Here is a 144179-nt window from a genome sequence, read left to right as displayed (position 1 = left end):
AACAATCACTCTCGAGAACAATATGTGATACCAAAGTGGACACTAAGCTGTAATCCCCATAATAAAGCCAAAAGTTCAATAGATGCCGGATCCTCTACCTCATTTTCCACTTTACTTACTGCCATCACCAAACTGCTATGGTCATCACGAAGTTGGACAGCCATACCAGCCTTATGCAGATTAGCAAACATATCTCCATCTACATTCAGCTTTAAGAAGCCCACTGGTGGTGGTGTCCAACAGCATATTCTCTTTGCCTTTACTAAGGGCACTTTCTGTAGCTCTAAGTATGTTTTGTGTAAACGGGGCTTTTTGTGCCCATTATGGGGTGGGAACGAATAATGGCGCTGAAATGAAAGCTATTCTGGATGGTATTAGATTGTGTAAACGGCTCCATTTGATTAATGTGATTATTGAAAGTGATTCTCATATTGTTGTTGATTAGCTTTGTAAGGGTAACTGCTCTGTGTGGTATCTTTGGGATTTTTGGGAGGCTTTGCACAAGGAACTCGAGGGGCTTAATTTTGTTGTGGTTCATCAATTGCGGGAAGGTAACAGTGCAGCGGATTTTCTTGCTAGAGAAGGTGAAATGGGTTTGAATGTCACGTATAACGGCAATCAAGATTTTCCCAGGTATTTAAAAGGTATTGTGCGGCTGGATTTTCTTGGCATTCCGTATTTGCGCTGTTAGTCTGCGGTCCAGGTTTGGTTTTGTTGTTTCTGGTTATTTAGTTTTTATTTGTTAGGCTTGTTTAGATGCTTTTTTGTTTTGTTATAGGCCTGTTTAGTTTTATTTTCGTATTTTTTGTTAGGCCTGTTAGTTTCTGTTTTTTTGTTTTTCTGTCTTGCCGTTTTGGTTCTTAGGTTGGTTTGTATTTGGGAGGTTTTTGTTTTCTCTTTTCTGTAAACTCCCTCATACTTGGCTTGTAACCACGGTATTCCTCCGCCATAAGTGAGGGCTTTTTAATAAACTTGGGACGGGGCCACTTCCATATGGCTACCGGCTCTTCTTTAAAAAAAAAAAAAAAAAAAAGAGTATGTTTTGTGTAGGGACGGAGCATTATTAATAACCTGCTTTAGTTCAACAAGAAGTCTTCTGATTTGCATTTTATTACGCATGAACCAAACTCCCCAAGTGATGAGGAAAAATCTGGATAGATCTGATTGGTTCCCCTTCTCCAACACATATGTAGCAGCATCCAAAAAGTCCCTCAATGAATCCATATGCAGCATAAAAGGAAAATATTTCTTCCACATGTACAACTTTTTCTAGGCAGAAAATTAATGCATGTAAAACAGATTCTTGCCCTGAATTGCAAAAACAACATTTGTCCTCTGTTTAGTTGTTAAACTCATCGGTGTTCAACTCAATTCAATCTAATTTTAAATTAAGTCTAATATCTAAACACTCAATTCTCAAATTATTAGATTCATCTTAACTTAAAACCTCTTTACACGTGAAACCCACAATTTTTTTCAATCTAACACTTCTTTACATATGGGATCCACAACCTTTTTTCAATTTCTCATAAATACGTTTAAACTCGTCTTAACATCCAAACACATTTAGACTGCACTTGGTTGCAAGACTCAGCTGAGCTCAATCTAATTTTAAGCTGAGTCTAACATTCCAACACTCAAATTACTAAACTCATCTAAACTCAAAACCTCCTTACACGTGAGACTCACAATCTTTTTCAACTTAACACATCTTTATACATGAGATCCATAACTTTTTTTAACTTCTCATAATAAATATTAAATTCATCGTAATATCCAAATACACTTTAAATTCAATTTAGATAGTCTCACATAACTCTCTCTACTACTCAACTCACTATTATTCATAAAAAACTAAGCTCAGCTCAACATCTAAATATTGTCTTAAATTTATCTTAGGTAAATCTCAAAAAACTCATTCTATCATCTCAATTCACTATTATTTATAAAAAATTCAACTCAACTCAAAGTTAAAACCTATCCTACATGTTAATATACAATACTTTTTGTACCAACCCTCTCCGAACTCCGAAGACCTTTGATGCCCAATATATGACACAAAAGGTGATTTATGACCCAGACAATCCATACGTGGGAATATTTATTTGTAAAAGGCGGGATATTAACATTGGAGAGTAGGTGACCTCGCGCCAGTCATTGACCTCGAAGTGACAGAAGAATTACATCATTTCTTTGTGGGTACCAAAGGCCAGAATGTGAGAAGGTGCCCTGGGTTCCAGTAGGATCAAGAAGTAAAGCAAGGAGATTTCACAAAAAAATAGAAAAAAGAAGTAAGCAAGGAGAAGAGGGTTAATAGTCTGCATACCAAAGGATAAGTACTCACGGGGCAGTGACTCTTTCTTGCCTTGCTATCACCACACAGTTCACCCATTTGGCTGAAGAACTAACCAACAGAGGCAAGAAAAGGTAAATCCTTTTGTAACCCTACAATCATATTCTTGCCTTCACGAAGCAAATACTTGATTGGTTGATGGTTTTTCTATGTGATATATCTTCTTCATAAAGATCAGGGATCTTTTAAGAGGCATATACTTGGAATTAAATCTGAATGTTGACTCTAAAGACTAATTTTTCATCTATGGTAGGAACTTTGATAGATATTGAGGTAAAAAAATTCATACTGGGGTTTGCATATAAGGATTAATTAGAAGAACATAGTGGAAAACATTTTCTTAAGGTTGTCGTTGTTGGCCTAGAGTGCCTTCTATAGTTTTTCAGGCATGTTGCTAAGTGTAGTAAAAACATTACAATAGCAGCATACCCGCTGCAGTGGTGTTTAGAAATCACCTCAGATATCAGTTTATGTTTTTTTGTCAAAGTAGAGGGCTTCAGTCCAGATATGTATGTTTTCACATACTTTAAATGTGATAAGTCCTCTAATTTTAAAAAGAGACTAGAATGTGATAACTCATGTTGAAACAGTTTTCACTTCCTGGTTGTGAAGAGGCCAGAATGTGATAACACCTGTGATTTTGAAATGTCATCCCTGGTTTGATCTTCCTTTGAGCTTTATGTGTTCAATTGCATTAATGTGATAAGGACTTAATTAATTTGGCACTAGTGATCATAAACATTTCTGCCACGCAAGGCTTATATTATGTCATTAAAAATTATTCAGAATAGATAACATGATTTGTGTTAGGGCCATGGAAAATATTGAACTATATGTTGCTGTTTTTGTGAAAAGGTGACTTGATGTGCAATAGCAAAGTGTTAAATCATGATTTGTATTTTGTAACCTGAGGAAGTGATGTATATTTTATGGCACATTCAAACAGTGATGTTTACTTACACACAATTATTGGTGGGGAATTAGGAGAGATAAAGTTAGAAAAAAGTAACACAAGTTGGTATAGTGGTGATAACAATTGTTATGTGGTTATGTTCAAAGAAAACATGTGGATTGTTGTATTGTAATTATAGGAAAATACATCATTAATGGTGATATCTGTAAAAAGAGGACGGAGGGGACGACCTCGACGTCCACACATGGTATCAAGCGCTATTGACGAAGTTCTAGATTTGGTGCCTCCGACAAAGAGCCCAAGAGATTAGGAGGATCCCATAGTTGATGCCTCACCTGAAGCAGTACTAGCAGTGGGCGTAGAAGCATCCATCCATGATGTACAACATGACGGAAATGAGGGGGATAACATCACAGTTTTGTCAGTTAAAGGTTATGATGTTCATAACATGTGTCTTTACTCATTGCTGTTAATTTGGTTAGCCATGCTTCTGTGTTAATAACAAGTTTATTAACTTCGTTATTATAGTTCCACCAATAAAAAAAAAAAAAGCCGAGGGCCTGCTAAGGGTACTGCATTTGAAAGGTTATGAAAGTTGGGTAAGATCCCTTTAAATAAAAAGGATGGGCATAGGGGTCCATCATGCGAAAATACCACAATATTCAGTAGTCAAGTGAGCTGGATTGTAAGAGTACATGCAGAAATGAGGCATGCAAGTTGGAGTGTGGTAGACGACAAGGAGAAGCACGAGCTCATCAATCGTGTTAGAGTAGGGTTTTAATAGATATGCCTATTGCTTGTTATTTATGATTCAAAGTGGTGATTTTTCGAGTGACAAGAAGTATGTGATATGATACAATGTCCATGCAGGGTGACTTTGTGTTGGATTGGACAAGAGACAACCATCGCGAAGCTGTAGTAAACGCGCTCCCTGATAAGTACAATGCATACCACTATGAACTACACAAGTACTACCTAAATATGCATCGCATGAGGAGGCACTAGCTGGTCGGTGATCATCAGTGGAGCCACATGTTTGGAAGTGGCTATGTGAAAGGTGGGCCAGCGGGACATTCAAGGTGAGTATGACTAGTGTTATAATCATGATGGGAAAACTGACTATTTGTTGTTGTTTTTTCCTCTTATAGTTGTCATCTATAAGGTATTGAGTAATAAGTGTAAGTGCATGACAATATTTATTTCGAATTCTTTCAGGAGCAGTCTCGTAGAAACAGTAATAATAAGAAAAAACAGAAGGTGAAATAAACAGGTGGGAGGAAATCTTTTGTTAGGCTTATGGAAGAGAGGGCAAGTTATGTCGTGTTTAAAGTGAGTGTTATGTGTGTTTATAAAATGGATTGAGCCTTAATTAACATACATTTTAATTGAAGGGTGAGGAGGCACCGAATATGATTATATTTTACAAAGAAACACACTGGTCAAGTAAGAAGGGGAAATTCATCAATGCAGCAAGTGAACACAATTATCTAAGTTAGCTGATCTGTATTCTGATTTCTAATTATATAATGAACTATGCATGGCTGACCTGAAAATCATGGTTTCCTTCTTTACGAAATTTCAGAATCTGATGGTAGAGAGGTTTAATGAGAAAGGCATTGAGGATGTTGATGAAGCTGCTGATGATGTTTTCAAAGAGGTCTTAGGTTCAAATATGGCTATGCACAAAGGCTGGGCCACTCAGTCATACCTGAGCCCTCCCCATTCTTGCAAAAGAACAAGGCATTTAAACGTATGGCCAAGGAGAATGAAAGGAACAAGACTTGTGCAGAAATTTACAAGAGTAAATTAGAGGCACTTTTGGGTGATATGGCTGATCTGCGCAACCTTTTTTTGAGCATGACAAACTACTGAATATGATATCCTCGCAGTTAGAGTCAAGTAGGGAGCCTCACCAAGAGACCCAAGGAGATGCATAACATCTCTCATATGGGCAAGTTTTTTTAAGGTGTTAGGGACTTTTGTGTTTTTTGTTCCCCCTACGGAAATGGCAGTGTTATAAATGCCAATGTTTCGATGTGTAGTGTGGGCAAGTTGGGGGTGTTTTGATAAAAAGGGTGGGAGGTGGTTATATAAGTGGGCTTTTGTGTTGGGAATATATAATCAGGTATAATATGGAAGTAGGTATTGATGTTTGGTGATGATCAGGTAATGGTTTTCACCAGCATGAGTGAGTATCTACTCCTATACAATGGACTAGTGTTTGTAGGGCTCTGGATATTCATTAACTGAGTGGGTACAGTTGACTTAAGTTTTTTTTTCAAGCAGGGATACACTAGCTTGCATGTAGGTAGTTGTATATCCAAGGGTTCCAGCAGGGTACAGTTCTGTGATGGAAGGCCACTGTTTCGTCACAGTTGATATTGAAATGGCAACCACCAAGAGAAGTGAAAAATATAACGTATTGCACAAGTTCCAGATCCAGTGATGGTACATGTTAATTTCTGACTTTCTTGGTTTATTACAGAATTAACCTCATAGGTCATGATGTTGTTATATGGAACTTGGGATAGACCACATGTTTGTTTAAAATATATTGATTTTGGTATTGACTGGTGTATTGAAAGAGTAATTACCTGGAATTAATAGGTGTCACTGATGTTGGTGGAAGCTATCAGTCAATGTGCTATAACCTGACCTTTTCTAGGGAAATCTTGTATTGGCATATAAATTATTTTTTTCCTGAGTTGTTGGATAATTTATATATTGCAGCAAGTATACATTTATCAGCAATCAATGAACAGTGGAACATATGTGAATGTTGTAAATATTAATATAGAAATTATGTTATATGGTTGTGAGTGTATTTTGGAGCAATTTTGCCATATATCTCACCTGGGTATCAACCAATTATTCACTCCTTAATGCAAACAATTTGAGGCGAAATGTAGACAATCCCGAAACATTGTCTACGGTCCCAGCTTAGTGGGGAAAACTTGCTCTGGATGGACTTGCTCCTATACTAGGAACTTGCACTCAAAACTGTTGATTTTCCCTCATTTTCATAGACATCATAACAATACCACGTCTGTCACTTCAAAACTTCCTTTCAAAGATACTTTTTTACCTTTATCAGAGGTAGAAACAAGTTAAAACTTTACAACCACCTGTTCAAGCAAAATAACACGTAATTAGCTTAGAATCAATTCCAATTATTCTCATTTGGAGAGAAAAGAAAAGAAAACCACTAGTTATTCTGAAGATAACCACGCAACTATTTTCATTGGCTTTATATAGGTATTCTGAAGATAGACTCACACTAAATTGCTCTGATACATCACAGGCTATGAATGATTTAGATTATATAAAGGATGTGAATGATACCGCTACTCAAGAGAATATCATCAAGCCCTTTGACTTGAACTCCTCTGCCCTTTTGTGTTTGCCACACACAAAAGCAATCAACTTGATAAAACACACGTACGGTCCCTGATTTAAAAAATAGTTAAATTAGACCCTAAACCCATGTCAATACAACTTAATTCAAGCATATCTAACAAAATCAAAACTCAAACTTACGTTTCATGATAACTTTTCATGTCCTTTTTCTTTCTCATATAGCCGACAAATCGTCGATGGAAATCTGAATTAGAAGATCCCGAATGGCCAAAAGGAGCAATGCTATTAAAAAACTTTGAATTAGCATCATCTGGACAGAAGAAATGCACCCCGCATTCTTTCACTTCTATTGGTTTTACACGACCTTGGAAATAATACCAGCCTGTTTCAAATGAAATCTTAATGACCCTCCTTATGTCCAAAAACGGCAACCGCAAAACCGCCGGTATATACACCCAAAATCCGATTCGCTTACTGAAAGAGACATCCATTAATCTGTAATCCAAACTATCATATTCCACACAATATTCTTTATCCCTCTCAAACCTTATTGTCAGCCCCATCTCTGAACTTTCAATATTCCATCCCTTGAATAACGAAGAAATTGAAGAATGTCCATAATCCATGGAAAAGAATTGATCAGAATCACAGACAATAAAGAAAACACACCCCATCTCCGGATTCGTATTAGCATCCAAATCTATCTTTACAGAGGAGCCGTTACTTTTATACTGAACCCACTCCGGGATATAGAATCCCAACGACCATATACTTATTGTCGTCTGTAAAAATAACCCAAAAAGAGATGTTAATTGCAGCAAAAATAAAGCAATTGCAAGGCGATATTAATTTTTCTATTTGTCAAAGCATTTTTCTAACATAATTTATTTGTTTCTGACTCACCAAATCGTCATACATAGCCGAAACAACTACCCCAGCCATGTCTAAAATATTTTCTCCTTTGCTGTCAACATCAATCCACGTTGCTTCTACGTAATCATATATTCCTTCCTTCCGATATTCTACAAGTGATCCGATATCATAGATGGGATCTTTTGATTTAAGTCGCATCAACTTGCCTCCTTGAAGACTAAACTCACGGATGCTCTTGGGCATTAGATTGGCACATGGTATTTGTGTTATAGCAGTTTCATATGCCTCAAGATAGGTCAGGCATTCCAAACTACTCAGGTCTGGTAACTTCTCAAGGCTTGAACATTTGTTAAGTACCAATTCATTTAAATGTTTTAAACTTCCGATGGATGGGTGGAGCTCACACAAGCTTCTACAATCTTCCAGGTTTATTTCCTCAAGATTTGGTACTCCAGAAAAATCTGGTATTTCAATCAAATTCTCAGAATAACTCAGATCAAATACCTTCAAATTGTCTAAAACCTGTTGTAAACAAGTAGTTAATTGGATCAAAATATAAATATATTAACTTAATTGGTTGGGAAATTAATGGGGAATTATTAAGATGAATACGTATTTATACAAGTGAGAAACATACCATCGACCCCTTCCATAGTTGTTTGATACGGCTGCGACGCATCCTGAGTACAGTAAGATTTTTTGGTTGGAAACTGCTCGGAAAGAATTTCGAATGATATCCAGGCCACTCTAGGTATCGCAACTCATTGGTTGGCATGTATTTTAAGGGTTTTCCACGCCATTTTAAAGTTTGAGAATGATGAAATTTAAAAAATCTCAATTTTCTCATCTTTGACAATGCTCTGGCGTTGAGTCTCTGATCTTTCGTTTCAGGACAAAACTCCACGACTATGGCTTTAGTTGCATCAGTTCCCTGGTAACCAAGAACAACAGGTTAGCAAGAATTAGGATGAAAATATACCTTTTTATATTAATATCTACTCTAATCAACTTACAGTATCATTCTTCAGTACGTGATAGAGATCCTCCACACGAAACAGTCTACTACGTCGTCCAGGTTCTTCAGGGCATTCGCGGCGAACTATTTCATGACCCATTGTTTTAAGCAAATCATGCATGAACAACATTCCATCTGAGATGGTGAGGAGGGACTTGTCTACGAGTACGTCAATGTTGATGCCGGGATAGTAACCAAAACTTTCTAATGTCTGCAAAAATATGTTATCTAGCCTGTACTGTGGTTGGAACAAACATGCCATGTCCAAAAACAACTCTTTCTGGAAATCCTCCAGCCCCTCAAAACTTATTTGAAGTATATTCATAATTTCTTTATTAGGAATTGCTTCTAGTTGATCCCTAGCACTTCTCCAGGCAACTATCGTTCTGCCAAATAAGAAGGAACCCAAAACTTTAAGGGCTAAAGGAAGACCTTGAGCATACTCCACAAAATCCATAGATAGATCCTTGTAATTCTCTGTAGGATGCGTTTTCTTGAAGGCCGACAAACTAAAGAGTTGCAATGCTTCATCAGTTTGAAGCTCCTCAACCTTATAGATATTATTCACTTCATGTGTTTTCAACAGATGACTATCTCTGCATGTTATAATCACCCTACTCCCTGGACCAAACCATTTCCGATCCCCTGCTAATGCCGTTAGTTGCTCGTCACTATCCACATCATCAAGGACAATAAAAACCCTTTTATTACTCAGCATCTTCTTTCTCATCCGATCTCCCTGGTTTCGATCCCATATTTGTATTTCTTCTTGTATGATCATAGAAAGAAGTTGTTTTTGTAAAGAAGCTAGACCACGAGCTTTAGATTCTTCTCTAATACAAGAAATAAAGCTGCTTCCTTCAAATCGACAATAAGAATTAGAAACTCGATCATAAATTATTTGGGCCAGCGTTGTCTTACCAACGCCACCCATCCCATGAATTCCTACAAAGCGAACATCGTTCGATTCCATATCCAATAACTTCATCATTTTGTCTACTTGGGAGTCTATTGCAACAAGTTTATCGTAATCAAGACGTGAGAATCTAGAATTCAACTCACGAGATATACGTCTACTGATATCTTGTATAATTGTTGATTCGTACCTATAAATTGATAGAACAATTAATATTGACAAGACCTGAATCGACACGAGCAAAAAAAAAAAAACGCTAGCTTTAGTTGATAATTAGCATTGTTTATTAGAGGAAGCGAAACACTTTAATTCGTACTTCAATATTTTTCGTCTTGCAACACTCGAGCTGTCAAACCAGATCACAATTTAAACATTTTAAAAATTATAAATGTCATAATTGCTTGCTATATATCTGTCATTGGAAGAAAAAAAGAGGAAATTTTACCTGTCATGTATGTGCTCTCCTTTAATATTGCCCACCTTACTGAAAGCTTTTTTTCACATTTTAATCTCTTTGATGTCTAGCTTGGGATCTTTTTCATGTGTGGCGAGAGCTTTTGCAAAAGTCCCTCTTTGATTTCTTACGTCTGAAGGATCCACATAGTAGAAAATAGGAATAATTTTGATCAGCTTCGTCTTTTTCTTCCATTTAACGATCTCGGCAAGTTCCCTGAGGCACCATTTGGAAGAAGCATAATTTTCCGAAAGAATGACGATGACGTATTGTGATTTTTGAATTGCTTTCCGAAGCGCTTTAGAAATGTATTCTCCTCGCTGGAGTGCTTCATCATCCCTAAATAGGAGAATACCTTTCCGTTTTAAATCAGCATATAGATGATCCGTAAAACTCGTGCGAGTGTCTTTGCCATAGATGTTGACCGATTCTTTCTCATGAAGACGTTTGTGAGTGAGAGTCTATCATCTTAAGAGTCCTTTAAGTGGTCAAACACTCATCCATTCAATTTAAATTGATCCCATGAAAATAGGATCACGTGGGACACGTAAACCCGAAATTTGATGGGAATTTCGGCTATAAATACATGTGTTTGGTCCCCAAACTCACTCACTCAATTCCCTTCGGTAATACACCATCTAAATAGAGTAGAGAAGAGTTTGGAAGAGCCAAACACAGTGAAAACCGAAACTTTTACAGTGAATTGCATCAATGGCTGGAGGTAATATTTCTTGGCATTAAACCCTTTAATTCTCATTTCTAAAGTGTTATTCCGCATTAGAGAATTTTATTTAAGTCTAACAGTTGGTATCAGAGCATTAAAATCCTCTGTCTTGATGTTTAAAATCAAAAACCCGAGTTCCTCTGTTTTTGGCCGTGAATTGAAAATTTTTTTTGGGTTTTGATTTTTGGACTTTTTTTATTTGAAAGAAGTTTAGAAATCATAAAGAAATATTTTTTCTAAGCTTTCTGTGATTAAAAACATGTTTTTTGACGTGAAAAAACACTGTAAAACGCGAAAATCGCGTTGCGTCTGGAGGTAGAAGACGACGCGAACGACATGTCGTTTTCAGGCTTGTTGAAAACGACATGTCGTTTTCAGCAGCTTATGTTTCATTCGGTTCTGCTAAACGACAGGTCGTTTTCAACTTTGATGAAAACGACATGTCGTTTAGCATTAGGTTTTCTATTCCCGTATACTACTAAACGACACGTCGTTTTCAATTTAATGAAAACGACATGTCGTTTTACTTCGGAGCCCGTTCAAGTGTAATGACAAAAACGACACGTCGTTTTTCAATTGATGAAAACGACATGTCGTTTTATTCGGTAGTCGTTTATCAAGCCTGATGATGAACGACATGTCGTTTTGAGTTTCTGTAAAGAGACATGTCGTGTAGAGGCTGTCTGTGTTTTAAGAAATTGGGCAAAACAGAAAAAACGACATGTCGTTTACTTGATGCAGGAAAAAAAAAAATTCCCTTTTTTAAATGGCTTGAATAGTGGGTTTTTGGGTCTAAGGACCATTGTGCTTATAATTTTTTATTTTTAATTATATGCAATGAGAATATTTGTTTATTATGCTCATATTTAGTTTGCATGAATTGATTAATTTTTTTTGCTTTTTACATGCAATTTTTGATGAGTATATAGTTTAGAGCATGAGATTAAATGTTATGCATAATATTATAATCTAGATTGTGCAATATTTATGCTTATATATTATGAATCTTTTGTGCATAGTTATAACATGTGAGTATTAGTTAAAATTATGTAATTCATAATATTAAGCTAGTCTTATGCAATTTAAATGTCTAGTGATCCATATAGTTTTATGTTAATTAGAGAATAGCCACAGCATCTTTAATTAAGTAAAATTATAATGATTGATTAGGATCACATAAGGAATATTAGACATTAATTGTAATTAATTATACATAAATATAATAAATTTTATCCCACAGGAATTTTTATTATATTTATATTATTAATTAGGATAAAATATCAAGTTATTCATAAATTACCTATAGGAATTATGAATGAAGTAAATAATTTGATAGTTTTATCATAAAAGTCTAAAATAGAATACACATGAAATTCATAATATACCCTTTAGAATTATGAATTAAGTAATAATATTGATAAAATTCTATCATAAAGATTAATTGGATCTACTGGTATTAAAAATTTAGCCCACAGGCAATTTTATGTCATTAGATTCAATTTTTAGGCATGATTTACATTGGTAAAACATGAATATTTATTTAGGCCTCAATTTTAACATAAACATGTAATCTATATGCAGTTTCACAACCTACAAATTTCTCTGATATTCGTTATGATATCCCTGAACTTAAGGGAGATAACTATAAGGTCTGGAATGAGAGAATTCTTCTTCATTTAGGGTGGATGGACATAGATTATGCTATTAGGAAAGACGAACCACCAGTTGTAACTGATACCAGTAATGCAGCAGACATCGCACTTTATGAGCGATGGGAGCGATCTAATCGCCTAAGCATGATGTTCATTAAGACTAGAATATCAGCTGGTATTCGTGGTTTTGTCGATCAGCATGAAAAGGTCTGAGACAAGGCATTAGCATCCTAATTTGTCACTTCAGACAAGGCTCTAGCAAGCATCCTAATTATGAAGTTCTCATCCCTAAGACTCACCAGTGTGAAAGGTGTGCGTGAGCACATCATGCAAATGAGGGACAATGTGGCTCAATTGAAGAAACTCGAGGTTGAAATGTCGGAGTCCTTCCTAGTGCACTACATCCTGAACACACTCCCGCATCAATATGGACCCTTCAAAATCTCTTACAACACATAAGGATAAATGGTCAATTAATGAACTCATGACCATGTGTGTTCAAGAGGAAGGGAGACTGATGATGGAACAGGGTGAAAGTGCAATGCTGGCAACGCATGGAAATGGCAAATATCAAGCCAAACTGAAGGGAAAAGACAAAATACCTCCCCAAGGTGGTATTAAGAAAGATTCCAAGTGTTTCTTCTGTAAAAAGAAGGGGCACATGAAGAAAGAATGCGCCAAATTCCAGAAATGGCTTGCAGACAAAGGTAATTCAACCTCACTTGTTTGTTATGAATCTAATATGGTTAATGTCAATATTAACACATGGTGGATTGATTCTGGATCAACAATCCACATTTCGAATTCCTTGCAGGGTTTGCAAAACCTAAGGAAGCCAGTGGGAAGTGAGCGAAGCATCTTATCAGGAAACAAGATGGGCTCGCATGTGGAAGCTGTTGGAACTTGCTATTTAATTTTATCTAGTGGTTTTGTTTTAAAGTTGGAGAAGAGCTTTTATGTTCCAAGTTTTTCTAGAAACTTGATTTCAGTTTCAAGACTAGTACCTTTTGAATATTCCTTTAATTTTTCAAATTCATCATTCAGTTTATTTTATAAATCTGATTGTGTTGGGAATGGTACTTTGTCTGATGGTCTTTACTGCATTAATTTACAAAACAATACCACTTATGATTCAATGTATGTTCACACTGGAACTAAAAGATGTGTTATTAATGAGGATTCCTCTAAATTATGGCACCGGAGATTAGGCCATATCTCCATAGATAGGATTAAAAGATTAGTAAATGAAGGGGTACTTAATACTCTGGATTTTACTGATTTTGAGACTTGTGTGGACTGCATAAAGGGAAAGCAGACCATTAAGTCAAAGAAAGGTGCCAATAGGAGTTCAGACATATTAGATATCATACATACTGATATATGTAGTCCAGACATGGACTCATATGGTCAGAAATACTTCATCTCTTTTATAGATGATTACTCACGATATATGTATCTCTACATACTTCATAACAAGAACGAAACATTAGATGCCTTTAAAATCTTTAAGGCAGAAGTAGAGAAACAATGCGGTAAACAAATTAAGATCGTGAGATCAGATAGAGGTGGAGAATATTATGGTAGATACACTGAGAATGGACAAGCACCTGGGCCATTTGCAAAGTTTCTTCAAGAGCATGAGATTGTTGCCCAATACACCATGCCTGGTTCACCGGACCAGAATGGTGTAGCAGAAAGAAGAAACCGAACATTATTGGACATGGTGCGGAGTATGCTTAGCAGCTCCAATCTTCCTAAATCATTGTGGGCTGAAACACTTAAGACGGCTGTATATATATTAAACCGAGTTTCAACCAAGGCTGTTTCTAAAACGCCATTTGAATTATGGAAAGGTTGGAAACCGAGTTTGCGACATATGCGCGTTTGGGATGCCCGTCTGAGGTGAGAATTTATAATCCACAAGAGAAGAAACTAGACCCAAGGAACATTAGTGGGTATTTCATTGGATATGCTGAAAGGTCTAAAGGTTATAGATTTTATTGTCCATCTCACAGTACTAGGATTGTGGAATCAAGAAATGCAAAGTTTCTTGAGAATGACTTGATCAGTGGGAGCGATCAAACCAGGAACATAGTTCCTGAGAATGATCATTCAGAATCTCAACCTTCCACTTCAAGTGATAGATTGGTTATTGTTTACAACACCCCTCAAGTATCAACTGGTGTTGAACTACCAATCATTGATATTCCACAAGTTGCTGACGACACTCTAGTAGATTAGGTAGTTCAAGAGTTGCCAACAACTTTTGAACAACCAGTTGAACCACATACTACTTCTCAGGAAGATGATGGTGCAACATTAAAAAGATCTGTTAGAGCAAGAAAATCAGCAATTCCTAGTGATTATGTTGTGTATCTGCAAGAATCTGACTATAACATTGGAGCCGAAAATGATCCCGAGTTATTTTCACAAGCCATGAGTTGCAAAGAATCAGAATTATGGTACAATACCATGAAGGAAGAGTTGAATTCCATGAAGAGTAACGAAGTCTGGGATCTTGTTGAGTTGCCTAATGGTGTAAAAGCCATTGGATGTAAATGGGTCTTTAAAACCAAAAGAGACTCATTAGGCAACATTGAGAGATACAAGGCAAGACTCGTTGCTAAGGGATTCACTCAGAAAGAAGGAATCGATTACACGGAGACTTTCTCTCCCGTATCTAAGAAAGATTCATTGCGTGTTATTTTGGCATTAGTAGCCCATTTTGACTTTGAATTGCAACAAATGGATGTAAAAACAGAATTTCTCAATGGAGATCTAGAGGATGAGGTTTACATGAAACAGCCTGAAGGATTCCCCTCTAGTGATGGTGAGCAATTGGTTTGCAAGCTCAAGAAATCCATATACGGTTTAAAACAAGCATCTCGCCAATGGTATTTGAAATTTCATAATGTAATTTCTTCATTCGGTTTTGTAGAAAACGTTATGGATCAATGTATATACCAGAAGGTCAGTTAGAGTAAAATATATTTTCTTGTTTTATATGTGGATGACATTTTGCTAGCAACCAATGATAAGGGTTTGCTGCATGAAGTGAAACAATTCCTCTCTAAAAATTTTGATATGAAGGATATGGGTGAGGCATCTTATGTCATTGGCATTAAGATCCATAGAGACAGATTTCGAGGCATCTTGGGTCTGTCTCAAGAAACCTATATTAATAAATTTTTGGAGAGATATCGGATGAAGGATTGTTCACCAAGTGTAGCTCCCATTGTGAAGGGTGATAGGTTCAATTTGAATCAATGCCCAAAGAATGACCTTGAAAGAGAACAAATGAAGAACATTCCATATGCTTCTGCTGTCGGAAGCCTAATGTATGCTCAGGTCTGTACAAGACCTGACATTGCATTTGCTGTGGGAATGTTAGGACGATATCAGAGTAATCCAGGTTTAGACCACTGGAGAGCTGCAAAGAAAGTAATGAGGTACCTTCAAGGGACCAAAGAATACATGCTTATGTATAGACGAACGGACAATCTGGAAGTAATTGGCTACTCAGATTCTGACTTTGCTGGCTGTGTTGATTCACGCAAATCAACATCAGGATACATATTTTTGATGGCCGGTGGAGCTATATCATGGAGGAGTGCCAAGCAGACTTTGACTGCCACTTCTACTATGGAAGCCGAGTTCGTCTCTTGTTTTGAGGCTACTTCACATGGTGTATGGCTTAAGAGTTTCATTTCTGGGCTTAGAATTATGGATTCAATCTCTAAGCCATTGAGAATGTATTGCAACAATTCAGCTGCTGTTTTTATGGCTAAGAACAACAAAAGTGGGAGTCGGAGTAAACATATCGACATTAAATATTTAGCCATAAGGGAACGTGTTAAAGAAAATAAAGTGGTCATTGAGCACGTAAGCACTGAACTAATGATCGCTGATCCTTTGACTAAGGGCATGCCACCGTTGAAATTCAAGGATCATATAGTGAATATGGGACTTGGTTCCATTATGTAGTTTTTCATTGTATGAACAATGTTATTTTTAATGAAATTCTTAATCATTTTGATGTTCTTTTCTCATATTAATGTGCACCTTAATTTATTTTTGAGAAAATTTATCTGTATTGGACCAAGAATAAACATAGGGTTTATTCATTAAGAAATTGTTCCCACATAAATTGTAAAGAATGAATACATAGTAATACATGGAAGGGAATACTCGTCATTAGAGGACCTATCGCCATGATTCATGTATTTATTACTTAAATGAAGATTATTGATGGGTTTAAGATCAGGAGTGTTGACCAAGTGGGAGAATGTTGACCGATTCTTACTCATGAAGACGTTTGTGAGTGGGAGTCCATCATCTTAAGAGTCCTTTAAGTGGTCAAACACTCCTCCATTCAATTTAAATTGATCCCATGATAGGATCACGTGGGACACGTAAACCCGAAATTTGATGGGAATTTCGGCTATAAATACATGTGTTTGGTCCCCAAACTCACTCACTCAATTCCCTTCGGTAATACACCATCTAAATAGAGTAGAGAAGAGTTTGGAAGAGCCAAACACAGTGAAAACCGAAACTTTTACAGTGAATTGCATCAATGGCTGGAGGTAATATTTCTTGGCATTAAACCATTTAATTCTCATTTCTAAAGTGTTATTCCGCATTAGAGAATTTTATTTAAGTCTAACAATAGAAACTAAGGAAAACTTTATATTTCCATCGAGACGAAGATGAATTGTCTCTTTTTCTCTTCTTACTAACTTCAGGAGTAGATGAAGAGGGTGTTTGAGTGGCCATGAATGCAATGCAAAGACATTTAGAAGCTTAATTCATATGGAAGGGAATATTGGTAATTTGCGGGCATAGACAATGAGAAGAACACTGAAGATATCATGAGATAATCTGTATGTATATATATAGAAGCTAGGCATGGAGTACAGCTAGTAGTACAGGTCGACCTGAGATGGAAAGTTCCAGGTAGACAGCATCAACTTTCGGTTTATTTAAGCCCTGTTTATGGTAACCCATCACACGCCCGAAGGTTCTGCGCAACTTCCCTCATCTTGTACTCTTTTTTTTTTAGCTGTTGACTGAATGACTTGATTTTTTTTTTTTCGTTTCTAATTTTTCTGACAACCAAATTAGTGTTGCAGAGCTGTTGACTGACTTTGGCTACATTTTCTTGAGGAACATCGAAGAAATTCATTTGATATAATGAATATTGCAGATATAAATAAAAAGGCTTGAGTTTGACAACCCTTCCATCTGCCAATACAAAATCAATAAACAAAAGCTGCAAGATTTCAGGTAAAGTTGGACCCAAACCTGCCACAATCAATGTTTTCACTGCTCAAGCTTGAGATGTCATGTAAGAAATTCAACACTGGCTGAACATTTTCGTGTAAAATGAGACTACAAGTTAATCTGCATTGCAAACAAATTTATTGACCCTTCCAGCAAGTCTCCACAGCCCACGACCAGAACAAATCCACCACCGGAAGCTCTATTAGGCGGCACCGCGAGAAACCAAAACCGAGCAATGCCCTCCACACTGTGACCCTCCCCACCATAGACGAGCAACCGACGGCAAACCGCAGCGACCATAATGCCGTAAGACAGGTTCCACCGTGTTCTCTGTTTCGGGAAGTAAAAACAGAGCAAATTCTCTTGGTCCTCAGCCCAGCTTCACCGCGCACAGAAACTTCCGTTAATGGATCCAGTCCAGATTACACTGCTGGGAAATACCGGACACATGAACATCTGTTACTTCACTGGTGTTCAAGATTTATGGAATATTTCAATGGAGATCATGTATATTTTTTAAGATACCATGTTAATTTACGTATATGAGTGCTCTGAATATGATTATGAAAAAAAATGTTACGCAGCGATATTAACTTTAGTTTGATGAATGGTACTCTGAGATTTATATAAAAAATTAAAAATATATATATATTCCATCAAAGTTAGATTCTGAAAGGAATCAAAATACATAAAAACTGTGTGCACTGCCCGCTTGTTTTTTCTTTCCAATGAAGAAGACCAAGGGAATCATCTTTGAAGTAGTATATATTGAGTACGAGAACTGAGGTGAAATAAAGTTAAAACTCTGCATAAGATACTAAACTGACAACTAACTCTGGACAGATCGGTTATATATAATTATTCAAAGATGAATATCATACATTTATTGTCTTCTCTGTGCATTCTAGCCAAAGACACTGCTAGTGTCACCAAGAGTCGATCTTTTAAGTTATCCATAAATTGAAAATATGTGATCCTCCACTTACGCTGAAAAGCCGAAGGACCACAAACTCCCCAAAACCCTGTAATGAAGCCAAGTATCATTGAAATATGAAACCATGAGATTGCATGCCCATCTTTCTTACCATTCTCAATGCCATCGCCACTACTAGTATGCCCACACTTGTATCCTTTGACACCAAAGGGATAGCCCAGAAAAATACACTTTCTAGCTCTAGAATCAAATTTTGATCTTTGAGAGACAAGAGTGCTAGCATAGCATAGGCAACCAAACACTTTTAAAGTGGAATAATTGGGCTTGTGAGAAAAAAGAAGTTCATAAGGACTTTTGTTAGAAAGAACAGGAGTTGGCAGTCTATTTATGATATATGCTGCTGTTAAAACACAATCCCCCCAGAAACAAAGAGGTAAATGAGCTTGAAATCGTAAGGCACGTACAACTTCTAGTAAATGTCTATGTTTTCTTTCTACTATCCCATTTTGTTGAGGAGTGGCTACACAACTCTTTTGATGAATGATGCCTTTAGTAGAAAAATAAGAAGACATATTAAACTCTAAACCATTATCGCTCCTAATAATTTTCACCTTAGAACTGAATTGTGTTTCTATAAGAGCAATGTAAGTTTGGCTCTAGTTTCAGATTTAGTTTTCATTAAATATACCCAAGTGGCTCTTGTGAAATCATCAACAATAGTAACAAAGTAATGAAAACCATCTAGAGTAGGAGTAGGGAAAGGGCCCCATATATCACAATGAATTATTTCAAAGGAACAAGAAGTATGAGATTCACTATGTGGAAAAACCAATCTGGATTGTTTGGAATAATGACATACATCACAATTTGTATGCCTAGAAGAGGTTACATCAGGAAAAAGCCTATGTATTAGACTTTGTTTTAGAAAAGAAGGATGACCTAGGCGATAATGCCATAGGTCCAAATGAACAGAATTAGAAGTACAAACTGAAGGTAAAACAAAAGATTTACTAGAATCGTGTACATCAGATAATGATGTTTTATTGTGCAGCAAAAAATAAAGACCACTTCTTTCTTCACCCAGACCAATCGTCTTCCATGCACACAGGTCCTGAATGAAGCAAAATTTGTTCAAGAAAATTAGACAACAATTAGAAGAATGAGTAAGTTTACTAGCTGATAGGAGATTGAAATAAAATGAGGGAACACACAGGACATTGTTAAGGACCAAAGAATCTGAAATTTTAACAACTCCTGTATGTGTAATTGGTGCTTTGTGACCATTCGGCAATGTAACAAAAGCTGATTGGACAGTTGTGTAAGAGGACAAAAATGAGACGGAACTAACCATATGGTCAGTAGCTCCAGTATCAATAATCCATGGAATATCAAGGTCTGAATGATATTTCTTAACAGAAAATAAGCAAGGATCAAAAGTCAGATTAGAAAGTGATTTACCTGACTGATTGAAAAAGTTCTGAGGATTTTGCCGAGAGTTGGTACCAACTAAATGAGCGGAAGCAAATTTGTCAGAAGAATTATGTATCTCAAGCAAAGAAATTAACTGTTGACACTGTTCTTGAGTAAATGGTAAAGAAGGTGTCTCACTAACTTGCTTATCCTGTGAAATATTACCAGTGAAATTACCATCGACAGAATTGATTCTAGGTTTATTATTCTTGTAGCCAGGAGGATACCCATGTAGTTTGTAACATTTTTCTTTTGTGTGTCCTGTCAATCCACAATGACTACAAATAGGCTTCGATTTCTGGAAAGAAGATTTGAATCTTGGACCAGACTTCTGAGAATCAAGTGTAGTAGAAGCAAGTACAACAGACTCCGAATTGGAAGGTTTCAAAACATGAAGGCTACGATGGCGTTCCTCTTGTAAAATTAAAGAAAAGACTCTGTTTATGGGAGGCATTGGATCAAGCAACAAAATTTGGGCCCTAACATTCGAAAATGTATCACTAAGCCCCATTAAAAACCTCATCACATATTCTTGTTGTTGATATTCTAATGCTTTTGTCAATACTCCACAGTTGCCATTCGGACCAGAACCACAATTCAATAATGGTCTAAAATTTGACAATTCATCCCATAGTGTTTTCAACTGAGTGTAGTAATCACTTACAGACATGTCTCCTTGAAGCAAAAACGAAATCTCCTTCTGAAGTTGAAAAATCCGTGGCCCGTTCGACTGTGAGAACCGTTCTTTGAGATCAGCCCATAGTGCAGCAGCCGTATCAATGTAAATACAACTTGCTGCAATATTCTTGGAGACGGAATTCAAGATCCAAGAAAACACCATGTCGTTGCAACGGAGCCAAGCATCACACGTAGGGTTATCACGCGTAGTTGAATTCGGAGCCAAAGGTAAACTACCATCGATAAACCCTAATTTATTCTTTGCCCTAAGAGCAATCTTCATGGATCGGCTCCAAGAATTGTAATTGTCGCCAGTAAGAAGCTGAGAAACAAGAATAACGCTTGGATTGTCACCATGATGGAGGAAATACGGAGATGAAGAATTATCCGTGAGATTGAGACGCGGAACAGGGGATTCATCCATCGGTAATCAAAAAAAAATTTCTTCTGATACCATGTAGAAGAATTAATCTGGAATGTTTCTATCACCCGAAATGCTCAACAAACTCAAGAATGAACAAGAAACTCAAGAGAGATCAAGAAGATCTTGGAACACGAATGAAGAAGGAACTTTAAGTTCTGTATTATGCAGAAAACTGTTCTGTATAGAATACAAAGTAATCTATCAACTATATATACAAATGAAAAGAATACATGTGCAATACACGTGACAGCAGTAAGACTATATTTACAATTAAGGGTCTGTAAAACTAACTATTTTACAATAGCTATTTACATATTTCAATAACTTGGGTGACGGAGTGCCACATAGTCCAGGATTGCCCTCATATGCTGAGGCATCAAAACTTTGGAGCTGAGTGCCTGATAGTATTAGTCCATGGAAATGATTTGAAGATAGATTCAGGTCCTCCAATCACGTGAGCTCCGATAGTTGATCTGGAATGTTGCCCGAGAAGTTGTTCTGACTAAGAAAGAATGATTAATGGAGCATCTTCAAACGGCCGATCTCGAAGGGGATTGAGCCCTTAAGACTATTACTTTCAAGGCCTATGGTTGGGTACCATGCAGAAAGAGAATTGTACTCGAAAATCTTCTGATTTTCTTTGTAAAAAATGGGTAAAAGAAAATAACTATTGTCTTCTGGAGCTTGTTCTGATGTTAATGCTGGCAATAAACAAAGTTACTTCGAGAATTCACCTGAAATGAGGTTATTCGACGAGTCTAAAGAGATAAGCCTTGGAAGGGTACTCGACAACCAACCAGGAATTGAACCTGTAATACGATATTTGAAATTTAGGTTTAGGACTTGCAACTTCTTAAGCTTAGAAATCCATGTAGGAAACTGGATTACATGATGGTTACACAATTCACGGTTGTATATAAAATTACTCAATTAAAAATTAGTAGCTACTTTATTATTTTTTTCTAATTTTTAACTAAAACACAAATAATCATCTACATTGTTAGACCGTCGAGCGTGTTGGACAATCAAATGACTTAAAAGTTTGTTTAGACAGTGAGATGAGATGAAGTGATTTTAGATGAACTGAATAAAATGTTATTTTTTAATATTATTATTGTTTTAAAATTTGAAAAAATTAAATTGTTTATGATAATTTATATGAGAGTTTAGATAAATTATAATGATGAGATAAAATATATGAGAGTGTTTCTATATACAAATCAAGCCTTAAAGTTAACATGAAGTCATTTGAATGTTTTTTTTTTCTAAGTATTTTTTTAATTTTCTTAAATAATTATTATCATAAACGTTTATCAATCTTATAGAATATTAATATATGAGTAGTGCTATTATGCCTCCTAAATTTGCCCACTTGGTGTGCCCCTAGTGCAAATTATATATATATATATATTTTTTTTTTGCTTTTTATTTCCAATATTTTTAAACATGTTTAAATATTTTTTAAAAAAAATACTAAAAAAAAATTCAATATATGAACAGACAAAATGAAGAGACAAATTGAGGAAGTAAAATAACATTATTCTTAATATATGTACAAAGTGTGTCTGTCTTCCAAGGAGATCCTAAGAATAATCACGCCATTTTATCTACACATTCTAATTGATAAAATGGAGCTAGCTATTACCAAAATTCCTGTTAATTTTGTCTGTTCCAGATTTGTCGTACTAAGTATGTGATCCTCCATATATATGTATATATTTAAGCTCTATTTATGGTAACCCATCACAGGTCCTTATATGTTCATTAACTTGTCACGTGCTCAACGAGTTCCTGCCATTTCGAAAATACCATCCTTTAAAAAATAAAATCATATTGCATTGGTCTTGATTTATTTATTAAAAATTATGTTTTGATTGAGAAAGTTTTTAAACTTGTTTTTATCAATATTTGGAAAAGAATGGGACTTATTAAAACTTATTTTTAGGAAGAATTTTTTGGTGGGATCAATATCTACTCATGTCTTGATAATTGAAATTGAAATTGGGTTTTTCACTCATTAGGGCTAGGGTCGACAAGGAAAGCCTGAGCCCAAAAGAAGGGATCGGCCCAACCTTCACCAACTCCATAGGATAAAAACCATAAAGCCTAAATCCATACGTTTTGCCATAGACACAATACATATAGTCGTACGTATTGTTTGGAGTAGCCAACAATCATGTATAGATTGAACATGTCCGATATCCTGAACAGAATATTGATTATGTAAAATTCATATTTTTGTAAAATTTGAAAGAAATAGCTCAATATAACCTATCCAATGAATTATGTGTTTTATAACTAATATCCAGTTTGTTATAATGCTATCTCTACATCTATAGAACATTATTCACATTTGTATAAATATTTAATTCATTTCTTTCTATTTTTTACTCTTTATTCATTTCTTTATCTACTGTCTACTTTTTATTTTATTTGAAATGAATAAAATATATTAAAAAGTATAATATTGAAATGATATAAATAAAAAATAGATAAACTGATATATAATATATTATGAAAGTCAATATGTAAAATAGAAAAAGTGAATTTTGATGCTGTATTTTAAAGGATAGGATGAAAAATTCATTGGAAATACTTTGTATCAATTTGCAAATCTAACTCATATAAGATCTTAATGGGTTTCACAAAAAGTCTTTCCCAACGCCAAAAATAGTTGCAAATAAACCATAATATCTCTGGATTTTATCTTTGTCAACGATTTTTATTGTACCAAATGTTCGTCGCAATTGTTTACTCAATTATAATTTAAACCAGTGAACTGCAAAAATTGTTGCAGATATTTACTTTTTCTGACAATTTACTTTTGCCACAAATTCTAAATAAAATGTCGCAGATATCCATTCGGTTTGCCTATTAAATCGTTGGAAAAATTTTTTGCCGCGAATTATAGTCGTCACAAATATTTAATAAATTGTTGCTAATGAGGAAATCTATTCCAACGGTCTAATTAAATCGCTGGGAAATATTTTGCAACGAATTATAGTCGTTGTAAATAGTATAAAAATCGTTGGAAAAGTATTTCCAATGATGTTTGATCGCCGCAAATAAGTTTAATATAGGAAAAAAATATTTTCGGTAAATTTTACTCGCCGGAAAAAATATTTCACAAAATAATAAAAAAAAATTCCACAAAAATCCTGCTGAACTTATTTAACTGTAAGATATAATTAATATATGTTTAAAATTATGCGCCATAGTATCTGTACATAAATTTCTTTTACATCTAAGGTTATATTATTATTATATGAATGAATGCATGCATACAGCCATATCCATGTAATTCATCAAAATCTAATATATTCCCCTATAGATATCACATATAGGGTGGTGATTCTCCTTGTAGCAAGATTTATGGTATGGTTTATTCCCAGATGTAGAGAACTGTAAGTGGGCAAAAAGAATAGATACGGAAAATTCACTGTCACAAGTAGAAATTTAAATTCAAAAGAAAACAAAACTAGAGATCCCTACAGCTATAACAAATAGAAATTTAAAGGCCAAGGTTCAGGCACAAGTAGTAACTTCTGGCCAAGGTTCAGCAATACTATTGAAGAAGCCAACTAGTCCAGTACTAGGCCTATAAGAAGTGCAAATGCCCACTTGAGTAAAACATACTGAAATGAAAAAAGATATTTGCAAAATTGTGCAACCGTCGCGAAATCGTTTTGTAAAAAGTGAATAAAACATGAGATTCACATAAAAAAAATTAATTTTTTAATAGTGAATCTCACTCTTTTTCAAAACGATTATGCGGTATTTACGCACTTTACGGTTGTATATAAAATTACTCGAAACAATAACCTCCTTAAGTTGCAGCTCTTATGAATAATAACATACCCCTAGCTGCATATCCCAGGAGAAGGCATCTTTTCAAAAACTGATTAAAAACAAAAAAGAGGACACCTCACAATAGACTGCAAAAGTTTTAAATTTTCCAACTGAATCACAAATTTGTGAAGGCAGGGGTAAATGGTAAACATCACTAGCTGAGCAGTCATTAGATTCTCACATTTCCATGGTTACCTTTACTTGTTGCAACTAAAGGGAGTTCTGCAACTTCTCGACCAAAAACTCGAAGAATTCCAGCCGATACGATGAATGAGCTGCAGTGTCAGCAAAAAAGACCGTTATCATATGTTCAAGAGAGACAACATATAAGGTTAATTAGACCTTAGAGAAGACTAGCTCTTACTTGACCATCCAGTACATTCCCCCAAATTCTTGGCCCCTTATGTTCCTTCTGTGAGAGAGAGAGAGAGAGAGAGAGGGGCGTTTAAGTGGATATGGAAAAGAATGAAAAAAGGCGACTAAACATGGGCTCTAACATCAGAGTATCAATAATGAAAAGATCTTAATTGCTCCCCCATAAACCATAGCTGGAATAAGGTCCTGTCCACTAACTGAATCTATTATAGGGGCAAAAAGCAATCCTGAAATACAAAGACAATCATCTCAAACTAAATATAGCACAGCTTTCCACTCATTTTCAAGCATATGAAGATCTTCACTTGTCACCCCCATGTGCAAGCATTACAGATGTGATTTCTAAAAGCTTAAAGCAATTATGAAGGCTAAAGGTAAAGAAAAGAATCAGTATATATCTCGAGAGTAGAGTCCAAGCGTGAGATGGGATTACTTCACCATAACAATAGCAAATCACTCAATTTTAGTATTTTTTTAACATCTTTGATCACTAAGAAAAAATTAAAAAAATATACGTCACTAATAGTCACTTCCTTAATCATTGGGCAGGTTTGGGGGCAAAAAAAAAACATAAAATTATCATCTCATCTCATCTCATTATTACAATTTTTTCAAATTCCCACACAAAATATAATAAACAATTCAACTTTTTCAAATCTTAATTCAACTTTTTCAAATCTCAAAACAATAATAATATTAAAAAATAATATTTTAAACTTTTATCTAAAACTAAAAATTCTCATCACACTCCCCATTAAAAAAAAATCTTCATTTTTTCAAACCCAACTTAAGTATGGTTTGTTTGTTTTTGCTGATGAGATAAGTTAATATGAAAGTTGTCTCCCATGGCACAACACATGTTTTGTTAATTATTTGGGTTGGAGAATCTTTTTGCTAATTCTTTTTCTGAACCTTTTTGTTAATTATTTGTGTGACGTCCCGACTCCCACGTACAAGAACGCGAAAATCGTGACGTCGGGATGATGACAACACGGTCACGTATCCCAACGATAGTGCCAAGTGTGTGTACATGCAATAGTGTACAATAACAACGCAGCGGATAATTTAAGTCAACTAAGTACCAGAATTTAAACACAATTTAAACATCAGTAAAAATGATTTAAAAGTTATTATACAGTCATCCAAAATAAAATATAACACAGGCCAAACCAAAGCGAGTGATCCCAGATCACTCCTCAGGCGGAGCCAAATCCTCAGTCTCACCCTCAGCCTTATCTGCATCAAAATCTACGTTATCATAAAACGGTACCGCAGGTAAGTAAGATCCAAACAACTCACAAGATTAACAAAAGTATTAATGCTACTAACAATAATGCATGCATACGATGAAATATGCATTTTGCCAAAACATCATTTTTCCAACACACGCCAAAAGCTTATTTTGGCCCAAAAATATATCCATAAAACATTTCTCGCCATTTTCCCAGAAAATGGCCCAAAATAATAATCCATCATTTTCCCAGAAAATGATTCACATAAAATTCAACACACGCTATTTTTTCAGAAAATAGTCCATTTAATCCATTATTACCATATGCACCATGATCTCCCCTAGGGACCATCCGCACGTCCTGGCTTCGTAGCGATTCCCAGTTCTGCGCCCAGCGCGTACATGGCCAAGCACCCACTGCGCAACGAGCGATGCTCAGTTCTGCGTCCAGCGCGTACATGGCCAAGCATCCTCTAGTCCCCGCCAGCAGAGGGACCACGGAGTCGGCACGAGACCATCTCGTCCGATCCCATTGTCGCCCAGCGACAATCCAGGGGACGTCACTCAGTATATTCCGCTCCCGAGTGACCAGAAGAGCTCCACCGAGATAATGCCCCATCTCGGCTTGAGGTCGTGATACATACGCACCTAAAATCCATTATCACATGAAAACCCAGTTTTCATAAAATACACATGAACATGAATGTAATTACACGAAAACCCAGTTTCCTTTACAAACATGATCATGCGTGCAAATATGTCATGTCCATGAAACAACACAATATCCAACACCCAACAATTTACAACACAACCGAAACACACAAGCAACTTCATCCACCAATCCATCCAACCCCTGTACTCCTCGGACTCAGTCCGGCAAAACCAACCAATAATTCAATACAGTAAAATGAGTTAGTGCAAAAATACATTTAAATCACGAAAGTTCTTTGGAAATACTTACAGCGCTATTTTATAATTTCCGGAGGATCACGGAGGTGCAAGAAACGGCATCGCAACAATAAAACAGTGCCAAATGCACTGTAGCCGTGGGTCTCAAAGACCCACTTTTGAACGGGTGTAAACGAAGACCCGAGATTGATAGGGTAGGGCCTAGGGATGTCGGTGAAGCTAATGGTGGTGGTGGTTGGCCGTGGGTGGCGGCGCAAAGTGTGGTTTAAGGCCAAAAATACCCAAATCGGAAATGGGGTTGGTTATGCTTCACCGGTGACAGATCGGAGCTGGGGTTGGGTCCATTGGGTTGCTATGATGTAGAGGATGATGTGGTGAAGAGATGGTGGCCGGAGGTGGCGCGAGGGCGGCGCTAGAGCAACTGGTGGCCGTGGCTTGGTGTGGTGCGTGGGGGCTATCGGCGGCACGAATGGAGCTGAGGTTGGTGGGGTGAGGTCGCCGACGGCTAGGGAGGCTAACGGGCTGGGCAGTGACGGTCACCGCCGGCTCACGGCGACGCTGGATGGTGATGGAATAAACGAACGGAGAGTGGGCGGGGGAGCTGGGTCACGCGGGAAGAAGCCGAATGGAGAAATAAGGAAAAAGAAAAGAAAAAGAAAAGAAAAGAAGAAGGAAGAAAATTGGAAGGAAAGAAATGAGGTCCAATCCTCATATCTTGGGTCACAAAAATGATCCAACGGAAACGATTTCAAAACCACAAGTTAAATAAAATAATTTAAACGTAATGGTAAAGTGAAATTAAAATAATTAAATCCCACAGTAATTAATTTAGAATAAAGAGAAATCTAAACGCATAACAATAATTAATAATAAGAAAGCATTTCAAAATATAATTTTCACAAAATTAAAAATCATAAAATAAACCCACTAAAAATCCAACAATTTTAAAATAAGAGAATAAATTTTTGAATCAATAAAAATAATTCATTCATTAAAAATACACTAAAATACGGGGTGTTACATCCTCTCCCCTTAAATAAAATTTCGTCCTCGAAATTAGCAAGGTCAAACATTAAAGCTATGACAGGATCAAGATTAAACTAAGAGCAGACTTTAGAACATACCGCTATAGTCAACCGAACAAATACGGATATTGCTCCCTCATGTCGGCTTCTCTCTCCCAAGAAAAGTCTTGAGCCAGAGGATCACCCCATGACACTTTCACCAGAGGTATAGTCTTGGACCTTAATCTTTGCTCTTTCCAATCTACAATTTGCGTCGGAGCAACTTCATAAGTAAGGTCAGGCTGAAGTTGAATGCGTTCTAGGTCGACAAGACGCGGTTCTTGTTGACCAAAACTCTTCTTCAACGATGACACATGGAACACATCATGAACTTCCCCAAAATAGTCCGGCAATGCAACTCTATAAGCAGTAAGCCCAACCTTCTCCACAATCTGAAAAGGGCTAACATACTTCGGACTAAGCTTTCTCTTTTTGCCAAAGCGCTTAACGCCTTTCATAGGAGAGACCTTGAGATAAACCCAATCCCCTACTTCAAAGGATAAGTCTCTTCTCCTTGTATCTGCAAAACTCTTCTGGCGACTTTGCGCAGTTGCCATCTTGTCTCTAATAATTTGAACCTGATTTTTCATTTCCTGAATAATTTCTGGTCCAACTAGATTGTCTTCGCCAACTTCATCCCAAAATAAAGGAGATCTGCACTTCCTCCCATAAAGAGCTTCATAAGGGGCCATTTGAATAGTAGCTTGAAAACTGTTATTATAAGCAAACTCTATAAGCAACAAATGATTTTCCCAACTTCCCTTAAAATCTAAAACACAGGCTCGCAACATATCCTCAAGAGTCTGAATAGTGCGTTCTGATTGGCTGTCAATTTGAGGATGATAAGCGCTACTGAATTTCAACTTGGTGCCCAAAGCTGTTTGCAAACTTTTCCAGAAGTGAGACGTGAATCGTGGGTCCCTATTTGACACTATACTCTTGGGTATTCCATGAAGACGCACAATTTCCTTGACATACAACCGAGTCAAAGTTCCCAAGGTATCAGTGTTAGCAATAGGTAAGAAATAAGCACTCTTGGTCAACCGATCAATAATTACCCAGCTTGAATTTTTCCCACTTGGTGTTCTTGGTAGTCCCACAACAAAATCCATTGTAATGTCATCCCATTTCCACTCGGGAATACGGAGGGGTTGAAGATAGCCAGCAGGTCTTTGATGTTCAGCTTTAACCTGTCGACAAGTTGTACATTTTTCAATAAACAAAGCAATATCTTTCTTCATTCCTTCCCACCAAAAACTTTTCTTCAAGTCTCGGTACATCTTTGTACTTTCAGGATAAACTGAATAGGGAGCCGCATGAGCTTCTGCCAAAATTCGCTCTTTAAATTCTGAATTTCGAGGAATCACTCTACGATCCCGAAACCGAAGAATACCATCTTTATCCAAGCTATAATGCAAGGGTCCTCTAGACTTCCTGACTCTCTTTCTGATAGCTAACAACTTAGGATCCCTTCTTTGGAGAGTCTTCAATTCTTCAAAATCAACTACTCAGACATCCAAAACCGAAGATAACAATTCTTCTTGCTGCGAACTCTCGATAAGAAGTCTCCTCATCCCACAAAGGAGAGAGTCCAAACCTGATGACTCTATCCACCATTTGAGACTTCCTACTCAATGCATCAGCGACTAAATTCGCCTTTCTTGGATGATACTTAATCTCACATTGGTAGTCGCTAATCAATTCTAACCACCGCCTCTACCTCATATTGAGATTCTTCTGAGTAAACAAGTGCTTCAAACTCTTATGGTCAGTGTAAACTTCACAGACTTCTCCATACAAATAATGTCGCCAAATCTTAAGAGCAAAAACTATAGCCGCCAATTCTAAATCATGTGTTGGATAATTCCTCTCATGAATTTTCAACTGACGAGATGCATAAGCAACAACTCGTCCCTCTTGCATAAGAACGCATCCTAATCCAAACTTGGATGCATCGCTAAAAATCACAAACGACTTATGTGGCTCCGGAAGTGCCAAAATAGGTGCTATAGTCAATCTCCTCTTCAATTCTAGGAAACTTCTCTCGCATCTGTCTGACCATACAAACTAAGTATTCTTCCTAGTCAAAGCAGTGAGAGGTCCGGATTATCGAGCAAATCCTTCCACAAATCTCCGATAATAACCGGCAAGTCCCAAGAAACTCCGTATCTCACACACTGTTGAAGGGCGAGGCCACAACAAAACAGCTTCCACCTTACTAGGATCTACAGCCACTCCCTCTTGGGAAATCACATGCCCAAGAAACTTAACTTCTTCCAACCAAAATTCACACTTACTCAGTTTGGCATACAACTGATGCTCTTTTAACTTCCCAAGTGCGAGACGAAGGTGACAAGCATGCTCTTCCAAATCTCGAGAATAATCAGAATGTCATCAAGAAACACCACTACAAAAGAATCTAAAAAAGGACGAAACACCCGATTCATCAAATCCATAAAAGCGGCAGGAGCATTGGTTAATCCAAAAGAAATCACTCTAAATTCATAATGCCCATACCTCGTCCTGAAAGCAGTCTTGGGTACATCCTTGTCTCTTATCCTCAACTGATGGTAGCCTGATCTCAAGTCAATCTTTGAGAAGACAGCTGCTCCTTGAAGCTGATCAAATAAATCATCAATTCTAGGAAGTGGGTACTTGTTCTTGATGGTCACCTTATTAAGTTCCCGATAATCTATACACATTCTGAGAGTACCGTCCTTCTTCTTGACAAATAAAACAGGCGCTCCCCAAGGCGAAGTACTGGGCTGAATAAATCCCTTATCAACCAATTCCTGCAATTGAGTTTTCAATTCTTTTAACTCAGTCGGTGCCATACGGTAGGGAGCCTTATGTACAGGAGCCGCTCCAGGTTCCAAATCAATAACAAACTCCATCTCGCGAACTGGAGGCAACCCGGGTAACTCATCCACGAACACATCAGGGAATTCCTTCACGACTGGAATATCCACTAAAGACTTCTTCTTGGACAGTGTAGACACCACTTGAACCAAATAGGCATCTGCCCCACAAGCTATGTCTCTTTTTGCCTGAATGGCCGATATAACCGCCGGTCTTGCTTTCAACTTGCTTCCCACAAATTCCAAATAATCTCCTTCCGGAAGTTGAAAGCTGATTACCCGACTTCTACAATTTATGTTAGCAGAATAACGATGCAGCCAATCCATACCCAGAATTATATCAAACCCCAACAACTTGAATACAATTAAATCTGCCTCAAGTGTCCTTTCACCAAAAACTAAAGGACAACCTAAAGCAACCTTGGAGCAACACACAATCTCGCCATTGGGAAGAGCCACCACCAAGGATTGTGATAAGGGCTCTATGACTAGATTGCACATCCATGCAAAAGTGGCAGACACAGAAGATTGAGATGCCCCAGAGTCAAACAAGGTACATGCATAAAAATCATATAGACGAACTCTACCTGAGGCACACACATACAATAATAAAATTCAAAAATCAACCCACGCCAAACACCAAATCCAAATATTAAACTAAAAGCATACCAGTAATCACCCCGGCGTCGTGAGTCTCTAGAGCCTCGTAATCCACATCTCCAGGAGTCATAACATAGACTCGAGCTTGAACCAACTGTCTCTGGTTGTTCCTTCCACCACGCCAACCTCCTCTGCCTCCTTGAGCTTGGTTGGGACACTCACGGGCAAAGTGTCCCGACTGGCCACATATAAAACACTGGATACCCCTCTGACCGCAGTCGCCCTCATGAGCTCTATTACATCTATTACACACTGGAGCTCGACCTCCTGCACGAACACCGGAGGTTGTCTGAGAACGGGTCCCGATCCTCTGTACAAACTTATGTGGCGTCCCAGAGCTACTACCCTCACCAACAAAACTACATCTCTTCTGACCAGGTGGGGAGCCTACAGCAAAACTATTTTCCCGCTCCGCAATAGTGGCCAAATCCACCAACTTCTGAAAATCTACAATCTGGAGACAGGCTACTTGTCTGCATACGTCATGTCGCAGGCCCTCCTAAAAGTGCTCAACTCGCAACTCCTCAGTGGTAATGAGGTGGGGAGCGAACCGCCCAAGCTCCATAAATTTTCTGGCATACTGCTCAACAGTCATACCTCCTTGAACCAAACTATTGAATTCTCGTGCCATCTGCCGTCTTAAAGAAACAGGGAAGAAACGGTCGTCAAACTCTTTCTTCCAACGCCGCCATGACACAGCTGCAAAAGATCCCAACTCCATCTCTAGGAGTTGCCGCTTAGTCTGCCACCAGTTGGCCGCTTCACCTTGCAGCAAGTAACTTCCATACAACACCATCTGAGCCTCCGTGCAACCACAGACTTCAAATGTCCTTTCAAGATCTTCAATCCACCTTCTGGCCCTTAATGGATCCTCTTCCCCAGTAAAGGCAGGGGTCCTATGCGCCAAGAAGTGCTCATAGGTGCACCCAGCTTGGACCACTCTATTTAGATCTCCTTACGGCAGTCGAAAATTCTGTTGGAGGAACTCTGTCATCCGATTTAATGCCCTTGCCATGGCATAATTCCCATCGCCCCTCGGTAACTCATCCTCGGGCTCATTATCTGGCCTTCTTGGTCTCACCATCTTCCTGTCATATAGTAATCTTTAACCCCGCTTAAATCCCCAGACAAAATCCGACACAACTCAAAGCAACACCAAAAATAAAATAAAATAAAATAAAATAATACAACGTAAAATAAAATAGAATAAAACCCATAAATATAACATACTTTAAAATAAATAATTTCAATTTACAACTTTAAACTTTTCTGGTACTCTACCTATGGGACATATGGCTTTACCTAAAGCCAAACTGTTCTGATACCACCTGTGACGCCCCGACTCCCACGTATAAGAACGCGAGAATCGTGACGTCGAGATTATGACAACATGGTCACGCATCCCAACGATAGTGCCAAGTATGTGTACATGCAATAGTGTACAATAACAACGCAGCGGATAATTTAAGTCAACTAAGTACCAGAATTTAAACACAATTTAAACATCAGTAAAAGTGGTTTAAAAGTTATTATACAGTCATCAAAATAAAATATAACACAAGCCAAACCAAAGCGAGTGATCCTAGATCACTCCTCAGGAGGAGCCGAATCCTCAGGCTCACCCTCAGCCTCATCTGCATCAAATCTACATTACCATAAAACGGTACCGCAGGTAAGTAAGATCCAAACAACTCACGAGATTAACAAAAGCATTAATGCAACTAACAATAATGCATGCATATGATGAAATATGCATTTTTCCAAAACATCATTTTTTCCGAAAATCAATATTTTCCAACACACGCCAAAATCCCATTTTGGTCCAAAAATATATCCATAAAACATTTCTCACCATTTTCCCAGAAAATGGCCCAAAATAATAATCCATCATTTTTCCAGAAAATGATTCACATAAAATCCAACACACGCTATTTTTTCAGAAAATAGTCCATTTAATCCATTATTACCATATGCACCATGATCTCTCCTAGGGACCATCCGCACGTATTGGCTTCGTAGCGATGCCCAGTTCCGCGCCCAGCGCGTACATGGCCAAGCACCCACTACGCAACGAGCGATGCCCAGTTCTGCGTCCAGCGCGTACATGGCCAAGCATCCTCTAGTCCCCGCCAGCAGAGGGACCACAGAGTCGGCACGAGACCATCTCGTCCGATCCCATTATTGCCCAGGGACAATCCAAGGGACGTCACTCAGTATATTCCGCTCCCGAGTGACCAGAGGAGCTCCACCGAGATAATGCCCCATCTCGGCTTGGGGTCGTGATACACACGCACCCAAAATCCATTATCACATGAAAACTCAGTTTTCATAAAATACACATGAACATGAATGCAATTACACGAAAACCCAGTTTCCTTTACAAACATGATCATGCGTGCAAATATGTCATGTCCATGAAACAACACAATATCCAACACCCAACAATTCATAACACAACCCAAACACACAAGCAACTTCATCCACCAATCCATCCGACCCCCATACTCCTCGGACTTAGTCCGGTAAAACCAACCAATAATTCAATATAGTGAAATGAGTTAGTGTAAAAATACATTTAAATCACGAAAGTTCTTTAGAAATATTTACAGCGCTATTTTATAATTTTCGGAGGATCAAGGAGGTGCAAGAAACGGCAACGTAGCAATAAAACAGTGCCAAATGCACTGTGGCCGTGGGTCTCAAAGACCCAATTTTGAACGGGTGCAAACGAAGACCCGAGATTGATAGGGTAGGGCCTAGGGATGTCGGTGAAGCTAGTGGTGGTGGTGGTTGGCCGTGGGTGGCGGCGCAAAGGGTGGTTTAAGGCCAAAAATACCCAAATCGGAAATGGGGTTGGTTGTGCTTCACTGGTGACAGATCGGAGCTGGGGTTGGGTCCATTGGGTTGCTATGAGGTAGAGGATGATGTGGTGAAGAGATGGTGGCCGGAGGTGGCGCGACGGCGGCGCTAGAGCAATTGGTGGCCGTGGCTTGGTGTGGTGCGTGGGGGCTATCGGCGGCGCAAATGGAGCTGAGGTTGGTGGGGTGAGGTCGCCGACGGCTAGGGAGGCTAACGGGCTGGGCGGTGACGGTCACCGCCGGCTCACGGCGGCGTTGGGTGGTGATGGAATAAATGAACGGAGAGAGGGAGGGGGAGCTGGGTCGCGCGGGAAGAAGCCGAATGGAGAAATAAGGAAAAAGAAAAGAAAGAGAAAAGAAAAAGAGAAGGAAGAAAAATAGAGAGAAAGAAATGAGGTCCAATCCTCATATCTTGAGTCACAAAAATAATCCAACAGAAACGATTTCAAAACCACAAGTTAAATAAAATAATTTAAACGTAATGGTAAAGTGAAATTAAAATAATTAAATCCCACAGTAATTAATTTAGAATAAAGAGAAATCTAAACGCATAACAATAATTAATAATAAGAAAGCACTTCAAAATATAATTTTCACAAAATTAAAAATCATAAAATAAACCCACTAAAAATCCAACAATTTTAAAATAAGAGAATAAATTTTTGAATCAACAAAAATAATTCCTTCATTAAAAATACACTAAAATACGGTGTGTTACAATTTGGATTGGAGAGTCTTATTCTTATACGAGATTTAATATAATCTGTAAGTATTGTCAAAAACTTACTCTACTTTTATGGCATGTGTGGAGTGGTGACTGAGTTATTGCTTAAGAAGTACTTCAGCAAGGTATGCCTGTGCTTAATTTCCTACATTGATCTTCATGTTTTGAGACTTTGGTCGATAGATAATTGGATTTTAAATAATGGTGGCAGGAAGTTTGGCAGTGCTCGAATATGAGAGTCAGATATAGTTCAAATATGTAGAAGAGTTAGTCCTCCAACTTCTCCCATCTTTCCTTCCTTTTTTCTTTTAATAATCTATTTGTTAATTGAAAGATGAGTGATAATTGTGGTCAAAGTCTGAGCGCTGCGCTGAGCACTTTGTCTAACTTCCATGACATTATGTTTCCTTCAACAGTCTTTGGTGGAGAGGCAGAGTTCAAATGTTTGGCGGTTTCTGGAAGGGTAAATCCTGTTTTTAAGATGGTTTTGCTTTCCTTTCCATAGTAAGGGTAAAATCCCTGGAATTTAATACATAGGGCATGAATGTCTAATTTGAGATCCTTCTATGGTTGGGTGCAACCCTAGAGTGCATCCTCACATATTGTTTTATGGAAGAGGACGGGACCGTGCATCCTCAAATATTAATATGCAGACTTTATGTATATTCTCACCCATATAATATATCTTAAATTCTTTATATATCATAACTGATTAGTGTGAGAATTTGTCGTCCTCTAGAAAATGTGCTATCGATTATGTGTGCATTGATTGTTTACTGCTTTATAGATGACTGTCTTACATGGTGTGGGTGACCTTGCCTTTGTGTTTCTATAATTCTTGAAGTCCCACATTGAAAAAACGTGATTCACACACATGCTGATGCCTAGAGATTTACAGAGGGATTGAGAAAACTACAATGTCGTTCTCTAATTTTTGCTGGCAATAACTCTGTTCTCTAATTTTTGTTGGGGATAACTCTCCATTTCACTCAGAGGCTCTCCACATGACTTCTAATCTAGATAGGCGATACAGTGCATTAGTTGAGGTATGCAACAGTTCTATCCCATCCTGTTTTATTTTCATATACGGCTAGCATGAGAATGAGCTTTATTTACTAGGGGGTGTGGGGAACAAACGTACAGGTTCAGGCATGCGTCAATGGTAACAGAGGAGCAGCCTCATGCCATGTTGATACCATTGGAGTACTTCCTCATGGGATACGGCTTGTATAGACCTATGAAAACAAGAATTTCTCTGCAACTATGAAATTAGAAAGATCGAAAGGAGTGGAGAAAATAAATTTTTGTAATCTATTATATCATAGGGATTTACATCCTCTTTTATTCGTTAGGGTTGATAAGTGAGAGGGCAACCATGTTGTTGTATAGATAGAGGGATGTTGTTGTATATTAAAATGTGTTTGTTGGATGATTAGTTTGAGGAAGAAAATAGTTGGAAAACAATAATTTTAAGTAAAAATTAAATTATTAATTAATATATAGAGTGTATTTGCAAAATATTAAAAAACATTAATTAATATATGTTGATCAGTGCAGTATCCCCACTGAGAAAGTCAACTAGCAACTATTTTCATTGGCTTTATATATATAGGTATTCTGAAGATAGACTCACATTAAATTGCTCTAATAATACATCACAGGCCAGAATCTTTGAAAAGATACAAGATTTAGATTAAAGGATATGAAAATATATGAATATCATCAATGCCCTTTGACTTGAACCACTGCCCTTTTTATGTGTTTGCCACACACAAAAGCAATCAACTTGATAAAACACACAGACCCTGATTTAAAAATTAGTTATTGGACCCTAAACTACATGTCAATACAACTTAATTCAAGCATGCATATCTAACAAAATCAAAACTCAAACTTACTACATTTCCACTGCCTCTGAGCCAACCAAAAAAAAAAGTCTTAATTTGTAATGACATCCAATAACATGCATTAATAAAGACCTCAAAGATTTAACAACCTTAATTTAAAGTGCCGCAAACAATTGGGTGCAATGAGCGGGCCCCTCGAAGTGCCTAAGGTTTGGAACTTTGACTGAGTTGAAATAATTCATAAGTTTAAGTTGAGTCTAATATCTAAACACATAATTCTTAAATCACTAAATTAATTTTAATTCAAAACCTCTTTACATGTGAGACATATAACATTTTTCAACTCAATACCTTTTTATACGCGAGACCCATAACCTTTCTCAACTTTTCATAAATACATATAAACTAATTTTAATATCTAAAGATATTTAAACTTATCTTATGTGGGTCTCACAAAACTCATTCTACTATCTCAATTCATTATTATTTATAAAGAAATCAATTCATCTCAATTTAATTCATTATCCAAATGAGGCCTTAGTTACAATTCAATTTGCATAATTACAAAATACAAGCATGACCATAAGAGAGTTTTTCTATTTGTGAGATGAAATCCGTTTTGATTGTAGATTTGGATTGAGAAACACTTTTAAACCATCTTATCTCATCATTATAATTTTCACAAATTTTTAAATAAAATATAATAAATAATTTAATTTTTTTAAATCTCAAAATAATAATAATATTAAAAAATAATATTTTAATAATATTTTATTTAACTTTTAACTTTCATATCAACTCATCTCATTTTAAGGGGCTGTTTGGATTCGAAGGTGACTTCGAATATATGAGGATGATTTCAAATATCTGAAGATGATTTCGTACGGTCCCCAGTTGTCTGTCCAACCCGTCTCATTCAACAGAAAGTTTCGCATACGACAAACAAAGGCTTCGTGCCCAGCCTTTCGTGAAGTTGCTTTATGCCTTTTGACTGGGCAAGACAAAGGGCGAGTAATGGCTCTTCAAGGCCCTCCCACCCACCCTTCACCCATTCGGTTCACGCAGACTCCTGGCAAAGTCACGAATCGCCCTCACCGAAGCTCCTCAGGCTCAGCTATGGCTCCGCGCAGAGCTCGTCTCAACGCTCCGTAGTCATACTCCCTGCCATCATCAACGCCAGACCGAATGCGACTCACTGAGGCAATTTTGGTTTTTCTTAGAACAGAGGCAACCCAGGGAGGTCAGCCCGTACACATCTCAGTCCAAGCAACCGAGAATCAGTTCCTCTTCCATTCCTGCACACCGTACCCAATCACGTCCCCCTTCCATTACAGAGATTCCCCTACCCCTGACCCAAACGCTGCGACCCTTTGTCTAGGGTTTTCATGATAGATTCGCAGCAAACAGTGTAGATTTAGGGGTCTGTTTCCGTGGGATTTTACATTACAAATTGATTCTGTCCCCCTCACTAATGAAGGCCACAATTCCGAAAACCACCAAACACCCAACCTCAAGAACTCGAATCCACCGTAACCACCTTCGGGGTACCCGTATCACCACCACGGCTCCGAGGACACGATCCTTCCAAGTATGTGTATCTCATCTCAATGCATCTACTGCCGTCTCCCTTATGCGAAATGTGTAAATTTTTCTGGGCATTACTCTTGTTTTTTGAACATGAATTTGAGCCTAATTTGGTTCGGCTTGTGGTTATTGACCTTGATTATTATGAATAATAGAATGCATGTTATCCTTAGATTAGATGAATGAAAAAGTTTGGTTACTCACAAATCTCTGTGGATGCGCCCGAGGCTTTTATTTTTCCCCCATGAAGTTCGGACTTGAAGCAGAAACTGTATATTAGCCCCCTTATTTACCCATATATATGGGACACCTAAGTGCACTTTCATTTTAGTACCATTCCGCTTACTTGTTTATAGTGCATGAGGTTAGACAAATCTGCTAGACCGTATGTAGATGCTGGGTAATTTATATCTGTTGTATGGATAGTTGAACATTGGCTTTAAAAGGTAGATGCTTGGGGCCTCATTTCATAGGTTAGTTGTGAGTGTGATTATAATTGATTATTTGGGAGTTTTGGTTTTGGTATGCATGTGGTTGAATGTGGGAATGGGGTATTAGTTTTTCTTTCAAAAATCTGCTACAGACGTGCACCATATTTGGGGACATTTTTGCAGTTGCATGTATTTTAGTTTTTAAACATTAGTTTGTTTTGGTTTTGGTATGCATGTGGTTGACAGTGGTTGAATGGGGATGCAGAATTTTCTTTGTCAAATCTGCTACTCGATGCATAAATATTGGACACACTTTTTGCATTTGCATGGATTTTGTAGGAGATTATTGTTGGCTGTAATGTGGGGAGATTTTTGCATTTGCATGTATTTTCTGGTTGGGTTATTAGTTTGCTTGGGGCATGTATTAAGTGTCTATGAAATCAGTCCATTCATTTGCAATTTTGACTCATGGAGTTGATGGCATAAAAACTTCCCTATATTTTTACCCCACCAAACAGCACCATTTCCAAAAAGAAAGAAGTCCCCAAAGTTTTGTGGACGCACTACGTATCCACCTCACCTCCCCCTACCCTTCGTAATTGCCACACTAGCATGCCCCATCTTATGCCAAACCACATGTCTCTTGTGTACATGTCTTTTCTCCATCCTTTTAATTTCATTGATTGGTTTTGCAACATGAGCCAAGCCAATAAACTCTTGTTCGAGCTATGGTGCTGGCTCCTTTGGAAAGTATTAGGGATGGTTTTAAAACTCAGTACGTTAGTTAATATCGAAAACAAAATATGTTTATATAGTAAGCCAATATAACGAGTTCATCTGTTTTCTTCCTCTAGTTCTTGGAGTCTTAAAACTGTGAAATCACGTTTTTAGTTGGGCTGCGGAAGTAAATACTACAAAATCAATATGCCAAACCCTTTCTTCTTTATTTTATTTCTATGAACGATATAGGCGTAAGCAGATATCATTTTTACCGGAATAGTTTGTCAGTGATTGGAATGGTCCATGCATGGGTTTGTTGTAATTTTTTTTAAATATTTTTATTTTATTTTACTTGCCTTTTGGTTGGATCTTTTACTTACGGAAAATGTTTGGTGTCCCCGATGACATGTCCTGACAGTGGGTTCCGATACTTTTTTTTTTTCTTTTTTTTTTACTTAATACTTGAAAAAGTGTTTTTTAATGATGTGATTTTTTTGTTAAATATTTAAAGATATAAAAGGCCAAGTGGCCTTGTCGGGACAAGTTCTCGGTAGTGTAGTGTTTTGATTTTGGTTTTTCTCCTACAACTGTTGTGTATTTATATACAACAAAGCTTCATGGGGATTAATAAACTTACGTCATCCATATTTTCTTTCAAAAATATGCTGTTGCCGTGCACCATATTTTTGAAAGATTTTTGCATTTGCATGTATTTTATAGTTGAAACAATTATTTTGCTTGGGGCCTCATTTTATAACAGAGTTATAAATGGGATTATTGTTCTGTTTTTGGGGGTTTTGGTTTTGCTATGCATGTGGTTGAATGTGGTAGTGTAGTGTTTTGATTTTGGTTTTTCTCCTACAACTGTTGTGTATTTATATATAACAAAATTTCCTGGGGATTAATAAACTTACGTCATCCATGTTCCCATAGCGATACTCCTTACGCTCATCTGCTAGACATCAGCCGTATCAACAGGCAAGTCCTTTTGTAATTCCGGCTCGTTACTCATATTAACGCATATAACGTAGCGTAATTGACATGCAAAACCTTTTTTTCTTTTTTCCTTATATTACCATTTTAGCTATTTCAAATGGAGGACCCCGAAGATACGAGCCGGGATAATGTGCTTTGGGGCGATGCCATGGAGGAGATATTCATCGACATGCTCTACCAGGACGCGCTTCAAGGTAGATTAAAGGGCGGAAAGATAACGTTTAGAGAGCATGGAGTTTATGCACAGCGACTCACTGCTGTTGGGAAGAAAGTGTTTGACGGGAACCAGGTTCGTGGAAAATTGACGAGGTTGAAGGGGATGCAGCGCTTGTTTACCGATTTGTTGAGCCAAACTGGTATGGGTTGGGATCCCGACACAAAGACAGTTGTCGCGAGTGACGAGTGCTGGGAGAATGCCATTAGGGTAAAATTTTAATTAAACTTCCCTATATTATTATTGCACCCTTCAAATTTGTTTTTTGAGCACTCGATGTTTGATTATTAACTGCGTCTGTTTCTTCTATAATTGTTAGGTTAAATCGAAATGGGGGAGGTTTCGTACTTTTGGCTGCCCAAAGTACGAGGAGCTATGCACCATATTTGGCGCGTCCGTTGCATACGGGACTATGCAACACGCATCAACACAGCTCCCCGCAGATAGCGACGACGAGCGGCGCCTGGATGAGGAGATGCGAGCTCGAGTGCCTCCCGCACTAGGCCATCGACAGGGATTGCCCATTGGCAATGATGACTTTATTGACTTGATGGGGATCGGGTCACCTGCAGTGGATGCCGTGACTGGGTCATCACGTAGGCCGAAGCCAAGAAAGAAGAGCGATTTTGAGGTGCAGCTTTCTGAGGCCGTCGAGGAGGTTAAACTGACGCAGAGAGCGAGGCGTAAACGATATGAGGATGCAGAAGCTGTGGCATCATCGAAGCGCAGCAAAGAGTCAGAGCCTAGTGAGGGGACCAATGCGGGGTATGATCCGATTAGTCATTGTGCGACGTTGCTAAGCGAGCTTTCCCCTCCGTTGGATCCATCCCAACTTGTTCGCGCAATTAAGGAATTACTGAACCCAGAGATGCGACAGTTTTTCTTGTCCTTGGATGCTGCAAGGAGGGACTCTTGGGCCCGTCATTGTTAAAGTAAGCGGGGTTTTAATTCTTAGGCTATATTTTCTATGGCATTGTCACCCTTTATGTAGAAGTGAGACTATTTGTATTTCGTTGATGAGTTTATAGACAGCCTCATTTTCCAATGCGGGGTTGTCTGTTTGATTTGTTGTAATTTGATTGAAATGAGGACGGATTATGGAGGACCTGTTTTAGGCTCTGTTCGGGTTCTGTATGATTATATTGGACATGTTTAATATATTCTATGATTATCGTAGTACCGCCTTATTATTTTGTTAACTTGTGACAGATTATTTACAATTGTTGTAAAGATAAAATAGTACGAATTAACCCACTGTGCACAATGGGAATTGGTCAGCAGGAAGGTACTCGATGAACGTGAATTGAGATTCAGATGATACGTTCCCTAATGTGTGTTTGACTGATAGTAGTGAAGATGACCTTGCAACTGAGGATCTTGAGACACTCGCATTTCTTGTGAGGGCTGGTAGAGAAGCACAACAACAGCTTAGACAGCCACAACACAATATCGGATTACGGGGACATCAATATATTTTGGAAGTTTTGAATGGGAATCCAAGAAATTGTAGCGAGTTATTTCGACTTGAGGTTGATGCCTTCCGCGCATTATGCAGCTTGTTACGTTCAAATAGTTTTTTGAAGGATACTAGAAAAGGGTTGACCGTCGAGGAACAAATAGGCATGTTCACATCTGTAGTGGCAGCTGGAGACGAACAACGGATTGTGGGGCAGCGCTTTCAACATTCAACAGAAACTGTTAATGCCCATGTGAGGAACGTTATGAAGGCCCTGTGTAGGCTGGGGACACATCTTATTTACCCAACTCACACATCCGGGGTGCACCCAACAATCGCAGCCAATCCGAGAAATTATCCTTGGTTTGAGGTAAGTTTATTATAGTAGATAATAAAATATAATTCTGTACATATTGGATAATTGTTTTGTAAATTACTTAAACCGTATGTATTCGTATGTATCATGTCCGCTTACTCGTTCGCAGGGATGCATTGGTGCAATTGATGGGACCATGATCGACGCTGTTGTACCTACAGAGGTGCGTGAGGCATATCGCAACCGGCATGGCAAAGTTGCCCAAAACGTATTGTGTGTATGTGACTTGGACATGAAATTCACATTCCTGTACACTGGTTGGGAGGGGAGCTCGCATGATGCACGTGTATTCATCGATGCATTGTCTCAGGGCCGCAACGCATTTCCAATGCCTCTCGATGGTAAATCAGTTCGAAGGCCACAATTATTTTTGTCTGATTATATTGGGTCTTTATATCTGTTGTTTTTAAAAAGCTCGGGATTCGTTGCTTGGGGCCTGATTATCTCATAATGTTAATGGTTGACAGGTCATTATTATCTAGTCGATTCGGCGTATCCATGTACTCGAGGATTTATGCCCCCTTACCCTAGAGAGAGATATCATAGAAGTGACCGTCAGGGTCAGCGGGGATTTAGGGGGTATAAAGATTATTTTAATCATCGTCATTCATGTATTCGTAACGTAATAGAACGTACATTTGGGGTCTTGAAATCACGATTTAGAATTCTAAGACTCATGCCTGGTTATAAAGTTGGGAGGCAAGGGGATCTGATCATTGCATGTTGTACGTTACACAATTTTATTAGAATGACGAGCCCGAATGACTGGTTGTTCGAGGAGTGGAGAGATATGGAGCTCAGTCCAAGCGGTCGTGCATATAGCGACGCCGCTGTTTCAGGAAATCATCCTGACATGACCGTCGAATCAGCCCGAGCTATGGCTGCAATTAGGGATGACATTGCCAAACGTATGTGGGAAGCTAGGAGTGGTCATTGACTTATATTGATAAATATTGACATTATTGAGACTATATAAGGGTGTAGTTAGAGATTCAAATGTATTGCAAATTTTAATGTGGTCTGGCAATATATTACTAATTTATATAGATAGGGAAGTTTGTAGCTACTTTATTTAGAAATATAGTTGCTAATATTATAAGCTATATACGTAAATTTAGTTTCATAAATAATTTGTCGATATGTAAATTTTATCGTACACAAATTTACAAGGATTGATTTTATAATTTAATGATCTTATTTTCCTAATTGATTATCATTGACTATAATTGAAAATTAGAGGTTGGGAAAATTTCCCATTACTACGGTGAATATGGGAAATGAATTTAAGCACAGCTATTTGAGTTGAAATTATTTTATAATATATTAATATTATTTAACGTGTTTTTTGCGGCTAATTACAATTGGGATTTTTGAATAAATGATTAAATTTATTATCGAAATTTTGTTGTATTTTCATTAGAAAAGACTATTGTAATCCTTGTAGATTTATTATTCACTTCATTAAAAAAAAAAAAGTACCTGGATAATTAATAATTTATTTAATACTTCTTTATCAATAATTTATATATTACATTTAATATAAAGTTAAAACCATATCAATTCATAAATAAATTACAACAACTTATAAATTATCTCAACTCATCTCACTACTATTCATAAATCATCTCAACTCATCTCAACTCATCTCACTACTATTTAAAACTCATCTCAACTCATCTCAACCCATCTTTGAATCCAAACGAGGCCTAAATCACTATCTAAAACTAAAGAAGAGAATGAGAGAAACACTCAAACACACACTGCCCCACCGTTTCGCCAGCTATATCCGAATAATATGTACCGGATATGCCACGAGTTCTATCTCCTCCGTCAAGACCAATGCTAAGTGATTTTACCAGATCATATATTCCTTCCATCTCATATTCTACAAATGATCCAATATCATAGCTGGGATCTGGCATGAACTCTCTTACTTCGAGATGAAATTCCCGGATGCTCTTGGGGATTAGATCCAGAGATGGGATTTGTGTTAAGGCAGTTTCGAGTGCCCAAAGATCCGTCAGGCATTCCAACCTACTCAGGTCTGGCAACTTCTTAAGTCCTGAACATTTGTTAAGCCACAACTCTTTTAATCGCTTGAGACTTCCTATAGATGGGTGAACCTCACACAAGCTTCTACAACCTGAAAGGTTTAAGTTCTCGAGAAGTGGGGCTCCAGTCAAATCTGGTGTTTTAATCAGGTTCTTAGAATCACTCACATCTAAGACCTTCAAATTTTCAAAAACCTGTTATAAAGTACAAGTATAGTTAATTGGATCAAAATACGAATATATTAACTTATTTGGAAAAGACAGTAAGGGGGATTATTAAGAAGAATAGATACGTATTTATACGAGTGAAAAACTAACCACCAAACCCTTCCATAGTTCTTTGATTCGGCTGCCAGACATTCTTAATTCTTCTAGTCCTTTGATCGCTTCGATGGATGGGTGGAGCTCACACAAGCTTCTACAACCTGAAAAGTCTAGTTTCTCAAGATTTGGTGCACCTGTCAAATCTGGTGTTTTAATCAAATCCTCAGAACCACTCACATCTAAGACCTTCAAATTGTAAAAAACCTGTTATAAACAAGTAGTTAGTTGGATCAAAATATGAATATATTAATTTATTTGGAAAAGACAGGAAGGGGAATTATTAAGAAGAAGACGTATTTATACGAGTGAAAAACTTACCATCGACCCCTTCCATAGTTGTTTCATGCGACTGTTATACATCCTTAGTATAGTAAGATTGTTCGGTTGGAAACTGCTCGGCCAGGATCTCGAAGCATATCCGGACCACTCTAGGAATCGCAACTCATTGGTTGGCATGTATTTTAAAGGTTTTCCACGCCATTTTATAGTTTGAGATTCATGGAATTTAAAAAATCTCAATTTTCTCATCTTTGACAATGCTTTGGCGTTGATTCTGATCTCTTTGGTTTCAGGACAAAAATCCATGACGATGCCTTTAATTGCATCGCTTCCCTGCAGGCAACCAAGAAAAACAGGCCAATCAGCAAGAACTAGGATGAAAATATACCTAATTTTTATATTAATGTCTACACTAATCAACTTACAGTATCATTTTTCAGCACGTGAAAGACATCCTCGAGACCACACAATCTACTACGTCGTCCAGGTTCTTCATGGCATTCCCGGCGAACTATTTCCTGTCCCATTTCTTTTAGTAAATCATGCATGTACAACCATCCATATTGTGATTTGCTTATGAGGGCCTTCTCAACGAGAACGTCAATGTCGATGCAATGATAACCGAGACTTTTTAACATCTCATAAAATATGTTATCCACCCAAAGCTGTCCCGATCGGAACAAACATGCCATATCCAAAAATAACTCTTTTTGCCAATACTCCAGCTTATCAAAACTTATTTGAAGTACATTCATAATTTTTGTGTGAGGAATTCTTTCTAGCTGACCCCTCTCACTTTTCCACGCATCTATTGTTCTATCACGCAAGAAAGAACCCAAAACTTTTAGAGCTAAAGGAAGGCCGTGAGCATAATTCACAAAATCAATAGATAGATCCTCATAAATCTCCGGAGGTTGGGTTTTATCGAAGGCTGACAAACGAAAGAGTTGCAAAGCTTCAGTAGTTTGAAGAAGCTCAACCTTAAAGATATCATACACTCCATGTGTTCTCAACAAATGACTATCTCTACATGTTATAATCACCCTACTGCCTGGACCAAACCATTTCCGATCCTTTGCTAATGCTGTCAGTTGCTCGTCACTGTCAACATCGTCCAGGACGATAAAAACCTTTTTATCACGTAACCTCCTGCTTATCACCTCACTTCCATGGTGATGATCCCATACATGTATTTTTTCTTTTATGATCATAGAAAGAAGTTGTTTCTGTAAAGAAGCTAGACCACGAGCTCTAGATTCTTCTCTAATACAATAAATAAAGCTGCTTCCTTCAAACTGACAAGAAACTCGATCATAAATTATTTCGGCTAGCAGTGTCTTCCCTACACCACCCATGCCATAAATTCCTACAAAGTGAACATTGTTCGATTCAATATCCAATATCTTCATCATTTCATCTACATGGGAGTCTATTGCAACAAGTTTCTCATAATCATGGCGTGAGAATCTAGAATTCAACTCATTAGATATACGTCCACAGACTTTTTGTATAATTGTTGATTCGTACCTGTAAATTGATGGAACAACTAATATGAATGACACAGGCAAAAAAAAGAAAAAAAAGAAAAGAAAAAAGAAAAACGCTTTAGCAATAACAAGCATTGTTTATTATAGAAAGCAAAACATTTAGGCCTGATTAGAATATGTTTCTTCTATTCTCATTATTTTTTCAAATTCTGACGTAAGATGTAATAAATAATTTAATTTTTTTAAATTTTAAAATAATAATAATATTAAAAAATAATATTTTATTCCAATATTTCTTCTCATCAATTGTCTGACAAGATCATAATCTAAACATTTTAAAAATTATAAATGTCATAATTTAAGCAAATAGATAGATGTTAATTGCTTGCTAGTTGGCAATGGAAGAAGAAAAGAGGAAATGTTACTTGTTATGATTTACGTGCTCTCCGACAATTTCGCCCACTTTTCTGAAAGCATTTCTCCACATATCAATCTCTTTGATGTCTACATTGGGATCTTTTTCATGTGCGGCGAAAGCTTCTGCAAAAGTCCCTCTTTGATTTCTTATGTCTGAAGGATCGACATGATAGAAGATAGGAATAATTGTGATCAGCTTCTTCTTTTCCTCCCGTTTAACGATCTCGGCAAGTTCCATAAGACACCATTTGGAATAAGCATAATTTGCTGAAAGTATGATGATGGCGTATTCCGATTCTTGAATTGCTTTTAGAAGCGCTTGAGAAATGTATTCTCCTTGCTTGAGTGTTTTGTCATCCTTAAAGACGACAATGCCTTTCCGTTTTAAATCAGCATGTAGATGATCTGTGAAACCCCTTCTGGTGTCTCTGCCATAGAAACTAAGGAAAACTTCATATTTCCATCCAGGCGGAGATGAATGATCTCTTTTTATTTCAGAAGTAGATGAAGAGGGTCTTTGAGTGTCCATGAAAGCAATGCGAGAGATTTAGAAGCTTAATTGTGGAAGGGAATATTGGTAATTTGCGGGCTTAGACAATGAGAAGAACACTGAAGATATCATGAGATAATCTGTTTGTATATATATTAATAGAAGCTAGCCCTGGAGTACTAGTAGTACTAGTCGACCTGAGATGGAAGTTGCAGGTAGGTAGATGCAGCTGTTAAATTATTACTGGTCTCAAAACTTAACGTAATGGAAATATATATATTTTATTATTTATTTATATTTTAATATATTTTTTTTTAATGTATAAGTTAGATTTTTATAAATAGTTATATTCGTGAAATATTTAATTAAATAAAATAAAATATAAAATAAATATTTAAATTCAAAACCTCTATTCTCGTATCACCTGAAATTATCATTTATTTCATAAACATAAACTTTCGAGATAATAAATAATAAATAATAGGTATAGAGGTACCTTGACAGTACTCAGTAGGATCAATTCTCGGTTTGTGTTTTAGTCAAAAGGTTATTAAAGTGGGAGACCGAGGTGGAGCTGCGCATGCAGAACCTTTTTTATGTTTTTTAATCTAGCGTGATTCGCGGTTTGGAGTAATTGCGCATGTGCTAATACAATCATTAAAAGATTAATTAATATATTAATATATCTGCAGAATCTAATCATAAAAGGGAGCCACTGCCAAATTTGCTGCTAAGTTTGTCTGTTAATTAAGGGAGCCATCACACGAGGCCCTTACAATTTCAAATCGAATTTGGACAATACTAAAAGTAGTAACAGTGGGGTATAATAAAATGGGAAAAAAAATCTAATTGGTTTGATAAAAAAATAAAAAGAAAAGAAAATCCTCATTCTTATCAAACCAACTCAAATATGGATTATGTTAGTAGTACAAAGATAACTATTAAAGTAGATTTTCAACGAAAAAATTGTGTGCATGTTATGATCATGAGAGTTAAATGTTTAGTCAAATTAGTATCTAACAGTCATAGAGCTTTTAAATCAATAGTTAGATTGGACGCCAATCGTAGCGGCGTGTCACACCCACGAGCGGGTCAAAAGGAGCATGTGGCACCCACGCGCTACGACGAATCTTCTTCCATTGATGCCACGCGCGGTAGCTCAAGGCCCAATAATTCTGGCACCTTCAAGATTGTCTGACCGGCTTCCTCCCATCACGCGCCACCACAATTTCCTTTTTCCAGTGTTTTTCGATTTTCTGTTGTGTTTTTAGTGTATGTATTTTGGTTTTGTTTGTGTGAGAAAATAATTGAAATAGGCTTTTAGACTTTATGTCCATAGCAGGAGAAGCCCCTCCTCTTTTAAAGGAGGGCAGTGATGGTTCTTCCTCCTCCGTTTAGGGGGATGGCAGTGGTGTTCACTTCTTCTCTTTTAGAGGATGGAGTTTGGATACCCTATCCTCCTTTGGAGGTGGGAGATGGTTTTATCTTTGTTTTATACAGAGAATGATATTCTCTTTTGAGAATTTCTAGAAATTAAGACAATGTCTGTCGCGAAGAAATTTGTCTACGGAAAAGCTTACAACAGATGTTAGATTGGCTTGTAACGTGAGTCACAGATGTAACTTACTTCCTTCATGGAATGAAATGGATGTCTATTTTCTATAAATAAATAAAAAATGTTGTATAAACATGAAAATTACCTAGCTGACAAAACGCATGTTTAAAAATCCAAACCTAATAACTTGGAAAATGATCTCTGATAGAATACTTCTTTAATTTAAACAATCCAAATCCAAAGTTTTAGAAATTTCAAGACTCAAAATATCTAAATCTCCCAAATCCATCTACCCAAACGCACCAATAATTAATGGTTTTAAGATTGTAATGGGTAATCGAAACACTTTCGACATAGTCATATTCTTGGATTGAACGTGATGACTTACAAGGCGCAGCCATGGCGCATGTTCATGAACATATATTAAGATAAAAGGCTGAACCACACGAATACATTAACCCAACATGAAGCAAAATAAACCCTTAATTTGATTATTATTGAATAATAGATCGATTTATAATCTAATTGAATGCAGAATATATATATATATATATATATTAAGATTAGATTAGTTGAGTGGTGCAACGAGTTAAGGAACAAACTGAAAGCAAATTAATGTCTTCCAGACAAAAAGAAACCCTATGAGAAGAAAATTAGTGAAGGCAAAAAAGAAAAAAGAGTCAATTAACACATTGATAACTTGACAATTACTGGTGATCCTCAAACGGTGTCGTTCTATTAACTCTGTCGGTCTTCCAAACCACGTTGCCTCATGTCCCTTATTGAAAGTAGGGCTGAGCACGGGCAATATCGGAGTCGGAGTGCCTTACATTCGACTCCGATTCCAATTCGCATAGCCTTCGATCAGACTTCAACTCTGACTTGAATTTTTTTATTGGATTTTTTTTTAAAACCATTTAAAATTTTAATTTGACAATTTTGGACTCTCATTAATCCGATTCCAATTCGCATAGCCTGTCGTTTTAAAATTACAACTGCCGACTTCGACAGAACTATTTTGGTTAAAAAAACTTGACTCCAATTTCGACAATAAAACGACAGGCTTCACATATTCTCAGATCCCTCCACCTGTATTACTCTGAACTCAAGCAAAATTGCTGATTCCATCGAATTTTCCACAGGAAGTCAAACCGTAGTATGGGCTCTAGAGTTCACCAAACTTGAACCCGCGATGAATCGAGCTCCACACGAGCCTTGAGGCCTCTGCAGTGTGCACACCAGGAGAGGAAATAGTGGTGGCTCTCGTCCACCCATACTCAATCTTGGGTGGTTGTTAGGGCCTCTTGAAAAAAGTATCAGCTGGGCTGGGAGAGAAAGGTTACAAGGCCTTGACCTTTGACATGAGAGCTGCTGGGAGGTTAAAGTGGGAGGCCTTCTCTCACTGGGTTATAAAAAATCGAGATTGTTGTTCATGTCTTCAAGTGGGTCTGTGAGAATCCGTTTGTTGACAGGATTTTACGAGTGGGCTCTTCTGAAGGTATGATTTTTCTTTTGCAACAAATTTCAGAGATTGACTTTTTTCTTTTTCTCTTCTATTTTGGGTTGGAAAAGCGTAATGGTTTTTTGATCTTTTGCAGTAAATAGATTGTTCTATTTTTTTTTATTTTTTTTTAATGGATTACTTTACAGATCTATGGAATGAACATTCGGTTTTAAAAGCTTTCTTGCTTTATATTGTAATTTAATAAAACCACGGTTTACTTATGAATAAAAATGCACCCTTCGTGAAAAAATGATTGTTTTTAATGGGTCTTATATACTTCGTTCGGTCAATTATAAGAATTATAGTTTTCTTATTGTTTAGTATATACTGAACATGTAGATTTAGTAGTAGATGTTATCTCGTTGAAGGGAAATTCACTTGATAAGTGTTTGGAAGTTTTTAATCCAAAATGTAGATGGCAAACTACTAATCTAATTGAAATGTTTTGATTATTAATAGTTATAACAGTGTGTAACTAGTACCCAACAAAGAGACCGTGTATGTGAGTAAGATTGTAAGTCCATCTTATGAGTGATAATCTTGGGTGCTAGTTTTTTCTAAACATCAGTTGTCTATATGGTTACTTTTGTTGGATCTTTTTATGGCCAAAGCATTTCTCAAATGATTAATGAGCGACCATTACATTTTGTTTAGGGACTAGTTTATGATCTGGTAAGACACTTTTCAGATTACAAGTTGGTATGTGCCTTTATATATATTTGATTATAAATTTGTGTGATTAAGTATGGGAGTCCTGAGTTCTTTTTGGACTTTTACCGTTTCACTTTTGATATGAAAGCTCCAACCTTTTGCCAGCATTTATCTTCCAGCAATTCTTGGAGTCTGTCTAAATGTATATGTGAATCACATAGGCTATTTCACATGGGATGTCTAAAAAGGTTTTAGGGATAAATTGAAGTAGGTGGATGAATACACGTCTGTCTTAGCAAAAATGCTCAATTGGCCACACAGATGAGATGAGACAAAAGTTGAAAGTTAACTACAATATTGTTAAAATATAATTTTTTAATATAATTTTTTTCTTGAGATTTGAAAATGTTGAATTGTTTATTATATTTTATGTGAAAGTTTGAAAAAGTTGTAATAATTAGATAAAATGAGGTGAGATAAGTTGAGATACTTTATGAAAACAAACCAAGTAGTGTTATATTATTGAGTGGAAGACAATTTTATTGATTGAACATATTTCACAACTTTTGGTACTTGTATTAAAGTTCAGAAAACATTAAATTACCATAAGATTTTAACATGAATGATTTCATCTGTCAAACAGGAGTCTTGCTCTTACTTGTAATTAGGTATTTGTTGTTGTATACTTCTTGTGTACTTGGACTATGAAGAAAATTTTATATTATCAAAAAAATAGAAGTCTTGCCCTTGCTGCTGGCCTTGGTAGTTCTTACAAGCACAATTAATCAAAATTATAAATAGCAAAATTTAAGTTTTCAATGTCCATAAAAGGTTTTTGTATAATCCTTTGAAGAGGCAAGGACCTATTTTTTTTCAAATGTGTAAGTTGCTTATAGAACTTTATTGACAATAATGATTATAATTGTGTCTAAGAGTCTAAAGTGCTTATAAAACTAGATTTGATAAAATTCTCTCTAAATCAAAAATTTCCTAATAAAGATTACATCAAGGACCCGAGTATTGGAGGAAGTTAGCACACGGTACACAAGATAACAAATAGGAATCCTTACAATATTCGCCACAAGACCTCAGACTTGCATCATGATGATGATGAATCCTACACTGTTGAAACAGAAGACAAGAGTGACAATGATGTTCGGGACTATGGTCCGGTTAATGAAACTAACCTAGAGACGTTCAATCCACTGACCCGAGTACATGAAAACCACTTGCGTGTTAATCTGTCAACCATCTCATGAGAAAAATTGTCTAGAGAAAGTGACGATAAGGCCTTCATTGATGATGAAAACATTAATGACGGTTTTTGGATGGAGAACATAGATGAGGGGGATTGCGATGGTACTGAATGAAAACCTCAATTTTATTATTATACATATTGCGATGATGGTTTATCTTATCCTATTTTCTTCATAATGGTTTCTCTAATTATATATAATGTTAATCACTTCTACATAGCTATTTAGGTCATTAAATGCTTTCAATTTTGATTCCACCGTACATGCAAATAGATTCATGAAGATTTTTGGCACATGTTTTTTATTATTCTATTATAGTACTATCTATGTACCATCATGAGGGTATATATTTAGTGAGGATTTATATTGCTGCCTGACTTGGATTCAATTTCCTATGTTTGCAAACAGTGCGAGACTTTACCCATTTCCACATCATCTCCACACTTCAAGGAAGCCTGTGTGAAGGCATTAGACAGATGAAACAGTGGTCCAGTCTGCATGCTTTCTTTACTTTGACTTGCAATGCTGAAAATTGATTCTCCATTGTTTAGTTCCTTTCAATATTCAGAATGTTTACAATTATTCGAAAGCCTGACATTTGGAATATAACATGCCTATGAAGTTCATTGCTATGCTTGAAATTTAGTGATGCATTTGTCTTTGTTATAAATGCCTAGTCGAAATCAGGTTAGATAAAGCCATAGGGAAACCTCTGTGCTTCCCTATGGTAGTCAGTTTTAGTATTAGTTGGCTGAAAATGTATATGAAGTTCCTTGCTATGCTTGAAAGTTGTGGTTAAGTCATTTGTTGTATTGTGTGCAGGAGGTTACTTGATTATCATGAATGATATAGAATTACTCTTAATACACCAATTTTGGCACAGTATCTTTTGGATAATATATGATGAAAATTTCTCCTAATTTTTTATCCATCCAATATTTTCGTGTAAGTTGAGATGATTTCTGTTCTATTGCACCTAGGTGGTAGAGAGGTAAGCATGTTGTGGCTAATCAATGCTTGTCACCCTATAATATTGGCTTTCAGAAACCCAACAAACTTTCAGAAGTAAAATATTAAAGACTCCTGCCATTACCTTTTTTACACAATTAATATCTTTTACACAAGAGTAAAAGTAAAATACTGGCTTTCAGAAGCCCAATACACATGAACTTAACCACTACATATCAGTCACTACATTTGGCATCATCCCGTTCACATGAAAAATTCCAATTTCAAGTCATGAATTTAGTAAAGGAAGCAATGATAGTGCCTGTTAGTTGGCTACTGAATCTGATATAGCTAAAAAAATGGACTAATGATGCAACTTTATAGGCTGACAAGGGAAGACAGATGTGATTTAAGGGCCTAGCTATGCACATGCAGTGTGCTTGCTTAGCTATGTGTTAGTTTGCTTGAACTAAATTCTAAAGTTTTTTTCCTTTTGATAACAAAACTTTAGATTTCATTAATATAAAAACACAATCAGTACAAACCATACTTATCAAGCCACAAAGCTTGAGCAACAAATATGTAGCATCTGGACACTACATATCTATATTATCAACGTTTCAAACATACCGTGCTAATCTATGAGCTACCTCATTCCCCATACGATGCACATGTTGAAGTTCGACTTCACTAAAGTGATGAAACAACTTTTTTGCCTCATGAATGAGGTTGCCATTAGCTAAAAAAGACTCTTGATCTTCTTTAAATGCTTTAACCATCACCAAACAATCACTTTCCAGAACAATATGTGATACCAAAGTGGACATCCCCTTAATAAAGCGAAAAGTTCAAAAGATGTCGGATCCTCTACCTCATTTTCAACTTTACTTGCCGTCGTCACCAAGCTGCTATGGTCATCACGAAGTTGGACACCCACACCAGCCTTATGCAGATTAGCAAACATATCTCCATCTACATTCAGCTTTAAGAAGCCCACTGGTGGTGGTGTCCAGCAGCATATTCCCTTTGCCTTTACTAATGACACTTATTGTAGCTCCAAGTATGTTTTGTTTAGGGACATAGCATTATTAATAACCTGCTTTGGTTCAACAAGAAGTCTTCCAATTTGTATTTTATTACGCATGAACCAAAATCCCCAAGTGATGAGGAAAAATCTGGATAGATCTTATTGGTTCCCCTTCTCCAACACATATGTAGCAGCATCCAAAAACTCCCTTAGTGTATCCATATGCAGCATAAAAGAAAAATACATCTTCCACATGTACAACTTTTTCTGGGCAGAAAATTAATGCATGTAAAACAGATTCTTGCCCTGAATTGCGAAAACAACATTTGTCCTCCACTTCAAGTAGTTTCTCTGCTTAAGTTTGGCAGACTTCATTAATGTTCTTTTCTACAGATATTGGTGTGGTACACGCATCAAATGGGAGTTGAACTCATGAGTAGTCATGATTTCTAAACTGTCCATCATTTCTATCATATTCTTACATGAATCCAATGTTGATAATTCTCAGGTTTGATCTCTACTCTAAAGAATTTGTTGTCACATCTTGCTACATAGAGTCGTTGTTTGGGCTAGAGCAGAGTTGGTTAAAGTTAATTACAAATCCACACCATACAAAATGCACGATACTTTCAATTTAAAACTCACCTTACCACCATTTTTAGACCCAATGTCTGTACAGTTACCAAACCAGATTTGTGATAATGGATATAACATGTATGGGAAACATGAGAAGATGTACAGGAAGCATTTTGTATTAATAAATCCAATAGCCTATTTCTTTTATTAATAAATAAACATACCAACATTACAAAATTATAAAAAATCCTCATCCTCCAAAATGAGGAGAAGGAGACAAAACACACCAACTCTAAATAAACAACACATAGGCTGAAGAAATACATAAGCCAGCCTAAACAAAAGGATCCAGCCTATATGCAAGTGGAAGGGCAGCCCTTAGGTTTCATCTCTATCATAACTGTCGCCACCCTTCTTCAACTTTCTTTTTACTTTTTACTTTTTTTCTTTTCCTTCATCCTTAATCATAACTGCCGCCACCCTTCTTCAACTTTCTTATTCCTTTTCCCTTTTTTTCTTTTCTTTCGTCCTTCATCATATCGGCTTCAAATTTTCGATGGAAATTTGAATTTGAAAATCCCAAACGGCCAAAAGAAGCAATGCTATTATAGAACTTTGAATTAGCATCATCTGGAAAAACTAAATGCACCCCGCATTCTTTCACTTCTACTTCTTTTTCACAAGGCTTGCCTGATAACCAATTCCAGCCTGTTTTAAATGAAATCTTAATGACCCTCCGTATATCCAATAACCGCAAAACTGCCGGTATATACACCCAGAATCCAATTCGCTTACCAAAAGAGACGTAACTTGAACAATCATATTCTACATAATATTCTTCATCCGTCTCAAACACTATTGTAAGCCTCACCACCTTCAAGTTTATCATAGGGCTCTTGAATAACGAAGAAATTGAAATACTAGGTCCATAATCATGAGAAGAAGAGAATCCAAGAAAATGATCAGAATCACAGACAATAAAGAAAGCTAACCCCATCTCCGGATTCGTATTAGCATCCAAATCTATCTTCACAAAGGAGCCATTACTTTTATACTGGACCCACTCTGGAATCATATGGAATCCCAACGACCATCCACTTATCATGTTCTGTAAAAACAACCCCAAAAAAGAGATGTTAATTGCAGCAAAAATAAAGCAATTGCAAGGCGATAATTAATTTTTTTATTTGTAAAATGAAATAATTTTTTATTAAAGCATTTTTCTGACATATTTGATTTGTTTCTAAAGAAAAGAATGAGAGAACTCACCAAATCGTCATCTAAAGCTGAAATAACAACACCTGCCATGTCTAAAATATTTTCTGCTTTGCTGTCAAAATCAATGCACTTTGCTTCTATGTAATCATATGTTCCTTCCTTCTGATATTCTACAAGTGATCCGATATCATATATGGGATCCCTTGATTTAAGTCGCATCAACTTGCTTCCACTAAAACGAAACCAAAGGCCACAGGCATCAATATTGCTCTTAACAGATGGTATTTGTGTTATAGCAGTTCCCCTTGCCAAAAGATGGGTCAGGCATTCCATACGTCTACTCAGGTCTGGTAACTTCTCAAGGCTTGAACATTTGTCAAGTAACAAAAAGTATAATTTTTTGAGACTTCCGATGGATGGGTGGAGCTCACACAATCTTCTACAGCCTAAAAGGTATATTGTCTCAAGATTTGGGACTCCAGTCAAATCTGGCGTTTCAATCAAGTTCTTAGAATAACTCAGATCAAAGAACTTCAAATTGGGTAAAACCTGTGATAAACAAACAAGAAGTTAATTGGATCAAAATATAAATATATTAACTTGTTTGGAAAATTAACGGGGAATTATTAAGATGAATACGTATTTATACGAGTGAGAAACTTACCATCGACCCCTTCCATAGTTGTTTGATACGGCTGCGACTCATCCTTAGTACAGTAAGATTTTTTTGTGGGAAACTGCTCGGCAAGGTTTTCAAATGATATCCAGGCCACTCTAGAAATCGCAACTCATTGGTTGGCATGTATTTTAAAGGATCTCCACTCCATTGTATAGTTCGAGAATCAGGGAATTTTAGATACCTCAATTTTCTCATCTTTGAAAACGCTTTGGCTTTGACTATCTGATCTTTCGTTTCAGCACAAGAATGCACGAGTATGGCTTTAGTTGCATCAGTTCCCTGGTAATCAAGAAACAACAGATTAGCCAGAATAGGATGAAAATACACCTTTTTATATTAATATCTACACTAATCAACTTACAGTATCAGTCTCCAGTACGTGATAGAGATCCTCCACACAAAACAGTCTACTCCGTCCTCCAGGGTGATCTCTACGACATTCGCGGCGAACTATTTCCCTGCCCAGTTCTTCTAGCAAATCATGCATGGACAACCATCCATAGTTTGATTTTCTTATGAGGGACTTCTCGACGAGAACATCAAGGTCGATGCGATAATGACCAAAACTTTCAAATAACATCTCATCATTAAGTGTGTTATCCACCCAATGCTGTCCTCGAGACAAACACGCCATATCCAAAAATAACTCTTTCTGCGAATCCTCCAGCCCATCAAAACTTATTTGAAGTACATCCATAATTTTTGGATTAGGAATTGCTTTTAGTTTATCTCTCTCACTTTTCCATGCATCTATTGTTCTATCACGCAAGAAACAACCCAAAACATTAAGAGCTAAAGGAAGGCCTTGAGCATACTTCACAAAATCCATAGATAGATCCTTGTAATTCTCTGGTGGATGGGTTTTGTCGAAGGCTGACAAACTAAAGAGCTGCAATGCTTCATCTTTTTGAAGCCGCTCAACCTCATAGATATCATTCACTCCATGTCTTTTCAACAGATGACCATCTCTGCTTGTTATAATCACCCTACTCCCTGGACCAAACCATTTCCGATCCCCTGCTAATGCCGTCAGTTGCTCGTCACTATCCACATCATCAAGGACAATAAAAACCCTTTTATTACTCAGCATCTTCTTTCTCATCCGATCTCCCTCGTTTTGATCCCATACATGTATTTCTTCTTGCATGATCATAGAAAGAAGTTGTTTTTGTAAAGAAGCTAGACCACGAGCTTTAGATTCTTCTCTAATACAAGAAATAAAGCTGCTTCCTTCAAATCGACAACAAGAATTAGAAACTCTATAATAAATTATTTGGGCCAACGTTGTCTTACCAACGCCACCCATCCCATGAATTCCTACAAAGCGAACATCGTTCGATTCCATATCCAATAACTCCATCATTTTGTCTACTTGGGAGTCTATTGCAACAAGTTTATCGTAATCATGACTTGAGAATCTAGAATTCAACTCCTGAGTTATACGTCTACTGATGTCTTGTATAATTGTTGATTCGTACCTATAAATTGATAGAACAATTAATATTGACGAGACCTGAATCGACACGAACAAAAAAAAAATGCTAGCTTTTGTTGATAATTAGCATTGTTTAATAGAGGAAGCGAAACACTTTAATGCGTACTTCAATATTTTCCCTCTTGCAACACTCGAGCTGTCAGACCAGATCACAATTTAAACATTTTAAAAATTATAAATGTCATAATTGCTTGCTATATATCTGCCATTGGAAGAAGAAAAGAAGAAATGTTACCTGTGTTGATGTATGTGCTCTCCTTTAGTATCGCCCACCTTACTGAAAGCTTTTTTCCACATTTTAATCTCTTTGATGTCTACCTTGGGATCTTTTTCATGTGCGGCGAAAGCTTTTGCAAAAGTCCCTCTTTGATTTCTTACGTCTGAAGGATCTACATAGTAGAAAATAGGAATAATTTTGATCAGCTTTGTGTTTTTCTCCCATTCAACGATCTCGGCAAGTTCCCTAAGGCACCATTTGGAAGAAGTATAATTTTTCGAAAGAATGACGATGCCGTATTGTGATTTTTGAATTGCTTTCCGAAGCGCTTTAGAAATGTCTTCTCCTCGCTGGAGTGCTTCATCATCCCTAAATACAAGAATACCTTTCCGTTTTAAATCAGCATATAGATGATCCGTAAAACTCGTGCGAGTATCTTTGCCATAAAAGCTAAGGAAAACTTCATGTTTCCATCGAGACGAAGATGAATTGTCTCTTTTTCTCTTCTTACTAACTTCAGGAGTAGATGAAGAGGGTGTTTGAGTGGCCATGAATGCAATGCAAAGAGATTTAGAAGCTTAATTCATGTGGAAGGGAATATTGGTAATTTGCGGGCATAGACAATGAGAAGAACACTGAAGATATCATGAGATAATCTGTATGTATATATATAGAAGCTAGCCATGGAGTACAGCTAGTAGTACAGGTCGACCTGAGATGGAAAGTTCCAGGTAGACAGCATCAACTTTCAGTTTATTTAAGCCCTGTTTATGGTAACCCATCACACGCCCGATGGTTCTGCGCAACTTCCCTCATCTTGTACTCTTTTTTTTTTAGCTGTTGACTGAATGACTTGATTTTTTTTTTTTCGTTTCTAATTTTTCTGACAACCAAATTAGTGTTGCAGAGCTGTTGACTGACTTTAGCTACATTTTCTAGAGGAAGATCGAAGAAATTCATTAGATATAGTGAATATTGCAGATATAAATAAAAAGGCAAAAGTTTGTCACAAATTTAATTAAGAATACAAAAAAGTTTGCCTCGTAAAGCAAGAGTTCTATCATTGCTTGCTTAAAATTTGCGATAGGAATTGCTCAAAAGTCGACCTCGTTGGTCAACTTTTTCCTTTCATAGTCATCAACATATATTAATTATGCATGTAAAAACAAAAAAATTTCAAACGCGTAGGGCCAAATGAATTGAATTTGCATACCAAGGTTCTATGTAGCTTCGCTTTTCCTTGATTCAAAATAGTCTTATTACTGTTTATCATCTTTTTACTATTTTATACGATATTTAAAATTTTTATTTTTTTATTATTTTTTAAAAATATTTTTTTAACATCCTTAATCATTAAAAAAAATTAAAAAAATATACAACTTCATTAATAATTATTTTCTTAACTATTAAATAAATAAAAAAATAATATCAGTACTAGTCAACCTGAGATGAAAAGTTCAAAGTAGATGAAGCATCAACTATTAATTATGGAATGCATTACTTTCAAGTACGTACGTCCGTAATTTCCAGGAAGGCTTCCACCCACTATAAAATTTTTTAACTAAAACACAAATAATCATGTACACTGTTAGATCCGTCGAGCATACTGTTGGACAATCAAATGACTTAGATGACTTAGAGCATTTACAATGGTTGATACATCTTTATATTTATATAATATCTCTTTAAATTGGTCTACATCAAGTTATAGATCTTCCAAATTTTACATAGCTATGATTCACTCTCTAAACATTATTTTATCTTTTTTTCTCTATCCTACCTATTAAAATTAACTTTGTGAAATTTGTATTAAGATGATTTTGATATATAAAATTTTTATTAAGTTGATGATCAAAAATGTTTTTTAGTAAATATTAATATTTATTGGTAAAATTGGTCATTTTAATATATAAAATTGGTAATATTTAGATATATGAAATTGGTTTTTTTAGCACATGGTGCTAATTGTACGAAAAATATATAAAAATAATAATTTTAATAAAAAAATTAAAAATAAAAAAATTTTATTATTATTTGGCTCAAATATACATAATTCAATGTAGAGATTTTTCTTAATATATAAAATTAATCTTTAAAAGAAGTGATTTTAAATATGCATATAGAGAAACTAATACTTGTGTTCTAATTAGATGTGCACTGTTAGACCCGTCTAGGGTGGCTTGTTTGGATAGTGAGATGAGATGAAGTAGTTTTAGATTAGTTGAATAAAATATTATTTTTTAATATTATTATTGTTTTAAGAATTGAAAAAGTTGAATTATTTATTATATATTATATGAGAGTTTAAAAAAATTATAAGGATGAGATAAAATGAGATGAGATAGATTGAGAATGTTTTTATATCCAAACCGAACCTTAAAGTTAACACAAAGTCATTTGAGTGTTTTTTCTTTCTATGTAATTTTTAATTTGCTTAAATAATTATTATCATACACGTTATCAATCTTACAAAATATTAATATATGAGTAGTGCTACTATACCTCCTCAATTTGTCCGTATGCCCCTAAGAAAAATTGCACTTTTCTTTTCCTTAACCACTAAATAAAAAAAAATAAAAAAAATAAAATAAAAATAAAAGTAGTACTAGTATTGATCAACCTGAGATGGAAAGTTCAAAGTAGATGCAGCATCAACTATCAGTTATGGAATGCATTACGTACAAGCGTGTATGCACGTAATTTCCAGGGTGGCTTGCACCCACTTTAGAACTTTCTAACTAAAACATAAATAATCATGTACACTGTTAGACCCGTTGAGCATGTTGGACAATCAAAAAAATTTAATAGAACAAAAAAAATTGAAAAAAAAAATTATTAAATTTATAATATTTTATTATTATTTTGACTAATATGTGGATAATTCAACGTGAGAATAAATTTTAAGGGAAATAGTCAAATATAAAATCATGTCATATTATGCAAATTTTACATTTGTATAATCCAATACTAATACTCTTAGACAATGGAAAGAACACTGAAGATATCATGAGTTAATAAGGAAAATGATATAATTACTACTCTTCTATTACTCATTTACTATTCTTTTTATATTTGATTTATTTTTAATTTTTAATTTTATTTAATAGTTAGAGAAATGATTATTAGTAAAATTATATATATTTTTTAATTTTTTTTAATGATTAAGAGTGTTAAAAAAAATATATAAAAAATAAAAATTTTAATTATAATATACGTAGTAAATGGATAGAGATAGGGTAAGCCTATCTCTGTCCATCTCTATCCATTTCAAATGATAAAAAATAAAAATTATTAAACGCGTAAGGCTAATGAATTTGCACACGAGGATTCTAAGTAGTTTCGCTTCTCCTTGACTCAATTGAGGATAATGCCAGTCTTATTATTCTTTTACTATCTTTTTATTATTCTACAATATATTTGAAATTTTTATTTTTTATTATTATTTTAAAATATTTTTTTAACATTCTTAATCATTAAAAAATATACAACTTTATTAATAATAATTTCCTTAATTATTAAATAAAAAAAACAAAAAAGAATAAAAGTAGTACTAGTACTATTCAACCCGAGATAGAAATTTCAAGGTAGATGCAGCGTCAACTATCGGTTACAGAATGCATTGCTTTCAAGCGCGTTTGTACGTAATTTCCAGGGTGGCTTCCACCCACTTTAGAATTTTTTAACTAAAAAAAAAATAATCATGTACACTGTTAGACTCATTGTTGGACAATCAAATGACTTAGATGAATATTAGAGCATTTACAATGGCTGATTCATCTTTATATTCATATTTATATTTGTATAATATCTCTTTAAATTGGTCTATATTAAATTATGCATCTTTAAAATTTTACATATCTATTATTCACTCTCCAAACATTATTTTACTATTTTTTCTCTCTCTTACCCAGCCCATTAAAATAAACTTTGTAGAATTTGAATTTGTATTAAGATGATTTTAATATATGAAATCTGTATTAAGTTGATGATACAAAATATTTTTTAGTACATATTAATATTTTTTGATAAAATTGGTAATTTTGATATATGAAATTGATAATATTTAGATATATGGAATTGGTATTTTTGAGCACATGGTACTAATTGTAAAATATATAAAAATAATAATATTTTTTTATTATTTGGTTCAAGGATGTATAATTCAATGTAAGAGTTTTTCTTGAAATGCAAAATCAATCTTCAAAATATGTGATTTTAAATATGCATATAAAGAAACTAATGCTAGTGCTCTAATTAGATGTACACTGTTAGACTTGTCCAGGGTGGCTTGTTTGGATAGTAAGATAAGATGAAATGAGATGAGATGAGATAATTTATATGAGTTGAGTAAAATATTATTTATTATTATTATTATTTAAAGATTTGAAAAAATTGAATTATTTATTATATATTATATGAGAGTTTAGAAAAATTATAAAAATAAGATGAAATAAGATGAGATAGATTGAGAGTGTTTTTGTATCCAAATCGAGCCTTAAAGTTAACACAAAGTCATTTGAGTGTTTTTTCTTTCTAAGTATTTTTTTTAATTTTCTTAAATAATTATTATCATACAAGTTTATCAATCTTATAGAATATTAATATATGAATGGTGTTATCATACCTCCTCAATTTGCCCACTTGGTGTGTACCTAGTGCAAATTGCTCTTCTTTTTTTTTTTTTTTAACTTTTTATTTCAAACCTCTTTTAAACATGTTTAAACATTTTTTAAAAAAAAAATACCAATATACTAATAGTCACTTTTAAAAAAAAAAAAATAAATACATGACTAGTAATCAAAATAAATGGAAATTGAAGAGGCATAATAGCATTATTCTTAATATATATACAGAGTATGTCCGTCTTCTAAAGAAATCATACGGATAATCATGCCATTTCATTTGCACATTCTAATTGATAAAATGGAGTAAGCCATTACCAAATTTGCTGCTAATTTTGTAGGCTATTTCTGCCAGATTTATCGTACTAAGTACATGACCCACCATAATATATATATAATATATATATATATATATATATATATATATATGTGTGTGTGTGTGTGTGTTTATTAAAGCCCTGTTTATGGTAATCCATCACAGGCCCTTATAATTTGAAATCGAATTTGGACGATACTAAAAGTAGTAACAGTCTAATCACAAGTCGCACGTTGATCATTCTCCAAGTCTAATCTCGTGCCATTCATTGTCCATACAGTCAATGTGTGGCGTCATGATCCAGAGGAAGATCATTAAAATGAAACGTGTAAAAGAAGTAATTTCTTTGAATGGCACGATAAGGTTTTGTCAACTCTCCATACAATTCATTAAAACCCATATTATGGAGCTATGAATGCATACCAAGGTTCTGTGCAATTTCTCTTCATGTCTTATGTTCAATAGGATGATGCCAAATAGAGCTGAATTACGAAGGTTCTGTGCAATTTCTCTTCATGTCTTGTGTTTAAGAGGATGATGCCAAATAGGGCGGAGCATTTGCCGCACGGTTTATCTTCCCCTTTTTGTACTCAATGATAAAGTCATATCCCATAAGTTTTGTTATCTACTTTTGCTGTGCCATAGTTCCAACCTTCTACTCTAATAAAAACTTGAGAGCTTGCTGGTCAGTCTTAACCACAAAAGATTAACCCAGCAAATAAGGCCTCCACTTTTACACTGCAGTGACTAGGGCAAACGACTCCTTTTTGTAAGTTGAAAGTAGTAAGGCCTTCCCTTTTAAGCTCTTACTCAAGTAAGCTATTGGTTGTCTAGTTTGCATGAGTATTGCCCCTATTTCCCCACCACTAGCATCACATTTTATAGTGAATGGTAATGTAAAGTCAGGTAACCTCAAAACTGGAGGCTGAGTTACTGCTTGCTTCAATTCATAAAATGTCCTGGTTTCCTCTTCATCCCATACAAAAGCATTATTCCTAAATAGATTAGTGAGAGGTGCTGCAATAAATCCATAGTTTTTAATAAAATTTCGGTAATATCCTGTCAGCTCAAGAAAGCCCCTTAAAGACTTTGAATTTTAAGATAAGGGCCACTCTAGCATAGAGGCCACTTTGGCAGGATCTGCTTTAACCCGATCAGTTGTGATGATGTTACCCAAATACCCCACTTCATTCACCCGAAATTAACATTTAGATCTTTTGGCATAAAGACTATGATGCTAGAGGGTCTGCAACACTTGCCTCACATGACCTAAATGTTCCTCCCAGCTCTTACTATAGATTAATATGTCATAAAAAAAATACCAACACAAACTTCCTTAAAAATGCTTTAAAAACCAAGTTCATTAACCCTTAGAAGGTAGAATGGGCATTGGTGAGCCCAAATCACCAAAAACTCATAGTGGCTCTCATGAGTTTTAAAAATAGTCTTTTCAATATCCTTGGGTACCACTCTGATTTAGTGGTAACTTGACCTCAAATCTAGTTTGGAAAATACCCTAGACCCGTGGAGCTCATCCAACAGTTCATCAATAATTGAGATAAGAAACTTGTCTTTTATAGTCTCATGATTTAGGGCACGATAATCAATACATAGTCGCCAATTTCCATCTGCCTTGCACACCAACAAAACAAGAGATGAAAAGGGGCTAGTATTGGGCCTTATCACCCTAGATTTAAGTAAGTCAGCCAATATCTTGTGGTCATGGACTCTCTCAGGTGGCTGCCTTTCAGGTTTAGCAAATACACTAGGATATTTCTCAAGTAGCTTAGCAATTTCAACATGCTAATTTCCCTATTTCAGATTCACTTCCATAGACATAAGCTTAACTAACAACCTTTTTCCTTTATTGGATGAAGACAATATTAGTTTGTTTTCCCCTTCAAAAGTTGACTTCTTCAGATTGAGGCCTTTTAAGTTTACCCTTTTTACCCTCCCACTGGAATTCCATAGTTAGCTGAGCAAAGTCCCACGTTATGAGGCCAAGAAATTCTAACCATTGCACTCCTAACAATGCATCACACCCTCCCAAGGGCTATACATAAAAAATTGGTGAGAATTTATTACCTTGGATTTTTAATTCGAGCCTAGACCTTCACTCCAGATAATTTCTCCATTGGCAACTCTAACAGAGATCCTTGTAGCATTGTCAATTGGCACGCTGGTTCTTTGAATGATTAATGGGTCTAGGAAGTTGTGAGTACTTTCTAAATCCACCAATATCACCATCCTCTCAGTGTTGACTTTTCCCAAGATTATCATGGTGTTGGGGCTAGAAGTTCCCGTGATTGCATTAAACCAACTGCCTTCGGGACGTTTCTTGTGCTATTCAAGTACTCTTCTTGTATCTTGGCTAAACCAAATGCTGCACTCAAATTAATAGGGTTTAGCATCCTTATAGGTAAGCGGATCTCATCCCTCAACCAGCTAAGGAAACAACTCAACTTATGATTATCTGATAACTCCCTAAGCCTATTAGAAAGTGCCTCAAATTGAGCCTTATATAGGGCTACAATTGATGTTTGTTTCAGCCTAGTTAATGCTTCCATGGGGTCGTCGTAGGCTATGGGTCCAAACCTTAATTGAATGGCTTGGGTGAAGATTTCCCAATAAATGAACGGCCCACTCTCAGATGCATCCTGATACCAAATCATGGCTTCACCTTCCATGTGATAGGAATCCATAAGCAACCTTTGTGCAGGTATTGTTTGATAGAACTCGAAATATTGATTAGCTTTAAACACCCACCCCACAGGATTCTCTCCATCAAAGTGGGGAAAGTCTAACCCTACCCCTCTGGTTGTAATGCACTAATTATCATGGCCCTCAACATTATCCACAAACAATTCTCTATTAACTACTATTGTTTGGTTAGCCACCATGGTTCTCATCACGTCAGTTAATTAATCTAACCTCTCTTTGATCTCTTGCAGACTTTCCTTGTGGTTCTCTACTTGGCGTTGCAAAGCCTGTTGCTACTACTTGAATCTGGTAGCCTCAACCATCAGAATCAACTTCTCTAATACCAGCTATTATGGAGTTGGGTTGTAATTGAAATGAACAGGAAAATTAAATCAAATTGCGAGATAGGAATAGATTGAGATAATGAAAAATATGATTGTATTGATAAGTTGGATTTTGTTCGAGGCAAATCCTTTCTCCACTGTAACATGGTCCTTACAAGATTTTTCCAGAATAATTATCCCTCTTCCCTAATTTCCCATATATCGCGAATGTTCACACAAACTATGAAATATTCCTCTATACATGGCAACAATTAAACAACAATAAAAGAAAATATCTTCTAAAGACTAGATCCTCAAACGGTGCCGTTCTATTAACTCTGCCTCTCTTCTAAACGACATTGCCTCATGTCCCTTATTGAAAGTAAGGCTGAGCATGGAGAATAACGAAGTCGGAGTGTCCTACCTTCGACTCTGACTCCTACTTGTCGAAGTGGAGTTGGATTTGAGCTTTTTTATTAGATTTTTTTTCTTAACCCATTTGAAATTTCAATTTGACAATCTTGGGCTCTCACTAATCGAATTTGGGTTTCTAGATTTCAGTTTTTTTTTAAAAATATTTTTTCAATTTCAATTTTATTAAAACATAACCAAAATTAAAAAAATAAATCGTTGTACAAATTATTGTTATTATACGTCAGTATTATATGCTATTATATGTTAATATTTATACATTAGTATTACATGTTATTATACATTGATTATTATATATTACTAGTACATGTTATTATACTTTAGTTATTATATATTAATATTACATGTTATTATACATTAGTGTTATATGGTAGTAATAGTTAATAGTATAGTGTTTACATATACTAAACTATTATTAGTGAATTTAGTCTATTTATATTATAGTATAAGCATATTATTTTATAATAAATTTGCTCATACTAGTATATTATTAAATTTAATTAACCATATAAGTTATAGTTATATATAATATATATGATTAATGAATAAAAAAATATATTTTATAAAATATGTACAATATCAGAGTCGGAGTCAGACTGTCAGAGTTAGTACATTGTCATCACCAAATCTGACTTTTTTGATTAAAAAAACTCCAATTCCGACTTTGACTAGAGCAGAGTCAGTGCGAAGTCGGAGGCAGAGTCAGAATTTTGATTAGCCCTAATTGAAAGTAAATAAAACGACGGTACTTCAGATATCCCCCTCCACGTGTATTACTCTGAACTCGTAAGCAAAATCGCTGATTCCATCGAATTTCCCACGGGAAGTCAAACCGTAGAACAGGCTCTAGAGTCCACCAAAGTTAAACCCGCGATGAATCAAGCTCCACACGAGCCTTGAGGCCTCTGCAGTGTGCACGCCAGGAGAGTAAATAGTGCTGGTTCTCGTCCACCCATACTCAATCTTGGGTGGTTGTCAGGGCCTCTTGAAAAAAGTATCAGCTGGGCTGGGAGAGAAAGGTTACAAGGCCGTGACCTTTGACATGAGAGCCGCTGGGAGGTTAAAGTGAGAGGCCTTCTCTCACTGGGTTATCGAAAATCGAGATTGTTGTTCATGTCTTCAAGTGGGTCTGTGAGAATCTGTCTGTTGACAGTAGGGATATAAATTTAAACCGAAAAACCGGATCGGACCGGACGGGACCGAACCGGACCGGTTGGTCCGGTTTTGAACCGGTCCGGTCCGGAACCGGTTCCTATTTTATGAAAACCAGCAGGTTCCGGTCCGGTTCCGGTTCCGTAGTTTTTGGGACCGGACCGGACTGAACCGGACCGGTTGGAAAAAAAATATATAAAAATTAATTTATATATTATACAAAATATTTATATATATAATATATATAATTATATGTTAAATTTTTATATATAATATATATAATTATATATCATATATGAAAAAATTTTATATTATAATTTATAAATAATAACATAAAATGTTAATCTTAAATATGAACATTTGTAATTTATTTGATCATATGTTATTAATATAATTATATATAAGATAATGTTGTTATAATTTATAAAATAAAAGTTTAATCTTAAAGATAAAAATTTAATTGATCAAATGCTTTAAGCATAATATATATATTAAATTTTTAATAATATTTTATAATAAGAATTAACACTTTATTATATGTTTTTTACATTTAAAAAAAACTGGAAAACCGGACCGGACCGGACCGGAAACCGGTAAAACCGGAAGTACCGGTTTAGGAGGGTAATCGGGACGTAATCGGTTTTGAAAAATACAAAACCGGTACATACCGGTTCGGTCCTAAATTTTGTCCAAAACCGGACCGGACCGGACCGGTTACACCCCTAGTTGACAGGATTTTACGAGTGGGCTCTTCTGCGGGTATGGTTTTTCTTTTGCTTGTCTTGCAACAAATCTCAGAGATCGACTTTTTTCTTTTTCTCTTCTTTTTTGGGTTGGAAAAGCGTAATGGTTTTTTTGATCTTTTGCAGTAAATAGATTGTTCCTTTTGTTTGTTTGATGGATTACTTTACAGATCTATGGAATGAACATTCGATTTTAAAAGCTTTCTTGCTTTATATTGTAATTTAATAAAACCACGGTTTACTTATGAATAAAAATGCACCCTTCGTGAAAAAATGATTGTTTTTAATGGGTCTTATATACTTCGTTCGGTCAATTATAAGAATTATAGTTTTCTTATTGTTTAGTATATACTGAACATGTAGATTTAGTAGTAGATGTTATCTCGTTGAAGGGAAATTCACTTGATAAGTGTTTGGAAGTTTTTAATCCAAAATGTAGATGGCAAACTACTAATCTAATTGAAATGTTTTGATTATTAATAGTTATAACAGTGTGTAACTAGTACCCAACAAAGAGACCGTGTATGTGAGTAAGATTGTAAGTCCATCTTATGAGTGATAATCTTGGGTGCTAGTTTTTTCTAAACATCAGTTGTCTATATGGTTACTTTTGTTGGATCTTTTTATGGCCAAATCATTTCTCAAATGATTAATGAGCGACCATTACATTTTGTTTAGGGACTAGTTTATGATCTGGTAAGACACTTTTCAGATTACAAGTTGGTATGTGCCTTTATATATATTTGATTATAAATTTGTGTGATTAAGTATGGGAGTCCTGAGTTCTTTTTGGACTTGTACCATTTCACTTTTGATACGAAAGCTCCAACCTTTTGCCAGCATTTTTCTTCCAGCAATTCCTGGAGTCTGTCTAAATGTATATGTGAATCACATAGGTTATTACTTATGAATTAAGGCTACTCTCATTTCATCATATTATTATAACTTTTTTAAATTTTTATATAAAAATATAGTAAATAATTTAATTTTTTTCAAATCTCAAAATAAAATAATACTAAAACATATATTTTAATAATATTTTATTCAACTACCATTTAAAATATTTCATCTCATCTCATATAAAATACTGTCTATCTCAACCCGACCTAAAAGGTATACAAATTATAAATTGCACGTGTCAAAAACCATCATAATTGATTAGATACTTGCCTAGGGGAAAAAAAAGAAAAAAGAAAAAAAGAGCATTCTTCAATCCAAACAAGGCCTAAGTACTCATCCTATAAAATGTTTATTTATCTTCTGCTTGGCCAAAGAAAAATTAAGAGAAAAACTTATAACGGTGACAAAAGAAAGGAAAACCCTTTGAACCAGGAAGAGAAAAAAAATATTGATAAAAAGAAAAAGAGGAAAGAATCAGCATGAAAAGTTTCCTTTGGTGTGAAGAGAATAATTAGGTCAGCATATATGGCAAGTACTTCAAAAGCTCAAAGCACCAAATAATGGAATATCCACAGCACAACAAATGCTGATTTATTTTATTTTATTTTTTGACTTTCCCTCGTTTTCATAAACATCACAACAATACCATGTCTGCCACTTCAGAACTTCCTTTCAAAGATACTCTTTTACCTTTACGAGAGGTAGAAACAAGTTATAACTTTACAACCACATGTTCAAGCAAAATAACACGTAATTGGCATAGAATCAATTCCAATAATTCTCATTTGAAGTGAGTTGAGTTGAGTTGAGATGATAAAATATTGTTAGAATATTATTTTTTAATATTATTATTATTTTGAGATTTGAAAAAATTAAATTGTTTATTATATTTTACGTTGAGATTTAAAAAAGTTGTAATGATGAGTTGAGATGAATTGAGAAGAGTTAAAGAACGAAACGAAGCCTTAAGAATGCAAAGCTAATTCCTAATAGTAGAAGTATTTTGCAAATTAAGATGCACATCTTGTGATATTTTGAAGCACAAAAAACTATAGAACACGGAAATTCTAATGCACAATAAATTAAACACCAGCAGAGAGAAGAAGAAGAAAAGAATAGCTATTGTTTTCCATATTAAGAATTTCATGAACAACTGTTCAGAATTACAAGCTATCCAGAAGTCGCTCCACACAAGTTGGAGCACAAAGTGGACAAACAAAAAGCCTTTCGGGTAATGGGTAAGGAGGGACCTGAAAAAATAAATCCACTGCAAATTGATAGCAGGGAACATTATTTGAGGATTTTAAAGGTTGGGTTGCTGACCAAAGTGCAGATATATTAAGATATAGGATAATACTGGAGCTACCGCTGGAGTTATTGTTGGGAGCTCCCACTAGGCTATTTTATGTGTTTCTTTTTGTTTTTTTTTTTATATAGATTTTCTAAAACTTCAAAATATTTTTAAGAAATAAAAAAGATTCACAATATTATTAAAAAACACTTCTTTAATCATATTTAACTTCGTGATTAAGAAAATATTTTTTAACGATGTTGTGAATTTTTTTATTTTTTAAAAATAACTAAAAGTGTTAAAAAATCTATGTAAAAAAAGAAAAAAAAGACATAAAATAACCTAACGGGAGCTGGCTCTAGTATTATCCTAAGATATAAGTGTTGATCAGTGCAGTATCCCCATAGAGAGAGACAACTGCGCAACTATTTCCATTGGCTTTATATAGGTATTCTGAAGATAGACTCACATTAAATTGCTCTAATAGTAATAGTACATCACAGGCCAGAATCTTTGAAAAGATACAATAGATTAAAAGATACGAATGATACCGCTAAGCAGGAGAATATCATCAATGCCCTTTGACTTGAACTCCTCTGTCCTTCTGTGTTCGCCACACACAAAAGCAATCAACTTGATAAAACACACTTACAGTCCCTGATTTAAAAAATAGTTTAGACCTTAAACTACATGTCAATACAGCTTCATTGAAGCATATCTGACAATATCAAAACTCAAACTTACTACATTTCCACTGCCTCTGAGCCAACAAACAACTGGGTGCAATGAGCGAGGACTCTCCAGGCATGCATTCAATGGATAAAATCCCGAACATATCTGATCTCAATCCCAATCTCACTCCCTCCCAATCCCAATAAAGAACTTGATGTTGTCAACTGAAAGAAAAATGTGATCTGAGCACAATTTCATTATGTACCCTCCAGATTAAACAATCCACCCACTGCAACATCATACAGATATAGCATGTCATTAGTATAAAAAGGATGTAGTAACGAAATGTTTAACGGGCGCAAACAATTACTTCCCCACCTCCACCCCAGCCGACAAAATGGTGTTCGGCGAAGGAGATGATCTGAATCCCCTACACCTGCAAGTGCACCAATGGGACGGCGACAGTGAGCGGCGAGTTGGATTTGGAAGACTAGGCTTCGAGAGAACTGAAAAGGTAAGAACAAATTTATAGTTCGGTCGGTTTGACACCCGAAGAACGAACTTGTTACTAGCCGGGTTGAGGAACCGACTTTATAATAATCCCATACATGCCGGTTTAGGTCGATTACGCCGGCTCACTCGGATCGCTGAACATATCCATCCACGTAATGTTCCTCGTTATTTCTTTTTCCCGAAGAACATATAATGTTCTACGTCCTCTTTCTTTTTCATTAAAACAGAAAATTGTCGATGGAAATCTGAATTAGAAGATCTGGAACGGCCAAAAGGAGCAATGCTATTATAGATTAACTTTGAATTAGAATCATCTGGACATACTAAATGCACCCCACATTCTTTCACTTCTACTACCTTTTCAAAACTCTTGGATAAATACGGATACCAGCCTGATTTAAATGAAATCTTATTGACCCTCCGTATATCCAAAAACCGCAAAACCGCCGGTATATACGCCCAGAATCCAATTCGCTTACCCAAAGAGACGTCTAAGGGAGGTATTAATACGTATTCCAAACACTTATTTTCCACAAAATCTTCTTCGTCAGTCTCAAACCCTAATTTAAGCATCACCCCTGACCTTTTAATATTCGATCCCTTGAATAATAAAGAAATTGAAGTAGCTCCATCATCAATGGAAAAGAATTGACCAGAATCACAGACAAAAAAGAAAGCAAACCCCATTTCCGGATTCGTATTAGCATCCAAATCTATCTTCACAGAGGAGCCATTACTTTTATACTGGACCCACTCTGGGATATGGAATCCCAACGACCATCCTCTTATCATCCTCTGTAAAAAAAACCCCAAAAATAGATGTTAATTGCAGCAAAAATAAAGCAATTGCAAGGCTATGATTAATTTTTCTATTTGTGAAATGAAATCCTTTTTTATTAATGCATTTTTCTGACATATTTTATTTGTTTCTAAAGAAAAGAATGAGAGAACTCACCGAATCGTCATCTAAAGCCGAAACAACTACACCTGCCATGTCTAAAATATTTTCTCCTTTGCTGTCAAAATCAATGCACTTTGCTTCTATGTAATCACATATTCCTTCCTTCCGATATTCTACAAGTGATCCGATATCATAGATGGGATCTCTTGATTTAAGTCGCATCAACTTGCGTACTTGAATATGAAACTTACGGATGCGCATTAGATTTATTTGTGTTATAGCAGTTTCCTGTGCCCAAAGATAGGCCAGGCAATATTCCAAACTACTCAGCTCTGGTAACTTCTCAACGCTTGAACATTTGTCAAGTTCCAATTCATGTAATCGTTTAAGAGTTCGGATGGATGGGTGGACCTCACACAACCTTCTACAACCTGAAAGGTTTATTATCTCAAGATTTGGGGCTCCAGTCAAATCTGGTAATTCAATCAAGTTCTCAGAATAACTCAGATCAAATTCCTTCAAATTGTCTAAAACCTGTTATAAACAAGTAGTTAATTGGATCAAAATATAAATATATTTACTTGTTTGGAAAATTATTAACGGGGGAATTATTAAGAAGAAGACGCATTTATACGAGTGAGAAACTTACCATCGACCCCTTCCATAGTTGTTTGATACGACTGTCACACAACCTTAGTACAGTAAGATTTTTTTGTTGGAAACTGCTCGGCAAGGTTTTCAAATGATATCCAGACCACTCTAGGTATCGTAACTCATTTGTTGGCATGTATTTTAAAGGATCTCCACGCCATTTTAAGGTTCGAGAATCAAGGAATTTAAGATATGTCAATTTTCTCATCTCTGAAAATGCTTTGGCGTTGAGTCTCTGATCTTTCGTTTCAGCACAAGAATGCACGACTATGCCTTTAGTTGCATCAGTTCCCTGGTAACCAAGAAACAACAGAATAGCAAGAATTAGGATGAAAATATACCTTTCTATATTAATATCTACACTAATCAACTTACAGTATCGTTCTTCAGTACGTGATAGAGATCCTCCACACGAAACAGTCTACTACGTCGTCCAGGTTCTTCAGGGCATTCGCGGCGAACTATTTCCCTAGCCAGTTCTTTTAGCAAATCATGCATGGACAACCATCCATATTTTGATTTGCTTATGAGGGACTTCTCGAGGAGAACATCAATGTCGATGCGATAATGACCAAAACTTTCAAATAACATCTCAGAAATTATGTTATCCACCCAAAGCTGTCCTCGAAACAAACACGCCATATCCAAAAATAACTCTTTTTGCAATTCATGCAGCCCATCAAAACTTATTTGAAGTACATCCATAATTTTTGGATTAGGAATTGCTTTTAGTTTATCTATCTCACTTTTCCATGCATCTATTTCTCTCTCATATAAGAAGGAGCCCAAAACTTTAAGAGCTAAAGGAAGGCCTTGAGCATAATTTACAAAATCCATAGATAGATCCTTGTAATCCTCTATTGGATGGGTTTTCTTGAAAGCTGACAAACTAAAGAGTTGCAAAGCTTTCGCTATTTCAAGCTGCTTAACCTTATAGATATCATTCACTTCATGTGTTCTCAACAGATGACTATCTCTGCATGTTATAATCACCCTACTCCCTGGACCAAACCATTTCTGATTCCCTGCTAATGTCGTCAGTTGCTTTTCACTATCCACATCATCAAGGACAATAAAAACCCTTTTATTCTGCAGCATCTTCATTATCATCCCAATTCCCTGGTGATGATCCCATACATGTATTTCTTCTTGCATGATTGTAGAAAGGAGTTCTTTTTGTAAAGAAGCTAGATCACGAGCAGTGGTAGATTTTTCTCTAATACAAGAAATAAAGCTGCTTCCTTCAAATCGACAATAAGAATTAGAAACTCTATCATAAATTATTTCGGCCAGCGTTGTCTTCCCTACTCCGCCCATCCCATGAATTCCTACAAAGCGAACATCGTTCGATTCCATATCCAATAACTTCATCATTTCGTCTACATGGGAGTCTATTGCAACAAGTTTATCATAATCATGACGTGAGAATCTAGAATTCAACTCATTAGATATACGTCCACAGACTTTTTGTAAAATTGTTGATTCGTACCTGTAAATTGATAGAACAATTAATATTGACTAGACCTGAATGAGGTAGGCAAAAAAAAAAAAAGAAAAAGAAAAACGCTTTAGCTGATAATTAGCATTGTTTATTAGAGAAAGCAAAACATTTAGGTCCGGATATGAAAATTGTTTCGTACAAAATTTTCAAATTCTAACGATAAGATATAATAAATAATTTAATTTTTTTAAATTTTAAAATAATAATATTAAAAAATTATATTTTATTATAATATCTCATCTCATGTCCAAATAGTTTCATACTTTAATATTTTCCCTCTCGTAACACTCGAGCTGTGTCAGAGCAGATCACAAAGTAAACATTTAAAAAATTATAAATGCCATAATTTAAGTAAACAGATCGATGTTAATTGCTTGCCAATGGAAGAAGAAAAGAATGTTACTTGTCATGTATGTGCTCTCCTACAATATTGCCGACTTTTCTGAAAGCATTTCTCCACATATCAATCTCTTTGATGTCTACCTGGGGATCTTTTTCATGTGCGGCGAAAGCTTCTGCAAAAGTCCCTCTTTGATTTCTTACGTCTGAAGGATCCACATGGTAGAAAATAGGTATAATTGTGATCAACTTCGTCTTTGTCTCCCATTCAACGATCTCGGCCAGTTCCATGAGGCACCATTTGGAAGAAGCATAATTTGCTGAAAGAATGACGATGGCGTATTCCGATTCTTGAATTGCTTTTAGAAGCGCTTGAGAAATGTATTCTCCTTGCTTGAGTGTTTCGTCATCCCTAAAGACGAGAATGCCTTTCCGTTTTAAATCAGCACGTAGATGATCTGTAAAACCCCTTCGAGTGTCTCTGCCATAGAAGCTAAGGAAAACTTCATATTTCCATCCAGGCGGAGATGAATGATCTCTTTTTATTTCAGAAGTAGATGAAGAGGGTCTTTGAGTGGCCATGAATGCAATGCGAGAGATTTAGAAGATTAATTGTGGAAGGGAATATTGGTAATTTGCGGGCTTAGACAATGAGAAGAACACTGAAGATATCATGAGGCAATCTGTTTGTATATGTAATAGAAGCTAGCCATGGAGTAGCAGTACTGGTCGACCTGAGATGGAAAGTTGCAGGCAGCTAGATGCAGCTGTTAAATTATTACTGGTCTCAAAACTTAACGTAATGGAAATATATATATTTTATTATTTATTTATATTTTAATATATATTTTTTTTAATGTATAAGTTAGATTTTTATAAATAGTTATATTCGTGAAATATTTAATTAAATAAAATAAAATATAAAATAAATATTTAAATTCAAAACCTCTATTCTCGTATCACCTGAAATTATCATTTATTTCATAAACATAAACTTTCGAGATAATAAATAATAAATAATAGGTATAGAGGTACCTTGACAGTACTCAGTAGGATCAATTCTCGGTTTGTGTTTTAGTCAAAAGGTTATTAAAGTGGGAGACCGAGGTGGAGCTGCGCATGCAGAACCTTTTTTATGTTTTTTAATCTAGCGTGATTCGCGGTTTGGAGTAATTGCGCATGTGCTAATACAATCATTAAAAGATTAATTAATATATTAATATATCTGCAGAATCTAATCATAAAAGGGAGCCACTGCCAAATTTGCTGCTAAGTTTGTCTGTAAATTAAGGGAGCCATCACACGAGGCCCTTACAATTTCAAATCGAATTTGGACAATACTAAAAGTAGTAACAGTGGGGTATAATAAAATGGGAAAAAAAATCTAATTGGTTTGATAAAAAAATAAAAAGAAAAGAAAATCCTCATTCTTATCAAACCAACTCAAATATGGATTATGTTAGTAGTACAAAGATAACTATTAAAGTAGATTTTCAACGAAAAAATTGTGTGCATGTTATGATCATGAGAGTTAAATGTTTAGTCAAATTAGTATCTAACAGTCATAGAGCTTTTAGATCAATAGTTAGATTGGACGCCAATCGTAGCGGCGTGTCACACCCACGAGCGGGTCAAAAGGAGCATGTGGCGCCCACGCGCTACGACGAATCTTCTTCCATTGATGCCACGCGCGGTAGCTCAAGGCCCAATAATTCTGGCACCTTCAAGATTGTCTGACCGGCTTCCTCCCATCACGCGCCACCACAATTTCCTTTTTCCAGTGTTTTTCGATTTTCTGTTGTGTGTTTTTAGTGTATGTATTTTGGTTTTGTTTGTGTGAGAAAATAATTGAAATAGGCTTTTAGACTTTATGTCCATAGCAGGAGAAGCCCCTCCTCTTTTAAAGGAGGGCAGTGATGGTTCTTCCTCCTCCGTTTAGGGGGATGGCAGTGGTGTTCACTTCTTCTCTTTTAGAGGATGGAGTTTGGATACCCTATCCTCCTTTGGAGGTGGGAGATGGTTTTATCTTTGTTTTATACAGAGAATGATATTCTCTTTTGAGAATTTCTAGAAATTAAGACAATGTCTGTCGTGAAGAAATTTGTCTACGGAAAATCTTACAACAGATGTTAGATTGGCTTGTAACGTGAGTCACAGATGTAACTTACTTCCTTCATGGAATGAAATGGATGTCTATTTTCTATAAATAAATAAAAAAATGTTGTATAAACATGAAAATTACCTAGCTGACAAAACGCATGTTTAAAAATCCAAACCTAATAACTTGGAAAATGATCTCTGTTAGAATACTTCTTTAATTTAAACAATCCAAATCCAAAGTTTTAGAAATTTCAAGACTCAAAATATCTAAATCTCCCAAATCCATCTACCCAAACGCACCAATAATTAATGGTTTTAAGATTGTAATGGGTAATCGAAACACTTTCGACATAGTCATATTCTTGGATTGAACGTGATGACTTACAAGGCGCAGCCATGGCGCATGTTCATGAACATATATTAAGATAAAAGGCTGAACCACACGAATACATTAACCCAACATGAAGCAAAATAAACCCTTAATTTGATTATTATTGAATAATAGATCGATTTATAATCTAATTGAATGCAGAATATATATATATATATATATATTAAGATTAGATTAGTTGAGTGGTGCAACGAGTTAAGGAACAAACTGAAAGCAAATTAATGTCTTCCAGACAAAAAGAAACCCTATGAGAAGAAAATTAGTGAAGGCAAAAAAGAAAAAAGAGTCAATTAACACATTGATAACTTGACAATTACTGGTGATCCTCAAACGGTGTCGTTCTATTAACTCTGTCGGTCTTCCAAACCACGTTGCCTCATGTCCCTTATTGAAAGTAGGGCTGAGCACGGGCAATATCGGAGTCGGAGTGCCTTACATTCGACTCCGATTCCAATTCGCATAGCCTTCGATCAGAATTCAACTCTGACTTGAATTTTTTTATTGGATTTTTTTTTAAAATCATTTAAAATTTCAATTTGACAATTTTGGACTCTCATTAATCGGATTTGGACTTATAGATTTCAGTTTTTTTTAAAAAAAAATATTTTTTCAATTACAATTTTATTAAAACATAACCAAAATTGAAAAAATGAATTATTGTACAAATTATTGTTATTATACATCAGTATTATATGTTAATATATCTTAATGTTTATATGTTAGTATTATATGTTATTATATATTAATATTTATACATTAGTATTAGATGTTATTATACATTGATTATTATACATTATTAGTACATGTTATTATACTTTAATTATTATATATTAGTATTACATGTTATTATAAATTTATATATTTGTGTTTATACACAATACATTAGTATTATATAATTAGTATTACATGTTATTATATATTAGTATTTATACATTAATTGTTATTATATATTAATGTTACATGGTAGTAATAGTTAATAATATGGTGTTTATATATACTAAACTGTTATTAGTGAATTTAATTTATTTATATTATAGTATAAGCATATTATTTTATAATAATTTGTTCATACAAGTATATTATTAAATTTAATTAACTATATAAATTATAATTATATAAAATATATATAAAAAATATATATATTTTTATAAAATATGTACATATCAGAGTCGGAGTCGATACATTACAACTGCCGACTTCGACAGCACTATTTTGGTTAAAAAAACTTGACTCCAATTTCGACAATAAAACGACAGGCTTCACATATTCTCAGATCCCTCCACCTGTATTACTCTGAACTCAAGCAAAATTGCTGATTCCATCGAATTTTCCACAGGAAGTCAAACCGTAGTATGGGCTCTAGAGTTCACCAAACTTGAACCCGCGATGAATCGAGCTCCACACGAGCCTTGAGGCCTCTGCAGTGTGCACACCAGGAGAGGAAATAGTGGTGGCTCTCGTCCACCCATACTCAATCTTGGGTGGTTGTTAGGGCCTCTTGAAAAAAGTATCAGCTGGGCTGGGAGAGAAAGGTTACAAGGCCTTGACCTTTGACATGAGAGCTGCTGGGAGGTTAAAGTGGGAGGCCTTCTCTCACTGGGTTATAAAAAATCGAGATTGTTGTTCATGTCTTCAAGTGGGTCTGTGAGAATCCGTTTGTTGACAGGATTTTACGAGTGGGCTCTTCTGAAGGTATGATTTTTCTTTTGCAACAAATTTCAGAGATTGACTTTTTTCTTTTTCTCTTCTATTTTGGGTTGGAAAAGCGTAATGGTTTTTTGATCTTTTGCAGTAAATAGATTGTTCTATTTTTTTTTATTTTTTTTTAATGGATTACTTTACAGATCTATGGAATGAACATTCGGTTTTAAAAGCTTTCTTGCTTTATATTGTAATTTAATAAAACCACGGTTTACTTATGAATAAAAATGCACCCTTCGTGAAAAAATGATTGTTTTTAATGGGTCTTATATACTTCGTTCGGTCAATTATAAGAATTATAGTTTTCTTATTGTTTAGTATATACTGAACATGTAGATTTAGTAGTAGATGTTATCTCGTTGAAGGGAAATTCACTTGATAAGTGTTTGGAAGTTTTTAATCCAAAATGTAGATGGCAAACTACTAATCTAATTGAAATGTTTTGATTATTAATAGTTATAACAGTGTGTAACTAGTACCCAACAAAGAGACCGTGTATGTGAGTAAGATTGTAAGTCCATCTTATGAGTGATAATCTTGGGTGCTAGTTTTTTCTAAACATCAGTTGTCTATATGGTTACTTTTGTTGGATCTTTTTATGGCCAAATCATTTCTCAAATGATTAATGAGCGACCATTACATTTTGTTTAGGGACTAGTTTATGATCTGGTAAGACACTTTTCAGATTACAAGTTGGTATGTGCCTTTATATATATTTGATTATAAATTTGTGTGATTAAGTATGGGAGTCCTGAGTTCTTTTTGGACTTTTACCGTTTCACTTTTGATATGAAAGCTCCAACCTTTTGCCAGCATTTATCTTCCAGCAATTCTTGGGAGTCTGTCTAAATGTATATGTGAATCACATAGGCTATTTCACATGGGATGTCTAAAAAGGTTTTAGGGATAAATTGAAGAAGTAGGTGGATGAATACATGTCTGTCTTAGCAAAAATGCTCAATTGGCCACACAGATGAGATGAGACAAAAGTTGAAAGTTAACTACAATATTGTTAAAATATAATTTTTTAATATAATTTTTTTCTTGAGATTTGAAAATGTTGAATTGTTTATTATATTTTATGTGAAAGTTTGAAAAAGTTGTAATAATTAGATAAAATGAGGTGAGATAAGTTGAGATACTTTATGAAAACAAACCAAGTAGTGTTATATTATTGAGTGGAAGACAATTTTATTGATTGAACATATTTCACAACTTTTGGTACTTGTATTAAAGTTCAGAAAACATTAAATTACCATAAGATTTTAACATGAATGATTTCATCTGTCAAACAGGAGTCTTGCTCTTACTTGTAATTAGGTATTTGTTGTTGTATACTTCTTGTGTACTTGGACTATGAAGAAAATTTTATATTATCAAAAAAATAGAAGTCTTGCCCTTGCTGCTGGCCTTGGTAGTTCTTACAAGCACAATTAAGCATTTGCTACTTCATTATCATGTTTCTTTGAACCTAATCTGGAGTGTTGTATTTATCTTTAATAAATTTATGGCATAAATACACTTTTCACCCTGAAATTTCTAGGTATTTTACACTTTCATTCCAAACTACGAAAACCAATGTGTTGGACGTACTGACTGTTGCTGACTATCAAATGGCATCCTCTGTTAAGATCCAAAAGTCAATATTGTACTTTATAACTTATTTTTCATTATCGTAATAATCAAATTTGGATGTATAGTGCTATTTGTCAGTCCCCAATAGTTTGAAGGTGTAATATGTCAAATTTGGTATCTTGTGATGCAGAGTATAAAACAAGTGGTAGCTTAGGGATAATAGCACATTAACCTGAATTTATTTGTTGGTTAATGTTAGATGCTCCAGTTTGACCATGCGCAACTCTCATTCCTGTCTTTTCTGTCATAGGTGCTCCAATTGCCGGTAAGGCGGGGGTAGCGGGTCTCTACTACTTGACCTGTCTGCACTACAAGGATCTAGGCGAGAAAGTCTGCCCGTCAACCTGGGCGTGCACATGTGGACTCAGTACTATTGTTTGGCTCAATGACGTTGGACATCAATATTGTCTATAGACGATGGGATAGCTTTGTTACACAGATTCACAGCATCTTTCATGAGGTAATCTATCTCTTTCCTCGTGTTTTTTTTTTTTTTTTTTTTTGGTATTTTATTTGGATTTTGGGATTATGTAGTGTGAAAATTTGGGTCAAAATCTGTGTTTTCTGCATAGTGTAATGGCCATTGTGTTCAGGGGCAAGAACTACCCCTGCATGCCTCCCCATAGGGCAAGTGATTGTGAATCCATTGGGTGCGAGGGCACTGTTGAAACCATAACCCTGTTTGGGATGTGGTAGGGGAAGTGAGGTGAGATCTGCTCGAATAGGGTAGGAATCACCTCTAAATGCAGAATTTGATTAGATTGAACAAATTCTGGGCTATGTGAGTCTAGGTTATCCTTTCCGCATGATCGCCTCAATCCTTTTCGACACAACTCCATCGTACGTTCCCCAAAGCTGAGTCTTTCTTATGGAAACTCTGAATGGCTTTTATTGGTGTGAAGCAGATGAACAAGTTGAGTTATGCTGCTGGACATGTTGAAACTTGAAACACATTTGATGGAAGGGCTAAGCCGCTGCTTATGATGCACAAATGAATCATCTTATCCTTGAATTTGCTTCTTCGTTGTAGCTATATTACCAGTTCACGGGGTTCTGATTGGGGTTTCATCCCTGCATTGTGTGTATATGCATCCTGATCTTTCACCTTTGTTCATTTGCATGATCAATTCTTCTTTTGGATTGTTTGTGCCATCATGGTTAAAAAAAAAAAAATTGGCCAGCTGTCCAAAGAACTTGGCTTGTGTGTGTGTGTGTGTGTGTGTGTGTGTGAGAGAGAGAGAGAGAGAGAGAGAGAGAGAATAGCATGCATTATCAAAATAATATTTACATGGTCAAGTCATCTTACACAAGCATTTTCCCAGCCAAGTTAAACTAACAAAATAACCAAGCCTACTTTTCTAACTAATAAACCACAAGCCGAGCATAAAACTTGGGTGATTTTTACATTACACGGCATGCTACATGTATACATACATAGGTGCTGAATTGAACTGTATGTGATGGCCTTATTCTTGTGGATCATGGATGCGACTCTACCCTCTCTATCCAATTTTATCCCCATTAGGACTTTCAACTACTCTACTCTCACCAGTTGCATCATGTTGCGGTTTTCCTCATCCTTGTTCTGTCGACTGCCCCTGCAAGAAACGATTTTCTCCATCTGCTTGGAAGCCAAAGGAGAACGTAAAAGCTATTGTTTCCATCATTAATACAGCTATTAAAAGCTTTTCTTCCTTCCCAGCAGGAAGGAATAACACTATAATTGATGAATGCCAATTCTACGGGTTTATAGGTTCAGAGATGTATGCGCCTATAAGGTGAAAACAGCAACAAGATCTTTTAGAAAACCAATATGAACTCCAAATGTTTGGATTGTGACGTATTTTAAATGGTTTTCTATTTAAGTGATTGAAACGAGGAGCTCTCTAACCTATGGCATCAATGACGAATTCAGACATAGGATGGCAATGGACTCAAACTTGGTCCCATTTTCTTAGACAAGTGCTGGTGAATTAAAAGACTGAAAATTAATTAACAAATCACACAAGCGGAAACGTTGAATCTGAATATACAAAAACTAAAACAAATTGATACAAAAGAAGCCAATACTACTTTATTTAACACCATCTACTATATAACAAGGTTTTTGTCAATTAGTGATTACCGCTTTCACCGTCAGATGCATCTTCAAGCCTTTCAATTGCATCCACAAGGGCTTGCTCGTGCTCCTGCATTTCAAAGGACATATCACAATTGTTGTAATGAAAGAACATGCAAGATAAAGTGCAGAAGATGCATGGTTCTTACTTTCAGCACTGTTTTAGCTTTCTCTATCTCCAAGGGATCGGGATGATTAGCACCAAAAACTTTTTCTACCTGTTAATTTTCACATAAATTAGCCAAACACAAGTCCACCATACTGACAGTTTCTTCTAATAATCAAATCCCTTCATTACCATACCTCCTTGATAAGTGTATCTGTGTGAACTATTTCAATATCACCCATTGCCTTCTTCCCAATTCCATTCTGTGATAAGGGAAAGTGGTTTTGGGACCGGCCCTTTGATCCTCTACCTCTTCCTGCACCGGCAACTGCACCACCACGTGGAATGGATTTCTTTACCCCCCGGCCTGGTCCAGGATGGCCACTCTTACTTGAAACTCCAGGATTCTCACCTTCCCACCTGATATCTTCAGGAGATATCTAGCAATTGAGAGTTAATAGTTATAAGCAAGGATGATATCAATTTCAATGTAACCGCGGTATTCCTTCACCGTAAGTAAGAGATTAATAAAAGCTATAGAGGTGCCGTAAAAACTGACATGTTCAAATGATATATTATCACAAGATGACAATGCATAAAGGACTGCAGGATTAGCCAAAGGGCGCCAGGTAATTTTGTACCTATCAAAATTTATTAACCAATAAATTACCTATAGAGCAGCCTAGAACAGGTGAAATAAGCCTTTAGGGAGTGAATTGAAACAATGAGAGTGACCCTTTAAAAAGATAGAAGAATCAACCGACAAGGACTAGAATACATTCCAAACATTATAACGTTCAAACCCAACTGTCTTCTGGCCCTTTTAAGACTCTTCCACACACATCAATTGTCCAAAACTTAAAGCAATAATCTTTCAAAATGCATCATAAATAGATGATGAATTGTGTTGCAACCAAGCAGGATGTCAAGTGACAAATGCCTTCCATATATCGCATTAGAAGATTTTCAGAGTCATCATTCTCAAGTCTTTCATATGTTAAGTGAAAAATACCCCTCACTCATCATAGATTGTACCTTAGTTGACACCAAATGCCTCATACTTTGATGGTAATAAATGAAGTAACTGAACCTACAAACGCTACAGCTTAGCTTTGTAATGTTTGTGAACAGAATAAGAACAAGATGCACTACATATTGACACAAGATAATAAATAAAGATAATCATCATCATTCAACAATTTTCAATATTCAACACATCTATGCTGTATATTGCACAGTAAAAAATTAATGAATAAATATATACTGTGTTGAAACTTGATGGAAACTCTATGAACATGGCAATGCATTTACCTCTTTCAGATTGACCCACTCCCAAGTTTCATCTGCAGTATTAATATCATACACCAGAGCATGTCGGCCCTATAAAACAGTTGGAAAGTAGTAAGAGTAACAAAGACCCATTAATTGTTTAAACGTGTAGTCAACAGTACAACACACCTCAACACGATTGTAATCAGTTATAACTGCCTCATAAAAGTGCTTGTCTTCGGGCCACCTTGTCCATACTTTTCTACCAATCAATGGCTCATAGGTTGCAGTCTCAGTCGGTCCATTTCTCTCAAGGGTACCTGAAGAACCACGATTACCAACCTGGGCCCTTCCTGTAAGACCAGTAGAAGGATACTGCATGGACTTCATTGAAGATGCAGTATGCAATGTTCCCCATCAAAACAAAGTAGAGGAAAGCGAAAAAGAGCAAAAAAGAAAAGAATAGAGAACACTGAAAACTATCTTACTGATTTTGGCTTCTTATTCCTTGCTCCTGGAGGAGGACCTCGTCTCAAGGCCGATAAAGATGGTTGCACAGATGGATGCATTGCAGGAGATGGCCCACCGAGGGACAAGGGAGCTACAGATTGTGATGTTTTCAGTTTCTTGCGTGATGCTGAAACTGTAGGACTAGGTGTGGGATCGTGAACAGGCTGAGTAGCATTGAGCATGCCAGGTTGGAGCCCTCTTGCCTTCCTCCATTCCCTACAGAACAATTCATTACACTTCCCGTTAAAATTGCAGACCTCAGTACAAGCTAATCAGTAGAATATGACCAGCATATTCAGACCTTATCTTCCGGATTATGTCATCAGCATTAACTTGGGATAGAAGCTCTCTGTGTTCCTCATCTGATACTCTGAGCTCCTTTCTAAGTTCCGTAATCAAACTTTCCTTGTCCTAAATAATAGATAATACAAAAACTTTCAGACGCCCACCAGTACAATGTTGACTAAATAAATGAATATATACCCAAGTGATTGCATCAGATTGAGCTTTGAAGGCCCGAAGGACTGAAGAATATGCTTCTTGTTCAATGTGGTGGATCTGGGTTTCCATATCAGCATGCATCCTAGGTAAAGGAGCAGAACCACCAACTGCAGATCTTCCATTACCAGCAGCGTGGCCTGCTCTTTGAAATCTATTTTGATGTGAAGGAGGAAGGTCATCATCTGTTCCTGCAGTTGTTTCAGATAAAGACCGTTAATTAGATGAGCAAGTTTCTGGGACATGGCCGCTAAATATTCTCGAAATTTACAATAGAAAGAGAAGATATCCTTCCATTGGGTTACGTAAGAAAAAATTTCAGAAGACTGGCGCATAATTTGGCATCTGATGCACCAACAGAAGACAATAATAACAATAATAAGGCCACTTCTTGTTTCTGTACATAAGGTCATTACCAAAAAAAAAAAAAAAAGAAAGCTTTTTCACATCATCCTCTGAGCAGCCAAATAGGAAACAAGAAAAAAAAAAGGCCATCACCCAATCAAAACCAGTAAGTTAAACTCATCAAAAGCCCAACACAAACCTTGAATTAAACTCGTAAAAATCCTTAAACCACCAAAACTCTTACTTAAAGAAGTCCCACGTCCAATTGGAGAGTTTATTACCCATCACATTTCCCCAACATCCACCTAAAAGAAACATGGAAATTTAATAATCATCGATTCCTTCATGCACTTCAAATCACCTCAACTGAAGAAGAACATGTTCATAAGCTACTATTCACAACGTAACACAAACTTGAGCCAAACGATTCATAAACAACAGTCAGACAGCGAACATGGAAATTGCAATAAATCAACCAGCTAGAAAGAAGAAAAACCTAAATTTTGTCAAGAACAGAAGCCCAAACACTAAAATCCAATGAAGTTCAATAAGCCCAGCACATTGCATCGAACTTCAACCACAAAACGGTAACGGTAGTTTTTAAAAAAACAGTCAATTCTTTTTCTATGCTTACGACTACAACTACCAAACCCATCAAAACCATTAATTGCCCAGAGAACACAAAAAGTAATAAAATTTATAAACATCCAACTCTGGTTCACCAAATTTTAAGCTATCCAAAACCCCACAAAACACAGTGATTAGTCATCGAATTAAGCTCACCACTACTGTCAGAAATTCCGAATTCCATGACTCCACCGAACACAATTTCAATACAAATACCCAAACGAATCCCTAGTCAAAACCAGCATCGAGACCCCGAGTGCCGCCAATCGTTCCTAGCTGATAGACATCGTATGGAGGGAACTGAGTCAAATTGGTGGAAATTGGCCCTATTTGGAAGCAGAATTCGGTCTCGGAAGGTGCAAAGAAGTTGAATTTGCTGTGCAGAGAGTGGTAGAACGTAATCGAATCGTTTAACAGGAAGTGGGGTTCGGCTGGGTAATTCTCTTTGAGTTTTGAGGCTAAACTAAAATTTCGTGATAATTTTGGGGCTAAATTGGGTTGAAAGAACTTTATTCTTTCTCTTTTACTTCTTGTGTTTTGTTTCAAATACATTTTGTTGAGAAAATGTTAAAAATAAGTTTTTCATAAACTATTAAATATCAATTCTTCTACCTACAGTCGAGGGGCACAAGTGGTAGGGAGTCGGTTGATTCTTGTAATGCCAAGTCAGTCAATACTAAAAAAAAAAAAAAAAGTAATGTTACGTATAGTCATGAAGTGTGTAAATATCGTATAATCACTTTGAAAAAGAGTGAAGTCTACTATTAAAAAATTAACTTTTTTTATGTAGGTTTTATATTTATTCAATTTTTTAAAAATAATTATACAACTTTTATAAACTCACGACTGCAAGTATTATTTCTCTAAAAAAATTACAATGTCAGTCGATATTAAAAAAAAGAAAAACCAAGAGTACTCTTGTGTGTGTGTGTGTGTTATCGTTATCTAGAAGATGAAAAGAAGAGATATCTTCTGTGCATCCCAAGCCTCAACAACTACATGTCTGAGCATGGAGCAAGCATCATCTTGCTCCTCTTCCTCCACCATTAAACTCAGTGGCAAAGCCATCGATCGCCATAATCTCATAATCAGAGATTTAAGAAGAAGCACCAGAGCTCTCTCTGTTCCATGCACTAGAGTTATCGAATTACGACCCAGTTTTCTCATTGGCTTTGGTTGCACAAAAGAAGACTCGAGCTATAAATGATCAAGATGAATCCTCTGTTTCAAAACATGTCTCTTTGTCGTCTTGCCCAAAATCTCCTTTGTCCAACCAAGTTCATTCAGAAGCCATGTAACGCCCCGTCCCTGAGGGTCTGGAGAGTTCACTCATGCCACCTAAAATCATCTCCAATAATACTTTTAAAAATAAATCAGAGTCTCCATAACATATTAATCTATTTGTTCCACACAAATATCCATGTTCTTACATAAGGGCAAATCAGGTTTGCTTCAATAATATACATAAACATTTCCACAACGACTAGGAATATCCATTACTCAAAATACCAAGGCCACATAAAATATCAACACCACCAAAAGACTCTCCAAAAAGTCATTGTACCCTAAGGCACTTAATCTTCTATGATCAACAAAACTTGCAAGTACTCCATATTCCTGACTTCCAGCTGTTGCATCAAAATTATCTGAAACATATTATAAAGATAGGGGTGAGTTATCAACAACTCAGTAAGTAGAGAACATATACTAGTATGCAAACATGAGCATTTACATAGTTCAGAATGTCGAATAAAACACTTTTTACTTTCAAAATGCAGAGTCAGAACATGTTATCAGAAATATCAGAGTGAACGTTCAAAAGAATATTCTTATTCAAAATTTCCTTGGCACAACATAACTGAAACATCATATCAGAACAGAATTTCATGTTTAACCTCGAGCAGAAACAGAATGTGAATCTTTCCCTTATCATTCTCGGAGCCCCGAGTGTGCACATAGGAAAGACCACGCAGAAAACCACTTTGTTTCCAAAGTGGGAGCACCAGAAATAGAAAAGTTGGTACCAACCCAAACAGAAGCCATAGTTTTACACCCGTGGTAAGGTCAGAACATAATAGAAACAGAATGTCATGCCAGAGGTTTCAGAAATCACATCATATCACATCGGAGTACAAAATATTTTCATAACAGAACAGAATCAGATCACAAAAATATAATTTATACACAATTTTTCATATTCGCTCTCTTTTGCATAGTTCAGAAACAGAATGCCAAAAATTTGCTCATGTCTACACCAGTCATGATAGAAAGTACTTTATTCTTAAACAGAATTTCATGAGTCATGCAGAACAAATAACTGAGGTCATTTCAATTTTTCTTTTCATAACAAAACATGCATATTTTTTTTTTCAAAAATCAACCTCAACCCATTTTATTTATTTTTATGTAAAGTTTAGCATAGGAACCCCGCTTACTTAGACTTCTTAGTTTTCCAAGAAATTTTCTTCAACAATGCCGAATAAATATTAATTGTCACCTATAAAATAATCACGTAGTTCCCGTAAATTTCAATTGAACATGTATTTCAATATTTAAGCCTAAATTTCTTAAATAACCTATTTTAATTCCTCAAAATTTGAAATTCTCATAGCCTCAAAATATATTATCACTTTCTAAAATCATTAACGTCCCTTTAATAACTTCGACTGAAACATTAAAAATCTAACTTATTTACTATCAAAGTGCAACTATAAAATCTAATACTGGATAATATAATTACAAAAATATTTGAGTCCAATTACTAATATTTATAACAGTGAAACTTTAGCTTGATAAAAAAAATCTCAACCCAATAAAATTACTAAAACAGTTTATTAAACATAATAAAATAAGCCAAATAAAAAAAAATACACAAATCTAACAAAATGATGTATATCTAATTAATCTCAAGCCCTGCCTATTAAAAAAAATAGCTCACTATATTTAAACACCAACCAGTTAAAACTAAGCCCATGCGTATAAGTCTTGTAGCCCATTAAAGCAAAACCTTTCCAAAGATTTAAAGCATGTTTTAAATAAAAAGGGGTAGAAAGGTAAAAACCAACACACATTCTCCTTCCTACTAGGTTAACTGATATATAACATATGTTTTCCTTTTTAAGCAAACTATCAACAAAACAGAGGTGAGCTAAGGCATGAGCGACAACAACAACACTTACAGAGAGATGGAGCCACAATGGTGGCAAGCTGGCGGATGCAGTGGACGAGGGCTGTCCCGACGGAGGTACACTGAGTGGGAGAAAGCGATGAGCAAGAGAGAGAACGGTATGGGGGCACCGTGAGGGAGACAGAGAGTGAGGGAAAGAAAGAACCCGAGAAGGAAACAAAGGCTTACAACAGTGAATGTGATTGACCTGGAAGTGCCTCGCGGCTGAGCTATGGTGCACAACGGTAAAAGGATGGGAAGTTTCGGTCGTTGGCTGTGGAGGTGCGACACTTGGCCCTGTTTTGGGTGCAGGAAAACAGGGGAGTTCGTGGGTGGTGTGTCCGTGCGTGGGGGTGGCCCTCCAGAGGTGTGGAGGTGGCGGTTTCAAGATGTTGGATTTTTTTTTTTTTCTGTTTTCTGAGAAGCAGAATAAAGTGTTTCCGTTGGTTGTTTTTTAGTGGCTAGCGTCGATTGTGCTTGTTACAAGTGACGACGGTTTGGTGTGAGTTGGGTTGTGTCTACTTGAAGGTGGTGAGGCGGCTGAAGTGGAGGTCTCAATTTGATATTATGAGAAAAGGAGGACGAGCGGCACAATCCTAGGGTTGAGGATGCTTAGCATATATATACGATATATATAATAAAAAAGTAAAAGCCTAGAGGGAAAGGATGGAGAGACTGAATGAAAATGGAAAAAGGGACGTAAACTGTGCGACGGAGTCCGGAAAATGCTTCCACGGGCTGGGCTCTTAAGTCTAAAAAAAAATATACTTGGGCCACATCTTGGATCATGTACGGGCTTATTGCATGGGCTTTTACCTTAAGTTTTGAGCCTCAACTCAACCTACAAAAAAATAGACTTATCCCATAAAATTTTCTGATGAACATCTACTTGGTCCATTAAAGATTTTAAAGCCTAATTATCAAATCCATTGAAAAATTATAATCCGCCAAAAATATCATAGGCCCAAACTCTCTTCCAAAAATTTTTCTCGTAATTTCAAACGATTTTTCATAACTATAAATCCAAAAATTTTTGTAAAGCGACTTGACTGGCTCGGGTGTTACAAGCCAACTCTCTTTTCATTTGAATACAGGAATCAAAGAAATGGGAGAATCATTGGCAAAGTTGTTTTCATATGATCCACATTAATATTCATGAAATATTTGTGTATCTATCTAGCTATGAGATTGTTCTACACATACAAGCTTAAATTGGATGGACGTAACAGCAAGTTGCAATTTTTTTTTTCTTTTTCTTAAATCTAAAGTTGCACCCTTTATGATCCATTCAAAAGAGAGGAGCAAAATTTCAATATCTTGCAACTTTTGCTTGTGAGATTGTTATTGTAACGTATTCTGATTGAGGGAGGGCGTGAGGGTGGGAGGGAGGCTTTAATGGAGGGAGGACTCTAGGGAGGCTTCAGTAGTGGGAAGAACGCAGAGAGGGTGGGAAGACGAAACTGAGGGAGGGAAGAAGAGCTCAAATGGAGGGGGGTCAAACTGTGCATTTCCATTTTTTTCACTGAACGGTGCGTTTTCATTTTACCACATCTGCCATATTTCCCCTGCGTTTATACAATACGACTGAATTTAGCTTTTTTTCATTAAGTATATGGAAGAACTTGAGCATTCATCCACTAGTATTCTTAAATGAAAAATGTTATAGTGACAAAAAAATTTTAAAAAAATAAATTTATAAATTAATATATTTTATATTAAATAAATTTTATAATTTTAATAATTTAATATAATTTATTTATAAATTTATTTTTATAAATTATTTGTTTATTAATTTACAAGGGACAACGTGGGAGAAGAGATAGTGAGGATGTGAACGTGGTGAGTTGGTCGGTCACGTATGTAGCAACTATCTTATCGTAGATTACTAGATTGTTTGACTCTGTTAGATCCCAATCTCTCTCTCTCTCTCTCTCTCTCTCTCATTTTAGATTTTTAACGCAATTATTATTATTATTTTTAGTACACAATTCTAAAACCAAAAGAAAAGAAAATGAAGTTGCTTTCCCATTTTGCAATTTTTTCTCCCAAGCCTTCTTCTTTTTCTCCGCTCTCAGCTCCATTCTTCTCCGCTCTCAGCTTCCGCCTCCGCCGTTCTACCGGATTCCCGGTTACTTCTCCTCCTCCTCCATATATCTCCGTATCGCCCTCACTTTCCTGCCACGTCAGCTCCCGAACAGGTGGTGGTGCTGGTGTTGTTTCCATGGACTCCCCCTCACCGGACCTTGCCGTGTCCGTCGACTCCGTGGCCCGCGATTTGAAGAACCAGAGCCTCGGGAGCGATGCTGGGGATTATAGCAAGAGGCTCGGGTTGAAGCTTGAGGATCTCAATTGGGACCACTCCTTTGTCAGAGAGTTGCCCGGTGATCCTAGAACCGATACCATCCCACGAGAGGTCTACTTTCTTTATTCTTGTCGTTTATTTTTTGGATTTGCTTTTGTTATGTTCTGTTTGGTCACTGAATAGAGAAGTGAAAAGAAAATCCCGAGATACTTGTGTTATACTCTCTAGACTGGTGGTTTGTTCGCCATTTTTGTATGTTTACCTAGGAAAATAAAAAGTAAGTGAAAATAGAACAGAACCTTTTGAGATGATTTCGAATGATTTCGAAATTAAGAATGATCCTGTAAACAACAGGTGTCAGAAAGTTGTTATAGTTTATTGAAATTTAGTGGTATATTATTGTGGAGAAGATTAATTTGATGGATGTGATTTTGATAGACCTTTTCAATCAATGGGACGTATGCTTTGGGATTTTAGGTATTGCATGCTTGTTATACCAAAGTGTTGCCGTCGGCAGAAGCGGAGAATCCTCAGCTCGTTGCGTGGTCAGAGTCAGTTGCAGAGTTGCTTGATTTGGACCCTCAAGAGTGAGTTTTCTTTTTGTTTGGCACCTTTGCACGTCAGATTGTGTGGTGTTGTGTTTTGTGACACCATATGTAGATCTATCTGAAACTAAGAATATCTTTGGAAGCATCTTTTAGGAAGAAAGGCTTTGATGGCCATTTCCAAATTGACGAGTTACTCCCGAACTTTCAATGCCCAGTTCTTCTCTTCACAGAAAGAACATGGTACTTGTTACATTAAAAATGACTTGCATGAGGTAATAACGTGACGCGATGGTTGGAAACCCGCATCGGGGAACTTGGTTGATTTATTACTTATCATGGTCAAATATCATTCTCTGAAGTCGTGTGGTAAACAGACCCTTGTTAGTTCTACTTTTGGGTGTGATACATATTGCAAATGTGGTAAGGTATATCCACTCCATTGGCCTAACTGTGAAATTTTGTTCTGGAGTTTCAGATTTGAAAGGCCTGATTTTTCCCTTTTATTCTCTGGGGCATCAACATTGGTGGGAGCGTAAGTATTTTTTTCATTAAGTTTTTATCAAAAGTATTACAATCAGACCCTTGAAACTTTTCATCAAGCTCCAATTTAATCTTCGACTGTGTAGGTTGCCCTATGCTCAGTGCTATGGAGGACATCAATTTGGCATGTGGGCTGGACAGTTGGGTGATGGTCGGGCAATAACACTAGGAGAGATAATAAATTCTAAGTCTGAAAGGTGGGAACTTCAGCTTAAAGGGGCTGGGAAGACTCCTTACAGTCGCTTTGCAGATGGCCTTGCTGTGCTCCGCAGTAGCATCAGGGAGTTCCTTTGCAGTGAAGCTATGCATAGTCTAGGAATTCCAACAATTCGTGCACTCTGTCTTGTCACAACTGGAAAATATGTGACTCGAGACATGTTTTATGAGTAAGTTTAAACATTATATGAGGTATGATGCATATGTTTAATATATACGTTGGTTTTACACCTTACCATATTCTAGTTTCTTGTTTTTTAATGTGTAAACCTGTTCGAGGGTTATTAATTCTTTTTTTTTTTTTTTTTGAGAATGGGCAGAGACTTCTTTTTCTATGGGAAATCTAAGGATTCAGAATCCATAAATGAATGTAATTATCATAGAAAAAAAAAAACTTTAACTTCAAGATGTTGAATATGAAAATTTTAAATTCTTTTTTCCCAGTTTCTTCCAAGTCTTTTGGGTTTTTGGAATTTCTTTCAATATTTCTAATTATGCCATTAGATTGGCAGATTCTAGGGCTCCTGGTTTTGCATTCATATAAACTGCATGCTAAGCATACGGATCCTAATTAATGTCTGGATTTGCAGTGGAAATCCAAAGGAAGAGCCTGGGGCAATTGTCTGCAGAGTTTCCCAATCTTTTCTGCGCTTTGGATCTTACCAAATACATGCCTCTAGAGGGAAAGAGGACCTTGGCATTGTTCGTGCTCTGGCAGACTATGCCATTAGGAAACATTTTCCTCATATAGAGAACATGAGTAGAAGTGAGAGTTTATCTTTCACTACAGGCGATGAAGATCATTCAGTTGTGGATCTAACTTCAAACAAGTATGCAGGTAATCAACTTTCATTTTAGAGTGCTGGCAAGGGTGCAAGTGGCATAGATGATAAAGCTAGTGCACATGGAAATCCCATGACAAAATTATCTTATCATGGTTTGATGATTAGTTAACTCCAAGTCTAGAACACTTTCAAGTGATTACTTAATGGTCTGCTAAACCATTGTCACCATATCTGACAGCTGTAATAAGACGAGTTCACTTTGACTATTTGCTAGAAGATCCCTTTCGATTGGTTTTTGATTCAGAAACCTGTTTGGGACAGTTGTGGGTCTTGGAGTAGGGGATAACTAGCTTTGCAACTAGTTTGCCTGATCCTGTCGATGGCATTGTAGCTTAAGTCATGCCTAGAAAGTGATTAGGCAGGGCTAACATCATCCTAGATGATGCCCAACTGAATTGACCTCTTCAACGTGCGTACTTTTTATTTTTCAATGGATTTGCATCTTTCAGCAATGGAATCTTGTAGCTGCATGAAAACTAGCTTTGGTTGTTCAGTGTTCAAGAATCCATCTATTATGTACTTATGATTCTTACCTACTTTTGATCTATTTGCGAAGTCCACATTTGTCTGATTTCTTCAGTCAAATAACTCATCTGCTGCAGATAATGTAGTCAATGTTGCTGTACATGGAGAGTAGGATTCACTTCACTGACACTCCTATATATTGTACACATTTTTTAGTGATAGATGCATGGTTTTGGTGTAGTTGTGGCTTCTAATACTGAAGGAAGATGAATTTTACTTCATGTTGACAAATAGTTTTATTTTCATCTATCCTTAATTTGTTGTTCCTCGTATAGTCAATGCCATTATAGTTGAAGAAAAGTTAAACTACTGTAGGCAATAATTTTGACTCTTTCGCTTTTTTTCCAATGCTGGATTGAATCAGCTTGGGTGGTGGAGGTGGCTGAGCGTACTGCTACCTTGATTGCTAACTGGCAGGGGGTTGGTTTTACTCATGGTGTGCTGAATACTGACAATATGAGCATTTTGGGTCTCACCATTGATTATGGTCCCTTTGGATTTCTGGACGCTTTTGACCCAAGTTACACACCGAATACCACGGATCTTCCTGGTAGAAGATACTGTTTTGCAAATCAACCTGATATTGGACTCTGGAATATTGCACAGTTCGCATCAACTCTGTCAGCTGCCCAGTTGATAAATGATAAAGAGGCAAACTATGCCATGGAAAGGTTGGTGTATCCTTTAAACCTTTCTTTTAGATAATAGCAACTGTAGTTGATGGTTAATGGATAATTTTGTATTTTGACCTTTTACAGATATGGAACCAAATTTATGGATGAGTATCAAGCAATAATGACTAAGAAACTTGGCCTCCCAAAGTACAATAAACAGTTGATCAGTAAACTTCTAAATAATATGGCAGTTGACAAAGTAGATTACACAAATTTTTTTCGGTTGCTTTCAAATATTAAAGCCGATCCCAGCATTCCTGAAGAGGAGTTGTTGGTGCCACTGAAGGCTGTTTTGTTAGATATTGGCAAGGAGCGGAAGGAGGCATGGATCAGCTGGGCAAAATCTTACATTGAGGAGGTAGATGATGACTGATTTTTTTTTTTTCTATTTTTGGATTTTGCTCTCTGAATATATTTGTTTCTCATGAAAATTGAGATTATTTCATTGACTCTTGATTTCACTTTCATAGACACATAGACATCTACCTCTTGATTATTTCACACCCATAAACACATCTTCTCTCTCCGACTCTTGATTTCACTTTCATGACTTTCTATATGTTAGTATGTTAGAGGGTGTCTTAGGCTGCGATTAGATGCTGAGCTGAGTTGAGGCTGAGTGGGTTTGGAATAGAGAATGGCACTACTTTTATGTTCTACAAAAAAAGTTTGATAGAGACTGCAATGCCTTTAAAAAATTAATATGTTAGACTCAGGAAAATGCTTTGTCCTATCTGTTGCAACTACCGAAACACTTCAACTTCACGAGTGTTTAATATCTTTGAATTTGATTCAACAACATATAAACTTAAGTTACTCCTTTATTTCCCAAGAATTCTTTGATACTGAGCAAAGGCACCCCGGGTTGTCTAGCAGGTTTATGAGTCCGCTGCTTTAGTTACCTATAAAAAAAAAAAAAAAAAAGAGTCCGCTGCTTTAGTTATCTACTTTTTGAGATGGGGACAAGGATGCAGCCATTGGTTATTTTTCTGAAGACTCGTTACAGAAAAATTCTCCATAACCTCCTAAGAGGCCATTATAATAGCAGGCCAGCCATCTTGCTAAATCTTACTATAGGAGAGAATAGTTATAAAAAGATCCTAGATGAGCCATTTAAACTGGGTTGTATCTCCCCAAGAATGCAGATAAGCCCTCAGAGAGTTTCTTCATCCAAGTAGATAAGGACCATTGTGTTTCTCCTGCAAGCAGACTCCTGGTAGTTTTTGTGAAGTGGTCTATAGTCTCAATGTCTAATCTGCTGCTTATTCCTGCTGAGTTGCACCACACAGTGGCTCCTTTAACCGAAACCCCGGTCATCTTGACTAAGGAATAACTCTGAACCACCAGAATTAAGCTTAAAACCTTCTGGAGTTGAAATAATTTCTGTAAGATAGTGGACAAGGTCTTAAATGAGAAATGCCCAATCTTTTTTTTTTGAAAAACAATCCTCATTCATTCATATATCTGTAAACTCAATACAGTTTTTGTCTTTCTGTAAACAAGTAAATACAAAAGCTGGTGCCTCTTCAATCCACACCATCTCTTCCTGTGTCTTTAAAGCAGCCTTTGCTAGATTGTGTGCTACTGCATTTGTGCTTCTATGAGAGTAATGAACCTTCCAGTCTTGCCATTCTAGAAATGCCCAATCTTTGGTTGTTATGCTGCAACCATTTTTTAGAACTTCATTTTGATGGGAGTTTGGAGATTGAGTCCTGTGGCCCCGAACCTTGTTACTTTTATAATTCTTTTGTTAGCTTTTGTTAGTGTTTCACATAGGATTTAAGTATGATTCATTCTTGACTTTAAGAGAAACCCTTGTGAGTCTCTCATCCTTTGATATATGGCCTTAGATCTCTCTCTCTCTCTCTCTCTCTCTCTCTCTCTCTTATGCTCTTCTTTTTTTGCTCCATTAGATGTTCTTTTTCTTCAAAAATTATTTGTGGACAACTTATACTCAGATATTTTGGGAAAATATATCATTGTATGACAAACTTAAAAGTGTCTTGTTAACCACAATATTGATAATATACCTAGCACATCATGATCTTCCTAACTGTGAGAGTTTTCCATGAAGGTGGAAGAACAGAGTAGAAAATGCAAAAGATTACCTAGATATCTTCGGAACCTTTTACATAGTATTATGTTTTACTAACCATAGGATGTAGTTTGTGGATAATCAATTTCTGTCTTGGAAACAATACCTGTTGAGCAGCGCAGACAGGGAAGAGTGTGTGTCCATGTAGGGTTAATTCCATTGTTCTCACAGAACTTTCAAACTTTTACAGCTGGCCAGTGGTGGCATCTCAGATGAGGAAAGGAAGGTGTTGATGAATGCAGTAAACCCGAAATACGTACTCAGGAACTATCTATGCCAAAGCGCCATTGATGCTGCTGAACTTGGTGATTTTGGAGAAGTCAGGAGGCTGCTTAAAATAATGGAGCGGCCATATGATGAGCAACCGGGAATGGAAAAATATGCTCGCTTGCCTCCAGCTTGGGCTTATAGGCCTGGTGTTTGCATGCTTTCTTGTTCCTCATGAGTTGCCTGTTTGCTCATAATATTATACAGCTACCAAAAGGATGAGTTCAACCGGATATTTTTCATGTTTTCTTTTTTGTTTCAACTTCGTTTTTGCTCCAGACTGATTCTTGTATATAATATCAAAAATCAGTTATTTGTCTCTGGCCTACGGTAGATTTAATGGGACGTTGTATGCATGTTTCTTTGCGCAGGTATATAACACTTGTCTTATGGGAGAGATATTCTTTATTGGTTTTCTTTGTAGTAATAATTCGATCAGAATGTTTCATTATTTTTATAATTAAGTTCATCAATTTCGTTTATGAAAAAATATATATTGCAAATGGATCAGAATCTTTTAAATACACTAGTCATGCATGTATTGATACATGCATGCAAATTGGCAATGCTAGTATGCCACCCAGCGGTTTTGTTTACGTGCCTCATGATGGGTTAAATGCCATTTTTTTTCATATATTTTAAACATTTTTAAATATTTTTAAAAAATAAATAAAATACATCAATACATTAATATTCACTTTCTTAACTATTAAATAAATAAAATAAAATACATAAACAGTCAAAAATGAGAAGGCAATTAATTCATGGGAGACTCTCATTTTCCTCTGTGCATATATGTCATCATCCCGGCCCGGTGCAGCTTGCAACAAAGTATATATGCATGTATGCACCAATATATAATTAATTGCTTAATTTTCCACCAATTGCAATTAGGTTGGTTTGATTCCGCTCGATGGAAGACCTAATTATATATATTAGACAGAAGAATTAATAATTAATTAATGTGCATGCATTAATCGACGGTGGCTTTTTTCTAACAAAAATATATATATTTGTTTGAACAGATCATCAAATCGACCTGCAAGGGTACGTACTCGATACTGAAATTTCTGTGTGTTTACACTTAACATGATGCTGATACTTTAATTAATATATCATACAGTACTCTTGATCTTGAGTCCCATTTTCCTAATTAGATGCATTCATGCTCCTGAATATATATCACTCTCAAAACTAATTTATATATATATATACACAAGACGTCGGTGCCAAATGGCTTACATGAGCAGCTTATAAGTTATATATAATTGCCAAGTTTGCTGGTAATTAAGCAGAATATTGCAGCAAACTGCCAAGCTGCACATCGCAATCCACGAAACTTCCCTGCATATATATATATATATATATATATTTATATATATATATACAACATTGGACTAGTTTGAGTATAGCCAAAATTTCAACACGGCAAACAAGCTGATCATCAAATAAATAACAAAATAATAATAATAATAATAATAATAATAATAATAATAATAATAATGGTAATTATCCATGAAATTCAATATTGTTGCCCTATATATTATATATGTGAAAAGAAGCTGCATGCTAGTAATATCTATAAGCTGTTGATCACAATGATCAATTGTCATTATCATTTGGAATTATATGTATATAATTAAGTACTAGTACTACTCCTAGATCTAGTATTCTAAACTTGATCACGACAATATTATATATATATATATATATATACATGAGTTTGAATTTATAATATGGAATTACTTCATTAATCATGGTAATTATGATTCAGTACTACTTTTTGTCCTTTCCAATTGTTACATAGTATTATTCTCCCTCCATTTGGCATCAAAGTGCCATGCATGCATGCAGGCTGGCTCATTAATTTAACTAATACTGTTATATAGTTATACTAATCACTGATTCAATATAACTATATATATAGTATCAATATTACTATGACTATTTCACTATGACCATTTATTATTATGTAATATTAATATCACTATTAGTTATATAGTATATAGTATGAGTCACATCATGTGACTCATTCTTACATTGAATCAATGTCTGATTTACTACTGCATGATATCATGATAGAAATTGCAAGAATTATATCGTCAGTATAAGAATATATAATTATATCCATAACAGATAATTAATGGAATGTGGGCTTAAAAACTAATTATAATAAGCTGGCGCCTAGTGGTAGATAGTACTACTGACTCAATTAGTCAAAGGTCTTGGCGCATGTAATTAAGTAATTAGTCCTAATTGTAAGTAAATTAATATATGTAGTAGTCTTGGATCTTGATCTCATGTTTAGGCCAATCTCAATATATTTTTAGTAGCAATATTTGAATCCATGCATGCATGCTTGTTTTCTTTTGGCTATGGCTATTCCTCAAACTGTCTTTTCCAGCTTACTAGTACTACTAGTTCTGCTGCCAATTTCTCATCATGTTGATGTCGTTGCTCAAACTGTCGGTAGTACTACTGGTTTAATACCTGTGGGCCGTTCTCTCGATGCAATGGATAACTCTTCAATATGGCTCTCTCCTTCTGGTGATTTTGCCTTTGGATTTCGACAGCTCACCAACACTACAGATTTCATACTTTCTATTTGGTATGACAAGATACCGGACAGAACCATAGTTTGGCATGCAAACGGAGAAAAGCTTGCTCCTTTGGGATCAAAAGTGGAGCTAACTTCTGATCGTGGGCTTTTGCTTACTGACCCTCAAGGCGAAGTGTTATGGAAATCTCATACCATGACTGTTGTTGTTGCCTATGGAGTAATGGAGGACACAGGCAACTTTGTTCTCGAAGATGGCAGCTTTAATAAGGTATGGGAAAGCTTCAATAACCCTACTGATACGATCTTGCCTACACAAACTATGGAAAGGGGAGGGGTGATTTCTTCTCGAAAATCAATGACCAAATTTTCCGAAGGAAGGTTCAGGCTGCGTTTTCTTCGAGAAGGGAATGAAGAAGGTAAACTTGTGCTCAACACGGTAAACTTGCCCTCAACACAAGCAAATGACGCATATTATATAAAAGGGGATAATGTTGGTGATTCTGATACATCAAGTCTCGGTAGACTATTGGTGTTCAATGAGTCTGGCTACTTGTATATCCTAAAAGAGAATGGAGAAAATACCACTCTCACAGAAGGACTCCTCCCAACTGCGAAGAATTTCTATTTCAGAGCAACTCTCAACTTTGTCGGAGTTTTCACTCAGTACTATCACCCAAGGACTTCCATAGGCAATGAAAGCTGGATACCCGTTTGGTCTATACCAGATAATATTTGCACCGCTATTCTTAGGACTTCAACAGGTATCGGTGTTTGTGGGTTAAATAGTGTCTGCAAACTCAACCAAGCTAAGAGGCCAACGTGTGAATGCCTAAAAGGATTCTCTTTAATCGATCCAAATGATCCGTATGGAGGCTGCAAACAAGACTACGTACCCCGATGCGAAGAAGATGAGCTTCGTTACAAGAAAGATCTATATAACATGGAAGTACTGAGGAATACTTTTTGGTCATCTGCAGCATACACCTGCTTGTCGCCTTTTACGGAAGGCAATTGCAAAAATTCTTGCTTGCAAGATTGTATGTGTGTTGTTGCCATGTCTGTAGGTGACTATACCTGCTTAAAGATGATGCTGCCTCTTGTAAGAGGGACATCTAACATGAGTACCATGCTCGGAATTAAAACTTTCGTCAAAGTTAGAAAATATAATTTGACCATACCTGATCCTTATTTCCCCATTCCGGGGAATGAGACTGTCGGAAAGAACCAAGACAGTTTGATACTTTCTGGATCAGTGCTTCTGGGTTGCTCTCTGTTGGTCAACTTTACATTGGTTGGCGCCATTTTCCTTTCTTTCTACCGGAAGAAAGTTGACAAAACTAAGCGAAATGGTAGTGTCTTGGAAATGAATTTGCGTTGTTTTTCATACCAAGAGCTTGTGGACGCTACGAATGGGTTCAAGGAAGAATTGGGGAGGGGATCTTTCGGTATTGTTTACAAAGGAGCAATAAAGGCAAGTTCTGATAATGTCCTTGTGGCTGTCAAGAAGTTAAACAGTTTAGCACAAGAGAGTGAGAAGGAATTCAAAGCGGAAGTTAACATAATTGGCAAGACACATCACAAGAATCTGGCGAGACTGATTGGATTCTGTGACGAGAGGCAGCAACGATTACTCGTGTACGAGTTCTTGAGCCGTGGCACCTTAGCATGTTTCCTTTTCGGAGACTCAAAACCAAACTGGAAAAGAAGAATCCAAGTTGCTTTCGGAATTGCAAGAGGGCTGTTGTATTTACATGAAGAGTGCAGCAATCAGATTATCCATTGTGATATAAAGCCTCAGAATATACTTCTTGATGAATATTTCAATGCACGTATATCTGACTTCGGACTTGCAAAGCTTTTGAAGATGGATCAAAGCCAAACTCAGACGACCATTAGAGGTACAAGAGGGTACGCTGCACCAGAATGGTTTATGAACATGCCAAATATCACTGCTAAAATAGATGTGTACAGCTTTGGAGTAGTGCTGCTAGAGATCATTTGTTGCCGGAGAAACGTAGAGACAGATCATAATTGTGACGGAGAAGAGGACAAAAGAATTTTAACTGATTGGGGTTACGACTGTTTTCAAGGAGGAGCATTAGATGCTCTTGTGGATAATGACAGGGAGGCCATGAATGACAGAAGGAAGCTAGAAAGGTTTGTTAAGATTGCCATTTGGTGCATACAAGAAGACCCATCTCTTAGACCCTCTATGGGGAAGGTCGTGCAGATGCTTGAAGGAGTTGTTCATGTACCTGTTCCTCCCTGCCCATCTCCTTTTACTATTACTGCAACAAGTTGAAGCTAGCATTTACCATTTCAGAGTAGAGATTTCTGGACACATTGTATTTAGTACTAGTTGTAGAGCCATGCCATGCGCAGGGAAATCATAGAAGCCAAGGAAAATCAATTGAGACGCATTTGTATCTGCAAATAAGCTTTTTCACTGGTCTAGTACCAATGAATTTGGCAATGTTTTTATTGAATTTTGTGAATGTTTTGAGAATTAATGTTTGAGCAGGAAAGCAGAGTTCTTTTCAACATCTTTCCGAATATATTACCACCCAATTCTCAAGCTAATCAACTATCTCACAAAAGAAAATGAGAAATGCCCTAAGCATACTGTAATTTCATGAATAGTAGTTACATTCGACAGCTTTTATTTGGTGCAACCCAAACTCATTATTTCCTCAAGATGCATGCTCATATATTTGCAACAGAATCCTAGTAAGACTCCAGCAGCAATAAATGGATTCCAAGTCAAGATTGCTAATTTCCACAATGCGTGCATGGAAGTGTAGTCTTGCTTGCATTGAACACTCCTGCATGTTTGCCTGCATTGCATCGTCAACCTCTGATCAATTGCCACTTTTCCAATTAATTTTCAGAGCATATGCTCGATCGTCAAACTCTTGCTTGCGTTACCTTTCTAATTACGTTTTGATGACTGAGTAGTACCATAATTTCAACACCTATTCAAACAACTAGTCCTTATTCTATATTTTCCACTCATCCAAAGAATCCATTATTCTACAAGACTGAAATCATTTTACCATGGCCGTCTGTCTGAATCATTTCTCCCATTTTTTTTTCACAGTAGCATATCCTCCAAATCCCCCAAAACTTCTCTTCCTCAGCTTCCATTCAAGAAGGGTGGGTCTGAATGCTCAGACTATTTCCACTCTCCCTCCTCCTCCCATTCAATTTCCAACAACCATAAAAAATTGTCTTCTCCTTCTACGAACTGATCATCCCATATTGAAAGGTCACGTCCGCAAATATAGCCATGAAGTGAAAATTCAGCCATGAGTACTCCATGACTGCCCATGAGAGGATTGGACCACACCTTCACCTTTTACCCTTCATTTCAAATACAGCCATGGAGTTATGAATTCTACTTTTTCCACAAAATGGGAAAGATGAAATTTATATATATATATATATATATATATATATATATATATATATTCTGTGAAACTTTGGGAAAATAAGTGGACAAAACAAAGGAGAAGAAATAAACACTTCCATTAGTTCAATCTTTCCTCTGCATTTGAGATCGCTGGAGATTGATTCTTTTTTGACAAAAAAAAATACCGAAATGATGTCGTGGCATTATGTGAATGCACCACATCAGCATGTAAAAGGAGCCAGTGTAACTGCCCGTTGATATTGTGCGCCCTGGTCCTTAGGAACCATGGGGACCTGGCGAAAAGTAAGGAGTATAATTAACTAAAGAAGTAAAAGATATATAGTATAAACAATCCCCTGTGGAACCGAGACAACAATGCTTTAGTAAGAGTTAATTGAGGCATCGGAACATTGCCACGGTTGTGTTAACTTGTTCAAACAATTTAGTTCATCACATCTATCAATACTGCCTTTTTGCAAATTTCCACCCTAGCTGGTCCAGAACTGCCTCAAGCACATATACATTACATAGCTCAATTGTTACTGCGACAATCCCAGATACTAGATTGAGTCCATTTAATAGATCAATTTCTTTCTTTTTTTTTTTTTTTTTAATGCATTTGTGACTATACAGTCGACTGGCTGTATCCTGTTCATCACACTATTTCAAGGCACTGACCTACCTCAAGATTAACATGCCTTCTTCCACTGAAAACTTTTCGATCCATCCTAAATGCTCAGCTAGCCCGCAACCAACCAAGCGCGGATTTCATCCATAACCAGAGGACCGCAATGATAAACTTCGGATCTGCTCAAAGTTCACTCGATTTATACTGCATTAATGAACTTCAGCCAGAAGCCTACACATGAAGTGGCTGAATGTTATGTCAGGGAGGCTTACATCAATGATTGGACTACCAGGAAATAGCATCAGTAGGGAAATCACTATCTGCCTTGCGCCGAAAGAGGGGGGAAGGGAAAGGGTTTCACTTCCACAAAGTCCAAATTCAGATGAAGCAAAGAGAAATCCCTCCGGGAGTAGAACTTGACACAGTAGCTCTTTTTCTTCACTGCTGATGCTGCTTCTGAGGAGACAAAAAAGACAAATTGATTAATTTATATCGCTTAAAATTTAGCTTCCAAAGCAGCCAACAGAACTACACTCCTTCCTTCACGATGTAAACCTCCCCGACCAAGCAAATCACTATAGTTGCTTCAGAATACACTTATGAGGAAACCTTAGAGACAATGAAGATAAAGATGAAGTCTTTTCCTATGATAATGTTCTAAAATTCAGTAAATCACACAATTTCACTCAATTGAAAATTAAATTATACGAGAAACAAATCAAAGGTTAAATGAAATGGACTGGAAGCAGATGCAGCATGCTTGCTGATTGAATCAACCATCTACCTAAAAGTATTCGAGGAAAGCACTGCTGAATGGCCACTCACCTCTTTCCATTTATGATTCATCTAGATTAAAAAAAAAAAAACATATGAAGCATGACCAAGCCAATAATTATGAATCAGAATGACCTCATTGGTGATTTAAAATGGAAGAAGAAAACGTTAAACTCTAACACTCTAGTTTCTTGAACATGTTTTACCTTCAGTAAGAACATGGTGCAGTCAGCTTCTGTCTCTCACAAATCCATCTGAGGCCCATGGCCTACCCAAGGTTTAGGCAGCCCATTTTAGGCCTCCACCGGCTTGAAAACATGTATTTCTATTGAATTATGTTAAATTTACTAGTACTATGCTATAATATATCATGTTAACTAACCATCAAAATAAAATATCAACTTAGAACTTACACTGCTAGAAGAGGTTTGAGATCGTAGGCCATCAAGGGCAACCATAAACTCAGCCCGTAGTCGTGCCTCCATTGCAGTCCGTGCAGCACTCTCTGCCTGCAGTCGTGCCTCCATCTCAGCACGTGCTGCACTTTCTGCCTGTAGTTGTGCCTGTATCACGGTCCGTGCAGCACTTTCCTCCTGCAACTTCTGCTTCATCTCACCAAGCTTCTCTTCAAGTGCATCACGCTCCTTTTGAACATCAACAGTCACCTGTTTCAGTGCCTGATTAGACCCACGCTTCTGGCCTCGTAGGTAGCCTGGTCTGGAACCAATCACTGACAGAAACAATTCATCCTCAGTTGGTGGCGAGAGTGGCACCCCCTCTTGCTGTGACCGCTGACAAATTAAGTCAGAAACTTGTTCCTGCATTAAGAGTATTGAACATACATCAAGCAAAGCACATACAATAATGAGAGAAATGAGCAAAGCATGAAACTGGTAATACATAAATCTGTCGTGCAGTTTCGTCACTCCATGTGCCATCAGGATGACGATGGCACAGAACCCATGTCCTGAATTCACTAGGCTGCTGACCAGTCACGGGGTCACGCTGTAAGGAAGTTAAAAATTACAAATTACGTAAAATCTTGAACGCCAATGTAAAACACAACCAATTACTTTTACATTTTTCATTAATCTTTCTACTCACCGCATCATAACTCACGGCAGCAAAAGACTTACTGCCTGTGATTTTACCTGTCTTTTGCTTTGCTCGGTTTTCTTTGTTTCTATCACTAATAGCCTACATAGGATGAACATAAAAGTAGTTAATGCGATGTACATATTAAAAGCTATAGGAGGAAAATAAAGTAACTAGCATATAAGAGATGCAGTAAATTATACCTGAAATTTACATTTACTTGAGTATGTAACAAAATAACATTTTACCTTAAATTCATCAGTACCAAAGTATGTAATAAGAGTCTCCCATTGCTGCTCTGTGACCTCCTTGGGCCGATTCTGTCTGCGATCTTCATCATTATCATACTTACTAAAGTCCTTGGAGAGTTTTGCTCGCCAACCCCGGTATCTCCGATTTGCTAACTTTAATATACTGGCTCTTCGCAAGGGTGTGTCCTGGATTCTCCACCTGCACTGAAACCATACAAGGAAACATATTAGACACTGATATCAAGTAAAAATATGAAAAATCACAAATAAATAAGATAAAATAATATATTTATCCTATTTACCAACACAGCTGACACAATATTATCCTTTGCCTCCTGCGGTACATCCGCCCACTTCTTAACGTTAAGTGGTGCATGAATCCTCATCTGTTGGACCACTTCATCCACAAACATTCGCTGATTTGGCCCCACTGCTGAATCAGACATGTCAGAGAACTCAATATCCAACTTTCCATCCCTGCTTTCGTGTGCTCTCTTAGCCAACTTCAAGCCTTTTGCAGGTCCTCTCCCTTTCTTTCTGATTGAAGTGCAAGCTGAATTTACATGCAAAACAAATGACCCAGCAAATATAAAGTACTAACAAAACTTAGCAAACAGTAATCAGTAACATATACCATCTGATGGTGTTAGTGTGTCCACTGAAAGCTCTGATGGCTCTGATGACTTCCCAAGAAGGGGCATATGCATGGACGAGTCACTGAGTAGCTGATCAGATGGAGTGTCCATATTGCCTGGCTGTGCTGCATCCACAATGTTCTATATAAAAGAGTAACGAATGGCAACATCAATTGCCTGTTTGTGTGGCCAGTGCACATGCAAAATGTAACTAAACCTATTGAAACATGTGTAATGCTTCACATGCCACAATGCAATCAGTAGTTATTCTGCCTTTTGTTTGAGCAGATAAAATTCCAGAATCTTCCATCTGCTCTGAACAAACCTACATAGAAAGGGCTATAACCAAGCTACATTTTACTTTCACGATCCATTCATTTATTTTTCATACAAGTTCATGGTTAATCTTTTTCTTTTTAGTTCGAGACTATTCGCGAGTTACAATTCATTATTTTCTTAAATTAAAAACAATCATCACTGAAATCTTATACATTTTTCATAATTTTGCATTCAATATTAGTTACTTAATTATGTTAAGATTACATAATCTAAGTTATAATGTAAACTACATATATGAACTTATGAAATTTAAATTGAAAAATCTTGAATTTGTAATCAATATAAAAAACTGTTTGTCACAAAAATAGATATTCAATATTATATATCATGACTTCATCTAAAAATTTTGACTAACAAATTTTGTATTTATATTAATATCTTTATAAAGGTTATATACATTCATACAATATCTATATCCAGACTTAGATTCGTAAGGATTTAAACATCCTCACATTAGCAACATGATTCTCTCTTGTAAATATATTATGTAAAAATAATAAATATGAAATTCAATGAGTTTTCACAATCGTATACAACTTGAGTGAAGTTTATACGAGTTTGGATAATATTATAAATGAGTTTAATATTTGTTTAAGTTTGGTCCATTTATTAAATGAACCAAACTCAAAATTGAATTTATAAGTGTAGAACTTGAGCTGTTCATTAACAGCTCTGTTCATTTACAGCCAGATATCTGCAGAGAACAAAGAAAATATCTTAAGGAACATCTCCTCAACAAAACAATGCAACTAAATAACTACAGCCCTTGTTGGACAATTCAGGAACCATTTGTAGTGTATAAATAAAATCTAATTTTTTATTATAGTTATGCAAAGACAACCATTGATGGGTATGATTATGGACAAGTATATATGTTTGTATCCATGAGTTAAATGATGCAAACAAGTTAAGGAACTGCTTTATCACATCCCTATACCATTCTCTACACCTAATACTGTGATGGCCACCAACTCACATCATCATCAACGTTGACATCAACATCCCATTATTAAATTATGGGATGTATATATTCATTTGATAGATACACTTTCATTCAGCTTTTAGAAAAGAAAAAAAAAAATACATATTTCTAAAAGGTAGACCAAGACTAGGATAACTTCAAAACCAGAGTGAATGTAGGGAAAAGCCAAGGCTGGCAAGGACAAGTGAAACACACTGCTTCTGTAGAGTTCAAAGTCAAAATAAAATAAAATAAAAATAAAAAGAAGGGAAAAACACGTTCTGACACTTCGTATTACCAAGGGAAGACCGAAATAACCTATACAATGGACTGGCAGAAAGAAATTTCGGGGCGTGTTTGGGTAACACCAAAATTCCCAAGTTTTTCATAACTTCATTCCCAAATATCACTCAAATACAAAATACTTCCCTATTTCAAATTGTAAATTTTTCATTTAATCATTACTCAAACAAAAAAATCAATACAACTTTTACAAACTTCAAAACAAAAATTATATTCAAACTTTTTAACTTTATCTATTCACTTTCACAAACTCCAATACAATACATATTTCATGAAATAATTTTATTCAATTTTTTCTCTCATCTTCCAAAACCCAATAAAATATTTTCACTCAAATCATTTCACTAATATTTACAAAATACGTGAGATACTTTAAGCATCCCAACATGCCCTAGTGTTTTGAGTTGCCAATACCTCACATACTTCCCTTCGCAGATTAACAACACTGATGATGAACAAATAATCACACAGTTACAGCAGCAAGTATTTAAATCATTTGTGATTTTTCTTTTAATCAATTTAGCCAAACAAAAGAAAAGATAATATAGGTTAGAACATCCAATTTTTACAGATTATAATAGACGCCCAATCTATATTATTGTAGCCAAAGTGACCAACCACAATAACAGTACTCATCCTTTACTTACAAACTAAGAAACCCCCAACGCATCCAGCTAATATAACGTATCTCCCTGTTTTGGTTAATTATACGAATAACTGATAGATTTTAACATCATGATCTGACTCTGCATTCTGTTTTCAGAAGGAACGTTATATTCGAACAAGAGCTCATTCATCTAACATATCCAGGTGATATTTTTCATAACAATCCACCAGCTTTTATACATACACTATACAACAGAGCTTATTTAAATGAAAGCCTCTCTCTTCAGGGTTTATGTTTGATGGACTTCACCACTTCCATTCTCTTTTACCAATTAATCAATTAAAAAAATTAAAAGGATAATGTTATCTGCCCGCCTTTCACACACATTTCCCTATAATAACTCATCATCAAAGATATTTACTTTAAAAAAATAATGTAAACGATGTGCAAATAATATATTGTTTCGAATTAAAGCCAGCAAAGCAACAAAATGGAAAGAGGAACTCATATTTCATTTTATTAATTTATTTTGTCACAAAATAAAAATAAAGCAGTTTGGAAGAATAGAAGAGAGACCTGTTGGAATGGGGAAGCAACAAAAGTAACGGCCACGTGTTCAAGTATTTCTTCTTCAACAGCGGGTGCGTCTGCCGCTGCTTCCGTCGTACTTGGCCTTTGCTCCTCCTCCTCCTCCTCCTCATGCTCTCCATGGTTCTCATGCTGCTCGTCGTCCTCCTGGTCCTCTTGCTGAGAATCCTGAGAAGCCTCAACCATGGATTTGAATTTGGATTTTGGTTTGGGCTGGGGTTTGTCCTCCTGTTGGTCCTTGCCGTCGTTGTGCTTCTTCTTCTTCTCCTTCTCTCCCTCCAATTCCAATATCCGGGCACTCCTTCTCTTCTTCGTCCCTACCCCTTCTCCTCGCTCCTCAGACATTTTAAATCTCTTCCGTTACCTAAACATTCACACATCTAAGAAATTTAAAAGAACGAAAATCTTAAAAAATGGAAAATTGAATGAATTAGGACTTGGGTATTAGGGAAAATGGTCAAAGGGATAGAAATTTACCTTCAATCGGAGTCAGTGAGATCGGATTTGGGGTTTTAGGGTTCTTTTCGGAGCTCACAGGATTGGGAATTTGTAGCTATTAAGGCGAAATCGAAACAGACGAAAACGCAATCGAAATTTTTTAAACGCTAAAAGATGGTTGTCGGGGCCACGCTGTATAATCGCCACGATAAGTTGAACGAGGGATCCCCCAAATTTATCGCGCTGATAAGCAACGTATCGCTGCTATAATACGGGAGTTCCAACTTTATCACGTCGAGATTGACGAAGGTGACAAGTGTCTGGTATCAGCATAAACTATAAATTGTTAAGACGACCATGGAAACTTTGTGCAATACAAAAAATGTGGTCTTTTTTTGCAACATTGGACCCTTATTTAGCATGACCCTATTTTACACGCTAAGTTAAGAATAATGATATAGATAATGCATAGGAAAACACAGAAATTGCAGATAATAAAGAATAACTATAGCTATAAAAGAATTACACAAAATAATTTTACAAATTGAAGTAGTTTTATGTGAATCGTTAGATTTACTTTACAATAAAAATAGTATTATAATCTACTAATAAATCATATCAAGTCACGTCAGTTTGTGTAATTCCTTTATAGTTAAGTATTTGTTATAGATAAAATATTGAGATTTTCAGTGTTTTGACACTGAGACCTATGATCGCAAATGTGATACGTGAAAATCTACCATATAACAGGTGTTTAATACAAGCTCCCAATCTCCTTGTTGCTCTTAGTTATGGTGAGAAAAAGACAAAAAGAAGTTGAGGAAGAAGAAGAAGTCAAGGGGCTTGAATCATTTGTTCTCCCATTACATTTATCTCCTGTTACTCATATAACAGTAGCCCTAGATCAGAAATAAGAGGGCCATGCATATCCATGCCCTAGCTGTAGCATATAGTTGTAAAAAAAACACAAAAATGACATATCAAGCCGTTAAGAACCTCCTTAATTTGGAAGATCAGGAACCTGCATGCATGGGAGCTGAATTTTACACTCATCTCTAGAAATCCCAATTCTCGCCGGAGGGAATACCTCTTCTAAGCGGGATCCTCACTGATTCTAAGGCTGCAACAACCACAATATCTGATTTTTGTAACTACAAGTACAGTGCTCTTCATCAACTACCAGTGAGTTCTTTTTTTCTTGTTCTTTTTTGTAATAAATTAACCTAAATTGGTGCTTGTTTAAGATGATCGTCTTCATGGCAGATGAAGCAGATGGAGATTCGTGAACTCTTGGCTGTTATAGATAGTCAAAACTAGGAGGTCTTGCTCGGTTTTGGTCCAAAAATCTCTGAAAGTGTGTATAATATTGAGATGACGTCTTGGTCATCCTCAAGCATGCAACGGTGACCAAACAAACTAATTAATGCTAGAAGAAAACCGGCTCTCTCGAAAAGGGTATATAGCTTGTTCATATTTTCACATCCATAAATGCTGATATGGACTCGTAATAATAATTCAAAAGCGAAAGTTCATTGCATTCATGGACCATTCAAGTTGTGGGACACCTAAGAATAGGCATTGCATTCATCCAGCTGTGCTTAAGAGATGTTTACTTGACCTGTAAAGTCTATAAACTCATGCACTATATATGCATTTGGTCGACTTTCTGACTATGATCTTGCAGACAAGGAGCTAGCCAGCTAGTGTGCGCAAGATGAGTACTTGCTGTCAAATTACTTGCTTTACTCTGGTTTTGTCTTGTTCCACTTTTAGTTTTGTGGTTTATATGACTTTGGCTTTATCTTTGATTTTTCATCTCCAATGACATCAATTGATGTAATGCAGATCAAATAATTTCTTATGCTAACAACTTAAATGGAAAGCCGTTGAAAATATACTGCATCAACTCGTGTGACTGAAAAAGACAATTTAAGATGAAAAATATCATTTACTTTGTTTTTATGTTGGGCTTCATCTGATGAAGTAGTCTTGGGCTAAGAGTACGTTAGCTATGAGTTTTGGCTATTGTTAGTGTAAGGAAAAAATAGCCTACGTTTGTGCATGGTTCATGTTTTACTTATATAATGATTTACAGAGGAATAACATAAAGTTACCGTGGTAGAAAAGCAAAACAAAAGGAAAGATGTACAACTATAAAACATGGAATATACAGAGCCAATAAACACTCTATTTACATCAGTGCAAGAATCAAGTTGCTGGATGTAATCGGCTAGGGAAACCGCTGGATAACTGTGTCCCATGTGGCACTAAATAAAACGGTACCGTTTCATTTTTTTTCCAAACTATTCAGCATTCCTTCATCTTCTTCTCAACGTCTTTAGTCTTCTTATTTCTAACTTTTAAACAAAAATGCTCCCTAAGCATAGAAGTTCCTTCATCTTACCTAAGCACCGTAAAAAATCTACCTTCCAAAGCTCCGAAAAAACTGTTTTGTTCATTCTCCCGAAATCACTTTCCCTCATCTTTCTACTTTCTCAAAATTCCCTTTCCCCCATCTTGATCTGGGCATGCCTTCATTCATCAGATCCGGCCACCCCATCTTCCTAGAAGCTCTTCCTTAGCAACAGAAAATGCCGGCAAGCCCAGTCATGGCCACCGATGGTTGTAATAATCCCTAGGTAGTGTAATGCGTCTTGATCTGGACTGGGTAGCGCAGTTACTGTGTTTTCGCCCCTTCATATTCTTCCTCTTTCATTGCTTCTCCTACTTTAATGGAATCACTTTGTTCATATGTGTTACCATGGACTGGGGCTGAGGGCAATCAAGATCCATTTTGGCAGCTAGCGCCTAGACCAAATTTTGTCTTTCTGAAGCAAAACCTATTAAATGGCACACGATATATGGTAGTCGCTATTTCAATTACCAATGAACTTTCAATGAACTCTCAAAGAAGTGAAGGTTGGAGCTTACGGGGAGGAAGAGGGCTCATGTCTGTTTACTCTGTTTTTTATTTTTTAATATATCAATTGTGCTAGGTCAACCAATTACTCGACGGTTCCCCACCGTAGGTTGTACATAGCAGAGCTGTTGCCAAAAATAATAGAGAGATCTCAGCAACTTTTCATGGAGAGAAATATGAGGAGTTGATTGCGGTGGTGTGTCTCTTCATTCCTCTTCAAGCTCAAGGCATGAGTGGTTCGATACAGAGCTTGCTACAATTGGATGTAAATTTCAGACTGCACAAAGACTTGGGGAATATGTCAGCCACTTGGTCTTGTCCAGAAATATGTGCAAGCTGGATAACTCCACGAGCAACTTGTTCACGGACAAAGTGAACGTCGAACTCGATGTGCTTTGTTCTGTGGTGGAAGACAGGGTTTTTAGCAATACTCAGAGCACTCTTATTATCATAATGAAGACTGGGGCACGAAATGGAGTAGCCAAGACTTTGAAATAAATTCATAAACCACATAAGCTCGGCTGTGGTTGAAGCGAGGGCTCAATATTCGGCTTTAACCTTGAGACCATAGCTTGTTTCTTTGCTCCCCACAATAAAACAATTTCACCCATAAAAATGGCAAACCTGGTAGTTGATCGACGGTCATCACGGGATCTAGCCTAGTCCACATCGCAGTAGCCAATGAGAGCGGAAAAGGGACTCTTGACAAAGCGAAGACCAAGGTTTATAATGCCCTTTAAGTGCCTGAAAATGTGTTTCACAGCAACTAGATATGGTGCACATGGAGCTTGCATAAACTGACATACAAAATGTACCACATAAGCAACATCGGGCCGAGTTAGCTTGAGGTATTGGAGGGAGCCAACCATCTGACGATATAAGGTTGGATCTATGAGTGGAGGACCATCAGATGCAGAGAGTTGAGTGCTAAATGCTAGAGGAGTGGATACTGGCGTTGCTCCATCAAGACCGAATTTCTGGGGAAGAGACAATAGATAACGTGTCTAACTGAGAGTTAAGGTAGTGCTGTCGCACACAACCTGTAAACCAAGAAAATAATGAAAAGCTTCCAAGTCCTTCATGTGAAATACTTGTGACATATAATGAGATAGAAAACCATTGATATAATAATTTGAAGAACAGATTATAATTATGTCATCCACGTAAATTAAGAGAAGCAAGATATCCTGACCATGACGACAGAAAAATAGAGAATTATCATACGGGCACCTTTGAAAACCCATTTAATGAATATAAGACCATAAAGAGCCTTGTGAAGGTGATAGCAAGTTGCTTCAACGGCCAATTTTGAGAGAGTGTCATTGTTAAGATGAGACGAATAGTAGTAGGCTTCACAACAGGGCTGAAAGTCTCATCATAATTAAGACCCGAAAGTTGAGTAAAGTCCCTTGCCACAAGACGGGCTTATATCGTTCGATAGATCCATCGGCTCATGTCTTGACTTTAAAAACCCATTTGCTACTCACCAATTCATATTGATAGTTTTGGGAACTAAGGTCCATGTGTTATTGGCATGGAGAGCCTCAAATTCAAATTGCATGGCCTACTGCCAAATAAGGTCTTTGAGTGCTTAGTTATAAGTGCAAGGCTCTGTGGGCTGAGCAGTCAATTTAGCCACAAAACAAGTGGGAATGGGATGGCGAGTAGAGAACAAAACCTTAGGCCTTTGTGTACCATCCTAGTTCCTAGTAACCATTGGGTGAGTGCGAGTAGAACCACGATGTCGAAGGGCTTGATGAGAGGATGGTGTAGTGGTTGTTGAGGTATTAGTAGAGAACAAAACCTTTGAACAATTTTCACGTGAGTTTGAAATTGATTTTTCAACATTTGAAAAAATGAAGGAAGTATATGAAGCACTTCAGATTTATGAGCCAGGGAAGTTGCCATATGTATTGTGAATTCTCATCAATAACAACTAAATAAAATCTAAAGCCATCATAAGAGGGGATGGGAGCTGGAACCCACACATTCATGTGAAGAGTGTGAAGAAAAGATTTAGCATGGACGGTATGAGGGGAAATAGATAATTTCTTTGATTTTCCAAGCGTGCAACTTTCACAAAAACCAATACTTTAATTTAAAGTAGGTAAACAAGGAAGCATAGACTTAAGAGTTATGGGGTTTGGATGGCCAAATTGTGCGTGCCAAAGATTGTTGGAAACTTTGGTAGCTGGAAATGCAACAGGGGAAAAGTAAGTGGAGTTTGCACATAAATTGTAGAAACCATCTTCAACCATGCCCTTAAACAACACTCAACTCGTCTTCAGATCCATAATAAAAAAACCCCATGGATAGAACACAAAGTAGTAATTGTGCTCAGATGTAAATTGAGAAACCTAGAAAAGCTTCTTTTTAATATCAGGCACAATAAGAGCATTTGTGATAGTGAGAGATGTATGTGGAATATCAAAATGACCAACAACAAATATAAGAAGACCACAACTGTTTCCAACCATTACAGAGTTCTTACTAGTATATGGTAGAATACCTTTAGCATCAGTGGTTGCAGGAGCCATATGTTGGTTTGCGCCAATGTCGGGATACCAGGTATCAACAGTGGTATCACTAGTTTGGACATCAAGGAATGCTTGGTACCCCTCAGCATCTTCATCGGTGGCACAACAGTTGTCGGCTTTGCGATTAGGACCTCCACACCGAAAGTAGGTGATAAGACTAGTACATGCAACTTTATCACCACCATGGAAGGAGATTTGCTAAGAACAAGTAGTGTTTGTACGACCATGAGAATGTCCACCACCATGATTTGTTTTGAGCTTTGGCTAATTTTGACACCCACGAGAAGAAGAATTTCCAGCAACATGATTTGTGTAAAAAGCAACGACTGAAGCAGTGTATTGATCAGAAGAAATTCGGAGTTCAAAATCACGTAGTTTGCTGATGACATCCTCAAGAGAAGGGAATTTGTCTTTTGCATTGATAGCAGCAACGATAGGATCAAACTCAGAGCCCAACCTTCTGAGTATACAGATGATAAAATCATCATCTTCCATAGGTTTTCCAGCACTGTGGAGAGCAAGAGCTAGAGACTTGGCTTTGTGAAGGTATTCTTCCATTGAAGCAGTACCTTTGGTGAGTGATTACAACTCACTTTTCATTTGTTGGACACGATCCCGAGTATGTCGACCATTCAACGTTTCCAACACATCCTAAGCTTCATGGGAGGTCTCATTGTTGATCACCTGAGAGAGGGGAGCATCGAACAGTGAGCTATTGATCCATCCAAGGATCAATTGATCAATACGGAACCATTTGACAGCAACTGGATTTTGAGTGAGAACACCATCAGTTCTAGGTATGTTTGTAGGTGGGCAATGAAGATTATTTGTGACATAATCGAGAAGCCCGTGACCACGTAGAATAGGAACAACCTAGGCTTTTCAAAGAAGATAATTGTTGGAGGCTAATTTGATGGAGATATCAGGAAGATGAGTTTTGGAAGAAGATAGATCAAGGGAAGCAAGCTCTTCCATAGGCGGAATCGAAAATGTAAAGGTTGAGGAAGACATTGGAAAAAATATCTTCTTTATACCATATAAGGAAAAAATAGCATGTGTTTGTGCATGACTCATGTTTTACTTATATAATGATTTACAGAGGAATAATGTAAAGTTACAGTTGTAGAGAAACAAAATAAAAGGAAATATATACAATTGTAAAACAAGGGATACACAGAGCCTATAAACACACTATTTACATCAATGCAAGAATCAAGCATTGCCAAAAATAACAGAGAGATCTTAACAACTTTTCACGAAGAGAAATATGAGGAGTAGATTGTGGTGGTGTGTCATTCAGTTAGGGTTGTAATCGAATCATACAATTTTGTTTATTAATGAGTCATTTATATACAGTCAAGTAATTTCTAATTCGGAATTCTCTTTGTAACTGTTATGTCGGTTGTTGTGGCCTCTCTTAATTAATGTTTGTCGTCTGTCTAATTTGTAACTTGAGATTCTTGTTTTCTTACAAGTTTGATCTTTATCCTTGGGTTGTGTTCGGAGTTATATACCCATCACATGATGGATGATGATCTATATGACAAGTGGAAAAAATTATCTCTTTTTGAGAACTAAAAGTCTGAAGTTATTCTACGAAACCCCTCCCCTGACTCTATGGTAAATTATTCTAATAGTTGTCTCATATTCAGATTATTCATAAGGAAATTCTTTAACAAGACTTCAAGACTATGATGTGTAATGTGTAGAATCCGGTTAAAGGAGTGAATCTTTTTTATTTGGGTGATAATTTGTTCTTGGTTCAATTCACTAAACAGAGTGATAAGAAGAGAGTATTTGGCTATAGCTCATGGCCATTTGATAAGTATTTGGTGCTTTTAATGGAGTATGTTGGTGATCTTCAACCATACAATATTTCACTGAAATCTCCATCCTTTTGCCTCTAATTATATGACTTGCCTTTAAAAGAGATGAATGTTTCCACTGTGTGAAGTATTAGTGCATCTATTAGCCTGATAGAAGATATAGATTTGTCCGATCAATCCCCTGGTTGTGATTTTTTTTAAGAGTGCGTGTTTGTATCAATATTCATCAACGCTTGCCCCGTGTAAAAAGACTTTGTCTATCAGAATGAAAGATAATTTTAGGTTGGTTTGAAATATGAACGACTCCCAAATTTATTTATTTTTATTGTTGTGGGAGGTTGGGCCATGCCGATCGGGACTATGATTTGTGGCTTGCTAAGAGGGATGCTTTTGAACGGTATGGTTTTCCTTATGGTGCTTGGCTGAGGGTAAAGGGTGGAAATAATGTGCCTCGTAGCCATAAACCTCCTTTGGCCGAACACTCACGAGTTGTTTCTGAGAAACCATTAAAGGTTGATTATTACTAGAGGGATGAATTCGTGTTGCTGACAAAGAATATTTCTACATCCATGTCCACTGTACCGATTCTTGGTGATTCGACAATAGAATCGATGGAGGATGTGGTTACTATTGATGTTAACTACTCGTAAAGGTTGACAATGACACAAGTGGGCTCTGTTCAATGAGTCACGAGTGATTTGGGCCTCTAACATACACGGAGATTTCTAATGGTCCAAATACATTAACTTGGTTACAAAATAAACAAGCTATTTATAAGCCATCAATTAGGGCTCCATCTTCGATGAGAGGGCCGAGGGCAGACTACGCGTCAAAAGGAAACTCCTATTTCTCTAAAAATCAAGAACGACCAGATCGCTTTCTTGCTAATCTAGATTGGTTCTTTATGTTCTCAAATGTAATGGTGGATGACATAATCATGTGGTTGGGAAACAAGAGTCACTACTAGTCTCTGAAATCTGGCTACCATACAACTTTGCAGTTGTTCAATCTAGTAGATCATGCTTAAAGTTCTAATGTTAAAGATACAAACAGTTTTGGAGACATTTTTGGAATTTGAAGTTGCCCAATAAAATAAAGAATTTTGGGTGGAGGGCATGAAAGAATAGTCTTCCTACAAAACATAATTTAGTTTTAAGGAAGATTAGTCCATCAGGATTGTGTGAACATTAAGTTTTTTTAGGAAGATGGTTATAATGCTCTTTATAGCTATTCAGTGCTTCAAGAAACTTGGGTTGTTCAATGTCCATAAATTTTATCTTATTTGGGGCAAGCTGGGAGATTTACATATTTTGTATGGGCATTAATGAAGTTTGATTCCAGATTAATTCCTATTTTCTTTAATATCTCATGGGGAATTTGGAAATATAGGAACCTTAAGTTGTTTCAAAATTCTAATTGTATTATTTTATTAATAGTTAATAATTGTCTTGTATTTGTTGAAAGTTATATTTATGTTAAGAGTCAGCATGTGGCGGTGTGTAAATAATTTCTGCTCTCTTGGAAGGCCCCTCATCAAGGTAGTGAAACTTAATTTTGATGGTACCTTATTTTTGTTTTTTTGAGTCAACTGGTATTAGAGTTATTGTAAGAGATACTCAAGGAATCATTTTGATGGCCTCTAGTCAAGAGAAACATAAAGTGTTTGAAGTTAATGATATTGAAGCTTTAGCGGCACTAAGAGCATTCATATTGGGTTTCCTATAAATTTCCTTAAAATTTGGCTAAAAACCACACTTCCTAAAATTTTTTCCAAACTTTTACTCAATTTCAAAAACCTCTTACATTGCATTCCCTATCATTTCTCTATTCTATTAAAATAATATTACTCTATTTTTTCTTTATTAATTTTTCTCTCACGTGCATTTACAAACTTAACTACTCACCATTTTATATTTTTTTTCTTATGTTTTGAACTATTACTCTCTAGCGAATATTTAAAAAATAAATAAATTATTTTTTTGATGGTACGATAATATTTTTAAAATTGTTTTTTTATATTTTTGTAATTATTTAAATTATTTTAAAAATATTTCTTAAAACTATAACAAATATGAGCATGACAAAAAGTATAGATGATTAGAATAAAAATTTATTTTATTTGTTAGAATAAAAATTTTATAAAAAAATGATTTAGGGATGAATAGTGGCTCCCCATATTTAGGGAGCCACTCTTCATATCCCAAAAACCTTTTCCTAGAATAGGGAACTAGATGGAGAGGGGTTTTGACAAAAAGTTAATTTTTTTTTTTTTGGCTAAAATTTAGGGAATTAGGGGCTTTAGGCATCCGGATGCGGATGCTCAAGGGGTCTACAATTGATTTTGCATTTGGATGTGACTTATTTGATTCTAAAATTGGATTCTTTAATTATTATTGAAGCAATTCGTTCTAAAGAACCCAATTTATCTAGGAGGGGTCGGTGATTGTAGAAATTCAATGTCTTCTTCTTTAGTTTGTTATGTATGATGTGCTCCATGTTGGTCACCAAGGAAACAAAGTTGCTCACTTACTTACAAGACATGCTTATTTGGTCGAAAATAATATACAATGGTGGCATTATTATCTAGACTTTATTCATTCTAGAGTTCTCCCAGATGCTACCTTGTAAATATTCTACTATGGATTTGTGTAATTATCTTCATTATGAATGAATTTTGTTTCTTTTTAAAGAAATGTTACTCATCATTCCATGATGTGATAGTAAATGATTAGAAATTATTTATTATGTTTCACTTGTAATTGAGAGATGAGAAGAGAGAAGCAACGATAGGAGAGGATTGGATTATTTAATGTTACTCAATATTTTTTGATGTGATATTAAATGATATGCCTACAAGTGAAACATAATAAATAGTTTTTAATTATTTAATACTACATAATGAGATGATGATGAGTAAGATAACTCTTTTTAATTTTGGCATAGAAGGTTCTACTTCAATTCTGTTTTATTTGCAAAAAATTATTTCTCTAATAACTTAATAATTAATTCATATAATTCTTTGATTTTTCCAGTCGGAGAGAAGTTTCTGCAACTTTTCCAGGTCAAAGACGAGTGAGCGATAACATATTACGACCTAGTTGTTTTGAAAATGCATGTTAATGAGTCAATAGACCTTGGAGTACCAAGCAGTGCCTGTAGGGTAATCCAGGTCCCCTCTAGCGAAATGCTTGACTGCCCCAAAATGCACGCATGCATGTATGCTTACAGGGATGAATACAACCACTAAAAATGATAGTGGGAAGGTGTAATATTTTAAGAGTAATTCTATATATAACGGTGAAATGCGTAAACGTCACGTAATCATTTTGAAAAACAGTGATATTTACTATTAAAAAATTAATTTTTTTCATATAGATTCTATATTTTACTCATTTTTTTCAAAGCGATTATGCGATATTTACACAATTTATAGTTACAAATATATTTTCTCATATTTTAATTACCGAGAGACACTAAAATGTACCTATTCAACCCAACAATGGCAAGAATACAACCACTAACAATAAAAAAGAAAGTCTATTTCCAACATTTCTAATAATCGCATCAATGGTACTACTTTTAAGGAAATGATTTTCTTATCCAATTCTAATGGTTGTCTTCTTACTAATATTGCAATTTAATAATTCATGGAGTCCAATCTTGTACAAACATGTGATATCTCTTCACAGTCTACACCACAATTTTGAAAAAAATAAATAAATAGATTTTATAAAAATAAAATTAAAAAAATAACATAAATATATCTATACATTAAATTTATTTTATAATTTAATATAATATTATAACAAATTACTTCAATTTACGAGAATTTATTTTCTTGATATCTTTCTTGTTATCATGAATCGAGCATTTCTCCGAAATTTTTGTTAAAAAACAGAACAAATTGTCAAAAAGTTGGCGTTGGTAACGCCTTGTCTTTGTCTTGCAATGAGTTTGTTTTAAGAAATAAAACGTGATTGATTGAGATTAAAGTTAAAAAATTAAATATAATATTATTAAAATATATTTTTAATATTAATTTTTATTTAAAAATTAAAAAAAATTAAATTATTTATTTTATTTTATATAAAAATTTAAAAAAATTATAATAATGCTACATAAGATTTTGAAAATTTTCAAAATTTGAGGATTCAGTGTTGAAAGAAAAGAACAGAGAAAAGTCGGTAGTCAAAGCTGTGAACAAACTCTGAAAAAAACTAAAGCATTCGATGAAATTTCCCTACATATGAGTTCTTTCTATGGTTGGAAGGAGAAGTACTATTATATTGTCCAGTATATCTTTCAATTATTGTTCCGTCTAACTAATCATCTCCTGAAAAATACACACTTGACCATTCCATGGCTTTAACGTTGCCAAATCCTCTCCCCATCTCGTTGCTTCTTCTTCTATTGATGATGGCATGTTCTACCTCAGCTCAAACTTACAGAAACCATTCCTTAGGCTCATTCTTGACAGCGAAGGACGATGGTTCTTCCTGGGCATCGCCTTCTGGTGAATTTTCTTTTGGCTTCCAACGGATTGAAAATGGGGGTTATCTACTAGCCATCTGGTTCAGCAAAATACCAGAAAAGACCATTGTCTGGGCAGCCAATCGAAATAATCTAGTGCCAAGACGATCCAAAGTTGAGCTTACTACAGGCGGCCAATTTGTACTCAATGACCCAGCAGGCAAAGAGATATGGAGAGCTCCTTTAGAGCGTTCAGGTGTTGTCTATGCAGCCATGCTTGACAGCGGAAACTTGGTGCTGGCAACCCAGAATTCTGTGTATTTGTGGGAGAGCTTTGATCATCCAACTGATACAATATTACCTACAAACACTATTGCTCGGTTTGGAAAACTTGTTGCACGTTACTCGGAAAAGAATTACTCAAACGGAAGATTCCAGTTCTCACTGCAATCGGATGGAAATCTTGTGCTTCAAACTATAGCTTTTCCCTTGGACTCTGCTAATTCTGATTATTGGTCAAGCAAAACTGGGGGAAGTGGTTATCAGGTTGTCTTCGACCAGTCTGGTTCTATATACATTGAAGCAGAAAATGGAAGCATACTTAATAATATATCATCGAATGCAGGATCTACGCAAGACTTTTATCAGAGAGCGATTCTTGAATATGATGGAGTTTTTAGGCATTATGTATACCCAAAAAGCCATAATATCTCGAATTCCATGAGTTGGCCTTTGGCTTGGTCCCCTATGTCGGAATTCATACCTTCTAATATCTGCACAGACATAACGGACGCGACAGGCGGTGGAGCTTGTGGTTTCAACAGCTACTGCCAACTAGGAGATAATCAAAGACCTCGTTGCATATGCCCAGATGGATACGCTTACTTTGATCCAGATGATGTAACGAAAGGATGTAAAGCAAACTTTATCCAACAAAGTTGTAATGAATCATTGCCGGAAACGGATCTTTTTTACCTTCAGCCCATGCTAAATACAGATTGGCCCCTATCTGATTATGAACATTTTCAAGACCAAAGTGAGGATTGGTGCAGGAATGCTTGCTTGGGTGATTGTTTCTGCGCTGTTGCCATTTTCAGAAACGGAGAGTGTTGGAAGAAGAAATTTCCACTCTCGAATGGAAGGAAGGACTCCAGCGTTGGAGGAAATGCCCTGATCAAAATACGGAAAGATGATTCAACTTCCAAGCCTTCAGATGCAGATTCTAAGAAGAAAGATCGTTCAACTCTGATCCTTATTGGATCGGTGCTCTTAAGCAGCTCCGTGTTTCTCAACCTACTCTTGCTGTTGGCGGCCTTTCTGGCTGTCTTTCGCTTCGATTTTTTTAAGCCAAAGGTCGTTCAAATATACCCAGTGATGCCAGGCATGAACTTGCGAAATTTCACCTATGAGGAACTAACAAAAGCTACAGAAGGATTCAAGGAAGAGCTAGGGCATGGTGCTTTTGCAACAGTTTATAAAGGGGCGCTAGAATCTGATCGTGGTAAGCCTGTTGCAGTTAAAAAGTTGAACAATATCGTGACACAAGGGGATCTGGAGTTCAAAGCAGAAGTGAGTGCTATTGGCAGAACAAATCACAAAAATTTGGTACAACTGCTCGGTTTCAGTAATGAGGGCCAGCACAGGCTTATTGTATATGAATTCATGAGCCGTGGTTCTCTAGCAAACTTCCTCTTTGGAGGTTCACGGCCTAACTGGTACCAAAGAACACAAATTGCATTAGGAACTGCACGAGGGCTCTTGTACTTGCATGAAGAGTGCAGCACCCAGATCATACATTGCGATATCAAGCCACAGAACATCCTTTTGGATGACTCTTTGACAGCAAGAATTTCTGACTTTGGATTAGCCAAGCTTTTGAAGACAGACCAGACTCGAACTATGACCAGAATCAGAGGAACCAAAGGGTATGTAGCCCCTGAATGGTTCAGAAACATGCCCGTTACAGTCAAGGTGGATGTTTACAGCTTTGGGATATTACTGCTAGAGATCATCTGCTGCCGGAAGAGTTTCGAAGCAGATGTACAGAATGAGGATCAGATGATACTTGCTGATTGGGTGTATGACTGCTATAAAGAGAGGAAACTAGATCTCTCATTGGGGAATGATGAGGAAGCAATGTCTGACATGAAGAGAGTGGAGAGATATGTGATGATTGCAATATGGTGCATTCAGGAGGATCCATCTCTAAGGCCAACAATGAAGAAAGTCATACAGATGATGGAAGGAGCTGTTGAAGTGCCAGTTCCTCCAGATCCATCCTCATTTATTAGTTCAATCTAGATTTAATTTAAACATAAATTACTTTCCCAGTTGTTCAGTTCTCTATGCATATTCAGTTGTCAATACTATCAGTGTGGCAAGTTGAATAATATCAAGAAACGATGTATTCTGTTTGATAGTTGTATGCAATAGGAAAAAAGATGTGCTACATAAAATTTTTCTCAGTTAGTGAAATTAGCGTAGTAATATGTTCATCATAAAACACAGATTTCTGAAACCCAGGGGATTTTTCACTGAGTTCTTGATCTTATAAATCATTCAAAGTGTAGAAGGACACTGGATGCTTCAATGCTCATATCTCATGTGATGCAAATTCTTCTTGGTAGAATATCTGACATGATTTCACTATCTATTGACATGATCATCCTGTGTTGCTCATTTGTGTGACATTTTAACACATATGATGCAGATTCTCCATCTTTTTGAATTCTAGCATATATTGATGCCTTCTTCTTTTGTTGTCTTTTTGTCCATTTTTTTTAAGGAATATTGAATCTTAGGTTTTCTGGTTCTTTGGGCCATTGTTTTAGGCTCACCCGACATTAAACTGATCTAGAGTTTCTAGCAGTAGGTTTGAAGTCGCTTCCTTCTTCTGCATTGTGTTTTGTTCAGACCATTTCACATCTAGACGGTAACACTAGAGATTGTGGGGAGACATGATTAAATGGGGCGCCCAACAGTCCAAGCATCTTGGATTCTTTTGTTGTCTGTCTCTATATACATGACATTGTCTAGTCCACCCATTTTGTCTGTCTTTCTTTATTTTAGGATAGAGAGTCGTGAGTGCGCAAGCGCCGTGCAATCACTTCGAAAAAAATAAATAAATACGGGATTTACGTGAAAAAATAATAATTTTTTAATAATAAACTCCACTCTTTTTCAAAGCAATTGCACGACGCTTACGCACTTTACGACTGTATATAGTATTACTCTTTAAGATAAAATGGAGAACCCTTTGTTCATAAACAGTGCACATGTAAAATTAAATGCAAGTATATTGTCAATGCAACTACCCGGACCATTCATATCCACACACCCAATTATTATTTTTTTCGGCACATTTAATGTTCACACATTACTTGCTAGGCTTCTTCCAAACAAAAACCCTAAATCCTGGAGCTTAATTATTTAGTTAAGATGGTTTCCGCCAACAAGTAACAATACAAATATAATCTTTTTTACAACTATGTTTTAAATCAAGCGGCGGCAATTATGTAAAATAAAATTTAAGAAAAAAAAAATTCTATATTTTTTTATGAAGAACAGCGCTACTAAATATATTGATTGATTGTAAGATGAGTTACGGAATAATTATATAATTTTTAGCAAGGGAATGCATAATTTGATTAGAGAGGAAAAGAAAACTATGGTTTGTTCTATGCGTTACTCAATGTGGTGGTATCTCTATGTCAAAGTCATGATGCTTTGAGCCTTCTAACCAAACAAAGATGAACTATGGTACATGTACACATATTAGGAACTGAGGTGGGTCTCCGGTACCTCGGCGAGCTGAGAGTTTTTTCCAGACCGGCCATTGGCGGTGGCGTGGGTGGCGCGGGAAAACAAGATCTCAATTGCTTCTACAGTGTCACTCACAACCAATCTCAAACCAATCATGTATAGCTACACAACATTGAAAATTGTTAAGGAATAGGTTATGTTAAGAATGATGAAAGACATAGATCACAAGTTCTAGATTTGTATCATATTTTATATTAGAACAAGACAATCAACCCAATGTAACACCCTAAAACCCAAAAGGACTAGAGAGAGGGAGTTTGGCATATGCTAAAACCCTAAAACACTTCAAAGGAGGCATATAATTTATAAACTAATCGGTTAGGATCCATATACTCATCAAATTCTTAGTCACTTATTTCAATATTTATCTCCTTCTTTGACAAAAAAGTCACTTGTTCAATACAAAAGAAATTATTAAGTAATAAATAATAAAAAACATAAAAAGACTTGAAAAGACCAAAACATAAAAAGTGTTAAATTAGAAGGAAAAAAAAAAAAAAAACCACATCCCCCGCCTAAAGGTATCTCAAATTAAATCTATGGATAATAATAGGTTTCCTACTTACTACCATTTATTTACTATTCTTTTTATTTTATTTATTTTATTTTTATTTTTATTTTTACTTAATAGTTAAGAAAGTGACTATTGGTAAAGTTGTATATTTTTTTTAATTTTTTCTTAATGATTAAGAATGTTAAAAAAAATACTTAAAAGAAAATAATAAAAAAATCAAAATTTAAAATACATCATAGAATAGTAGAACTGTAAAAAGGTGGTAGGAGGGCAGTAAGCATATTATTATCTTAAATCTAATTATATTTTAGTTTTCAAATTCTCTTTTAATTTATTTTAGCTTTTTTTTTTATGTCCTAAGTGAAACGTGTTGACAATTTTTGTTCATTTACAAGAATTCCATCTAGTTAGTCTGAAAAAAAAAACAATTATTTTCCACTTGGATGCTATCAACCTTTCAACCCCATATTATTACCAAATGATGTTAATTTTTGCGATCAATGAATTAATTGCATACTCTTTGAAAGTTAAAAAAAAAAAAAAAAAAAGCAGAAAATATTATTTTCATAACCCAACTTTTATATGTTATAAAAAAAAAATAGAAATGATTTAGTCACTTAAAAATTTTATAAAAATAAACTCACAAATTGACATTACTTTATATTATACATCAGATTATTTTTACTGTAAAATAGATCTAATTTATCATATGAAATCACGCCTAACTGTTGAATTTATTTTTATAAAATGTTTTTGTGACACTTCTAAAAAAAATGTCTAATTACAATAAATTCAAAAGCAACATTTATGTTCAACTTTCAACCAAAAATTCTCATAATTCAAGTTATTGCTGTCGTTTGCTTGCCTAAAGCAGTTTCAAAATTCCTGTCCTTAGGTTTCAGTTCTGGAGACAAATGGCATCCACTTTTTAGTTTTTTTTTTTTTTTACTTTGAACACAGTTTAACAATTAAGTCTTGTAGAGCAATCTTGGTTTTACTAAAATGCCCTTGGGTTTTCAATTTTCTTAGCAACATATCTCAGTTTACACTATGAGTCACACAGAGACTACAGAGCCAATCAACAAATATCTCTTCATCTCTGTCTCTCTTCCTTCCTCCGTCTCATTTGGCCAATTTTTTTAGGGGGGGCCAACGTGCCGTTCCTTATATGCTTATCCCTAATCTAATTCGAATCACAGTTTCTTGATCTGGGAATCCCATATTTCAACCTCAGATCATAGTTTTTGCAGTTCAAAATCCTCATTTTTCTCAGCTGTTCTCTGTGGAAATCCATTGGAAGATGAAAACCCATCTGTGTTTTGCTCTCTTTTAAGCTTATATGGGTGCTTTAACAGATTCAAACTAATTGCTTTAATGTTGAAGATGCGAATAATCTGTTTTTCATATCTGGTTAGTATCATTTTATCTCTCTATCTATTGATTTTTTTATTGTTCCATATATTGCTTTTGTTCTTGGTATTTCTGGGCTATGAAAGTTGAAACTCGTTGTATTATGTTTGAATTGTTTGAGTTCTATCAAGTTCATGCTTTGTTTTAGATCTTAATTTTCTATTTTTGGAGATTGTGCTTTTTTATAAAAGCTTATTTTCTGGTTCTTTGATCTTCAAGATTTGATAATCTCATGAGTTCATTTTACCCTTTACGTTGATTGAGGTTTATGTGGATGTTACTTTCTAAAGATTTTAGTTTCAAAATTTCTATGTCGCTGCGCTTTGATGTATTGAGAGTAACCGATACAAGTTTTTTAGTTATTGGCTGAAGCAGAAGTTTGGTTACTTGTTCATCTTCTAATTGACTCTTGTAAAGCAAATCTTCTGTAAGCTGTGGTTGGTTTGTTTGAAAATACAGATGAAAAACAAGTTAAAATTGATTGTCAAATATTGAATTTTCAATTTTGTCCTAAGGTTTGTTTTCACCTTCAAGAGGGCTGTTATATGAAAGGCTTTTAATGTTTGAATAAAAAAAGTATGCATATTGAATTTTCAAGTTTTTGGACCGTAGAGAAAAATCCTCTTCTTGCAAGTACTACGCTGTTTAGCTTAGCCAAGTTCATGTCTTTGGCGAGCACAAAAGCAACAACAAACAATGATTTACAAATTGGTTGTTAATGTTTTTTCTCCTAAAACCAAATGGAGATTAAAGGAGTTTTTTTGGTCAGATATTTATCTTTAGATTATTCATATGCAGTTTATAAGTTGTTTCAGTTTCCAGTGAAAATCAAAGCAGCCCAGCACAAATCTGGATTAAATTGTGAGGGAATGCTTATGCCTCTTCTGTATCTATAGGATTCCTATCATTTGCAGCCTCTGGCAAAGTAGACAAGGACAAGGCACCAAACATTTTCTATGCTCTACATCCATCCATTGATAGTCATCTCAACCGCTTAACCAGTATGATGTGTGCTACAACTAACTGCCCCTTCACTAATAAGGCCACGTTATCTAGCCATTTTATAGTTGTGCCATGCTACTTTATGGTATCTAGCTGCCCCTTTAAACACACATCCATAACCTCACCCTCTACCCTAGTCTTATGAGGGGGAGGAGGTGGTCTAGCTCAAAGAGTCGTCAACATAATTTATGTATGTTGGAGACTAAGTACCACGCATTATCCTTTAGATTGCTAAAAGTACTCCTTTATGCATGGGAGAACTGCTTTGTTGCAACTGCCATAAAAGACAATATGGATTCATTTTGACAGATGTCCAAATATTTTACATTTTGCTAGATAGGTGGTGTCAGAATGTAATAGTTGTCTTTGTTTATTGGTAAGGAGTGTATGTATGCTAGTTGCTATTTTGTATGTTATGGCATCGCTCAGTGGGATCTGCTATTATGTTTCACTGTTTTTCCCACTCCAACGTGTATCTTTCTATTTGGTTGGCCTCCAAATAGAACATGATGGAATTATAAAGATTATTATAGTTTTGTCCATATTTATCAGAAATTTGTATTTACTTACGAGACTGTATATCTTGGGTATATTGACTCCTTTATATTGGTTTTCTGTCTGGCAGAAATATTTTTTATTTGTATGAGTTATTCTGTCGTGGTGCTTTGAGATTATGGGTAGAGGTAGAGGAAAGGGGAAGAGGTTAACTGTTACCAATCATGACGATCCGGGAAGTGGTGAGGAGGAGAAAATTCCTGCACAGAAGAGAAGGGGAAGACCACAGAAACCACTAAAGGATGAAATCGATGAAGAAGTCGAAAAGATAGAAGAGGAAGACAGTGAGAATGCAAAATCTGGTACTCCAAGCAAAGAGATGAAGAGCCCTTCAGCAACAGAAAATGGAAAGAAGAGGAAGCGAAACCCACAGGTAAAAGAAAAGCCAGATTCTGTAAAGGAGGAAAATGGTAATGGCAATCGACTAAGCACTGATGATTCAACTAAGTCTAATGGATTTCGACATAATGGAAGCAGGCGAAAAAGCAAGCCTCGTCGAGCTGCCGAAGCAGGTGTTGAGTGCAAGTGAGATTGTGGCTTGTTATCACAATGGGTTCTCCCATTTTTCACAATTGGATTGCGGATGGGAAGTGTGACTTAGCAAGACACAAATTTCATAATGCCTTTTTTTTCCCTTTAATTTTTGTTACTTCTCCATTTTGGTAGCTCTTTGTCATTCCTTTCTAAATTTAGATTGTGAGATTCAGAATTTGATTCTGCTGGTTGTAATTTTCCGTAATGCTATTATATTTTATGATTTCATATGTTTTTGTACTACATTAATATGATTGACATGCTTATGCTGTTTATATTTTCTTTTTTCATTCTTCTAAAATGAGATTTCTGCTGCCTATATCTAGTAAAATAAAATGAATGTATCTACTCTCTGATCTGCAACTTATCTCTGTGAAGTTCCCAAAGCTGTTTTCCCTAATTATAAGGTCCTTCTTGTACAATAATTTAGAACAGTATTTTTCTGGTCCTTATTTTCTTTGGTTAGAAATGTTTTCATTTTTGCAGTTTCTTTTTATGTCAATAACTGAATACAACTCGAACTTCAGACAAATTGTTGAGCTTCATATAGCCTTGCTACTCCATGATCTGATTCTGGCTTGCACGCATGATCCTTCTTTGTTGCCTCCATATTGTGTGTGTATATTTTTTATATAGTCTTGGCAGATTTTTTGTAGATCTTTGTCTTCATAAAATCCTTTACCAAATGCATTATGCTTGGCTTCAGAAAGTGACAATGCTATGTTAGCAATGATTGTCTGTTTATGCTTCTTGAGTTGTTGGGACCGAGTTCTGAAGTAATAACTGAATATTTAATGAAACTTTGTGGACAATCTCCATGCCAAGGACTCAGAGTTCAATGCTCTGCTTAGTAGGTGTAGATAAGCTTGGAAAAGAAGAGAAGAAATAAACAACAAGAAATGTCATTAACTGTGTTTGATTACCAACTCCCTCCAAGGTCTAAGGTTCGAATCTCATTGGGTGTAAACAATCTCTGAATTTTCTACCTGGGATTAGTCGGGATTCTATTCTCGGACACTCCCGATGCCAACAAAAAAAAAAAAACTGTTTGATTACCAGATTTAGATATTTGGGAATTGCTATCACATTTCCTGATTGCCATGTAAGGCTTTATTTTTGTTCGAGGTATCTGTATAAGTTGACCCCCAATTGCATATTTGAGATTTGTTGCTACCTGCTTGATGTGAGAGTTATTCCTATATCCTTTCTTACCAATGTTAAATTGTTAATGATCTTTACTCGTTATAAAACACTCTGCATGGTGGTAAATTCAAAAACTAGGGGAGGGGTTGGAAGAAGATATCCTAATTTCTAGCCTGGATTCTGAATTTCTGTTTTCTCCCCCTGCTTGTGAGACTTAACAATGAGGTTAATCCATTGCTGTGTAATGTGAGGGTTTGAAAACAGATTGAGTTCGGGCCTTTTGAACAGAATGAAGTAATCCTACAGTTGTACATTGTGAACAACTTAGGTTGCATTATTATAACATTTCTTCAGTGTCTTTCTCCTACTTGAAGCTCAGGACAGATGTGGGTTCTTAATTTGGGCATTTTGGTAAAAAACAAAAGGTGGTGGAATTTATTATTCGAGAACTAATGAAGTTGTTATTTCTCAATTTGAAATTATGAAGTAATTCATATTCTTTGTTACAATTCGTTTTCTTTTTGTGTATTTAATCTTGTAATTTTGTAAATGCCATATTTAAAAAGACTTTAAAATCAAATTATGAATAAAATTAATAATTAATAAGTTGTTGTGAGTTGGAAGTCAAACAGGCAACCAAATCCGATTGATTAGGCACCAAATCCAAAAGAAAATATCCTTAAGAACAGATTGGGTGAACAACTGGATTGCACTAATTTTGGTTCGAGTGAAATTAAACCTCCAATTTTTATTTTTTTTTCATTGGATGGAAATCAAATTAACACTTCCTTAGTCTCCTATTCATCGTTGAAAACCCAAAAAAAAAAAAAAAAAGAGTATTTTTTAAGATTGCTTGACTACATATCTTGATATAGAAAAGAAAAGAATCGCTATAGTCAATTTTAAGGGTGCGGACGGGGTCCTTGTCCCGCCCCTCGCCTCAGAATGGGTAGGGGGACAATTTGGGCCCTCAAACCCGACACCACCTCTCATGGAGGGGTGCGCTCATCTGGATGCTGGGAAGCGGATTGGCCCCCACGGGCATTTGCCCCCCCAGCCCATTGCCCATCCATGGAGAAAAAAAATTTAAAAATACCAAAACAATCTAAAACAACCAACAAACAACAAATTTGTAGAATCACAAATCTATCCACAACCGGAAAACAACAAAAAATCTAAAACAACAACAAATATGAGCAAAGAATCACGACTATAAATAGTTGTGGGTCTCTTCGCAAACCCACAACTATGCGTGGTGGTGGTTTCATGGTCACGCTTCAAGGAGAAGAAGAAGTGGAGGATAATGAGGAGAAAATGAGGACGAGGAGAAAAATAAGAGAGGAGAGAATGGGGGCGCCACCATGCCAGCAAGAGAGAGAGAGAGAGAGAGAGAGAGAGAGACCGGGGTGGAGGTGGAGGGAAGGTTTAAATAAAGAGTAATGCTAGAGATAAGTCACTATAACAGTGCACACTTTGCACTCACTGCGTGGCTGCTTCTAGTTGATTGTTCACAATACTCACTTAGAGAGATGTGTGGTCTATATGATGTCACATCATATGTGCAAAATGGATGCTACCAATAGTAGCTTCTATATATATTTATTTAAAACGTAACCCTTACATTGTTTTATTTTTAAAAAATAAAACGACATCGTTTTATTAAAGAAAATTATTTTGTTTAATATAGATGTATATATAAATGGGCTGGGCTAGGTTGGGCAGGCTTGGACCCTGCCCTAGGCTCCCAGCTGCAAGCAAGTATCTGCCAGCACACCTCTCATCCCAGCCAAGTAGAAACCGAACAAGGTGGGGCGAGGTGGGTGGTGCCGCGGCTGCCGCCCAGCCCTAGTAAATTTAATGACCTTTCAAATACAATAACATTTTAATCTTCTAAATAATAGTGATAATAGTTTTATTGATATTGACGTTTTGCTTGTGTTAATAAAATAAAAATTAAGGAGTAATACAAGTATTTAATATTAAATTTCTCATAGGTAGTCTCATGAATTGACGTAAGTAGGGTTGTAATCAAGCCAAGCCAAGTCAATCTTTGGCTTGCCGAGCTCGAAATATTTATTTAATCTTTGTTTGAACTCAACTCGGTAAACTAAACTCTCAACTCGAGCTCAACTCGAGTTTTTTTATTTTATTTTTAATAATTAATAAATTAGATAAATAAAAAAATCTAATATTGAATTTGTACAATTAACAAGTAGAACTTCTATTGAATTATAAGATTTTAAAAATTTATAAATAATTAGTATGTAGTTAATTGATATTTATCCATAATAACAATATATTATATGCCTAGTGCCTACATAAATTATTAATACATGCACATAATATGATAACATATATCTATTTCATATATGGTTTCCACATACTAGTATATGAGATTATTAAATTTTATCGACTAATTATTGTACAAATGATAAAATATAGCTATAAAACATATTCAATATATAAACATAAATAATTAGATTACATATTATATATTTAATTATAAAAGTGTTATGCTTATATTATTAGCTAATATATATGTATATATAAGCATTGGTGTATTTATATACTTATTAATATATAAATTAGTTTTAATCGAGTCGAGCTAACGACTTGACTTGGGCATAAATGAACGGGCCTTAACGAGCATTAGTCGAGTCAAATTTAGTCAGGTATGTATCATTTACTAATCAAGCGAGTATTTACTTTCATGATCGAGTTTTTTTTTTCACGGATCGAGTTCAATTTGAATTTAACCAAGCAAATATCGAAAGGGCTACTGAACAAACTCGTTCATTTAAAATCATAGACGTGACACAATTTAAATTGTTTGTTATGTCCAAAACTTACATAAAAAAAAAAAAAAAAACACGCATCATGAGCTGGTGTGACTTAAAATGAAAAAAATATAAGATGAATAACAATTGTGTCCTATATAAAATATCTTATACTTCTATCAAACTAAATTTTTAATTAGGGGAATGTAATATCTTGATGAAAAATGCTAAATATACTTAAAAAATTTGATACGTTGAAAATCATAAAATTTGAAATTCAAAATATAAATTTTAAAAGAAACTAACAAAATCAATCTCATAAGTAAAAGTGTAAATAAGGAAACTCATAAATACATGTAGCAAGTAGCATTACTACTCTATTTTGATTGATTCGCTTCACCGCTTCTTTATTTGATAAGATCTTTCCTCCGGATATTATTGCTATAGTCTGTGCGCCAAATCAGTATGGGGTCAATGCAACACAACTCCAGTAATGTGGGCCTCGCATCTCTCATGTCTCTGGGCCACATAACCTCAAAATTCTGGGCAAGAATGCATACCGGCCCATGAAACACATTCAATCAAGGCCCATATCGTTTGCATTAGTACCCAAACTTATTTGTAGATAATAAAACTCTATTTAATTAATGTATGATAATATATAACAATATGAAAAAATCATTTTTCATGATGAAACCCACCAGACTGCACGAAGACCTACATATCCTAGACTCATATTGAGCGTTACTCATAATGTATGTATTTCTTGTAAATCAAGATCAATCCTTGCTGTTTTCTTCCTTAGTTGTTAATTGATGATCCATTCGATCAGACTAGCTAGCTATAGCACGGTACATAGCAAGATCTTATCACCACGTACGTACGTAGTTTCCAAGTCCATAAACTTGTAAGAAAATCTTGCATTGAAACAAATTACCCGATCGAACTTCAACCTTGGGGGCCGGCTGCATGTAAAAGAGTCAAATTTGGAGAGCTAGCTATAGCTTGTGCCAAGCATGGTAAATTTTCTAAGTAGGAGACACATGCATTGCTGTGTGGTACGTACGTAGCTGGGGCTTGAGCAATAGATCATGATGATCAAGTCAAGCATGCCTTTTGTTTAATTTTTAAGCATTTTCGTATATAAGATCATCATGATAAACTTGTATGATTTTATATACAATTGCTGGGGTGGTTATGCAAAAATTAATTTCATGTGATTCCATATTGGCTCGCTCTGATCATGATCAGTAATCATGCATAATTGTTTTAGCTAGCCACTAATCACCGCCAGTTTTCAATAAAAATAAATTTATAATATAATATAATATATCACATTAATTTACATTATTTTATAAATTATGGATGCTTCGTGAGGTACTGATCATGATTAGGTCCTGCAGTACTAGGTCCCTGTGAGAAATTTGAATTTAGGATTGATCTTTTGGTTCTATCTGATATCAAAATCATGATGACAATGCCAATGAATTTAGAAAGTCGACATGACCTGATCAGAATGTGAAAGATAGTACATATATATTATTAGTAAAAGTCTATACTTCATTTAAAATCTCAACTTCTCATTATTTTATAACATGATATTAAATATTAGATTTATAAATAAAATAAAATAAATAATCTGTAATCATTTTATACCACATCATAAAATAATATAAAAATAATAAAAATTAAGATGATGGATAACGTTACTCATATTATTATTATATATATATAAATGATCACATGATGCACAAGATCCTAATGTTTTAAATTTTGGACAGATTCGATGAAGTTTGTCTGTCAATGGCTTGCAGATCACTGCAATTCACATGTTGAGGCCAATAATGCAGATTGTGATTATTTGCAGTATTATATAATGCCATCGATTTGTTGTATTTTTCCAGCGATTATGTATCGCTGGCAAAATCGTTGAACCTTGTAGTGTATTATATATATAGTATTAGCTGTCGAACCATATTGGTATATATATATTAAATGTTTGCATGAGCTGCATGCACGGATTTTTATTTTTAAAAAATAGGGTCCCGCAGCCTCATGGTCGAGCAGAAAGTCATGTATGTGTATGTAAACAATCATGTATTTTTTACTCGAGACGGCGAACATTAGTTATTACACTTAATTATAACTGATACGACCGATAGACATCATGTTTGTCTCCCCACCTGACGTTCTTTAATTCATAAACAAAATTAACCCCAAAAACAAAACATGGGTGTAAAACGGCCTAGACTCATAGTAATATCTCATAATTTTGTTTCAATACTCGGAGTATCTCGTAACTTTGTGAATATTAATAAAATAATTTAAATAAAAAAAATTGAATAAAAATATTATAAAATTAAAAATTTCTTTAAAGTTTGTAATAGTTGTGTTACTGTCGTGTTTTGCATACATTTGGGTTAAATTCCTACAATTCAGGTCTTCGAAAATAGATCTATCCAAGGTAGAAAAGATTGAGATTTTGAGAGGGCGGCCTAGAGGCTGGATAACTTCCAATGCCAAAATTAGTAAATATTCTTGGAATGTAGTAAATAAGTAAAAAAGTTCTAGGAATCAGAGAGATTTTTTGGTATTTGGAGCTTGCTATTTATACAGTGTCTGGGAGGGTGCATATAGTCTTTTTTTCTCCACAAAGTCCATGCCTTCTTTTTTGTATCTGCTGCTAGACTTTCTTTAATGCAACTTGGCTTTGCGTCGGCTCCATAAATGTGACATGTGACTTAACAGCAACGTCATTAATGCAATATGGTTCCTTGACCACTAATCCGGTTTATACGAGCCTTAGATGATCTGAAACTGATGAATCGAGGGTCCTTCGTGTTTCCCATCCGTTTTGTGCAGATCCCTGATTTTCAAGGGCGGCGTAGAACATTAGGCTGATCTGTCTTGTCGACTATTCGGCACCCCTCCCTGGTAGGCATTCTATTCCCTGCACGAATAGGGAAGCCTTTGGGCCGGGTTTTGGGGCGAAGCCCGGTGGACCTTTCCTAGGAAAAAATCCCCTTATAAGTTGTATTGATTTTTATGTTTTATTTTAAATTTTGTAAAAATTATATTAATTTTGTTGTTTGAATAATGATTAGATAAAAAAGTCAAAAATTAAAAATTAAAAATTGTTTTATTTTTACTTAATGTTCGAAAATAAAATTTCGAGAAATTTTGAGAATTATATCGAGAATTCTCAATGACCAAACATGCTCGAGACTTGATATGTTCATGTGAACACTGATCATCACTCCTGACTCAACAGTCTATATATTACAACAAAAAATCTTCACAACATCCTAACACTCCACATTATTTTTAATTATTATTATTATTTTTCTTTGATCAAATATTTATTATATGAATAATGAATAGAAAATTTGAAATAATTTAAAAAGAATAAACTCAAAAAAAAAATTTAATATTTAAAATTTAAAAAATATAGAATGTAGAGCGTGATGAAAGTTGTGTAACAAACCTCATATTACAAATACCACTAAAAAAAAAAAAGAAACAGCAGAAGACTAGTCATGTCACCGTAGTCGAGCTGGAAATATCTAATTGAAAGGCTACTGATTAATATATAATAACCACTATAAGAAAAAATCTTATCGACCAGTTGTTATAAAATAATTATTTTCTACTACATTGAGTTCATTATCGTTGTATATAAATCGTCAAAAATACTCTTTTTTCTTTTAGTGAATATCTCATGAACACTAGCTAGGATGTCTCAATTTTGAAACTTGTATGTAACTTATTGAATTAGAGCAATAAGGGCTAAAGGTGATCCTTGTTAATTAGTTGGGTAGATGTGAGCATGTGTGAGGCCGAATGAGCAAAATTGATGGCCGTGGGGTTCAAGCTAGCTAGCTGGTGAGATCATGAGGATCCAAGCTTCGAGTCAGCAAGGGCTCAAATAAATTAGATCTTCCTAGAGGAACCTGATCATGCTCGCATGCAAATATATATATATATATATATATATAGAGAGAGAGAGAGAGAGAGAGAGAGAGAGAGTAGATCACTAAGATGATAAATTCATAATCGATCCACCTATCATTATTCATTACTCTTGATCTGCTAAATCAGTATATTAGTTTAATAATCTAAACAAATTTTTAAGTTTGGATTTCATGTCATATCATTGCACATGGCGATGGAGGAATGAGTCCTCCGTATTCCTCGGGATTTCTACTTCTTGTTCATTTGAGATACTATTCAGTTACTTGATCGAATAGAAATAAATATAACATTAGACGTCATTCATATAGACTCACAAATATTAGTAAATCTTATCAAGATAATAAGAAATATTGTAATGCCTATTGAGAGGTGACTTAAATCATGTTGAAAAAGACTTGAATCATGTTGAAAAAGCATCTCTACAGATTGCTCGCTCGAGCGGTGTCTTCGCCGCTAGACACCGCTCGAGCAAAGACTCATCTAGTGGATTCGCTCATCAATAGCTCGACAGTGAGTTTGAGTTGAACACAACCCGAGAATTCGCTTGACACCTACTCAATACTTAGCTCGAGCAGGATGACAACTCTAACGTTCGCTCGAACTGCACTCAAAATTTTGCTTGAGCGAATGTTTGTAAATCAGGGTCCGCACCGTTTCAATATAAATATGAATATTTCAACATTCATTTATTATCTTTTTACCTTTTGAGGTTGCCGAATTTTGTATTGAAGAGAAATGTCCTCTTTGTGATATTCTCAAGAGTTTATTATGTCTACAGATAAAGAGCAGGGTAATAACAAAAATGTGGAGCTATAGGTTGAAGGTTTACAAAAGGTGTCAGGTGGCACCCAAGATCATGCTATTACTGATGAGCATGATCTTGACTTTGATGATGGTGCACAGGGTGAGCAAAACTACAACATTGCTACTGGTAGACAAAGGAGGCAAATCATGCCACCTCAAAGATATGCTCATGAAGACATGGTGATGTATGCACTTATTACAGCAGATGACGTTGATGGTCAGGAACCTTCTAGCTATTTAGAAGCTGTCAAAAGTAAGGAGTCTGCACAATGGTGTGCGACGATGATTGAGGAGATTAAGTCTCTTCATAAGAATCAAACCTGGGATTTGGTTGAGTTGCCTAAGAAGACGAAAACTGTTGGTTGCAAATGGGTCTTCAAAAGGAAAGAGGGAATCCAGGGTATTGCAAATGCAAGGTATAAGACATGCTTACTTGCAAAAGGCTACAATCGGAGAGAAGGCATCGATTTCAATGAAATTTTCTCTCCAGTTGTGAAACACATTTTAATCAGGGTGTTGCTTGCTATGGTAGCAGCGTATGACCTAGAGTTTCAAAAACTTGATATTAAAACAACGTTCCTGCATGATGAGCTTGAAGAGATTATTTACATGCATAAGCTAGAGGGGTTCATTGTTCAAGGAAAGGAAGATCATGTGTGCAGATTGAAAAAATCATTGTATGGTTTGAAGTAGTCTTCGAGGTAATTATATAAATGTTTTGATTCTTTTATGATAGATCATGGTTATTCGAGGAATAATTATGATAGTTGCGTTTATCACAGGCAGTTATCTAATGGGTTTTTCCTTTATTTGTTATTGTATGTCGATGATATGCTTATTGCTGCTAAAAGCATATCTGACATTAGCTTGTTGAAAACACAACTCATAAATGAGTTTGAAATGAAAGACTTAGATGCTGTAAAAAAGATTTTGAGGATGGAGATCCATAGAGATAGGAAAGCTGAAAAGTTGTACTTCTCATAGAGAAAGTACATTGAGAAAGTTCTTCAGAGATTTGGAATGTCTAATTCCAAACCAGTAAGTACACGACCTGTTACACATTTTAAACTTTCAGCATCTATGTCTCCTTAGACAGACGAGGAGGAATGGCTCATGGCTAGTATTTCTTATTCCAGTGCAGTTGGCAATATTATGTATGCAATGGTTTGTACTTGTCCAGATATTTCACAGGCAGTGAGTGTTGTTAGAAAGTACATGACTAATCCGAGTAGAGCTCATTAGTAAGCTGTGAAATGGATACTCAGGTATTTGAGCAGTACTTCGAATCTTGGTATAATTTTTTTTAGAGAAACTGACTACAATTCGAGGATGGTTGGTTATGTTGATTTTGATTATGCTGGGGACTTAAATAAAAGAAAATCATTGGCAATGTATGTTTTCACTTTGTGTGGTTCTGCTATTAGTTGGAAAGTAACATTACAATCTACTGTTACTTTATCAACTACAGAAGCAGAATATATGGCAGCAGCCGAGACTGTTAAGGAAGCCATTTGGTTGAAAGGTCTGATCAGTGATTTGGGGTTACAACAGCAGGATGCAATTTCAGTGTTTTGTAACAGCCATAGTGCAATACATTTTATAAAAAATCAAATGTATCATCAGAGAACAAAGCATATTGTCGTCAGGTATTATTTTCTTCAAGAAATTGTTACAGATGGCGTGTTAGAAATTTAGAAGATTAATACCACTGAGAATCCAGCAAATATGATAACAAAGCCAGTTCCAGTATACAAGTTTAAACTTTATTTGGACTTGATTGGTGTTCGAGGTAGGTTTTTCCCTTAAGAGATTTGGTGGAGGGGGTCGGTTCTTTGGTTAATGAATTCTTGTTAGGCTTGGTAGAATTCAAGCAAAGGTGGGAGATTTGTTGAGAGGTGGGTTGAATCTTATTGAAAAAGCACCTCTACGGATTGCTTGCTCAAGCGGTGTCTCGGCAGCTCAAGCAATGACTCACCCAGTGGGTTCGCTCATCAATAGCTCGACAGTGAGCTCGAGCTGGACACAACACGAGAGTTTGCTCAACACCCGCTCGACACTCAGCTCGAGTAAGATGGCATCCGAAGAGTTCGCTCATCAGTTGCTCGACACTCAGCTCGAGCGGAATGATATCCAAAGAGTTCGCTCGACACTCAACTTGAGTGGGATGAAAACCCTAATGTTCGCTCGAGCGAATGTTCGTAAGTCAGGGTCCGCATCGTTTCAGTATAAATATGAATGTTTCAATATTTATTTATTATCTTTTTACATTTTAAGGCTGTCGAAATTTGTATTGAAGAGAGAGGTCCTCTTTATGATGATCCCAAAAGTGTTTTGACACTTTGGAAACATGATTTTGTAATTAATCTCTTGTACTCTAATTTTGTTGATAGTGAATTCATTGAGACCGACCCCGCTAGTGGATGTACGCTCACATTGAGCTGAACCAATTAAATCTTGATGTATTGTGTGTGATTGTTGTTAAGCTCTTTTGTTTGCTTCCGCTATTATTTACTTCAACTCAACCTTTGATAACCAATTCATCCCAACAAAGCCCACACATGATTTTCTATCTCTACAGAAAAAAAGATTAATCTTATGCACACTTGTATTCCCTTGATTACTAATTAATATAGTAATTTGAATAGAGATTAATGTTCAAATTTTGAGGATGTGAATAAACCAATATTAACTGCTTGTAGTAGTTTTGTGCAAGAGAGATACATGATTGATGCTTCGGATTAAAGCCTAGTACGTACACGGTATAAGTTATCTATGTAGAGTATTTTTGCATGAAAGCATGTGTGAAAGATCACGGACTCGATCCACATCGCTGACATGACAAAATTTAATTTAGAAGTAATTTAGTTTTTAAAATTTTTTTTAAAAATTAAATTCTGTCATATTAATACCATATGTAAAGTAAACCAGATTGCAAGAATAAGTATAAGGAGCAATACTACTCTGCATTTAAAATTAAGTACTGATTCGTATATAGTCATTACATATTGACATGCTAATGAGATATATAAATTTTAAGTGATTATCGCTTAAGTGTTAGCAAATTAGAATCAATTTAAGATCTATCGTATTGACTATAAAAATAAAATAAAACTCTATAATAATTATTAATGAGTAACAAAATGATTATAGGTCGAAGCTTATGATGCATGTGTGTTTTTTTAAGAGAATAAGAACTCCACGTGATGCTGATGATGATATCTCAGTTGACACGGAAACGACAATAGGCTTTTTACCCACATTATATATGGAATTATTGCATGGTTTTGGCCACTAAAATGTTGATCAATGCCGTGTCGTTCGTGGTCATTTAGGCAGGCATGGGTACTTATTTTCCCTCCAAAACTTTACTTGATGATCTATATAGATGCATGCATATGTAACATGCATGCATACTGCTTAATTTTCCGTTTTCGTGTATAGATCAACCAGGAAAAAATAAAAAATAAAAAATATTGGGTTAAAGCTGTATGAATGAGATAATATTTTAATTGTTCTTGTCATCTCGAAGAAGAGACTCAAAGAAGAGAAGTTTCACAAACTCTAGCTACAAAAAGATTTTATAAAAATAAATTTATAAATTAACGTTTATAAATATTTTATGTAATACGTTAGATTTAATACTTTATAATAAAATTAATTTTATAATATAATGTACCATATCAATAAGTCAAGTCGTTTGTAAATTTACTTTCGTGGTTAAACCATTTATAAATTCTCTTAATTTGAAGAATAGTCCATGGGCTAAAGTAAATTAAGATGATTCCGATCCATTGAAGCTAATGGCCGAACCCCTTGATTTTTAAGAATTGTATGATATATTCAATGGAGTCTTATTAGTTTATCCTATAAATAATATTTTTTTTAGGTGGAGCTAGGGGCGGCTGCTGGACGTGCCAACTCCAAGCCGTAATCTATGTATAGACGATCGACGGTCGTGGATTACAAATAAGAATATGATCATGCTACAACCCCCTGGGGCTCCTGTTGGGATGTAGTATTATTTTATATATATTTTATTTAAATTATTTTTTATATAAATATTTTAATATTTTTAAATATTTTTAAAAAATAAAATAAATTTAAAACATTATTAAGAAAATACTTTTTTAATCTAAAAGTAAAAAAAAAAACAAATATTAAAAAATATTTTCTTAATCACGAAATAAAATAAAAAATTATTAAATATTTTTAAAAAATAAAATAAATTTAAAAAATTATTAAAAAACACTTTCTTAATCAGAAAGTAAAAAAAAAATTATTAAAAAAATACTTTCTTAATAAGAAAGTTAAAAAAAAAATCATTAAAAAATGATTCCTTAAAATATTTAAAATTATTAAAAATATCTAAATAAAAAAAAATTATAAAAAATACATGTA

General features: G+C 35.8%; 12 protein-coding genes across 14 annotated transcripts; 6 read left to right on the top strand and 6 right to left on the bottom strand.

The window, feature by feature from the left end:
* Window positions 1-6799: 6799 nt before the first annotated feature.
* LOC118343701 (disease resistance protein RUN1-like) lies at window positions 6800-10189 on the bottom strand. The gene is made up of 5 exons (XM_035690101.1): window positions 9873-10189; window positions 8510-9617; window positions 8356-8427; window positions 7527-8018; window positions 6800-7405 (listed from the first exon to the last, which is right to left on the bottom strand). Exons 2-5 carry the CDS (start codon window positions 9500-9502, stop codon window positions 6800-6802), a joined length of 2163 nt encoding a protein of 720 aa, XP_035545994.1. The 5' UTR covers window positions 9503-9617; window positions 9873-10189.
* Window positions 10190-41249: 31060 nt separating this feature from the next.
* On the top strand, window positions 41250-42297 carry LOC118348465. The gene is made up of 2 exons (XM_035690100.1): window positions 41250-41576; window positions 41686-42297. Exons 1-2 carry the CDS (start codon window positions 41250-41252, stop codon window positions 42295-42297), a joined length of 939 nt encoding a protein of 312 aa, XP_035545993.1.
* Window positions 42298-43293: 996 nt separating this feature from the next.
* Window positions 43294-44159, top strand: LOC108990361 (putative nuclease HARBI1). Its single transcript, XM_018964306.2, has 2 exons — window positions 43294-43539; window positions 43666-44159. Exons 1-2 carry the CDS (start codon window positions 43335-43337, stop codon window positions 44133-44135), a joined length of 675 nt encoding a protein of 224 aa, XP_018819851.1. The 5' UTR covers window positions 43294-43334; the 3' UTR covers window positions 44136-44159.
* Window positions 44160-44922: 763 nt separating this feature from the next.
* Window positions 44923-48285, bottom strand: LOC109021563 (disease resistance protein RUN1-like). The gene is made up of 5 exons (XM_019004222.1): window positions 47765-48285; window positions 46278-47379; window positions 45892-46185; window positions 45568-45777; window positions 44923-45444 (listed from the first exon to the last, which is right to left on the bottom strand). The coding sequence occupies exons 1-5, from the start codon at window positions 48283-48285 to the stop codon at window positions 44923-44925; spliced, it is 2649 nt and encodes an 882-aa protein (XP_018859767.1).
* A 7684-nt stretch (window positions 48286-55969) lies between these two features.
* Window positions 55970-60007, bottom strand: LOC108987527 (TMV resistance protein N-like). The gene is made up of 5 exons (XM_035690498.1): window positions 59391-60007; window positions 58022-59138; window positions 57646-57939; window positions 57033-57530; window positions 55970-56871 (listed from the first exon to the last, which is right to left on the bottom strand). Exons 1-5 carry the CDS (start codon window positions 59921-59923, stop codon window positions 56224-56226), a joined length of 3090 nt encoding a protein of 1029 aa, XP_035546391.1. The 5' UTR covers window positions 59924-60007; the 3' UTR covers window positions 55970-56223.
* Window positions 60008-73201: 13194 nt separating this feature from the next.
* On the bottom strand, window positions 73202-77010 carry LOC108987528 (disease resistance protein RUN1-like). Its single transcript, XM_018960458.2, has 5 exons — window positions 76493-77010; window positions 74964-76077; window positions 74587-74880; window positions 73992-74471; window positions 73202-73831 (listed from the first exon to the last, which is right to left on the bottom strand). The coding sequence occupies exons 1-5, from the start codon at window positions 77008-77010 to the stop codon at window positions 73202-73204; spliced, it is 3036 nt and encodes a 1011-aa protein (XP_018816003.2).
* A 6496-nt stretch (window positions 77011-83506) lies between these two features.
* Window positions 83507-88219, bottom strand: LOC109021571 (protein EMSY-LIKE 3-like). 2 transcript variants are annotated; one of them, XM_035690351.1, is made up of 10 exons: window positions 87886-88219; window positions 86743-86948; window positions 86561-86670; window positions 86238-86475; window positions 85939-86124; window positions 85792-85860; window positions 84678-84920; window positions 84524-84592; window positions 84381-84444; window positions 83507-83876 (listed from the first exon to the last, which is right to left on the bottom strand). In XM_035690351.1, exons 1-10 carry the CDS (start codon window positions 87911-87913, stop codon window positions 83830-83832), a joined length of 1260 nt encoding a protein of 419 aa, XP_035546244.1. In that variant the 5' UTR covers window positions 87914-88219; the 3' UTR covers window positions 83507-83829. The 2 variants fall into 2 exon arrangements, with proteins under 2 accessions (XP_035546244.1, XP_018859776.1); XM_019004231.2 differs by having other exon boundaries at window positions 85939-86133; window positions 87886-88218.
* A 4654-nt stretch (window positions 88220-92873) lies between these two features.
* LOC109021570 (protein adenylyltransferase SelO-like) lies at window positions 92874-99358 on the top strand. The gene is made up of 8 exons (XM_019004227.2): window positions 92874-93308; window positions 93675-93784; window positions 94221-94277; window positions 94372-94671; window positions 95092-95339; window positions 96236-96542; window positions 96630-96903; window positions 98831-99358. The coding sequence occupies exons 1-8, from the start codon at window positions 92907-92909 to the stop codon at window positions 99083-99085; spliced, it is 1953 nt and encodes a 650-aa protein (XP_018859772.1). The 5' UTR covers window positions 92874-92906; the 3' UTR covers window positions 99086-99358.
* Window positions 99359-101282: 1924 nt separating this feature from the next.
* LOC109021564 (G-type lectin S-receptor-like serine/threonine-protein kinase RLK1) lies at window positions 101283-103769 on the top strand. Its single transcript, XM_019004223.1, has one exon. The coding sequence runs from the start codon at window positions 101283-101285 to the stop codon at window positions 103767-103769; it is 2487 nt and encodes an 828-aa protein (XP_018859768.1).
* A 1465-nt stretch (window positions 103770-105234) lies between these two features.
* On the bottom strand, window positions 105235-111808 carry LOC109021574. 2 transcript variants are annotated; one of them, XM_019004235.2, is made up of 9 exons: window positions 111535-111808; window positions 111046-111437; window positions 108259-108400; window positions 107927-108177; window positions 107622-107828; window positions 107383-107475; window positions 107179-107283; window positions 106692-107096; window positions 105235-105960 (listed from the first exon to the last, which is right to left on the bottom strand). In XM_019004235.2, exons 2-9 carry the CDS (start codon window positions 111400-111402, stop codon window positions 105943-105945), a joined length of 1578 nt encoding a protein of 525 aa, XP_018859780.1. In that variant the 5' UTR covers window positions 111403-111437; window positions 111535-111808; the 3' UTR covers window positions 105235-105942. The 2 variants fall into 2 exon arrangements, with proteins under 2 accessions (XP_018859780.1, XP_018859779.1); XM_019004234.2 differs by having other exon boundaries at window positions 111046-111421; window positions 111535-111807.
* An 11150-nt stretch (window positions 111809-122958) lies between these two features.
* On the top strand, window positions 122959-125835 carry LOC109021560 (G-type lectin S-receptor-like serine/threonine-protein kinase LECRK3). The gene has a single exon (XM_019004218.2). It carries the CDS (start codon window positions 123138-123140, stop codon window positions 125547-125549), a length of 2412 nt encoding a protein of 803 aa, XP_018859763.1. The 5' UTR covers window positions 122959-123137; the 3' UTR covers window positions 125550-125835.
* Window positions 125836-128634: 2799 nt separating this feature from the next.
* On the top strand, window positions 128635-131367 carry LOC109021573. The gene is made up of 2 exons (XM_019004232.2): window positions 128635-128994; window positions 130622-131367. Exon 2 carries the CDS (start codon window positions 130670-130672, stop codon window positions 131078-131080), a length of 411 nt encoding a protein of 136 aa, XP_018859777.1. The 5' UTR covers window positions 128635-128994; window positions 130622-130669; the 3' UTR covers window positions 131081-131367.
* Window positions 131368-144179: the final 12812 nt, after the last annotated feature.

Source organism: Juglans regia, chromosome 5 (assembly GCF_001411555.2).
Source record: "Juglans regia cultivar Chandler chromosome 5, Walnut 2.0, whole genome shotgun sequence".
In the NCBI taxonomy this organism is placed as follows: Eukaryota; Viridiplantae; Streptophyta; class Magnoliopsida; order Fagales; family Juglandaceae; genus Juglans; species Juglans regia.
This window is presented reverse-complemented; position numbering and strand designations above follow the sequence as displayed.

Coding starts and splice junctions, on each gene's coding strand:
- LOC118343701 (XM_035690101.1), bottom strand. CDS start 9,502: ATGATGAAGTTATTGGATATGGAATCGAACGATGTTCGCTTTGTAGGA. Junction 8,019..8,355: donor ATCAGAGACTCAACGCCAGA/GCATTGTCAAAG, acceptor TGTTTACAACAG/GTTTTAGACAATTTGAAGGT. Junction 7,406..7,526: donor CGGCTATGTATGACGATTTG/GTGAGTCAGAAA, acceptor TTATTTTTACAG/ACGACAATAAGTATATGGTC.
- LOC118348465 (XM_035690100.1), top strand. CDS start 41,250: ATGGAGGACCCCGAAGATACGAGCCGGGATAATGTGCTTTGGGGCGAT. Junction 41,577..41,685: donor GCTGGGAGAATGCCATTAGG/GTAAAATTTTAA, acceptor TATAATTGTTAG/GTTAAATCGAAATGGGGGAG.
- LOC108990361 (XM_018964306.2), top strand. CDS start 43,335: ATGATCGACGCTGTTGTACCTACAGAGGTGCGTGAGGCATATCGCAAC. Junction 43,540..43,665: donor ATTTCCAATGCCTCTCGATG/GTAAATCAGTTC, acceptor AATGGTTGACAG/GTCATTATTATCTAGTCGAT.
- LOC109021563 (XM_019004222.1), bottom strand. CDS start 48,285: ATGGACACTCAAAGACCCTCTTCATCTACTTCTGAAATAAAAAGAGAT. Junction 47,380..47,764: donor GAGCACGTAAATCATAACAA/GTAACATTTCCT, acceptor ATCAATTTACAG/GTACGAATCAACAATTATAC. Junction 45,778..45,891: donor AACTATGGAAGGGGTCGATG/GTAAGTTTTTCA, acceptor TGTTTATAACAG/GTTTTTTACAATTTGAAGGT.
- LOC108987527 (XM_035690498.1), bottom strand. CDS start 59,923: ATGGCCACTCAAACACCCTCTTCATCTACTCCTGAAGTTAGTAAGAAG. Junction 57,531..57,645: donor AACTATGGAAGGGGTCGATG/GTAAGTTTCTCA, acceptor TGTTTATCACAG/GTTTTACCCAATTTGAAGTT. Junction 56,872..57,032: donor CAGCTTTAGATGACGATTTG/GTGAGTTCTCTC, acceptor TTGTTTTTACAG/AACATGATAAGTGGATGGTC.
- LOC108987528 (XM_018960458.2), bottom strand. CDS start 77,010: ATGGCCACTCAAAGACCCTCTTCATCTACTTCTGAAATAAAAAGAGAT. Junction 76,078..76,492: donor GGAGAGCACATACATGACAA/GTAACATTCTTT, acceptor ATCAATTTACAG/GTACGAATCAACAATTTTAC. Junction 73,832..73,991: donor CGGCTTTAGATGACGATTCG/GTGAGTTCTCTC, acceptor TTTTTTTTACAG/AGGATGATAAGAGGATGGTC.
- LOC109021571 (XM_019004231.2), bottom strand. CDS start 87,913: ATGGAATTCGGAATTTCTGACAGTAGTG. Junction 86,949..87,885: donor CGGAATTTCTGACAGTAGTG/GTGAGCTTAATT, acceptor AAACAACTGCAG/GAACAGATGATGACCTTCCT. Junction 86,671..86,742: donor AATCTGATGCAATCACTTGG/GTATATATTCAT, acceptor TCTATTATTTAG/GACAAGGAAAGTTTGATTAC.
- LOC109021570 (XM_019004227.2), top strand. CDS start 92,907: ATGAAGTTGCTTTCCCATTTTGCAATTTTTTCTCCCAAGCCTTCTTCT. Junction 94,278..94,371: donor GCATCAACATTGGTGGGAGC/GTAAGTATTTTT, acceptor TCGACTGTGTAG/GTTGCCCTATGCTCAGTGCT. Junction 96,904..98,830: donor CAAAATCTTACATTGAGGAG/GTAGATGATGAC, acceptor AAACTTTTACAG/CTGGCCAGTGGTGGCATCTC.
- LOC109021564 (XM_019004223.1), top strand. CDS start 101,283: ATGGCTATTCCTCAAACTGTCTTTTCCAGCTTACTAGTACTACTAGTT.
- LOC109021574 (XM_019004235.2), bottom strand. CDS start 111,402: ATGTCTGAGGAGCGAGGAGAAGGGGTAGGGACGAAGAAGAGAAGGAGT. Junction 107,829..107,926: donor ATATTGTGTCAGCTGTGTTG/GTAAATAGGATA, acceptor GTATGGTTTCAG/TGCAGGTGGAGAATCCAGGA. Junction 107,097..107,178: donor AAACTGCACGACAGATTTAT/GTATTACCAGTT, acceptor CTCTTAATGCAG/GAACAAGTTTCTGACTTAAT.
- LOC109021560 (XM_019004218.2), top strand. CDS start 123,138: ATGGCTTTAACGTTGCCAAATCCTCTCCCCATCTCGTTGCTTCTTCTT.
- LOC109021573 (XM_019004232.2), top strand. CDS start 130,670: ATGGGTAGAGGTAGAGGAAAGGGGAAGAGGTTAACTGTTACCAATCAT.